A 130,076-nucleotide genomic window follows, 5' to 3' on the forward strand; every position below is an offset into this window, starting at 1 on the left:
TAATAATAAAACTAAAACATATGTTATAATAAAACTATAAAAACTATAAAAAATAAAACTAAAACATATTGTTTTATTATGTTTTATTTTTATTATTTTATTACTTCCCTTCTACGTGACTTTACCGAAAGAACCAAGAAGATTAATATAAAGGATTGGATCAGTGCCGAGGGAACGAGCCGAAAGTCGAGACGCGCCGTGACCTGCAGTCTATAAATGTGTCGTTAAACCCACCACCACCACCTGACATATACAATTAGTAAGGGTTGTTACGTTAACATACCATGTCAATTCGTTATTAGTGCAGCACTAGTCGTTGTGACACTTTTTTGCTGATTGACTGTGTCGGGTGGTGGAGGGTTACGACACATTTATATATAACGCGATCTAACGTTGATTACACTGGTCAACAAAAAAAAAACATTTTTTTCTGGCCTCGACTTTTGCAGCTGTTTTAGACTTATTTCAGGGTGCTGATTCCAAATATGATCTCAGATTTGCTCTATCACATCATTTTTATGCTATCGGCATACCCCATTTTCATTGATTTTACCAGAAATTAACACTGTCACTTATGATTGCAAGTTGTTGCGAGTCAGTGACTGCTTTAGTGTTAAAATATGGTGCTGTATTTTTTAGGATAATGTGTTTATAATATAATTTTATGTAGATATCCAAATTTATTTAATATTTTTCTTCTGCAGTTTTTATTGAAAATGCAATATTTGATATCTCAAAAACCTGATGTGATAGACAAAAACTGATGCCAGATTTGGAATCAGCACCCCAAAATTACCTTAAAACCGTTGGAATACCTAATGCCAGAAAAAGTGTGTTGACCAGTGTTATGAATAATATTGGTTGCGAAAGCCGACGTGTTAAAATGAGAGCTACATTGTTTCTCTATTGAAGGACCGAGACGGGTAGGGTGGAAGGTCCAGGTATGAGGATCTGGGTTACCCACCAACACATCTAAATACTCCCAATGCAGACCCCCCTCACCCTACACAGGACCTTCGATTTAATTTGACCAATGATATCGATGAGTACAATCTAAATTATTGCATAAATACTTAAAAGTGATTCCCTGCTCAAATTAACAAGTGAGGTTGTGCTTATCTCATTACAGCCCTGAATCCAGTGGTGGAAACGCTGTATTCCTATGGTCAGTTTATCGGACAAACACTGTTACTTTAACCACAAGTTGGTACTAATTTTATCGATCGTGGGGGGATTATGGCTGAGTTAATCCCCAACCAGGAATTGAATTCACAACATTCTGATTGCGAGCCACTTGCTCTACCGCTGAACTATTCTATGTGAATATGCATTATAACTGTTGGAATGTATTTGTTCAGCATGAGTTAATTGACATTAGAGTTAAGTTTCTGAAAGAAAGCAATGCATGGTGCTTTGGGTAATAAGGGACTAATTTAGATGGCAGAGCTTATAAAGAGTATGGATTAGCACGAACATAATAGCACATTTGTTGCATAGCAGGAGTGTTCTCTCTGCATTTGTCGATGGAATTGGAATGTGTTTATGCTCACAGTGGTTTTTAATATTTATGTGGATATGGAAGATCTAAATGTACAAATTGTAATTTGCTAGTGTTTGTATGGGAGAGAATGTTGTCAATGTGTAAGTGCATGTGGCCTTAATAAAGCAGTGGTTTGATCGTGGTTGCTGATGACGAAGAGCATTTTGACTCTTATATTTTCACCACCGGGAAATGTTGTGGCGTTACATTTACGTGAATGGTGCTTCTGAAATGAAAAACCGATAAGGCAACATTGACCTCTGTGGGGTTATGTCGCTACTGTTATGGTTACTGCTTCTGTAAACTGTACTCATTGTTTCCCCCACACCAATGTTGGGGATCGGCCTCGGCAAGGTAAGGTAAATTACCCTTTTTATCGGGTAAAAGGGTAAAGGTTAAAGGTGTCAACATGCCAAGGGGTAAGGTCAAGGGTCGGGTAAAGGTAGCGCGGAAGAATTACCCGGTAGGGTAAAGCTAGCGCGAAGTATTACCCGGTAAATACCTTGTTTACCGCTCGCTAAAAGCTCCGTGGCGCAGTCCGTAGGCCTCCATTTAAAATTTGAATCATCGAGAGTATTCTATATGAATAAAGCGCTCGACCTTTTTTATGTGTAGTACCCCAGTAATTACCCTGTAATCGGGTAACTTGTATGGGGTAAGGGTAAAAGGAAGGGTAAAGGTAGGCTCGTTGCATTTGACCTTTGACCTTACCTTGCTAAAGGGTAAAAAGTAAGGTTCGAGTGATTGTATTGTGGTAAGGTAAAAGGTAGGGTAAAGGTCGGCTCGTTGTTTTTACCTTGCTGAGGCCTAGTTGGGGACTTGGTCTGCCAGACTGCCTGTTGTCTCACCCACACTGTGTTCTACCACCATACTGCAAGGTCACAGCACTCATCTTTCTGCGTCTTCCCTTGCAGTGCTGCCCTGTGGAATTCCTTCCCTTGATCCCTTTGTTTAGGTTCTTGTAACTTTGCACATTCTCAACAAGCATATTCACTTTTATACGTTACACTTTCAATTGTGCTGTTTGTTGCTGGCCACTTGGTGTTTGGGCCTTTTGGGACTGTGCGTTGCATATGCGGTTTCAAAAAAACATTGGTACACTATATGCTAATCCAAACAATCTGTGCAGTGGTGTGGTCTCTGTTAGGATATATCACATTTATACCATGTGTGCAATAAATGCTTCAGTCAGTTGGAACAAATTATCTGAAGTTTTTGACAGATGCAAAAATATGTAAAATGGATTACTAACCTCTGCAAACGACCCTATCTGTTCTTGCTTCACAGTGGTGGTGGAAGTAATGTGCTTGTGTTTTAGTTCTGATTTCTATTTGCCTCATTGTTGCACTTTATTTGATTTGATTTTGTCATTTTGGTGGTCCAGGTCACTCCTGCAAATGAGACTATCCTGGTTTGTTGAATTGTCACCTGTTTAAATGAAATAAGCTTGTACTTTACGATGGTGCTCATGGTTATACATACCATACACATTGAGGCTAAATTTACACGTACTGATAAATCGACACAAGCACAAAAGACTGATAAAAAAAATACTTTAAATGTTATGTGCCAACCTGCTTATTTAAATAGCTGTTAAGCTGTACTTCCACTTGCCTCCATGTGACAGATATAATGAGCATGTACTATACCATTCACTACTCCTACCAAACAATGAACATTTAAAGTGATTATAAAGAGGGGTATGTAATTCATAACCCACACTAGCAATTCAACACACTGTCAAAGTTCAGGGTTGCGATTATATTGAAGAGGTGATTTTTGGTAGTAGGTTTTTACCCTTTTAAACTGGTACAAAACTGACACCTTTATTCAAGGCATCATGTTTGCAATAACCACAACACAAGTAGTCAAAAAAGCAAACAAAAAGAAGCAACTCTGATAATGATAATAATATGCACTGTCCTTGAAGTTGATTGGTCCACACCCGAGACGGTTTTCTTTAGAGCCTAGTCCCCATTGGTGTTGGACCAGATGACTACTTGTGTTGTGGTTATTGCAAACATGATGCCTTGAATAAAGGTGTCAGTTTTGTACCAGTTTAAAAGGGTAAAAACCTACTACTATATTTTGCCACTGGTAAAAGAGATCTCATAGTGTAGAGGTGATTTTTCTTAAATTGTACTTCCTCGTTTTTTTCATTTATTGTATTTTTTTTTGTGTCATGTGACGTTTTGTTTACTGCATTCCCTAAATCTAACACCATATAATCTCGAAAAGTCCTAATCGATTCTCACACTCATGATTCCACGCGTGTATTATGGGTATAAGAATCAATTTTAGTTGATACACGTGATGCAACGTTACACACCTAGAAATTAAGTCTTAGAACCAGCGGCATGACCAATATAATTGGCTCACACACTTGACGTGAAGTTAGACCAGGGAGCCCACATCCTTTGCAGCTTTTACCGAAAGCAAATTAATCACAAGAACAAAAGAGACATTGATTAGCGGCGTTCGGCTGACTTTGCGACGATTCTCCCCACCGAGGCAGATTCCATCTGGCTCAAGATCGCCGCAGGGGTTGGCGGCGTCACGCTCGTGGGGCTGCTGGCTTACCGCGCGTGGCGCGCACCCCCGGGGCGGTGCTGCGCCAAGACGTGCTGCCGCATCAACCCCTCCATCGACAAGGAGAACCCCAAGGTGGTGCACGCCATGGACACGTCCGACCTGGGCAACGAGTCTGCGTTCTGCCGGTGCTGGCGCTCCAAGAAGGTGTGGTGCCGCGGCGGCGGTGGGGAAGGGTCAACTCGAGTGTGTGTCCGTTTCTTTTTCTTCAGTCAAGCATTTATTGACTTCAGCTGTCGTCATGTCACAAGTTGATGTGTTGCGTCTGTCTGAGAACCAGAGGTCGCAAACGGGTTTTGATTTCTTACCCGTACCCGGCCGCACCAGGGTCGCAAATGGGTACCCGTACCCATACCCGGCCGCACCAGGGTCGCAAACGGGTACCCGTACCCGTGGCCGGGTACGGGTAGCCGGGTATCGGGTAGGGTACGGGTATCGGGTACCCGGTTGCGACCTCTGCTGAGAACTCTCGTGTTTGAGGGCGATGCATCAACCCTGCGTGCTTGAGAATGTTCAACCGAAGCAGATATGATCGTTATTTTTTTTGCTGAGTGTTTGCTGCCGTGTCTTTGAGATCGTCAATGAAAGACACTCTATACATGTAAGCATTGTTACAGTATTAAGATCTCTTCTATCGACTGTTTTAGCGACACACTAGGGGGCAGACTTCCTCACATGTTCTGTTACCGAGAAAGGTGTGTTGCATGGTAGTCAAAGTTATTTAAGCGAAAAATCTAATTTAATGTGGTGGTTCTTTGTGCAGTCTTTGATGATAGTGTCAGCCTGGTCAACACAGTGTACTTGAGAACAGTCACAGATTTAGGCACAACGTGATTTTATTATAAAAATTATAAGGGGAAAATATTAAATTCACATTTCATATCCAATTCGAGTGAAATTCAAGTTCAAAAACTGCGTTAGACTGGCAGAGCAATGGACATCGGTCGAAAAGCACCTTTCCAAGATGACCTATTTTACATTCCAGAAATGATAAAACCAATTCAAATGTGTACTTTAGAGTAATTGGCAAATTAAATGTAACATTCCCCAGTTTAATAATAATCCCCAGAAGGCTGATGTATATTCATACATATGGATATCCACAGTGTGCATCATATCCTTATGCGCTGGTTAGGAATACCATTTGACCTGCAGGAAGCTGTCTTGATTTTCAGGACTTGTTTTTTATCAAGAGTGGTGAAAAAGTATGGTCGGTATAAACATAGGGCTTAGGTTTCACAAGTTTGCAAAGCAATGCTGGTCTATTCTAAAACACAGGATACTATTGGAAGGACGTGTACCTAGCGCCAGCAGTATTATAATTTAGCGCTTTTGACAATAACCTCGTAGAACATTTGGCTGCTGAGAAGTATCGTTGTGGTTTGCTGTGAAGCGTCCCAGAGCAGTTGCCTTGACAGATAAACGATTGCTTCCAAGTTGTTTTTATCACCAAATTATAACATTACATTTGTTCAAGAGTAGTACAGAAGCCTGAAGAACAGGATATTTGGTGGCGAAGATGTTAACTCCCTCGCCTGGCGTGCAGGAAGTCGTGGGTTTGATCCCGACCCGAACGCCTGTCGTGTGCATTTTTATCTGGATCCTCCGGTTTTTCCCTCCACATTTAGAATAATGCATTTAGAGTATTTCTCTGCGAGTAATTTTCACACGATAAGCCACCTCGTTGAGCTATCATTTGTGGCCAGGTCGCTTCTGAAAAAATAAGTTAATGGCTCAGTGGTAAAATAAATCAATAAAGTTTTTTAGTTAAAAAATATTACGCACCCATATGAATATATCTTAATATACTTTTAAATAATTCCCATGAATAAATCACCAGGAATGCACCCAGTGTCATCGGATCTCGGAAACTAAGCAGATTTTAACCTCGATATTACTTGGATGGATGATCACCATGCATATAAACAAGTGTAAGCTACTGCGGGGCTATATTCTGAGCAGGGGTTAATGCAGAAAAATCCATTGTACTGTACTAAGCTCCAATGTCTATGCTCCCTGTCCTCTTTCCCACACTGGCCAGCATGATGTGTGATCAATTAACGTCCATAACCTGCACAGCGTGGGGAGGTCCTCATCCAGCAGTGGATTGACGAAAGAGCTGCACATGTACATGTTCAATATTAGTATATTAAAACAGGACAATACAAACATTCGATAAGAGGGATTTTTATTAACTTGTTCGTTGAGCTTCTTGCCAATCTGGAAAGCTACAACATTCCGTTGGAAAAGGTACATTGGCCCCTTGCGTATAGAGTCGATAACGGAGCACAAACGAGCATGTTATCACCGTGGAATGGTTCTGCATAATAGCTTAAGCCGTAGTGTCTCACGTTTGTGCCTGCTTGTGTCGCCCTTGCCTGCCCACCCTCTGCAGTTCCCTTACTGCGACGGGACACACAACAAACACAATGAGACGTCGGGAGACAACGTTGGGCCGCTCGTCATCACGGTCAAGAAGAGCTCATAAGCCCCTCCCTTTGTGCACACGGCCCTCCATCACAAGCCCCTCCCCTCCATCGTTCCTTTCAACCCCAGACCCCTGTATTACTTGAGCCAAACACACAAGTGTGAAACCAAATACACGCTCTCTCCTACTTGCACCAGTGGTTCTGCGAGAAACATTGAGGTCCTCAAAGCGCAAGCATTGGTATAGTCCTAAATGCATGCCACTGCTTCCACATTTATCACTGCACACAGCACTTCCCACCGTACTTGGGCCTGTGGAATGCGAAAGCGACGCGAATAGCTTCGCTGTCTTGAGGCAGGTTGAGAAGCGCTGGTCTCAGCCTTCCCTTTTTAACCAGGTCCCTTTGATGCTGCCTGTCGGAGTTCCTGCTCCACAGGCTCTTCCTTCCCAATGGATTTTCTGTCGAAGTCTAAGCCTCTCTTCTGTTATGTGCCTTAGTTGCCTTGAATTGTGTTAGGTTTAGGCCTGAAGGTGAAATGGGTCAGTGGCTTACAGACGTGAGCATTTCCACGACCCATGGCACATTGGTTCTCGGCTTTCTGTTGGCCCGTATTTCCAATGATAAAAATTTTCAATTAAATATGATGGTAAGTGTTAATCCGCTTCTTGTTTTTGTGTTAAGTTATTTATTCAGGAAGCCACACTTAGTCATTGGACTCTTTTTCAGGAGGGTCCTCCCTTCTGAAGCTAGAGCACAGATTAAGGAGTGAAATTACATTTGAAACAAAGGCCTTAGTCTGATTGGCTCATTAAATGTGCATGTGTGTATCGTGGCATTTTCAATCAATTATAAAACTGAAAGAGAACGTGTATTAAACCGTATTGGCTTGGTGGGTAGCACACATTATAAAAAAATATATTTAAAGCAGGGGTAATATTGTAATACCAGTGGCTGGAATTGGTTTTGCAGTATCATCAGAGTAAATGTTTGGCGTTGCACCCATATAACTTGACTAAGCATGAGGTTTCAATCGTTCGAATGGGTGGGCTCCGTGGCCCTTTCGATTATTCTAAACTAAACTTTTTTTTTATTTTACCAGGTAAGGCCCACTTTACTATATAGCTCTTTTTCAGAAGCGACTTTGCCACAAATTATAGCCCAACGAAGCGGCTTATCAAGTGGAAATTCATCGCAGCCAAATACTCTAAACGCGTGTTGATTCTAATTGTGGAGGGAAAAAACGGAGGACCCGGAGAAAAATCCATGCTTGCACGGGGAGAAAATGCAAACTCCAAATATGCAGCAGGCGTCAGGGTCGGAATCAACCCCACGACCTCCTGTATACCAGGCGAGGTAGTTAACACATCGCCACCGTGGCGGTCGGTCAAGTCAAGACTAACAAGAGCTTAAAGCTGCTCCAGAGCAAGGCCCAAAGGAGTGAAAGTAAAACAGCTGCGATAGTTTCTGTTGCGGTTCGTAGAGTAGCACGTTTAAGGCACCGAGCGACGGGATTTAGACATATAACGTGCCGTATTGATTGGCACAGTACGCCCGTGGCAATCATCTTCAAAAAATGATGGCTGGTGCATCATTTCCTAAAACACTGCTTCCAGTCAATGTGAACCGAAGCTTTAAAGCAGAAACTGAGCAAGGAATCTCGTATTGACAAGGCTGATTTCTCATCCACCAAAGGTTTATCCGATGCCAGGACAGGCACACACACGTGATGGTCCGGTGTTCTGCATGATGAAAGACAATGTTATTTTTATCAGTTTATTTTATGATTACCATTAGCATCGTTAGCGTCACTTTAAATGATTTGCATTCTGAGCTTGAGCCACTTTAAACAAAAATGATAATCTTATCAGGTGTGAAATGCACTGTAGGAGATAACATGTGTGTGCACATGATGCACACAAGTCGCCTGAGCAAAAACAAAAATAGAAAAAAAAAAGATCATGTTCAATCTCCAATCTTTAAGATTGGTCCAAATGTTGTACCATGTAAGTTATGATTGTAACATGTACTGTGTTTGCGGCTGCAGTACATGTCTTGTTCTGTGGTTTAGTTTGTATTGCATTTAATAAATGCAGTTTACTCGTGAAGTGTTTACTTTGTTGTAAGTTATGTCTGGGGCATAGCAGTGTTAGGGGACTACTGATATTGCAATGACCTCTGTGTGCCCAGAAAAGCATCACCACGTCTCAAGACTGTCTTTTCAGGAGGGGCCTGCATTGGGATGTTTGGCGAATACCATTTGTGGGAGGAAATTTGGAGAGAGAAAAAAAACACATACGAGAGGGTAATATCAAGGCCAGCAAAGCGCACGAGACCGACAGCCGTTAAATAATAAACAATTTGTAACTCCATTGGAACCTCATTTGCCAGTAAAAAATATGATAATTGTTTTTTGACCCTTCTAACTGGCAACAAAACTGACACTTTTTTTACAAGGAGTCATGTTTGCATAGACCACAATACCTGCAGTCATAATGCAAACAAAAAACATAACTCTGATAATGGATGCACTGTCCTTGAAGTTGATTGGTCCAGGCACGGAGCGCAGGCTGGTGGTTCGTCGTGTGGCCAGCGTGAAGCTTCAGGCAGTTTGAATGCTTTGTGTGCGGAGCAGATGACAGCAACAGCTACGGAGGAATACTCTTAGTTCTTTCGGTAAAGTCACGTAGGTAGCTGCAGCTAATCTGGCTGTGACGGTCCCACCTGATGACGGAGACTTGTGTTGCCTCCGAAACGTCGTGATTTTCATTGTTTTATTTTTATTAATTTTAATTTCATTTTTTACCTACGTGACTTTACCGAAAGAACTAAGATTATGAATCCTTGCAGTCACGAAAGCTTCAAATCTAGCTACGGAGGAATGCCACTCGCCCAGGATCGGTTCCCGGTTGCGGGGACGATAAGATCTTGGGACGTGCTCTGAAGAACACGGCACTTCTCCGTGGACAGAGGTTTAAGTAGAGTGGAGAGATATGCTGACTGACCTTGAAAGATGACAAGAGTATGGCATTGTACTTAATGCTGGATTTGACAGGAAACCAGAGCAAGGTTTTTAGCGCAGTCATGCAAACACATCGTGAACCACTTCACTTCTGATCTAATTTATTGAAAAATGTTCTTTCCGCTCTGCCACGTGCTCATTTACACAGGTCCTTCGGGAGTTCTAAAATGAAATACCTTTTGTATTTAGCCTTTTATACGTCACATTGCAAGTAAATATTTAGTTCAATTAGGTATTAATTACCATCTTGGTTCTTTCGGTAAAGTCGCGTAGAAGGGCTGTCGGAAAGACAGCATCCAATTCGGACGCTGTCTTTCCGACAGTCCTGTTCTTCACCTGAGGACGGCTGCTTGCGTTGTGGCCGAAACGTCGTGAGAATTTATTTTATGTTTTATTATTTCCCGTCTGCGTGACTTTACCGAAAGAACCAAGAAGATGAATCCCTGCAGTCACGAAAGCTTTAAATCAAAATATTAATTACCAATTACAATAAGACTCTTGAAGATTCAAGATAAAGACCGGTGCACGCAACAACAACAACAATTCGGTGCCCCGGTCGGTCAAGTCAAGCAAGCGTCGGCATGAAGACAGCGCCAAGTCAGTGGTTCTCAACATTTCTGGTATGGCGGTCCCCGCCACTAATCCAGACCACTGGGGCCGCTTGACCAGTGCACACAACAACAACAACAATTTGGTGCCCCGGTCGGTCAAGTCAAGCAAGCGTCGGCATGAAGACGGCGCCAAGTCAGTGGTTCTCAACATCTCTGGTATGGCGGCCCCCGCCACTAATCCAGACCACTGGGGCTGCTTGCCCCCCCCCGCTCGGCCCAGGTTAATAAAGCCACAATACCACAGAGTACGCTCTTGCACACGTCTCGCGGTGTTGTCAAGGCGTTTGTTTCATGTTGCGCGCTGTGGGGGTGTTTCGTCGCCGCGTTTTGGCGCCGACGTTTGCGCGCACGCGTTCGACATTTCTCCTGCACGGTGTCCATGCTGCATGCCTGGCAACCCCTTATCGGTGCCAACCTTATTACAGACCAATTCTGACCTTATTGGTCTCACCGTGCCCCTTATACATCTTCACGTTCATCCTACCAAGTCCAATCACAAGGGAGAAACAGAAATTTGACAAAACAAAGTTTGCCCGTATTGAAACGGCTGTATGCCATATGGACCTGAAAACTCGAATTTCCCTGTACAAGAATACGGGTAAGCCGTATGGGTTGACAGGTATGATGCTGCAGACTGCACCCCCTTGAAAGGTAAGGAGGCGCGAGTCACGGGATGAGAACTGCTGAGATGACTTACGGCCATTTTACGGTAGGTGGCATGGGCTGCGAGACCTCGTGTGTGCTGTGAATGTTCCATTTGCATATTTTGTGAGTGGGTTGGTTGCTGGCATGAGATGTGTTACTAGTGTGTTTATTCATGTAACAGCGCGCTGTTAGTGTGTTGGCATCCGTACCAACACACTGAGGATCAGAACAGGTAAGCGTTGTCTCCCAATAACAGTGAGCCCTGGTCCATCCACTGCTGGATAAATGCACCTCCATGCCATCACCAGCCGTCATGATCCCATGATGCCATAATACATCTCACTCTTTCACAAGAGCTAATGGAGTCGTACCTCTAAAATGAACTAATATCGAATAGTTTGTAATTTTATAGTTACAATTGGCAAAGTATTCAAGGAGAATAAAATATGACACTTATGAAAGATTACTGTCAATCTATGTTTACTGAGTTGATATATTTTTTAAGGAAATTCCACGTTATTCCCACGTGACCATTATTGGAGAAAAAACACCTAAACAGGACATTGTTTGGTGATGCTGCTGTATTCGCAGTGGTGTACAAGCACAAATGAGTAAAACTCCACAACACATTTGTCAATAACTTTTGCATAAAAGGAAATATAATTGGCAATTTTTTCGGGAAATCGTCCTTCATATCTCAGAAATGATACTATTATATATATACATTTAAGCCAGTGGCATTGACATGTTGTGGAGTTCTAATAAACTAGAGTCTTAAATGGATCCACCCCTGCCCCCCAGTCAGTAATAGTCACGATTTATTCCAAGAATCGGATTATTTGTCTCATTGTTGGCATCTCGTTGGTATTGTTTCTTAATTTGTCTCATTTAACAGTTTTGTCTGCTCCATGTAACGGCATGTTACGAATTTAATCATACATTGTACGTGCACCGTTCAATGCACGTATTGTGAGTGCAAGAATCGACATCGATCATCATCGTCCACGTCAATCCACTGCTGGATGAAAGCCTCCCCAACCCATCTCTCGCAGTTGCGCGATGCAATGAGACATCCAGCTCCTGCACGCTCGCCTCTAATCCAGGAGAGCACTGTCGAGTGGAGGGGTTGATGGCTCACACGCACACGTGAAGCTCTCGTTCAGCGAGCGTCTAGAACAGGGGTCGGCAACCAAAATAACAAGAAGAGCCATTTCTTTCCAATTCGGTACAAAATTCAGTATTTCAAGAGCCGCAATGCATCTGAGTACATACTGTACATACAGTACATATCGTCAAGAAGCAGCCCGTAAAGAGCCGCATGCGGCTCCGGAGCCGTAGGTTGCCGACCCCTGGTCTAGAAGGTGCCCATACCCTGGCTCGCCAGGAGGTGGTGGTGCAGCAAAGTGTGGACTCCCACTTGCGTCGTCTGTATGGGATAGAGCGTTTCGCCCTCGCACGCGTGGGTTTTCTCTGGGTACTCCGGTGTCCTCCCACATGTCAACGGTCATTCGTCGGCTGGTAACACCTTCATGTATAGAGGACTGCAGAGCTTTGGGGTGGGGGTTTGGCACGGGCTCACTGCTTCGTCTGTGGTTCCTCGCACCTCCGTGCGACGCATTACAAGTTAAAATTACAGCACTGCGTTATTACAAATAGGCAAACCCTAATTGTTTATCTTGCCAAAAAAACGTATCTGCAAATACGATAACTCCCTGCTGATGGGCAAAATCAATGTAAAAAAAATCTAACGTCGTGAAGACGACCGCGTGGCCTACATCGCAGCCCGACACGAGAGCCGGCTTGGGTGACGGATGTTTGTGCTTCAGGACTCCACGTCAGTCCTCGTCGTCCACGCTCTAGGCCGCTGCTCTTCACTGCAAGGCCCACGAGCCACTGACGGCACCTGGTGGCCTTGAGTGCGGCCCCTGACATTACACAATATAGCAAAACTTTGCTGTTTTTTCTGTTTGCACATAGTCACTTTAAGATGTTTTCTTCTTTTTCTTGGTTCTTTCGGTAAAGTCACGTAGAATGGAAATAATAAAATAATAAAATAGAACATAATAATGTTTTCTTGTTCATGTTTTAGTTTTTTTGTTTGTTGCGGTTGCACCCGATTCAAGAGCCGAATGGCTCACCGGGCTATACCTAATAAATGAAACTTGAAATGAAACTTGAAACACAACGAGTGAAGACACCACCCATCATCATCACCACCATCATCGTGCTGCTGTCAAACCCTCAATGGTTTCAAACGTGTGGCGGCCCTCACGCTGACGATGTCTTATCGGTGAAAGTGACCCTCTCCTCCCACCACCTCTGAACATTCGTGAAGACCGCTGCTCTAGACCATTTTTTAAATTCTTTATATTAAGTTCACTTGCTTGCGCGCTTACGACCGTGCAAATCTTTCGGTCGTTTTTTAACCCACTTCCCGTGATCCAATCGCGCTGACATTTTGCACACAGACTCGTTGTGCGTGACAATTTATTTTCGTAAAAATGTTTTTCCAAAATGTTACACTTTTTAGAAAAAAATAAATTATATTTAATTACCAATTGCTTAATGGTGGCAGGCAATCATCTGACCCATAGGTGGCAGCCATCTCAAGCCAGAGGACGAGAGGACTCTAGCCGCCACGCATATAAAGGATTTATAGTGAAAAACTTTGTTTTTACGGGTTAATTTTTTTGTTGCCACTTGTTTGGCTTTTGCTGCTCCGAAGCTCTTTCTGCAGCTGCCCTGCTCCTGGCCACGAGCTGTCATTTAATCACTGGCTCCCTCCTCCTCCGCCAGGTGAATATTTACGTTGTGTTGACTATTGTTGCATTCCCCTTCACCGCACCGTCGATTAGCACGGCTTGGCTACGTAGGGAGCGAAAGAAGTTCAGCATTTCGATTTAAAGCTTTCGTGACTGCAGGGATTCATATTATTGGTTATTTCGGTAAAGTCACGTAGAAAGGAAATAATACAATAATAAAACATTTTCTATATCGAAACGTCGTGAGAATTTAATTGTTTTATTTTATTATCTACCTTCTTCGTGACTTTACCGAATAAACCAAGAATATGAAGTTCAACATTCGTTGTAAAATGTTTTTATTTGGTGTTTGAGCATCTTAACACCTGTTTTATTGCCAGAAAATGGTAAAAAACCTATCCTGATTTTTTCACAAGTTCAACACGTACAGGCGTTCAACGAACTGACTACTTCGTGGTGAGATCAAAAACAAAAGTGAGTTGTTCACTCCCCTTCCAACATTTCAGGCTGGTTTGGGGGGGGGAGGAAATTGCCACGTTTATAAAATGCCCCAGCTTCTGTTCGATGCAACCCGCGTGAACTCTCCCTGCCCATGTAACGTGCTCGCTGCCGTTTCTATCAGCCGTTGTGGCAGGGGTGGCCGTTCATAAAAAGCGTCTTCGCTCAAAGGGCCTTTACTTTAAATAAACGGACCGACTATTCCACCAGAGAGGGAGACGCTGAGCCTGCATCCAGTCATCACACTTTGCACATTTACAGCCCTCTGTCAATCCACTGCTGGATGAAAGCCGCCTTGCCACATGCTCTATCCGGAGTGAGGGTTGTTTGACCATAATTTACTATACTGGTCATCACGCATTCAAACACAAACTATGAAATCTGCAAATTGACCAACGTTGAATTCCATGCTTAAGATCTACATATCCGCCTTACAGTCTGAGTTGCTTTTATCGATTGCCTAATACATTTGTAACTGCACATGAAAGGGTTTGTATGTTGGACTTTTTTGCGCCTTACATAGCCAACCGTGCAAAGCGGAGGTGCGAGCCGGTGGTGTGCCACTATACAGACACTGCACCAGGTACACATTTATGGCTCAGTCGACCTAGGGGAGGATTCCCAGGACATGGTTTGGACATTACAAAGTCACAGGTGCTATCTATAGCTGAGAATTTAACTCGGGCCTGGGGGATGCTGCCGTGGTGTGGCGGGGTAGCACACTGCACTTGCGACCCAGAGGTCACCAGGTCAATCTCCCGGCGCGGCAACCGAAACAATGGTGCAAATTTATTAAATCCCCCGGCCTCTTACCACCCAAAAGTCGCCTTGTGGTGAGGTGCATTGTTTCTCTAGAGACCGCAAGATCGATGATCAATGTTCGGTCGCCGCGTTGATGGAATTCGTCGCGATTCGCCACTTGGAGTGGGCTGCGGGAAAAGCTGTCATCTTTCACGGCGGTGAAGTATGGGCACTTCCTACTTCCTCTTCCTGGATACCTGGCAAGTCTAGAAGAGAAGGCCACAATGCCCTCTGGGGTGCTCTCCAGAGCTCCCTCTCGTGGAGGCCTCTCTGCCTGCAGCGGCGTGAGCACGGCAATTGCAGGGCTGCTCCTTGTTACAATCGGGCTCGCAGCTGCGTGTGCGTGGGTCACTGCGCTGCAGCCGCCCACACACGCAGATGTGACTGCACAAACAACCCGATGCTCTAATGTGGTATAATTCACTGCACCGATTTGAACCCAAGAGATGAGTAAGAAGAGAATGTGGAGAGGTTGGGTGGGGGGGGGCTCTTGTTGGCAGGGGAAGAAGCGTCGAGTTGTGTGAATGAATCGCAGGGAAGGAAATGCCTGAGTGATGCTGAGTACAGGGAGCTGGTATTCAGGGCGATGGGTGGACAGCTGAGAGGAGGGCAGGACACGGCGTACGTGGTGGACCAGTCCGCATAAATCAATGAACGCCGTGGTTTCTCATCGCTGGGTCGTGGCTTTCAGCAGGATTAAAATGCCCTATTAATAGACGAGGGTGAAGTGGAAGCGTGGAGATTAGAACGCTGCGCTATTATGAACCCGATGACCGGAGTTGTCGATTGCCGGCACGGATAACACCGGTGGCGTCGTGATTCACCCACCAGCACTGACGTGCGGGGTGAAGTATGGTTAAACAACTGCCCATGACCGACACGACATGCGGAGGACTTAATCCAGCAGTATTTTGTGACTGGATCAACAACGAGAAGGACAAATAGTTGAATTTATCAATTGTTTCAAGCAGCTGACAATTGTGTCTTTGCAAGGTGTTCCGGATGCGGTATGTACGAAATAAAATGCTGCAAACAATGCAGCCACTTAAATGACGAGACCTTCCTTGATTAGCGCTGCCATCTAAGGACTCGTCAAACGTAGCACAGAAACGAAGCGATTTGTTTTGGCACCGCCACCGCCACGCCGCCGTTCAGAGAAAATGCCCCACTGGAAGAGGCAACGTCACCGGGGGGAGGTTTCCGTACCAGAGTTTGGCGCAAATCTCATCGGGCAGAGTGCGCTCGGTAAATGTTCGGGGGCCCAGATTGACACCTTGACTTAAATGGCCGAGACAAACATCGCCCTTTTGCAATGTGGCCCCGTTGTTGAGAAGAAATAAAGAGACCGTTAGCACGTTTTTTTGCCTCTCTGGGATAAAAAGGAATTTTCGTTAATTCTCCCAACTTTTTAGCCTCTCAACTGTTTAGGCTATCACTTGTTCAGGGTCTCAACTGTTCAGATTCTCAACTATTTAGGCTTTCAACTGTTCAGGCAATAAAAAGTATTTCGGCTCTTACCTCTTCAAGCTATACACCTGTTCAGGGTCTCAACTGTTCAGGGTCTCAACTATTTAGGCTTTCAACTGTTCAGGCAATACGTATTTCGGCTCTTACCTCTTCAAGCTATACACCTGTTCAGGGTCTCAACTGTTCAGGGTCTCAACTATTTAGGCTTTCAACTGTTCAGGCAATAAAAAGTATTTCGGCTCTCACCTCTTCAAGCTATACACCTGTTCAGGGTCTCAACTGTTCAGGGTCTCAACTGTGCAGGCACTCACCCGTTCAGGCGCTCACCCACTTTAGGCTCTCACCTGTTAATGCAGTCATATCATGAACTTTGAGCTCCGGCTCAGCACCTCGATTAAACATTGCGTCCAATTTGCGAAATATCCGCACGTTATGAATCATGTTTATTATGATAGGTTGTTAGTTGCACAGTTTTGAAACTGATTTGAGAAGTAGACAAAAAGAAAGAATGTCCCTGTAGCGTGGATACCGGTGCATATTTATGTGACTTTGTAAGTAGTTATGCGATGTCATCTTCCAAGGTCCTTCTCCGACTCAGAGTGGTGCACTGCTCACTGCACTCACAATAACATTCGGATTTTTATCGTACTTCAACAGCAACTGATGTCGACGAGACCGTGTACAGAAACAGCGTGAACTCATACCCCGGTTTGCGTCGAGGATGCGTTCCTGTAAAAGTGCAACGACGAATATCGAAGCGATGTGAATCTAAACGACGTGAATCGAAACGACTTGAATCGAAACGATGTGAATCTAAACGATGTGAATCGAAGCGATTTACAGAGTTAGGTGGTGGAGGCGAAAGCTGAGAGGCGATGGATAACGAGAAAGGGCGGATGGTGATGCTGTCGGCTACGTAAGTCATGTCTTCATAAAGTGAAGACATATCTGCGAAACGACGTCAAAGCGGGGGATGTACATCGTAAATATATATAGAGAGAGGCAGTCAGTGAGTAAAAAACTTATTAAAATAAATTAAATTAAATCACGACGTTTCCGAAGCAACACAAGCCTCCGTCATCAGGTGTAACCGCTCCAGTAAAAAAAAAAACAAAGAGTATGAATCCTTGCAGTCACGAAAACTTCAAAATCTAGAGTCAGTGAGTAGTCAACAAGGGAAGACATGAGCCTGGACTTGAACAGGGGTCAGGGAGCCGACAAGCACGGACGGGCTGGAGCCAAGGGAGAGTCCCACAACTATCGGGACTAAATCTCGAGACTCCGCACATTCGACCCGTGCGCTCTCTCCCGATGATGGATTCAGGAATTCGCGTGCGCCAGGCAGCAGCTGCCCTCCGCCCTCAGTGGCGCGCCACGTGCCGCCGCGGGCGCGCTCGATAACCGACTGGTCTGAGCAGCTGCGTTTAGGGCTTCGTGACATTTTTCGGCGCCGCCACGAAAAATTGGGGGGGGCACGCTTGAGCGCGCGTCCGTAAGCTCCGTAAAGTGGCGCCTTGGCTACACCTACACACAGCCAGTGCCGGATTAAGCTAGTTCGAGGCTTGTAGCATATATTTGAAAGTGGCCCTAAATTAAAAAATTATGTAAAAACAATTTTTTTTGACTTGCATGGTAAAGTAATTGTATTGTTTTCATTAATACGACAAATCGCTCACCTTAAACACCCAGTCGTTCATAAAAGTCGAAGGCGGTATAGTACTATAGTAATAGAGCGAGTGCAAGAATCACCGAACCGGAATTTATAGCTTGAAAGCATTTAGTTCGGGGCCCTTGAAAGTGCGGGGCCCGTAGCTACATATGTGTAGAGGAGTTAAATGGGGACGTGACGTCAGGTGTGCCGTTCAGTGCGATGACGTCACGTCTCCTAGGGTACTTAAGGGATACCCCGTGACGTAAGCGGGGTCACTGTGGGAATGGGTAGAGTAAGCAGGGTGAAGAGGGAACCAGGGGTAGAGAGAGGGATCGAGTAGGGAGTCTGGGGAGAAGCCGGTAGTAGCCGTAGAGGTGCTTCTCTCTCCGCTCGGTGGAGTCGGCAGAGTCCCCGATCCGACACGAGAGGGAGAGACCGGAGCTAGCCGGCAGGGACCCGGACTCAGAGTAGGACCCCTAGCCCCTGGGAGTTGTGTACCCTGCTGTGTAATATTGTAACAGCTTTAATAAACCCTCGGCGAAAGCCCTTAACTTACCTCCATCTTCGAGTACGTCCGTTGGAACTTCTCTACATATGTAGCTACTTGTGCCACTAGGATCACCAGCACTGCCTACACAGCGTGCGGCGGCATTTGACGCGAGCATGTGACAGCGTTGCGCCTCTGTGCCCGTCCCGTTTGTTTCGTTCGATGAGATCACTCGAGGGTATTGTGGCCTCACTCTTTCGCGCGTGGTCACGCGTATCGGAAGGGGTGGGAGTAACCCACACTTTTAGGGGCCATCCATTTAGTAGGTACGTAAAAATCTGTCAAAACTTGACTCCTCTCCCCCCTTCCCTGTACGCACGCGGACTTTTTATACCCCCCCCCCCCCCCGAATCCTATAGAACGGCCGATATTTAATCCATGCCGAAATGAATAAGGATTAATAATATTCCACTGCTGGATTATTTTTTCCGCCTGAGGACGATCGCTTGTGTTGCGATCGAAACGTCGTGATATATTATTTATTTTATTTAAAGCTTTCGTGACTGCAGGGATTCATATTCTTGATTCTTTCTATGGGACTTTACCGAAAGAACCAAGAATATATAATTTTTTGTTTTATTTTATTGTACTATCTACGTGACTTCACCGAAATAATCAAAGAGTATGGATTCCTGCAGTCACGAAAGCTTCAAATCAATATTAACGCGTTTAAGCAAACAGATAGTCCACCGCTGGACTATCTAACTCATTTTAAGGCCAATGTAGACAAATTATTATCGAGGCTTCACCCCCCCCCCCTCCGTTTCCTATGCGTAAGCACATTATCAGTAGACCCCCTGCAAGCGTACGCGTTTGGGTTAACCCCCCGTCCCCCCTCCATGCGTACGTACTGAATGGATGGCCCCTAACCCCACCACACGTGACGTTAGCTGTGGCCCTGTATCAAGCTCACTGCAGAGTCCACTAACTCACCACTGCTACCCCCATATGTACAGATATATCCATTAAATACGAACGTGCCTCACGTAATCGGCTCAGTGAACAATGACATTGTTTTGTATTGGGCATACATTATTTGCATTAATTATACGGGAACTAAAAAAAAATGGAACCAATTCAGAGTTTGGATGGAATTTAGATTTCAAATTGGCGCATCACCGACTGCTCTCTGAATGGAAGAGTCACGGGGTCTTTAAGATGCAATTGAAGGCAGACCTCGCTTTGGTCATTAAAAAAAAATTAACCCGTAAAAACAAAGTTTTTCACTATAAATCCTTTATATGCGTGGCGGCGAGAGTCCTCTCGTCCTCTGGCTTGAGATGGCTGCCACCTATGGGTCAGATGATTGCCTGCCACCATTAAGCAATTGGTAATTAAATATAAAAAAAATCCTAAAAAGTGTAAAGTTATGGAAAAAAAAATTCACGAAAATAAATTGTCACGCACAACGAGTCTGTGTGCAAAATGTCAGCTCGATTGGATCACGGGAAGTGGGTTAAAAAACGACCGAAAGATTTGCACGGTCGTAAGCGCGCAAGCAAGCAAGCGAACTTAATATAAAGGATTTAAGAAGTCAGCGTGACCGTGAGAATTACACCTTAAACTCGAGTGTCCCGGCGACAAACACTGACCTCCGACCTGTACGCACCACGTGAGCCGCGCGTTCTCTCAACACGTCTCGCTCCTTTAAACAAATCACCCGGAAGGCCTCAATCTCATCAGACCACAAAAGCTAAGCAGGGTTTTTTAAAGCCTGGCCTCTACTTGGATGGGCTATGCGGTTGGAAGCAGGGGTTAGTACAAACAAACACAAGCTACAGTTGTACTGTACTTCGTATGCTCTCCCACTCGAGCTCTCCTTGCAATCACTAACCCGCGCCGACCAACGTGGTGAAGTATGGACATTTCACCCTCACGAGCCGAACAGCGTGGGGAGGCCCTCATTCAACAGTGAATTGACAAAAGGGATCTATGCATACACGCAGCATGCGAGGTCTTACGGTTCCCCTATTTGAGCTCTGAGTTTCCTGCTCAATGGCCACAGTTTAAGGGGAGCATCGGGCAAAAGGAACACGTGCGGGACAAATGCTGCTGCTCTACCCACAGTCACGGAGCGAACTTCCCACTGCATTCCTGCTATTTGTCATTCTATGAATTCTAGATTTGAAGCTTTCGTGACTGCAAGGATTCATATTCTTAGGTTTTTTCGGTAAAGTCACGTAGGTAAAAAATTTTAATTAATAAAAGTAAAATAAAAAAATCACAACGTTTCGGAAGCAACACAAGCTTATCGTGCTGTGACTGTTCCACCTGAAGACGGAAGCTTGTGTTGCTTCCGAAACGTCGTGATTTTTATTTTTATTTCAATTTTTTATTTTACTTTTATTCATTTTAATTGTTTACCTACGTGACTTTACCGAAAAAACCTAAGAATATTCTATGAATTCTCTGCGATGAGGCTATACGCGCTGCGACGTTTCCCCGGAGCTCTGAAATCTGCCAACAGTAGTGCTCAAGGAGTCTTCAATGAACTGGAATGAACACTGGTTACGCGTGTTGTACGCGCATCGTCGACGGTTATTGTGCACATAATCTTAGTTTTTTCGGTAAAGTCACGTAGGTAAAAAATGAAATTAAAATTAATAAAAAATTAAATAATAAAAATCACGATGTTTCGGAGGCAACACAAGTCTCCGTCATCAGGTGGGACCATCACAGCCAGATTTGCTGTATGTATGATGTATGTATGATACAGCAAATCTGGCTGTGACGGTGTATGATACAGCAAATCTGGCTGTGACGGTCCCACCTGATGACGGAGACTTGTGTTGCCTCCGAAACGTCGTGATTTTTATTATTTTATTTTTATTCATTTTTATTGAATTTTTTACCTACGTGACTTTACGGAAAAAAACAAGAGTATGAATCCTTGCAGTCACGAAAGCTTCAAATCTAGAATTAATGTGCACGTGTTCGTGGAGAGTGGCCACCGGAGTGGATTGCGCTCGATATCGTGGCCCAGTTTGCACGTGGTATCTAAGCCACGCCACAATTGGCGTCTTTGAGCCTGGTCTGGCTCTCCCCTCGGTGTACTCAGTCAGAAACAGATCTAGAATTAGATCCCTCGTGAAAAGTCCTGAAACTTTGTGAGAATTTAATGTCTTATATGAATAGACTGGTTCCAGTCATAGCGACGTGGAATTTCAACCTCTGGCTCGTGGCTACCAGTGAAGCGGATGAGTGCCACCGGACTTCTTGTTTGAGCAGAGAAACACTCAATTTCACGCAACCAAAGCACCGTATAACACCGCTGCTTGCGACGCCGACGGGGCACGATGAATGAGTAATGAGCGAGTAATTTTAAACGAAATCCGAGGGCCACCTTTTAAGAAGCGCACAGAAGTAAAACCCTCCGTGGACCCTCTACACAAGCGCATTGGAGGGGGGGGTGGGGTGGGGTGGGGTGAGAGGGCGGCAGTGGGGGATTAAGGGAGAACAGGTGGCTGCGTCTAAACAAACGCGGTGGGCAGAGCCCTGAGCGAGGGCCGCAGGAGGCGCGGCAAGGCCCTTGCAAGAGTACGATGACAGCTGACTGAGCCGGGGTCCTGGTCTTCACTCCTTGCACCCCCCTCCCCAAAAATAGCTCCCCACCCCCCCTTCTCAAACCCCTAACGTCAGCCTTGCCGCCAACACGAATGGGCCAATGGGCCAAACCTCCCCGGCAGGGCCCACAATTCGCAACGTTTTAGAGCCTCGGCGAGATCCTATGATAAGCTAAATTTCAGCAATTTGTTAAGCCAATCCAAGGCTTGATGAATGCCTCTCCACAACGGGACTATACTTGACCATTCTGGCGAATTGCCCGATGATGCTGGATGCAATTACCAGCGAAACGTCGTACTCAAAAATGGTAAATGTTGTGGTTTCACGCTTCAACACACAGGTGGACTAAAGCAGTGAACTATTTGTCTTTTGTCAACGTGACACTTTTTTTTTACTGATTGGCCGTGTCGGGTGGTGGAGGGTTACGACACATTTATAAATAACGCGATCTAAACCCAAAAACGTTTATTATTCACCACGCTGGTCAATGGAGTTTGATGAAATCCGAGGGGGTTTCAGGACCAGTTCACACATCGCTCGCCACGTACGTTAGCAAACGATCGGAACTGACCTCAGGTCGCCAGGTTCATAACGCAAAGCGTTAGCCACCGTGCTCCACAGAAGTTCTCGAATATATGCGAGCATATTAACGTTACGGCAAAATTCCTCTCGTACACGTTGATGTGAGGTGGGGTGTGCTATTGGCGTGTCATACAATCAGCGCCGATCCAACAACTCCCGGTATCCTTGATGTTACCCACGGATGATATGACGAAATTTCCATCACTTATGGGTGATTAACCTAATCCGCAACAACAAAAACACAGACAAAAGAATTAATTTAGCGCTTACGAGACCACGGCTGGCATGGTTCATCCACGGATGAACGCAAATAGGACGAACCTCCCCTCCCACTTCTGCATAACTCGTCTTAACCATGAATAGGATCATCAGCACAGCAGTTCAAGTTTATTTTGCTAAACCAGGTGATAATTCAAGGTACCAGGATAGAGTCTCATTTGCAAGAGTGACCTGGGGCATTTGTCTGCCAGTCGTGAGTGGTGATTGCTGCTGTGTACAATCCTCACTAAAACGATTTTGCGGTGTCATTTTCGAATTCGGTGGATTTGCACCCTGACGCCGGCTCGCGCAATGACCTACTCTTGCGAATAATGTCAGGGGATCTTTAACGTACCACCATGAAGTGGGCGGCGCATATTATTATTATTATGTATTATGAGTCACGGTGGCGAGATGTTAACTACCTCGCCTGGTATACAGGAGGTCATGGGTTCGATTCCAACCCTGACGCCTGCTGTATCTATGGAGGTTGCATGTTCTCTCCCCGTGGTCGTGGGGATTTTTCTCCGGGTCCCCTGGTTTTTCCCCTCCACATTTAGAATCAACATGCGTTTAGAGTATTTGGCTGCTTCTTCTTGGTTCTTTCGGTAAAGTCACGTAGAAGGGAAGTAATAAAATAATAAAAATAATTGTTTTATGTTTTATTTTTATTATTTTATTACTTCCCTTCTACGTGACTTTACCGAAAGAACCAAGAAGATGAATCCCTGCAGTCACGAAAGCTTTAAATCGATATTTGGCTGCTATACATATCCACGTGATAAGCCACTTCGTTGAGCTATCATTCGTGGACAAGATCGCTTCTAAACTAGAGCTAAATTGCTCGGTGGGCCTTACCTGGTAAAATAAAAAATAGTGACATTTTTAATATTATCACGGCTCTTACATCCCGCAGTTATCATGCGGGACGCTGCTTGGTTTCGCACCGTGAAACTCTGCAACGAGTGTCGAAAGCGCCACCGCTGGGTCGTATTGCTGCCCAAGTGCCCTGGCCACTGCGTCTTTATCGGCTGGCTTTGCTGAACCACCGGGTTAGGTCCCAGCCTCTCTGGGAGAGTGTGCGTGGGGGGGGGGGCTGTCACATAGCGGCACAAAGAACCCAACAGAGGGCAGCACTTCTGAAATGCACCACACAGAAAGAAAAAAAATTAACCCGTAAAAACAAAGTTTTTCACTATAAATCCTTTATATGCGTGGCGGCTAGAGTCCTCTCGTCCTCTGGCTTGAGATGGCTGCCACCTATGGGTCAGATGATTGCATGGCAGCATTAAGCAATTGGTAATTACATATATAATTTTTTTTTCCTAAAAAGTGTAAAATTTAGGAAAAAAAATTTCACGAAAATAAATTGTCACGCACAACGAGTCTGTGTGCAAAATGTCAGCTCGATTGGATCACGGGAAGTGGGTAAAAAAACGACCGAAAGATTTGCACGGTCGTAAGCGCGCAAGCAAGCAAGCAAGTGAACTTAATATAAAGGATTTAAAAACCCCTACAACATTACAAAAGTTGCCACCACGACAAAAAAAAACTTCTGACGAAATAAATTAGGGGCTGGCTTCGGAGCCCCACGGATCCCTCGCGTGCCTCGAGGCTCGATGCATTAGGAGGTGCAAACGCGCCTTCGGGTGACGGACTCAGCGCGGCCATGTGGGCTTGCTCCTCACCGGGGAGAGCTTGTGGAGCCGTCCGTCTGCTAAATTTTGGCCGACGGCTTCCTCCAACCTCACTGGAGACACGGCCATGCCGCCCGCTCCCGTTACGCCCGCACCTTTGCAAACAAGACGGTACTTTTGTAATGGTGGGGGGGGGGGGGGCGCAAGTTCGTATTTATTTAGTTTGTTCTGGAGCAACCGCTTCGAGAGCAACCACGTAGGCCCGAGCATCTTGGTCTCTTTGGCTCACTCTTTCCACGAGTCAAACAAACAAAAAAAACAACCTCATCCGCCCAACCTCAAAAGAGAATGACAAGAATGATTGTTGTGCCCATTTGGGGTGTGCGGCATACCAGCCCGCATGGCCACTCTGCAGATTCAGCAAAAACAACATAAAAGAGGGATGTCTACTGTGCACTGACACATGCTATCCAATCATGTGTTTAAAGGGGCTCTTACAAGTCAAGCGACCAAACGTCCTGGACGGTAGGGAAAAGTTCCACTCAAGAAAAGGCTGTTCCCCAGTGTCCTGCAGAGCCACGTGAAAATCTGAATTTTTGTGCCGCTCTTGTATTTCCCGGCCACTCACTCGACTCGCGGCTATGGCAGAGGTCGCAAACGGGTACCCGATACCCGTACCCTACCAGATACCCGGCTACCCGTACCTGGCCGGGTACGCGTAGCCGTTTGCGACCCTGGTGTGGCCGGGTACGGGTAGGCCGTGAGTCACTGTTTGTCACTCATTTCGGGTAGGGTACGGAACGGCTACCCGTACCCGGCCGGGTACGGGTATGGGTACCCATTTGCGACCCTGGTGCGGCCCGGTACGGGTACAGGTAAAGAATCAAAACCCGTTTGCGACCTCTGGGCTATGGGCAAAAGGACGGGAGCTACACGAGTAGTTGGGCCGGGTTGCCATCGCTCCATCTCCACGTTGGGCGTCCCCTCCGCACATTCTCTCCTTGGTCTGCAATTCCATCACAAGTATTGTCTATCGGCCATTGTTGTGTCCTGCCCATACTCACTCTTCTTAATAGTCCGTATTATTCATAATCAACGTTTTTGGGTTTAGATCGCGTTATTTATAAATGTGTCGTAACCCTCCACCACCCGACACGGCCAATCAGTAAAAAAGTGTCACGCCATTCTAGCGAATTGCCCGATGATGCTGGATGCAATTACCAGCGAAACGTCGTACTCAAATTGTAAATGTTGTGGTTCCACGCTTCAACACACCGGTGGGCTAAAGCAGTGAACTATTTGTCTTTTGTCAACGTGACACTTTTTTACTGATTGGCTGTGTCGGGTGGTGGAGGGTTACGACACATTTATAAATAACGCGATCTAAACCCAAAAACGTTGATTATGAATAATATTGGTCGCGAAAGCCTACGTGTTAAAGTCCATATTATGTCTCTGAGCTGCATCTATTTCCTGTGATCTGTCAGTGCGTTAGCTATCGAGTGTGCAAGTGGTGCAGCTGCTGTTGGTCGACAAGGCTTCTGCTTTGGTTTGAATGGGAAAGTTTTTGGGCAACCCATAAATCAATGTGGCCCCTATGCTATGGAGTTAGTAACTAACAGCAACACAGCTTTATCCTAAAGTTGTGGTATTTACAAACGATATTATGACCCCCCCCACTACACCAGACAGACGGACAGAGCTCAGCAAAGACTGACTCTCCCAGGTGACAGTGGGTTGACAATGGGAACCTTGAGTTTAAAAGTGTTTTAAAGCCACACAAACTGGTGCACAGCCTACTTTCTGTACCGTGTAAATTACTAATTCAATTCATTTTGCCACAGGCTCATCTCTCAGTCAAATGAATCCATAATTTACATCAGGTGAGAACCCACTGAGACTAAAAGTGTCTTTTCAAGCGAGGCCTGTGTCACGAAAACGATACAGTAAATATTTGGTATATGGTCAAAATCGCATCCTTTTGGGTCAAACTATTTATATAGACGGAAAAAACCCGATTACAAACGATGGAGCTATTTCATATTATTGGAAGTATAATGTTTGAAACAGATGGATGGTAAAATGAGGTATAAAGGTAAAACACAATGTCCCTTGAAAATCCACCAAACTGTCACTTAAATACCGGACTTAGATGTAATGCACGCTGAACTAACGGGTAATGCATTGTTCGTCCAGGCACAAGGATCGTCATGACGTAAACATTTCCGTGCAGGAGTTGGGAGCCTTTTGAGCATGGAAATCTCCATGTGAACCACTAACCCCACCTCTCTCCCCCCCCAGTAGAATTACTGGATTGCAATCACGCTCGTCACCGTCGGTCACGAATTCTCAAACACATGACGCGGGGGACGCAACACGGGCACAACACGGCCCGCCGTCACCAGGGAAAGCCACGGTATCTGTGTCAGGGCGAGAGCCGGGTCGATTCGGCAACGTAGTCCAATTCTCTGGCTCTTTAAAAAAAACGGTGGCCTAACCAACATCCTGTCTGCCGAAGGTGGGAAACTTCCTACAAGCTACGCCCACGGTTGATGGCAATGGCGTTGTCCTTCCCCGCAATCTGCGTGTAGCACGGTTGGCTACGTACGGTGCGATAGAAGTTCAACATGCATCATTATGCATCGTCACCCGATGCAGTTGAGTATTTGCCACTGAATAATCGGTTGGGCAATCGATGACTTCAATAAGCGGTGAGCGCAGCTCTGGTCGGGGCTGCCCCTTCGCCGGTGAGGCCCGGTGCCATCAATGCCACTTCGCGTGGCCTTAAAGTCCACCTAGCCTGGCACAAGCGCCGTGGTGGCATCACCGCCACTGAGTGGTTGTTGTTGTTGGTGCTGCCCCTGCTAGGGCCTCCTTGCCCAGGTGCCCCCCCACGGACGGGGGGAGGTGGTGGCAAGCCACAGCCCCCTGCGTGGAGATAAGACGCCCTGCAATCCTGTAAACAAGACGTCCACTGTATTAGTCGCGGGCTCGCGGCTGCAAAATAGGGCAAGGGGATTGGGTTACGTGGGGTTTCTAGGAACTTGGCAAATGGTGTGGCCTTCACGCCGGCAGCGGCACTGCCATTTTATTAGCACAAGGCCTCCACCACCACGTCTACAGTGTGCCTACCCGAGATGAATATTCACGCTGGATACTGCACAAGGGATCATATATGGCCGTGCTAGCTCGCAGGCGCAGTCTTGTACGTGTTTTCGCAAGGGATTCTCAAAGACAGGTGTCTTTGCCAAGGAAGTCCATAAAAGGACTTCTGGCTGGAATGTCACAGTTATATCCCCTGCCCGGGAGCTCCACCTGCCCCCCCCCCACCCCAAATATATTTTCTCTCTTAAAAGATTTTGCTAACTAAATATCGTGGACTGTTGGCAGAATGTCGATTTAAAGCTTTCGTTACTGCAGGGATTCATCTTCTTGGTTCTTTCGGTAAAGTCACATAGAAGGGAAGTAATACAATAATAAAAATTAAACATAATAAAATAATTCTCACGACGTTTCGGCCACAACGCAAGCCGCCGTCCTCAGGTGAAGACCAGCTCTGTCGGGGAGACAGCGTTGTGGCCGAAACGTCGTGAGAATAATTGTATTATGTTTTATTTTTATTATTTTATTACTTCCCTTCTACGTGACTTTACCGAAAGAACCAAGAAGATGTTGGCAGAATGTCGATCGCTTGCTTGCTCAATTCCAAACAACCTCTCTCACCTGAGCCGCAAAAGTTCATTCTACCTTAGATACAATTGATAATATTGACTCTTTGCATGTCAACGGCTATGCTTGTTTTAATACTGGAACGTCATTTTAATGCTTTGGGCTGGATCTTGATCAAGAGCCACGCGACTTTATTTTCGCCAAACACAGAGCAAGTCACGATTTAACGCAAATGCTGTAGAACGGTTAACTTCCGAACCCATACGCAGAAAACTCTTTACTTGCGATAATAATAAAATAATGAAGTTATAGCAATGTTAATCTATTTATCCAGTGCCAACTAAGCTGTATTTTGTATGTGGGGCGAAAATCCGGGTCCTCGGAGAAATCCCCACGCATATGAGACCGTGACTCTCCAAGGGCCACACAGATGGGCACATGAACCCACTGGCTGTACTGCCACCTCCTTGGCCACCAGGAGATGATGGCTTGGTCAAGGCGAGGCACCCCTGGATTATTCGCATTGCAGTAGCATGCAAACAGGCCGTGAAGGTTTGAGCAAAATAAAATAAGCGTATGGGATGAGTTTGTGTAAAACTGCACTAAAATTGGACTATTAACTGTTCCCTCCTCCTGCCATCTCCCTCCCACCAGCTCCCCTCGTTGTCATGCCAATGAGGCCTTTCAATGACCCTGGACTACACCATACATGCACAAGGATTACATTTTTTGATGACATTGTGGATTTTTCAGATTTTTTTTTTGGTGTTGTTGTTTTGTGTGTGTGTGCGTGCGTGCATGCACATTCATGACGGGCTCAAAGGCAAACTCGAATGCAACAAAAATGCCCGTCAATAACGTTCACAGATCCCCCTTTTCGCACGGAATAACCGAAACCATTTTTCAATTTGTTCGAGTGAGCGAGGATCACTTAACGTCACTGTCACAACGTAAACAAAAAAATAAACACATTCGTCAATAAAACATTTGCTTGAACAAAAAATATATATACAATAGGCGACATTACGGGCAGTGCCCCATCCACATAGCACGTGAATTGAGTGGCGAGAGGAGGCAGAGTTAATAAGAGTTGGAGACAGCGCATAACGTCATGGGGCCTTATGAGAATTATATTCTTAAAATGTTTTCTGATGACCCTCGTGTTTAAATAGGCATACGAACAGTTACACTCACAGTAACTATTGAGTAACACACTCCGTGAACGATCAAAACGTACCACTAAATAAAATCTCTAAATATTTATATCACATTGTCAAAACGTTTTCACAATGCAGGGGGAGCCCACGCTTTGCACCCACGGTGCCCTGGTACAAAATGCGCACACGCCAAGCGGCATCGCGGCTTGCCGAGATGCCGCTTGGCGCTGCAATGCGCTCGTATTCGGGTTACATAACTTGACCTGCTATCTCTCGCACGGCTATTAGGCACGAATCCCACACCTCTCCAAGCTGCTCCCATTTAGCCAGCCCTTTCGAAAGGATTGCAGCGCAATTCATGCATTTCCACGAAGGTGATTGACTTTGCATGACTGACAAATTTCCCACAAAAAAAATTAACAGAAATACATTCTTCCATTGACCTGTGAATCGTGCTCCGTCTAAGCAAATCGTGCACCTCTGCATCCCAACACTTGTACGCGGTGGCGGCGTTTACATTATTATACTAACCAGAGGGTCAAATCGGACTTTCAAACACCTTCGGCTGGCCACAAATTATCACACGCCTCGGTCACTTTTATCCTTGCAGCAATAGGTCCTGGCAATGGCAGCAGTTACCGAGCGCGCTAATATCAGAAACACAGTGGCGCCAGGTCAAATATATCCCCCGCTAATGGTAGTTCCCAATTAGTGCCGCCAAGATGCTTCCAGTGACCTTTTCCAAGTGGTAGGCCTCACCTGGCCACGGACCGTGTGTATTTATGCTGAACTTCTTTCGCACCATACGTAGCCAACTGCGCTAATCGGAGGTGTGGGATTAGAAATGCACCGATTATGGATTGGCGGGTAGAGTTCCAGCACCCGTGCCGTAGGCTCTCCACCCCGGTTCTAAATCCAAACCATTCCGTCGTGCGGGGGGGGGGGGGTAGTACCTCATTTGCACGTCCCTTCACCCGCGAGGTCGTCGCGAGCTCGAAATCTTTGGCCTCTTTGGCACCGCCCGACGCTCGAGTCACGGCCACTCGCACCGTCCTCTGTGTGCAACGCTTGCCTAGGGACAGGCACCAGCAGGCATGCAGAGGAGTTACCCCAACGCCAGTGGCACAAGCAACCTGCGCACGGTCACTGGAGGGGCGCTTGAACCACAGCGACCTGCACCCAAGTTACTCTGGATAAGCACGGCGCGAGCTTTCATGTTAAGCCGACCTCTCAGAATGGAACTCGTCACTGATTACCGCACCTCAATTAGACATAACACAAGTCTCATTGTGTACAGCAAGCCATGGGGATCGCGTGTCCATTTTACCAATTGCCAAAAACCACTGTGCATTGTTGTGGGTTAACACTTAAGCGAGTGTCCACGTTTGATTAGTAGGGTAACCGCCATTTGATTTTCTATCAGCGAGATGATGGATCGCTGATAATCGTGCAGAGCCCTGTTTGATGAGCTCTTACAAACAGTGCCCAACACGGTCGTAGGTAGTGGCAGTCACTAATTGCAGTCACTAATTGCAGGCGCGGTACGAAGAGGTGACCATGCACAGCGCAACTTGGCTTCCAGTGGCTGACGAGGCCTGACCTTCGCATGGGCGGCTGCGGATGTCACATTCCGATTAATGAGCACGGGGAAGACAGGCCACACAGGGAAGGGCTCTTCAACAAATGGAGATATAGGATTTGTTCTTGGGCTTCACTGGGATGCTTGGCTGGCTGGGGCAAAGGAGCGTTTTTAGGGGTTGGTTTTGTTTACGGCACAGATGAACTCGGAAATTTGACGAGTGCTGAAAACCAAAGATGACTTTAAAAGGTATTTCTCTCAAGACTTCTTGAACAAGTTGGTGGAATCATAGAGTACATCTTCACGTGGACTTTGAAACTGAAAACAATGTAGGGTAAATGTGCGATTAAAAACACATCAATTATAACTTGCACTTGCACACTGGCTACTTAGGCGGCAGTCTAAAAAGTCAAATGGGTTCGCTTCTCGTTCTCGTATTACTGGCATTATCGATTAAATGACTTCCTTAACTAGGTGAGATCCCATTGAGCTTCTTGTAAACGATTGTCATCGGCAGTTCAATAGAGTACACGGCCCGTGGCGACGCGTTTTGGCGATTACCTTGTACAAATTACTGGGAGGTCGTGGGAATCAAATTTGAAATGTTCCAGTGAAGGGCGCACTGACCGCTAAAAGATGTCTGGCCCCCGCAGACATCACGGTTGACTGTAAAGGAGATGTTAAAGACTCCTCTGCAGCGCATGAGAGCGCCATGCGTTGACATCACGGGACAAGCTGTACACAAGTTTGTGCACTGAGCTGTGAAGACGTCAGTTTAGGTCATTTGCATGAACAGACTACATGTACAATTACCCATGTACACTGCGGTATTAATATTCACAATTAAAAAAAATGTTAATCAGACAATGCCAAACTTAAAAACGATTTAATACACAGTAGATAACACGCGTGTTTGGGTAATGTGTAATTACCAAACATGACCACGAATGCACTACAGGGATGTACATGATGAAAGTAAAATATATTCTCATTCCATTACTATTCTATTGTGTACATGTTCTGTTCATAAATAGTAATTCGTTGTAGCCTGGTGGAAGTTTCCCCTGGCCAGATATATACTATAATCTCGGCAGAGAGAGGCAACCTCTCATGGTGTACGTGGACTAAATAGTAAACATAGCTCGGATGGTTCAGCCCACGTCACGACAAAATGCAGTCGAATGCCTCGTCGATGTTTTTACAAGGCATTTCGACCGCGGAACAGAGAGAAACCCGACGCAAAATTAGCACGCACGGGATGGCGCCACAAGTCTCAAACGCCAGCCCGGCAATTTATTCCCGGCCGCTATCCTTCAACGAGAACGGCAGCCGCTTGCGGTGCAAGAAAGCCCCAACCCCGAGTTGGATAACTTCTTGAAACTTAACGCGGGAAGTAAACGTTGCTCGGCGCGAGCCTCGACGGCACATCGGCACCGATCATGCAGTGGCAAACGATGCTCCCAAAGCCTTTGTGAGGATCCACAATACCCCTTACGTACCCAAGAAAGCTTCGCCAAGACTCAAGACTTTTCCGGGGGGGGGGAGGTGGGGGGGGGTTCCTGCATCGGAACTTTCGATAAATACTGGTTAACGGGCGTTTTGCTTCACGTGGAAGGAAATCAGAGCAACCGGAGAATACCTACACATTTGAGGGAGCGATGCTTAGCACAGCCATCTCCTCGACACTACAACACCTGCCAAGCCCTAGTGATCACCCATCCATGTGCTAACCAGGCTCAAGTCTGCTTAGCTTCCAAGATCTGAATAAATGAAGTGTATTTGCAGCAATTTGGTACAAACGCTGCATTTCATGACTGCGGTGCCTGGGAACGACAGCACGGAGCGATTGTGAACATCTCTCAACAATATGCAAATCCACTGCTGGATAAAGGCCGCCCATATGTTGGTCATAGGTACTGGATTTAACACATAGGCTTTCGCGACCAATATTATCCGCAATAGTTTTTTTTTGGTTAGATCGCGTAAATATAAATGTGTCGTTAAACCCGCCAGCACCCGACACAGCCAATCGACAAGGGTTGTCACGTAAACAGAACGTGGCAATTCGTTACTAGTTCAGCAGTGTGTTGGAGAGTAAAATCCACAACATTGTAAATTCTAAGGTACCGTAGTGTTGGACCATACTTCACCACAATAGCGAGTGCGGCTTGGTAAAGTTAGCGGGTGCCAGGACCGGTTTGGATATCGCTCGCCAAGGGCGCGTGCACCATTGCTGGGAACTGAACTTAGGTCACTGGAATTTGTAGCTCAGCGTACGAACCGCTGTGCCACCGTTCCTCCTCAACGAGCGACTTCCACGTAAGCATAGCGTATGGGAGACATGCACGCCGTCTACGTATTACAGCGGACAGACTGCGCGAAAAGAAACAAGTGACACACGTTAACGCACAGCGGGAGTCAACCTACGGAGACTGGCCCTCATCTTTGGAATGTGGAATTTCCACTGCTGACTCAGGGCTACCAATGGAGAAGAATGCCATGCAAACGCATTTCGTCAGGAAAAGACTATTGAAGACGCATATGTAAACAGTTAAATCTGTTGTACAATAGCACTTATTTTAATGTAATATCCTGAGCGACACCCTCCTGGGGGTCTTGCAATTCAGTGAGGCTTCCTTGGATAATATACTGTACAGCATGCGTATATATTTGGTACACGTCGTTGTAGATTTTGCATACATGTGCGTCTTGTAAGGGAAATAAGAGACTGCTTTGGCACTTCCACAGGGTCACAGCGAGACCCACTTGAGGCTGTAATTGCTCGTGTGTGCGCACTCACGTCCAGGGCCTGTGAACCACGGTCAAACCTGGACGCACCCGCCCTGCCCCTGGCTGGGACACACACTGAGCCCTTGCGGAGGCTCATATAGCTGAAAACGTTGGGCCCTTCTCACCGCTGTGCCTCCCTTTGCCAGCATACACCGGTTCCGTACGCTCTCCCTGACTCAAACAAAAAGCGGCAAGACAGTAACATTGGTTATCAGTGCAGTGTATTGTTTGTATCTTTGCAAAGACTGGCCAAACGTCTGTAAGTCGTAAAAACACAATATTTACGATACATGCAGAAGTCCTTGATGCAAGTATGCATGTACATACGATATCTTATGCCAACATTGAACAATGGGGTCAGCGGACAAAACCGACTGCAGAGGACATCGACAGAAGCACCAACTTCCTGCAAGAAAGCAATTGTCATTACGGTTGACTTCAAAAGTATTTACCGATGAAAAGGCTCCATGGCTTATCGTTATTAGAACAAAAAATTAAACTAGCAGACAAGGTGCACTGGTTTTTTTTTGCAGCAGCAGAGGTTTACCAAGGTTTGAGACAGACATTTTTTTTAGATTGCATTCGTGCTTTTTGAGTTAGCCCTTGGTTCTAAAACGGCACAATTATTTTTCAGAACCAGAAATCAATGACACCAGTGTGAGCAATGTGGTACTGGTTTAGCATAAACACACTGGGCTTCATCAACAGTCAGGCTTAGGTCAATCCATTTTCCCATACCTAGTTTTATATGACGAGTAGAAGAAATTGTATCGGGAATTCATTTCAAGATTAATAGCATCTTATGACGAAATCTCATACGCCATCGTCGGCCGGAAATTTGCCCGTGAGGATCCACGTTATCATTTTGTTTTTCAATTAAACCGCTATCAGCCTTGTAAATATTTGAAGACAAAATATGCCAACAATTTTGACCAGAGGAACAGGGAAAGAGAATGGAGTCGTTGGCTCCAAGCGATTTCCTGCTGAATGCACGATGCAGGAATGCAACGCGGTGATTTCATTACTGGAAATGTTTTAGCGACTGTAAATTAACGAGGGTTTAAAGTCCCTGTTACAAATGAACGGGTCACAATGAACGGCACATTAAAGTCATTAAAATTGCGTCACTTCCAATGAAATATCACTACCAGGGTATAAAAACAATTCAGTAATTTTTACGCAAGGATTTCAATATTCGTATAAAACAAATGTAATGTTTCCCTCTGGATCTTTAATCATGCGAATCACTAAAATAATTTATGATCATTTTCCAATTCAAAATCACTTCTGCTCGCCATGATTTATCTTCATCCGAGACAAATATAAAAACTTGCGATCAAGTCAAGGTTTCTTTTCTTCCAAAAAGTGCCAAGGGTACAACACATTGTGTGGGTTTCACCAGTGCACGAAACACACATTCAACAACTTGAACTCAAAAGCATCGACAGTTTTAACAAGCGTTGGAAAAGAAGCTTTGGGTTAAACCACGAAAATGCTGTACAGTACTGATTATAATCTCCCCCTTTTTATTTTGCTTAGCTCACACACAGGCACGTCCAGCTTGCGTTGAAAACTGCAGAAGGTGCATGCGCCTCACACAGACCGATGACGAAAATAGGGTTTGGTGTGTATTCTTTTTTAATAAAAAATAGCAGCATATAATCAGAACTTTCTTTCCACTGCTGCCTTCTCCATGGGCCTTTCAGGATTACAAGAATCACAATAATGGACTAGATTATGAAACCACCTTTTATATACTTTTTTGTTTTTTTAAGCTTTTTTTTGTTGTTTAATGGTCACACACCTGTACGCACACAAGATCACCCCACGGTAACACAAAGGTCGGGGATGCAATGCACTCTCATCATCAATCAGCCGTACAAATTTTCCAAACGAAACAATCGAAATGAAAAAAAACAACCGCAGAAAACCACCTTCTACTTACTCAATGCAACCAAAAAGCAGTACAGCAAAATGCAACCTCTCCCAGGGGCAGTCAACAACCAGGGGGTAGGCGTTATATGCAGTCGTTGCCATCTGCACCACCAAACCAATGCCCCCCCCCCACCTCCCAAAAAAAAAAGGCCACTTGAAGCTTTGCCAAAGCAACCCGTGGTCCCTGTCAGCCGTTTTAATGCAAACGTATTTAGCACCATGGTTGTATTATATTATAACACAGTGGCAAGTCGAATCGGCGTCAATGCACGAAACGAGCCGATCGCCCCCTGCTTATTAATCGATTGCAGCCCGAGTCTGGTCCAGTTAACTGCCTAGGAGAAAACAAAATAACCCCCCTCCCTCCCCTCGTAATCATAATAACAACCCAGTAGTGCACTCCTAACTTGTGATGGGTTCAACAAAAAAATTATATTGCATCTCTTTTCATTCGTGACACAATTGGGATGTGCACCTCGCGGGGAAAAAAAATGACATCGAAATGACCGTAACCAATTGTTTTGTATCTGTTTTTTTTCCTCTAAGGACGTGGGAAATGTGTTGTGTTCACCGTTGCTTTTTGGACAGATGGGGTTAACTGTGCATTGGTACGACTGTCATAGAGCATCCACCCCATCCAAATCATAACCTACGGTCAATGAAAGCCTCGGCGTATTCGAGGTTATTTTGCATTTAAATTTAGACCATGGACTGCAATTATAATTTTTTGTGTTTTTTTAATGCAAAACTAAAAATAGTTTCAAACTTTTATGCAATATTTTCCTTTAAAATATTCCTCAATCTCTGTTGTGCTACATTCCAAATGGAAAAAGCCTCGATTGTAGACTCCATTACACATATAATTATGTATATAATCTAATGCTCTCTTTTCATCTGCAAATATTCAATTGCTCTTACATTTACAGTACAAAATTTTATTTTAGGGAAATAAAACGCTTAGTACAAGAAATGTTATATTTCTTTTTCGTCAAGTAGGAAAAACACAGTTCTTATCAACGTCTTACTTAGTATATAGCAGCTGTTACCGATGTGTGTGGCTTGCTCGACAGCGGATATAGAGACCAGAGGTGGATACACATTTTGCAATGACCTATTTTTTGTTGTATATATATTTCAACTGATTTAAATGCAGATGGATGGGTGGGTTACAGCTCTACGAGTGGTTTTCATCAAATTCGTTGCTGCTGGCTGTTGAGAGTTGTAGTTTTACCTATCAATTGAATAGTCTAAGTCTGGAACAGTTCAAGTGCCGGCATTTTTTTGTGTAATTTTTCGTTTTTTTATATTTTTTTGTTATTTCCTTAATATATTTTTTTTCTTTAATAAACTCAAGTGATGACGGATCTGCTAGGCTAAACAGTCCCGGGGCAAAGCGGGGCCTGGGAAAAGGGAAAGTATGGGTGCCTTGGGGGTGTTGGGAAGGTTAAGTAACGGGGCCTTTAGGGGGAAAAAAAGCCTCTCCACTGGGAGAGAGAGGTAGGGAGCGTGGGTTGAGGAAAAAGGCCAAAGTTGACTTCTAATTCAGCCAAATACTTATTCCAACAAGAGGTCACACGCCGGCGTCTTAGCGGAGGACAAAATTGGCTACATTTGGAGCCGCAAGGGTTACATTTGGACCTTTTGACTTCTCCGAATATGTAGCAGCAGATTGGGCCTCCTGTTCTGCAAGCGAAGGTTGAGGTGCCAAATAAGAAGCCAGCTTTCGTGCCTCGCATGAGAATAAGGTTTGGTGGCGGACTTGAGGAGCCAACTGCAGTCTTGTCCAAGGCGGCCGAATAAAAAGCCAAATTGGCCTCTCATTCGCACAAGGTGGTAACGGCAGCCTAATACGAAGCCAACTTCGGCTTCTTAGACTCGGATAAGGTGGCCGACTACAAAGCCATCTTCGGCCTCAAGGTTAAGGGCAGGGGAGGGGAAAGTGACAGTCAGAGAGAAAGTGAGAGACATTGGGAAAGTTGTAGTGGTGGTGTAAAGGGGTGTCGCGGTTGAGGAGGGCGGATATGGGACAACACATTGAGGTGGATTACAGGTGACGAGGGTAGTGAGAGAATTAGGCACACGCTCGTTGTTGCAGTGTGCTAGGGTGTTACAAGCAGGGAGACACGCACTCGTAATACAGTATTGAGAGGTTGGGTGCCATCGACGAGAGGGGTGAGAAAGTGACAACCTTAACAGAGTGAATCGGGGTGATACAAGCGGGTAGAAGAATGACACAGGCACGCGATGTTGGAAACGTGTGCTGGAGTTTAGCGTTAGCAGCATTTGATGTTGTGGCTAAAGCGAATTGCTGGGGGCAGCGAGTTGGGGAGGCGATTAGATTGTGTGGGTGAGTTTGGAGTTAAGCTGGATGGGTAGATTTCGAGTGGGGTTGGGTGAGCATTGAGTTCAAAGGGCATGGGCAGGTTTCGTTAGATGTTTTGAATTTGTCTGGAGATGGGTGGGTTTGGTTTTGTATGTATTTAGAGTGGAATGACAAGGTGGGTTTAGAATGGGAAAGAGCCCAACACACGTTTAGAGTCGAGCGGGTTTACAGTGGGGTTATGGATTTTGAGCAGGAGGTAACCTTAGACGAGTTCGTGATTTGTGGGATTATAGTGTCTGAGAGTTGGATGGAATTCTGGAGAGGTGGTGTTAAGAGTGGGAAGGAGCTGGGGGGGGGGGGTTAGTGGAAGGAAACTAGGACTTAGCACGCGGTGAGTTTCGAGTGTAGAGGAAACTTGGTGAGTGTAAGGTTGCATGAGATTAAGAGCGTGAAGGGGTTGGGTTAGGGGTTTAGCGTTAGGTGGGTTTCGAGTGGAACTAGGTAGGTTTACAGTAGGACGAGTTTAGTAGATTGCGAGTTTAATTCATTAACGATAGAGCCGGTTACATCTGCTTAAGTAGGTGGAGTTGACAATCGCGAGGGTGGTGGTTGGTGGTGGTGAACTCAGAGTGGGTGTACACATCTGGGTAGCGGCTTTAAACTTCAGCGTGAACCAGGAGTGATGCTGAGGGTGGTGGTGGAGGTGGACTGAGGGCGAGGTGGTGGTGGTGGTGGAGGAGACTGAGGGCGAGGTGGTGACGGAAAGTGGGGACGAGACAATGGATGGAGGCAAGGGGGGGCACGGTCACCACCGAGTCAATCTTCCTCTCCATCATCATCGCCTGCCTCCTCCTCTTCCTCCTGGGGCAGATGCTCGGCTCTCTTCTCGCGTTGCTTGTCGTGAATTTTGCGCATCTCGTCGGCGTAGCGACTGAACGTGGCGCCGAACTTGGCCCACGCCTTCAGCGGCACCGTGATGGAGTTGCGGTAGCTCGGCTTCACCTCGCTCACACGCATGAACACGCCGTACTTGTTGGAGCCCACGTCGAAGAAGAAACGCTTGTTATCCACCGTCACGGCCGTGCCCTCGGGCAGCTCCGCTGGCTCCTCGTCCACGCCGAAGTCATCGATGAGCTTGGCGAGGGCGTCTCGGAACTCGATCATCCCCTGCGCCGGCAGCGCGATGGTCTGGCCCTGGGCACCCAGGCCGGGGCCCCGGCTCACCGTCTGGCGGACGCGCAGGAATCGGCCAGCGTTGGTTCTCCTTGAGGTCCATGTAGTACTTTCTGTTCTCCCTCACCAGGAACTCGCTCTTGAGGGCACGGCGTGGCTCGTCCGGCTGCTGCAGCTGCTGCTGCTGCTGGTGGGATTGGTGGTGGGATTGGTGGTGATGGTGGAGCGAATCGCCTCCGATACCGCCGCTGCTGCTGCTGCCGCCGCCGCCTCCTCCTCCGCTTCCACCTCCTCCTCCACTCATGCCGGAGCTGGGCCCGAGCTGCGCGTAGTGCTCGATGAAGTCGCCCAGGTAGTCTCGGAACTCGACGGCCACGGACATGGAGAGCGTGAGGCGGCTCTTGCTGCCGCCCGCGCCAACCTCGGCGATCTTGAGGAAGCGGCCCTTGGCGTTCTGCTTCACGTCCAGGTAGAAGCGCTTGTTCTGGATGTCGACGCGCTTCGACGCCAACTCCTGCGTCTCCTGCTGCTGCTGTTGCTGCTGCATCATCATCCCGCCTCCAGATGAGGACGCGGGGCCCGTGCCGGCAACAAGGCCGCCGCCACCACCACCGCCGCCCGTCGCCCCCTGCTCGCTGCCACTGTCCCTGTCCGCCATCATCATTGCCGTCTTCCCAAGCCCCTCCCCTCGCACCCCCCCCTGCCCCCCTCCCCCCTCTCGAGCCCCGCCCCTCGGACAACTCCGTGTCACTCGGCTCACGATTGGTCGGCGGCGCCGCGAGCTCGGCGGCTGGACCAATGGCCGTTGAGCTTTCAAAGGGGCGCGTGACGGTTTGGCAAAGGGGCGGAGACGAACCCCGGGGGGGGGTGGGAGGGGGGGGCTCTTTTGACCCCCCCCCCCTCCCCGCGGACACTCAACTCGCTTCAAACGACGAATCGGTGCGACGGTTAGTGCCGACGTGTGTAGACGACGCTTCCCATTGGTCGGTTGCACCGCGTTTGGGTGACGTCAGAAACGGATCACAGCCAATCGTAGCGCGCGGCTTTGAGAGCGAGGCGCCACTTTTTTTATTTTTCCTCCCCCCCCCCCCACACCGGCTAACCCCGCCCCCCTCTCTCAACCACAAGGACTCCAACAGGGGGCGGGGCGGGGCGCCTTTACATACCGCAACTCGTGATTGGTGGAGCAGGCACGCGCGGTCGTGACGTCAGGCCCCCGCAAACACGACACCCAATCACGAGAGGCGGTGTTGGAGCCGTCAACCCCCCCCTTCATAACCCACTCCCCCCCCCGTGCTTCTAGGAAGACCCGCTGCGATTGGTCCAATTAGGTTACAGTTTGACGTCACGCCGGGGGGTGGCAGAGGGGGGGTGAGTTTTGTCCAATCAGAGCGAGGCTTTTTCAACCGGAGCCGGAGAATCGAAGCGGCGAGAGGGCGGGGCATTGAAATTTGCCCCGCGGTGGATGAGGAGTAGCCCCCCCCCCACGCGTCACGTGGGTTGTTAGCGCCCCGCCCCCATTGCCCCCCCCACCCCTCCCTTTCAATATGTAAATGAGGCGTTGTGGGAAGTGCTCCGCGGGGGTCACGTGACGTCTGCTCCGGCGGGTCAGAACCTCATTTGCATACGAGACTGCAGTGACCCCCCCCCACCGTCTCCCATCTTCTCTCGCTGCAATGCACTAAACAAGGGCATTGCAATGCAAAAGCTGCATTGCAATTGCTGTACGGTGGATTTGACTTGTTCGCCCTTTCGTATGGCTGATGTAGACGCAGAGCGACAAATGGCAATTTGACATTTCGGGTGGTCTAGCCGGATGGTAACCGCGTGGGGAGCGTTTCAAGATTAATTTATTTGGTACTAGCCCTGTGAGCCATGCGGCTCTTAAGTCGGGTGCAACTGCAACAAACATTGTCCCTTGTGATGTCTCCTTCGTATTTGTGGATCGGGGCATTGCGTCGTTACTTTGTGTGTGTTGTGCGGTCTGTTCTGACACATTGGACGGACCCACGAGGTGCAATGCCTGAACGCAGCTTACAAGTCTGGCTGTCACCTGATGATGCTGGTTGCAATTACCGGCGAAACGTCGTACTCAGATTGTAAATGTCGTGGCTTTGCTCTCCAACACACACACCGGTGTTGCTGTGCTAGTAACGAATTGGCATGTTCTGTTTACGTGGCAAACCTTACGAATTGGCTGTGTGGCGGTGGCGGGTTTAACGACATTTACTCGATCTAACCCCACAAAACCTGTATTATGGAGCTTACCTACCGCTTGACTGCTTGAAAAGTTGCTTTTGTTTCTGTAATCTCTGCGACACCTTTGAATCCTGTCACAAAAAAATATCCAGCGGCATTTTCAGTTTTTAGCAACAAAAGATCATTTGAGGTCACGTCTCAGGGTAGTGCGAAAAATCGGTGGCATTGGTACACCTCGATAGGGGCCGTCCTTAAATGATGTCATGCACATAGGGGGGGGGGGTGAGAAATGTGACGTCACATCAAAATGCGCAACTTTAAATATAGACAACACGTTCTACTTAATTAAATATACTTTGTTTATAAATATTTTCTCCTACAATATCAAAGTGCAGCGGCACATTGAATACGCACTACAATGGCAATAGTTTAAAGCGATTTGAAGCATGTTTTATTTTGGGGGGGGCAGAGCTTTGTGACGTCATATTTGACGGGGGGGGTCTGACTTTTTGTCACGCCCTGTGACGATGGCGGGGGATCAAAAATCGTCAAAATCGCGTGACATCATTTATTGACGGCCCCATACGCCTTGACTTCGCCAGCCTGCACTGCATGATCAGCAGCGTGCGCGCTGAGCTGTGTTCAAATCGGTGTAGGGGGCTCTCATCCAGCAGTGGATTGAAAGGGAGGCCTGGGTCACAAGCCAACTGTGGTACACCAAAGAAAGGAGTTGTTACGTTAGCGAAGCATGCAGCAATACGAGATAAATACATGTGTAGTGGATTCAACTGAGTCGCAGACGTACTTTTTGGAGGCAACACATTTATTAACACCAACACATAACACAAAGGGGTTACTGCCCCTTTACCAGATAACCTCTGGTGGTGGACCACCAGGCTAACTACGCTAGTTACTGGGAGTAGCTACAACGGACAGGACCCTAGCTGGTGTCCTTGTCCACGTGTTGGTGACTTCTTCTCTTGGACGTAGATCGTAGATCTTCAGATGACGATAGCAACGCTGAACCCCGGTCCCTGTGTGGACCCGGTATATATTATTCTTTGGTTCTTTCGGTTAAGTCACGTCTAAAGATAAAATAATAAATTAAAATAAAAGCATATTACGACGTTTCGATTGCAACACAAGCAATCATCATCAGGCAAAAAAGAAAAAGCAACAAAAATCTAACTAGAAAACTATAGACAGACATACAAGCAGACAGACATCTAACTAGTTTTCTAGTTAGATTTTTGTTGCTTTTTCTTTTTTGCCTGATGATGATTGCTTGTGTTGCAATCGAAACGTCGTAATATGCTTTTATTTTAATTTATTATTTTATCTTTAGACGTGACTTAACCGAAAGAACCAAAGAATAATTCCTGCAGTCACGAAAGCTCCATAATTAAGACCGGTTTATATTCTGCTGGGTCGCGGCTGGCCCCACCCTTGGCCACGACCACCTTCGAGAAACCTCTTCTCGTTTCTCGATCCTTCGCGTATGATCTCACCCTGACACGTGACCACCCCCAAGCCTGTTATATTTGGTCATACATTTAATTAACTCACCCCTAATGTGATGGGCTGGAACTACTTCTATTTGGTGAGGTGTGTGATGATGTTAGCTGGTATTGATGATGTTGCTACTCGCAACTGCTTTTCCAGGTTTGCTCCTAGATGTATTGAATTTCGAGTCCCGCCTGCGGTTGCCTTGGCAGGGCCAGATCAAATGATTTCGCGGGCCTTACACGGCCCGCGGGCCGGACGTTCCCCACCCCTGGCCTAGGGTAACCTCATCCCATGGCTGACACTCTCACACTTCCTCCTGTAGGAGTCGGCACTGCACGCCACGCGTGGTGCCACTGAGCGCTATCCCAGCGCTCACCGAGCCCCCTCTAGGGCTGGTACTACACCCACCGACGGGGTGTCCGCGATGACGGTGCATCGTATGCCGTGCCTTGCTAGAGCCGGCATTGCTCGGTGACATTCACGATGTTGCTCCATACGTGATGTCCGCGATGTGAGTACATCGTACGCCGTGCCCCTCTGGGGCCGGCACCACACAGTGACAATAAAATACTTTTATAACTGACAGTTGCTTTAAAACCACTTGAGTCCTTCAAAAATACAGCCATGCATTTACTACTATAGTTACCCAAGATTGCTTGTGTTGCAATCGAAACGTCGTATGCTATTATTTAATTTATTTTTCTTTCTACGTGACTTTACCGAAACAACCAAAGCGTGTTATCCCAGAATGTCTTTGTGCAACGTACGTGACGTCACTCCACGTCGACCAGCCCCCCTCATTAATAATCATGAGCAGGTGACGTCACTCCACATCGAACAGCCCCCTTCATTAATAATCATGAGCGGGTGATGTGCATGATTACATGGGGGGGGGGCGAGGCACCTCCTCCCCCCTTCTCGGCGTCAACTTACAACCCTCACTACAAAGGCAGAACCCTCACGTCACGCGATCTCCGCAACGCTGTTGAGACATCAAAGTAAAAAGGACGTCATGATGAACAAGGGATTATAACCTTTAAAAGAAATAAGTCTGTGTCTCCGCGGCCTTACAAATTGCACACGAATGGATGCAATGAATATCATGTCGTGGTCTGTTTTTCGCTTCCAAGTTTCATATTTACTGCAATCCACCCGTCCTTGGACGGGCAAAAGGCTAGCTTAATAAATTAGCAGTTTATAACGTACTGTATACAGCCTCAGAAATGGGTATGACAAAGTGAAAAAAAAAACATCAAATGTCAGTGAAGAAGCGCTCAATATTAAATGTCAGCCAACAAAATTGTATGAATGTACAAATTAAGATTTTGATACGTTTTAAAATGAGGTACAATATAACTCAAGATCACTTGCGCCCAAATGTATACTGTGCTGGAAAATCCAATAACCCATTCAAATATGGTAAGAAATAGTTTTTAAATGTAAACAAGCTCCCAATTACATTTGCAATTTATTAACAATTAGCACAGGCAGCTAGTGGTGCCCCTTAATCTCGCTTTACGTACTTTTAATTAATAAACGTATTAAAAAAATATATATTTGGGATGACCTTGAGTATGATGATGGATGGGTGTGTTGGTTTTGGGTGGCCCACACTGAGCGTGGCTGTGCCACGTGGGGTGTGCGCTTTTACATGACACCCTATGGCCACTTTTAGAATCAGCTGATTGAAAAGGATGGAAATTCCCCAGCAATGGCCATCTGAGCCTTCAGATCGATTACCAAAGGCTGTCGCCTGCAAGCTTAAACATTCCTCTGCGAAGAAAATTAATGTCCGCGTTTTGACGACGTTTAAAAATGTGGTTTCTTCTTGGCTTCTTTGCAACTTGTCTTTTTTCAGAGCCTGGTAATTGCACGCAATAATGAACAGCTCTGTCAATCCACTGCTGATAACGAATTCCCCGTCTCGTGTTTTTCATGAGGTTGTTTGACTATACTTCACCACCTCGGTTCGCGTTAATTGAAGGTGGTGGGCAAAGGAGCAGTTGAGATATCACCAATCACTAATGCTGTTGCCAGGAGTCAGACTCAGGTTATAACTGATGGCTTTAATCTAAGTTGTCTTGTGGTTGTTGTTGTTTGACTTGCATCCCACTGGGATTTTGGCACACAGCGTTGGTATACGGTGCTTTTTCTGGAAGATTCTTGCTTTTTTTTCCTGGAATTTTCTGTTTGCGCATAGTCACATAGTTACTTTAAGATGTTTTCGAATGGCTCACAGGGCTATACCAAATAAATGAAATGAAAAATAAACTGAGTTCCATAGTACGTTGTGTGAATTGCTGCACCACCACTTCCTTTAAAATAAAAATATAGTTTATAGCCCTTTTGTACATCTACTGTTGGATGAAAGCCTTGTGGTGTGTCAATAATGGTGATTGGTTTTACCATTCTTTGCAACGCTGATCTGGATTGGTGAAGTAATGGGGTTCAGGACTGGTTCAGATATCACTTGCCACTGATGTTAGCTTTGACCAGGAAGTAAACTCAGGTTACATTTTAGAAATGATTACACACTTTATTACAAGTGCATTCATGGAAAGAATAAGGATTTACATCCTTGAATGTGTACTAGGTATTGGTATAAGATGCAATTGTGCATACATTAACATTATCAAATAATGTTTTCGCTCGAATGAGCAATTGGGTTGTAGCCATCTCTGTAGATGGCTCTGGGCCATTGGTGGAAATTCCATATCCCCATGGTGCGAGCCTGCCTTTAAACAGGACACCCACTATGAATGTGTATACAGGTCTATGAAATGGATGTTATGAAGATATTGAGTGAGGTTCCAATTTAGACAAAATTCACTTCGACCTATATTGAGGTGGATCTAGAAACTTCTGAAGGGGAGGGACAGTCCCGAATTTTAAAAGTTTTTATATTGGACCTTACATTAGTAAAATAAAAAAACATTCAAAGTATTTATCTGGTAAACAATCAAATTTTGGGGGGGGTTCGAGAGGGGCGGGGATTGATCAACCAAATTGCCCCCCTTCTTTGGATCTGCCACTGGACCTGAATAAAATTTGAGTATTACAGTACACACTGTAATACGTTTAGTAAATTGCATAGTATGCTTTCACGGCAAAATATTTATCCTTTATAGTACTGTTTTTTATCGGTGACCTGCTTGAGGCATAATAATAATTTAAAATGAACACTGGGAATAAAATGTTGTTTTGAAACTATACAAAACGGCAGTATAGTATCCTTTAAAAGCACCAATGGGGGTTGTTAAACACTTATCTAAACAAGGAAGATAAATAATGCATATAATGGATTCTAGCTTTCCAACAGGTTTTTGCCCACGGCAGTATGTAATTGCTTCATTCACGAATGCGTATCCCTTGCTATGACGTGGAAAAAGAAAGATGAATATTAATGTTACAAAAAATGGAAAGTGTGCAAACAATATAAAGTGTGAAAGTCTGAAAAGTGTTCAAGGAAGCATGGAGAGGTGCACGTTTGCAATTGCATTGAGAGACGGATGGATTTGATTTCAAATGCAGGTTAAAGACAAACTGTATTCATCTTTAAGAAAGTAAAAAAAATTGGTAGATGTCTCCTTCACATATCTGTCTCCACGTAAAAATAAAAGTACCGTATTATACAACTCATCAGCTGCATGGATTGGGAGTTTATAATTTCAGCATAAGATAAGAAACTCAGTACCAGTTTCCAGCAACCTTTGCACCAGTCAGACGTGTTTGGAGTCACTGCTGGTGAACTGCCGATCTTACAGGGCTTGCGAAGGACACGTTGCAAGAATGCATGCATGATGACTGATGGTCAAGAACACAGCAATGATGAATTGGTACCTATGCAAGCAGCAGTAAAATCAGCTTCTGTGGAGGTGTTGGATGGATTGTTAGCATCGGAGGACCGCAGTGTGTGGTGGTGCCTTTGGGGGGGGGCTTTATCCAGCAGTGGATTGATCATCGTTGATGATAAATAACGTTATCGATAATGAGTCGTACAAAATTATGTTACATTGGGTCATAACGTCATCGCTTTGACTTAAAAAGGCTTTTCTATTTAGCGCTACCTTTTTAATCTTGAGTTTTGGTTAATAACCTTTTATCACTTTTCCCGGTTTTGAATTTGGGTATATTTCTTATCGTGATACAGCTTTATTCGAAAATTGCATTGATATTGCATCTTCTTGACTAGAATAATCGTGACCCCCATATTACAGACAGAGCGAATTAATAACTAAAAATATCCACATGTAGCCACTTCTATAACCTTGCAGTCTTTTTCAAGGCATGTGAATAAGGGCGGTTTGTTTATAACCACAGGCACTGCCTTGTTTAATCATTGCTCCCACGAGGTGGTGGGCGCATGACAGACCTAATGTATACACTGGCCTTAGGGGTGACATGTTACATTATGGTGGTACAAGCCATGCAAGAATGACCCCAGGAGAACAGGTGGTGTGACAATTTAAAACAAGTGACACGTAGATAAACAATGAACAGGTTCGTGGAAGGTGACAAAACACACCTTCATGAATACAGTGCAAAGTTCATTTCTGCCTTTCTAACAACCTTATGGTTGGAACGAAGTGTAAAAAAATGCGTTTATCATTTTTATATTTTTCATGTGTAAGGACAGACACGGGAAGACGCTGTATTGTCTAATTTACTTTGTCACATTCTCAACAAAGACGCTGCTGATTTTTGTTTGTGGTATGCATAACATAGCAGGTTATTTTGCAGGTTCTCATGTGCATGTACAGCCAATACACTGGTGGATAAGACCCCCATGCCTTTTGGGTCGTGGTGGTTATACAGAATTTGAAAATAAGAGTACTTCACGATGCTCGGTGTATGTCGGATGAAAGGCGGTGAATGTAATTATCGGGAACGTAGTGCAATACAACAATTGATTTTGCTACACTGCCCCTATGATACTAGCCAGCAAACTTGTTATGGATGTTGGTTTGCCCACCCAAATATGATGGAGGCTCAAAACCTGCTTGGCTTACGAGATCTGACGAGATCCGACGAGATCTGGCGCATACCTGGTTATTTGCTGGTAGTTTTTATGTTTGTTATTGATCTGGAATGAGGATCTGGATGTTTCAGCTGTTTTGACATCACTTCCACGATGGTCATCAGCTATGATCAAACCACGACTGGATGAAGGCCCACTGGGATTGAGAAAGTGACTTCGTATCCGTCTGCAACATCACTTCCACTGCATTCAGTTTTCATATTTGTTTGCGGCATATTTGACCATTTAAATAATAATGTTATTATTTATGCAATATTGCTGCGTATTCATATATTTGAAGGCTTTTAATGCCCTTGATGGAATTCTGTTTAGTTTAGAATTGGTGCATTCCTTCTTTGACCTATTATCCTTATTCCACCTCGTGCATTTGACCACTTTTACAGTGGCTAGATACAGAACTCCTCTTATCCATTACCCTTTAATTCGTGGCTCCTGTTATTCGCAGCTAATAGGGTCTTTGAAAACGCAATGTTACCTGTGGCCCTATTCAAATTATCTTCCATAATCCACGAATTTTCCCAACAGTCAATGTGGAACAGCATCAAATGATCTGGGTTTTTCGTGTTTCGGAGAAGTTGCGAGCCAAAATATTCTGATTATCTGTTATTATCTGCTATTTCCCCCCTGCAGACAAATTTAATATGTTTGTGCATAATGCCGCGGGATAGAAGAATCCGCGATATTAGCACCTCTGATATCTGTACCTCCGATTAGCACGGCTGGCTACGTGAAATAAGTTAAACATACATGCATATTGGTCTCTCATATCGTGAGGGATAAGATACATTTTCCTGTAAAGGGTGATATTTTGGCTGGTGTGAAATCTAACTTTTACACAGTGGCGAGGGGAAACAAGTGGCTGATAATGTTAAATAGCTGAGTTTCTCCTTACAGCTCGAATATACACGGAATTAAAACTTTCGTGACTGCAGGAATTGATATTCTTTGGTTATTTCGTTAAAGTCACCTAGGTAGAGAATTATTTTTCTATCTACGTGAATTTACTAAATGAACCAAATAATGTAATATACAGGGATTTTGAAAGGAAACTAAAGCAAGGTAGCAAAATCAATTTATCTTAATGTATAGCTTTTCGCAGTCAATATTGATTCATGAATAGATTTTTGGGTTAGGGCGTGTAATAATGACATGGCTTAACCCAAAATGATGTGACCCAACCCCCAAAAGTATACAGATTATCAATACATCTAATATCGTGCAAATATATAAATGACATATTCTGGGATGTTAGATAGAAAGAATTGGAAGTTTTGCAAATGGATATTCTGGGATGTTAGATACAAAATTTGGAAGCTTTGCAAATGCATATTCTGGGATGTTAGATACAAAATTTGAAAGCTTTGCAAATTTCGATTTAAAGCTTTCGTGACTGCAGGGATTCATCTTCTTGGTTCTTTCGGTAAAGTCACGTAGAAGGGAAGTAATAAAATAATAAAAATAAAACATAATAAAATAATTCTCATGACGTTTCGGCCACAACGCAAGCAGCCGTCCTCAGGTGAAACCAGGTCTGTCGAGGCGCTGACGCCTCGACAGACCTGGCTGCTTGCGTTGTGGCCGAAACGTCGTGAGAATTATTTTATTATGTTTTATTTTTATTATTTTATCACTTCCCTTCTACGTGACTTTACCGAAAGAACCAAGAAGAAGTTTTATACTCTTAGGTGTTTTCGGTAAAGTCACGTAGGTAAAACATCAAAATTAATAAAATAATAAAATAAAGATCACGACGATCTTTATTTTATTTTGTTATTTTATTAATTTTGATGTTTTACCTACGTGACTTTACCGAAAACACCTAAGAATATGATTCCTTGCAGTCACGAAAGCTTCAAGTCTAGAAGAAGACGTTTTGCAAATGTCACCAAAATGCACTCTGTGGTTAGTGGGGGGGCGGGGGGGGGGGCGAGGGGGCGGGGGGGGGCGGGGGGGCGGGGCGGCAATACGCGCGCTCCCAATTGGTTGATTCGGCGCGCGAGACGAGCCGCGTCGACCAATCGGAGGAGACTCCCGATGTGTGGAGCGGGCCGCCTGTGCGCGCTAGGGATTTCAATGGGCACAGTCGAGGTGCGTCTCTCGCTCGGCATGACAACAGCAGCAACTGCGTGCTGACGGCAGTCGGACTCGGCCGTGTCTCGCAGTCTCTGCTATTTGCCCCCGGACAAGCGAAACTCGTAAGTCGTCACGAAAGCGTTGTTGTTGTCGTCGTCGGGTCTTTTGTCAGCTGTAAGATTCGCCCCGGGGGAGAGGGGAGAGGGGTGGGGTTGATTGCGGCCTTAGCGCCCCGCGTGAATCCTCGCGTTTTCCTAGATGCGATGCCGCGATTGGCGCGATCTCGACGGCGGGCGGAGGCGCCGTCCACCCGCGGTCGGTGTCAAAAACAGTGGCCGAGATCCCTGAAGACTCCTGATGGAGGCCGCGAGTTTAATTTGCTGAACGATTTATCTTCGTTTTTGTACGATGCACGGGGTAAGCCGTGGCTTGATCGACGTTTGGTATTGAGTGTTTGTATGTGGCGTGTTTGACGCGTTTACGATGTTTGTTGCTGTGTATCGATTCCACTGACTGGGCCATTCTCTTATTATCATTATTGTCGCGTTAATTCGGTCACCTTCGTAAGCATGAGCACAAGTGCGATGTTGTACACCCGTAAGACTGAACAACATAGTGTTGTTAAATAATACATCACTTATACTTTGATTCCATGCAAAGTGTCGTGAGCATACGGATCGATGTACAGTGTCGTTGCATTCCTCCACATCCTGACTATAGTCTATAGGGCATAATATAATGCTAGATTTGAAGCTTTCGTGACTGCAAGGATTCATACTCTTAGGTTTTTTCGGTAAAATTACGTAGGTAAAAATAAATAATAAAAATTATATAAATAATAATAGAAATAAAATAATAAATTTAATTTTTTTTATTTCTATTATCATTTCTATTTTTTTTACCTACGTGACTTTACCGAAAAAACTTGAGTAGGGCATAATATGTTTACATTAAGATTTTAATGTGTAGATTGTAACTTTTTTTAGGTGTAGGTATAGGCTGCGTTAGACTGGCGTTATGTTTTAGTACATGTGATATGACTTAATAAAAAGGCAGGATTATCCTATGAAAAAATATGAATAAGTTTGACCCTTGCTGGCAATAAAACAGGAGGTGGTGTTAAGCTGTTCCAAACACCACATAGAAACTTCTTTCAAGGAATCAAGGCTGGATTAACCACACACAAGACTTGTGGTGAACATGATATATGCATTGTCTTTGAAACTTATCGGTCTACACCAGAGACGGACTTTTTTAGGGCCTCGTTTCATCTGCCAGTGTCAGAGCAGAGAACCACGCCAAAAGGCGAACATGACAAAGACTTTGCACCACCAGAGCATTTATAGCTCGGGGTGAGATACTGGCAAAAAAGGTCCCATTTAGCAATATTATCTTGTTGTGGAATCTTAATATGGATGTTTTGTTTCATGACATTTGAATAGCCGAAGGACTTTGAAGTATACAGTGCGTGCGAGTGTAACATCTTTTGAGAATGTGTACTATGTTAAGTAAATTAGCGTTGGAAAAGTGTCGTGTGTCTTGTTAAGAACTTTTCACCCACTTTTTTTAGGAGCTATGCAACCCTTGTGTTCCTTAATACCCAGGCCCAAGTGCTGTCGTGTGCGTGCCCAGTGTGCATCTTTGAGTCATGATGTAGCGCTCTTGATAGCTAAACCACGTCAAGTATTTAGACCTGAGGCTATTATAATCGTGTATACATGATGCAGACACCGAGGTGCAATCTATCTACACATCACAGTTGTAATGAATTGCAGCTTTCTGTAAGCAAGCTCGCCGGCATGCAGACTTCCACGTGTGTATACTGTACTGTATACAGTATCGCAACACTACTTTTATGTAAGATCCAACTTGTACTGTTGATCGCCTTACATCCGCATCGCCAGTATTTGTTTAATAAAATCGAAGGACGCGACTTGGTTGCAGAGAACACAGGCTATACGGAGTGATTCGTGCCCCAGACAGACACTGTTTAATTGGAAACTGCAATGGGCACCGCAAACCTGTGTGTGTGTGTGCGCAGTTGTTACTCTCTCACACTTCCTTGGTGTGTAACCACTAACCGCATGACCGAGCCGCGTGACCTGCACGAGTTTTCCTGCCTGGGCCGCCCTCTTGCATTCTTGCGGTTCGAGCCAAGTTGTGCAAACGTGCTGGGTCATATCCCCGGTACCGTTACGCTTCGATCTGCATCACAGTTGACCACCACCATCATCATCATCATCAGCTTGTTAACCATTGCCTCTTGCAGGGTGTAATTTCTGTGTTCAAGCCACTGTGCTTATTGTTATTATGTTTGCCGACTGTTTACTGTTTGCGTGTGTGTATGTACTGTATTCATCTTCTTGGTTCTTTCGGTAAAGTCACTTTACCGAAAGAACCAAGAAGATGAATCCGTGCAGTCACGAAAGCTTAAAATCGAAATATGTACTGTATGTATATGGGTGCTCCTGCAGTTTAAGGCTACACGGGGGAATCTTTGTGTTTGTATGTCTATGGGGAGCGGCAGTGCAGTGGGTTCGCCCTGCTGCACAACGCCCGAATTCGATTCCTGCTCAAGGTCAGCACCAGTGATTTTCTGAACCGGTCTTGGTGCCTCTGCTAGGTCTACTTCTCACCATTCTGGAGGAAAAGGCGATCGGGCGTGGTGTTGGCCACCATCCCCTTCGTGTGCGGTTGCGGCCTTCATAGGGGCTCCCTAACAGCACTTGCCCCAACAATTTTCAGGCTATACGGCTTTTGATGCTTTTAGATTTGAGATTTTCGAATTATTCATGGACTTAACAAACAATGGAATGTCCCTTCTGTCAAAGCCTGATATTCAACCTCCAAATTAAGAGAGACGCAATTCACACAATGGGTCGTTTTTAGAAAAGGAGACCCATGATTTATAGGAATGGAAACTGTCACTTTTGCAGTAAAAATTACAGTAATACAGCATAGTAATAGTACAGGGTCAACATAAACATAGAACATTGTATGATATTGAGTGCCAGACAGTTATGTGGAATTGTTGTGTATAAAAGAGCTATACAGTACATGGATGATGTGCTTAAGTTTGTCTTAATTGTATAGAGAAGCTATGTAATTTTGATGACTCATTTCTCTGGGTGCTCTTGTGTCTACAGGGTGTGCATTAAGGGATTGCTTAAGACCTTTGAGGGCACACAGCATTCTACATTTTGGCAATAAGCCATACTGCCCTAACACTGTCAGCAACCTGCACACTTAAGTGTGCAGGAATTAGGATTCAGTGATATTTTTTTGCACGAATTATGTTGCGTTTTGGCGGTAAGGAGGAAATTGTAACTCTTAAGGAAATAAAGTTGGTACTCTGTATTGAATCAAATGTGTGACGTTTCACTGTCATCTTGGCAAAACTGCACGTGGTGCAACTTTTGTCAGATGCATCCAAAACTAGTTAAGTTGAAAGCTCGTGAACGTCCATGCCATTTGTATTGCACGGCGTAACTGCAGCATGAGCTTATCCCACAATGCACCACACAGCTCAAACAGAAGCTGACCATATGGGTGGTCCTATGAATTCAGTTCTAAGCGGCCCTTTCCTACAGTACTGTCCAATTTTATGCATCCTTTGAAATCCCAGCTGCATGCAAGTCAATTTCAGAAGGGCATCAGGGTTGCTGGTTGCTGTTTTTGATTAATGCTTACACGGCTTCTCTAATGGAGCAGTCTCAGTCTTATAATAGGATATAAACGCATATTTCCTGGTTAATGTAATGTGTAAATTGTGTACATTGTATAATTTAGCACAAACTCTGCTCTTGGTTAAAGGAACCGGTGATTTATTTTTGCTGAAAATTGTCTATTTAAATAAATGTTGTATGTATATTGTAATACTTATATTTGGAACACTATTCAAAATTCATAACACATTTGGAACCGATCATTTTGTTAATTGCATGCAGGAGAGGAGCTGCGTTTTCTCTGCAAGTTGTATGCAAATATGGGTATCTGCAAGTGCAGCGCAGTGTGTCATGGATTAATTGTATGCTACTCTCACTGATCTGAGGCTGAATTGGATTTCCAAAGTGCTCTTGTCAGGTGCATTCTGTGCAGTTCATGAGTCTGTCTTGAGGCTCATTTGGAATCACTCATTAATCGGACTTGTTCACTTGAGGTGCTCATTGGTAAGCCCTAAGATACATGTGCTAAGTGATGGTTTGTAAGCCTACCTGCATTGTTAGCCCCATACAAGGAGACAACCGCATTCATCTAAATATCTTCAGCTTTCAAAAGATAATTTATTCGTACAGTGCGTGCAAAAATAAACACGGCTTTTGCCAGCTTTGCTGCAGAATGCTAAATCACCATTGGAAAAAAACGGACTTTCTATCCACGACAGCACCGCGATACAGTTTTATGAATAGGTGGCATAGGCATTGGTAATGCTATGAGTTGCATTTTCTATTTGTGTGTTATGGAGAATGGGGGACCCTTATTGAAGATGGGCATTGTGAGATCACTGTTAGGGAAGTCAGAGATGAGCTGATTAAAGATTAATTACTGTCCAGATAGCAGAAACCAACATGGAGAGTTATTCATCCAGCAATGGAAAGAATGTCAGATTATGAAGCTGATGGATTTGAGGTTGGCTGTTTTGAGCCCAGCACAGTCTGTGATTGATCGCCCTCTGAGTTGGTGACGTATTTACGCACTGCAGAATATTGCGCTGTCGTGAAGTTAACAGCCACATTCTCAAATGACCTGTTAACTCGAGCACTTTGAATGTCTATGCAGAACGTACTTGAAAGGACATGGCTTCTACTTTACATCTCATGTTACATATAGCATGCTCACCCATGAGAATAAGACAAACCATACTCAAATGTTTAGCTTTCCTGTACAACACAAACATAAATTATATGGCAATGCATTTTTTTTTTACCTTTGCATGCAAATATTGCAATTATTTTTGCAAAATGACTGAGAAATAAGAACAGTGAAGGTCATCAGCCATGATCAAGTCACTGCTGGATAAGGCCTCCCGAAACCATCGCCATTTCTCATGGCCCTACAATGTAGCAAGCCATCTATCATATACACACGAGCTGATTCCATCAATTCATCTCCATGGTGGAGTTAAGAAAAAGTCAGATGAACACATGGATTAGCGAACATATGAAAGTTAGACATCATATTGGCCGTTTAGAACAGGAAGTTGGCTTGGGCTGCTCGCCTCGCTACAAAGGGGGATAAGGCCGGTGGTTGAGACTCACGACAGAGCGGTAGCCAAAGGAGTGAATGTGTCCAAGGAGGACAGTGCAGATATCTTGCGGAAATTAAATGGTTTAGGGATGGTGATGGGCAGAGCCGGCCCAGCCACTAAGCGACCCTTGCAATTGCAAAGGGCCCTGTGGCCAGCAGAGGGCCCCCTAGAGTCACTGCTAGCTAGTGGGTGAAAAAAATCATACATCAAAGGGGCCTCCAACCAAATTTTGCTTAGGGCCCCCAAAGGTCTAGGGCCGGCTCTGGTGATGGGTTGCACGCACGAATTAACCTCACAAGATATACTAGGTGTGGGCAACCTGCGGCTCGTGCCTGCATGAAGCTCCCAGACGGTTCACATGCAGCTTGATAGACGCAGCTAATTTTTTTCCTCTTCAACATAGCTTAATTTGTAACGGGAAAAAAATCTGCGGGAGGCAGACATGAGTTCTCGCAGGGTGTACCCGCAGATTTATGAACGCAAAACCCTGCAGCCAACATGAGCGAAGCAGATGCCTGATAACCCTGTTTGACCGTCCCATGTGTCTTGTGGTTGTAGTCCATATGAAGATTTTTGTTTACCAAGTTTGGCCGTCCTGTTATAGACGTTATCACACCGATGCAGGGGAATTAGGTGAGATACCGGGCCAAGTCAAGGTTTGATTTCTTGGGAAAGTTTCATCTGGCATTGCCTCAATCTTCCCAGTTTTCAGTTGAACACCGTGCGATACAGGCAATTGGCGGAGTACTTTTTTCAAAAGCATAGGTTATCATTTATGAGAATACATTTGAAGTGTTGATATTTAATGTGTACTGTAAATTGTGTAGCAATTTAAACATTTGCTTTTTGCTTTTGTGTATGCATTGGAACTTGTTTGCTCTTTGTCTGTATTTATTTAAAGCCAGGCCTCCCTTGAAAGGAGATTTTCATTCTCATTGAGCTTTTACCTGGTAAAAAAATGTCTAATTGTTGCCATCCATCTGTATCTTCCACCTTGTTTAACCAGCATGAAAGTTTAAGTGAATGTTTTTTTAAAATAAAAATAGAGGCTCTTCACCTGCAAACCATGGGTTGAGAATGTGGCCATAATCTAATCTTGGCCCTGTGTTTGTGTGGATAGTTTGAATTAAAAAGGCTTGTTGGTTTTAGCCTCCAGGATAAATGAGCTTTCTCTGAAAACGACATTCAGTTCAGTGTTTGGCTCCCAGTTGACATGGGACATCCTGATGGAACCCATTCAGCTGTATGATGCCGCCCGCCACTGCTATTGGAATCTACATTTGTCAATCAATGGATGCATGAATGAACTGCTATATTCAAAAGCAGGTTGAGAGACCGTTGGGACACAATACCCTTCTTGGATGGGAGAAAACTGTGGGCTTCTTTCTCACGTGTAAACATCCCCCCAAAAAAATTGGTCAAACAACCTAAGCTGCGATCCCTGAAGACATTTCTTGAGAATTGTTGAGTCTTAGGTAAAGAACATTTTTTGGGGATATTTAAATTGCATATTTTTAGAATGATTTCCCCCACTTACATCATATTGATTAATTGTTACAATTAGGCGTTACGATTCATTTTAAGAATCGGTTTGCCATTCTGGGGATTTTAGCACCTTTAGTAGAACATATACAAATAAAATTACGGTTTCTTACACACGTGTCAATGCACGTAGCATGAATATAAGCATAGAGTATACGTTTAACTGATGAATAGATGCACCTTTACATGTCTACATATTTTATCCCAGTCGTGCTATCATTGCCATACCAAGAGAAAAAATACATTTTACGTAGAACTCGCAGCAAGCGTAGCATCACATCAGGCATAGCGTGTCAGTGGATCACGCAGAAAGGTGGTTTAACAACAGTTGTACTTGCAAAGTCACTTCAATAGACCTCTCATTACAGTACTCGTCGACAACACATTGTAAATTTGCTCATTGCAAGAGAAACCAAAATGTTCGGTCTTCGGATGTTGTGCATTCTAAACAATAAAATATATTTCACGAGGTGGATTTTTTCTTGACGCAGTATTTGACGATCTGCCTGAGCCCATCGACTCGGTCTACTTGAAAGTCCAGTTTCATCACGGTGGCTTGAATCCGGATTCAAACTCGGGCTCTCTCTCAGCAGTACCCGGGTCGGTGTTCTGACACGACCACTATGAATCCCTTGAGCTACTCAGCCCCGACACTTATTAATGTCAATCTACATTTGCCTGCGTGCTCAGGAAGCTACGAGCAAGCAGGGCGGGCCCGGCTGGCCATGATGAAGCCGGACATCAGCACGCTGTCGCAGCAGCTGAAGCAGGAGCGGCTCTACGTAAGCTCCGAGCGACAGATCCTGCAGCGTCTCAATGCCGACGTTCTCAAGACTGCCGAGCGCCTCTACCACACGGCGTGGATCGGCAAGCAGCAACGCATCAACCTCGACCGCCTCATCCTCACCAGGTGCGTGTGCCGCATGCTGGGCCGGGAAAGCGTGGTTTTGTTGTAAGGGTTTGGGTTTAATGTTATGGGTTAGATTTGTTATTGGGGATTGGGCAGTTAGGGGGCAGTTAGAGGAAAGTGGTTTAGTTTTGGATTGAGGTTATTGTTTAGACTTTAGGAGTCAGCGTTAGTGTTAGAGGTTATACATTAATGGTTAGTTGCATGTAGGGGTGTGGGTTACGGTTGTGAGTTAGGATAAAAGTTAGTATCTACACTATGGGGACCTCATTTGCCAGTAAAAATATGATAATTGGTTCTTTACCCTTCTATCTGGCAACAAAACTGACACCTTTTTGCAAGGAGTCATATTTGCATAGACCGCAATACCTGCAGTCATAATACAAACAAAAGAACATAACTCTGATAATGTGCACTGTCCTTGAAGTTGATTGGTCCACACCCGAGACAGCTTTCCTTCGAGCCTAGTCTCATATGGGTTGGACCAGATGACGCCAAAAGGCGCACAACCCAAGGACAATGCACCATCAGAGTATGAGAGCTCGGGGCAAGCATCTACACTATGGGGACCTCATTTGCCAGTAAAAATATGATAATTGGTTCTTTACCCTTCTATCTGGCAACAAAACTGACACCTTTTTGCAAGGAGTCATATTTGCATAGACCGCAATACCTGCAGTCATAATACAAACAAAAGAACATAACTCTGATAATGTGCACTGTCCTTGAAGTTGATTGGTCCACACCCGAGACAGCTTTCCTTCGAGCCTAGTCTCATATGGGTTGGACCAGATGACGCCAAAAGGCGCACAACCCAAGGACAATGCACCATCAGAGTATGAGAGCTCGGGGCAAGCATCTACACTATGGGGACCTCATTTGCCAGTAAAAATATGATAATTGGTTCTTTACCCTTCTATCTGGCAACAAAACTGACACCTTTTTGCAAGGAGTCATATTTGCATAGACCGCAATACCTGCAGTCATAATACAAACAAAAGAACATAACTCTGATAATGTGCACTGTCCTTGAAGTTGATTGGTCCACACCCGAGACAGCTTTCCTTCGAGCCTAGTCTCATATGGGTTGGACCAGATGACGCCAAAAGGCGCACAACCCAAGGACAATGCACCATCAGAGTATGAGAGCTCGGGGCAAGCATCTACACTATGGGGACCTCATTTGCCAGTAAAAATATGATAATTGGTTCTTTACCCTTCTATCTGGCAACAAAACTGACACCTTTTTGCAAGGAGTCATATTTGCATAGACCGCAATACCTGCAGTCATAATACAAACAAAAGAACATAACTCTGATAATGTGCACTGTCCTTGAAGTTGATTGGTCCACACCCGAGACAGCTTTCCTTCGAGCCTAGTCTCATATGGGTTGGACCAGATGACGCCAAAAGGCGCACAACCCAAGGACAATGCACCATCAGAGTATGAGAGCTCGGGGCAAGCATCTACACTATGGGGACCTCATTTGCCAGTAAAAATATGATAATTGGTTCTTTACCCTTCTATCTGGCAACAAAACTGACACCTTTTTGCAAGGAGTCATATTTGCATAGACCGCAATACCTGCAGTCATAATACAAACAAAAGAACATAACTCTGATAATGTGCACTGTCCTTGAAGTTGATTGGTCCACACCCGAGACAGCTTTCCTTCGAGCCTAGTCTCATATGGGTTGGACCAGATGACGCCAAAAGGCGCACAACCCAAGGACAATGCACCATCAGAGTATGAGAGCTCGGGGCAAGCATCTACACTATGGGGACCTCATTTGCCAGTAAAAATATGATAATTGGTTCTTTACCCTTCTATCTGGCAACAAAACTGACACCTTTTTGCAAGGAGTCATATTTGCATAGACCGCAATACCTGCAGTCATAATACAAACAAAAGAACATAACTCTGATAATGTGCACTGTCCTTGAAGTTGATTGGTCCACACCCGAGACAGCTTTCCTTCGAGCCTAGTCTCATATGGGTTGGACCAGATGACGCCAAAAGGCGCACAACCCAAGGACAATGCACCATCAGAGTATGAGAGCTCGGGGCAAGCATCTACACTATGGGGACCTCATTTGCCAGTAAAAATATGATAATTGGTTCTTTACCCTTCTATCTGGCAACAAAACTGACACCTTTTTGCAAGGAGTCATATTTGCATAGACCGCAATACCTGCAGTCATAATACAAACAAAAGAACATAACTCTGATAATGTGCACTGTCCTTGAAGTTGATTGGTCCACACCCGAGACAGCTTTCCTTCGAGCCTAGTCTCATATGGGTTGGACCAGATGACGCCAAAAGGCGCACAACCCAAGGACAATGCACCATCAGAGTATGAGAGCTCGGGGCAAGCATCTACACTATGGGGACCTCATTTGCCAGTAAAAATATGATAATTGGTTCTTTACCCTTCTATCTGGCAACAAAACTGACACCTTTTTGCAAGGAGTCATATTTGCATAGACCGCAATACCTGCAGTCATAATACAAACAAAAGAACATAACTCTGATAATGTGCACTGTCCTTGAAGTTGATTGGTCCACACCCGAGACAGCTTTCCTTCGAGCCTAGTCTCATATGGGTTGGACCAGATGACGCCAAAAGGCGCACAACCCAAGGACAATGCACCATCAGAGTATGAGAGCTCGGGGCAAGCATCTACACTATGGGGACCTCATTTGCCAGTAAAAATATGATAATTGGTTCTTTACCCTTCTATCTGGCAACAAAACTGACACCTTTTTGCAAGGAGTCATATTTGCATAGACCGCAATACCTGCAGTCATAATACAAACAAAAGAACATAACTCTGATAATGTGCACTGTCCTTGAAGTTGATTGGTCCACACCCGAGACAGCTTTCCTTCGAGCCTAGTGCACATTATCAGAGTTATGTTCTTTTGTTTGTATTATGACTGCAGGTATTGCGGTCTATGCAAATATGACTCCTTGCAAAAAGGTGTCAGTTTTGTTGCCAGATAGAAGGGTAAAGAACCAATTATCATATTTTTACTGGCAAATGAGGTCCCCATAGTGTAGATGCTTGCCCCGAGCTCTCATACTCTGATGGTGCATTGTCCTTGGGTTGTGCGCCTTTTGGCGTCATCTGGTCCAACCCATATGAGACTAGGCTCGAAGGAAAGCTGTCTCGGGTGTGGACCAATCAACTTCAAGGACAGTGCACATTATCAGAGTTATGTTCTTTTGTTTGTATTATGACTGCAGGTATTGCGGTCTATGCAAATATGACTCCTTGCAAAAAGGTGTCAGTTTTGTTGCCAGATAGAAGGGTAAAGAACCAATTATCATATTTTTACTGGCAAATGAGGTCCCCATAGTGTAGATGCTTGCCCCGAGCTCTCATACTCTGATGGTGCATTGTCCTTGGGTTGTGCGCCTTTTGGCGTCATCTGGTCCAACCCATATGAGACTAGGCTCGAAGGAAAGCTGTCTCGGGTGTGGACCAATCAACTTCAAGGACAGTGCACATTATCAGAGTTATGTTCTTTTGTTTGTATTATGACTGCAGGTATTGCGGTCTATGCAAATATGACTCCTTGCAAAAAGGTGTCAGTTTTGTTGCCAGATAGAAGGGTAAAGAACCAATTATCATATTTTTACTGGCAAATGAGGTCCCCATAGTGTAGATGCTTGCCCCGAGCTCTCATACTCTGATGGTGCATTGTCCTTGGGTTGTGCGCCTTTTGGCGTCATCTGGTCCAACCCATATGAGACTAGGCTCGAAGGAAAGCTGTCTCGGGTGTGGACCAATCAACTTCAAGGACAGTGCACATTATCAGAGTTATGTTCTTTTGTTTGTATTATGACTGCAGGTATTGCGGTCTATGCAAATATGACTCCTTGCAAAAAGGTGTCAGTTTTGTTGCCAGATAGAAGGGTAAAGAACCAATTATCATATTTTTACTGGCAAATGAGGTCCCCATAGTGTAGATGCTTGCCCCGAGCTCTCATACTCTGATGGTGCATTGTCCTTGGGTTGTGCGCCTTTTGGCGTCATCTGGTCCAACCCATATGAGACTAGGCTCGAAGGAAAGCTGTCTCGGGTGTGGACCAATCAACTTCAAGGACAGTGCACATTATCAGAGTTATGTTCTTTTGTTTGTATTATGACTGCAGGTATTGCGGTCTATGCAAATATGACTCCTTGCAAAAAGGTGTCAGTTTTGTTGCCAGATAGAAGGGTAAAGAACCAATTATCATATTTTTACTGGCAAATGAGGTCCCCATAGTGTAGATGCTTGCCCCGAGCTCTCATACTCTGATGGTGCATTGTCCTTGGGTTGTGCGCCTTTTGGCGTCATCTGGTCCAACCCATATGAGACTAGGCTCGAAGGAAAGCTGTCTCGGGTGTGGACCAATCAACTTCAAGGACAGTGCACATTATCAGAGTTATGTTCTTTTGTTTGTATTATGACTGCAGGTAATGCGGTCTATGCAAATATGACTCCTTGCAAAAAGGTGTCAGTTTTGTTGCCAGATAGAAGGGTAAAGAACCAATTATCATAAAAGTTAGTGTTCAGATTAACAGGTTAATTGTGTTACGGGTCAGAGGTCATGGTTAGTGTTGGAAAGTAATTGTTAGGGATCAGGGTTAATTAGTTCCAATTAGGGGTCAGGGTTAGTCTTCGGAGTATTGTTTTTGCTAGTGGTTAAAGTTAGGACCTACATTTAAAGTGAAGGATACAATTAAGAGGTCAGAACTAGTTTTATGGGTTAGGATTAGAATTGAGGGGTCATAGGTCATGGCTAGTTTTAGAGGTTAAAATTAGGATTATATATCATTCTAAATTTTAGCAGTTAATAGTTAGATATATAGAGTTTAGGACTTAATTATCACATTGGTGCAAGAGACACATTTCGGTGTTTAGGATTAGAGGTCTGTTAATTTTAAGTGTCGGCAATAAGGTTTCAAATTTGTGGTTAGATGTTAGAGTTAGGAATTAGGGATGGGGTTAGCGTTGGTGTTGAAGGCAATCACAGGTGTTTTTTTTATACAGAATGTAATTTCAATGGGCTCATGTCCAGTAAACTAAACGACAGTGAGGTTGAGTGTCGCTGCCATGTCCTAGGCTGCACAGTAGCTGCATTCCAGTTACTGTCTCAAAAGTAGTTTTATAATCCGGTGCATTTCGTTACGCTGGAAAGCTGCTCATTGCTCATGGAAAATGCACATCCCTTATGAGCTGTTATCAATGGTTTATGGCAGGTCTGTACTGTCTTGCTCCCATAAAAACTATTGCCCCCCCCCCCCACCTTCCAATCAAGAATGTTCACCGTGATGTGCATATAAAAACTGACTTTGAGTGACCCATTTGTGTTGGCTTACGAATAGCTCTTGAGATTTGTTTTACTCGCGAGATGAAATGAAGCAGTTGCTTACGAGTCTGGCGTGCCAATGTTAAAGCCCTTATGAATTTTTATCTCAGCACCATGAGAGTTCTTATGCTTGGTAAATATTTTTGGTGCACTCCGTCATAATTTTTATCAAGCAGTTGCATTCGAACAGCTTTATTTTGTTGTCGTGTGCCGCTGCACGTCTTTCGCAAAGCGATTGCCGCTCGGCACAATCGCTGAACTGTGTCCTTGTACGTGACGTGCTTGCGACTTCGGGAGCGTATGAAATGAAGGCACATTTATATTAATTTTATAAATATGGTCTCCCTAATTCAAGCAAAGGCCACAGCGGCTGTACTCCGCAGCGGGGCTGGATGGACCACGCTGCTGAAAAATAAATGCACGCATTTTATTCCAATGAAAGGTGATGGACAAGACTGCTTGCGCATGCCAGAGAAATATTCTAAAGCTGCGCATGTGCTCCTTTGAGCCCAAGGACTTTCAGGGTTAGCAACTCTCCGCCGGCTGCTGCCTTTTGGACTGTAACTGTGGCACAGCATTACGTAAGCCGCGGCAAAATCCCCAGCGAGTGCTGTAACTGTGTAATGAGGGGAGATGTGCTTCCGTGGGTGGAGGAGGACTGGTGGAAAGTGACGGCAGGAGAAAGGTGCCCGTTCCTCCCCCCCCCCCCCCCCAAAAGGAAATGGCGCTTACCAAATAAATGTGTTTTCTGCCGCATAATGGTTCATGCCATTTCATAGAGGGGGGTGAGGGTTGCGTACATTTTCGCATGCGATTCACAATTTGGCACGGTGGGTCTGCGCGATGTACCAGTTAAGCACATTAGTATTGCAGATGGGCCGAAAATGTAACTGTGAACTCGCAATCCGTGAAATTCACTAATGATGTCCGTCAGGAATATTTGAAGATGCAGGACTCCTAAAATAATTTGAATGATTATTCAACTCAAATCTCTTCTTTAACCCATAATAATATCTCAAAGCATTTTAAAATAATTTTAAATGTGTAGGATCAGAACTGCTCTTAATCCCCTTTCACACGAGACACATTTTCTCTTGCCAAGAGCAAGCGTTCTGTGATGTAACCCTCATGAAATGAAGGCTGCACCCTGATCCACATGGCCGCGACGCTTAATGCGTACTGTTTTGTTAGATTATATTCTCATAACACAACAACTGGCACTGCTCCGCTGTTTGTAGCGGTACTTTGCCATGGAACAGTCTGCTGTTTGTGGCATTGTGTGAGGAGCTATGAACTTGGCGACCCGGGTACGATTCCCGCTCACGGCCAACACCAGTGACGATTATCTGAACCGGTTCCGGGCCTCCCCTAGGTCGACTCAGCTTCAAATGAGTACCTGGTGCGGTGTAAACATCACTACTAGGGAGACAAAGGCGGTCGGGCGTGGCGCTGGCCACCCACCCCCTCGTGTACCGTCCCGGCCTTCATTGGTGCTCGCTAACAGCAGTTGCTCCTACAGTCTGTTAAGGCTATATGGGGGATCTTTGTCTGTGTGGGCTCACACAATGGGTGGCTGGGTGCAGAGTTGTGGTCGTCACACTCGCTGCTGTGCCAGTTTCCATGTAATTGAACGTTTTATTTCTGTCGCTGCTTGCTGATGTTTACGGAGAATTTTCCAAACTGTGCTGCCTGCCGTCTTATTTTAAATGGAGGTTACAGACCATGTGAAATCATTTGTAGAGTGGGCCGCTTTTAAACTGTACAGATAGTCCCCGAGTTACGATGGTCCGACTTACGATATTTCGATCTTACGATGGCGATAGCGATATGATAAAATTGTAAAATATTTTTAATTTTGCGCGGCAGGCAAACGCAGCAGCGTACGAAGTACCATATTGTACGTTGGGACGCTGCCGGGATTGTTTCCTGAAAACTTTCTATTAAATTGCAGTTCATATAGGTAGGCTAAGAATTTAGCTTGTTTTTTTTACTTTACATTTTACTGTGCAATACAGTATTGTAATTAATAAATACATACAGTATATAGTTTATACAGTACGGTATTGTAAATTTCTCTGTTTTGCTAAATTATCACCATTCTTTAAGACTCCTGGGTAGACTAGGCCATCTTCGACTTACGATATTTTTGACTTACGATGGGGTCGTCGTAACGCATCTCCATCCTAAGTAGAGGACTACCTGTATTGTATAACTTCAAAATGAGCGTGACGGGAATATGTGAATATGAAGATGATCACAGTGCCTAACCCCATTACTTCAGCTGGCTTGGAAATTCGATAGGGGAAATTAATAAATACATAAAATGTCAACATTGTGTTATATGATGCCACTATTTGTTGTTGATCCTGACAGAGTAGAGGAAATTACTATGGCTGGGATCAGTTGCTATTTAACACTGCGGCACATGAACAGTCAGCAACAAACTTGCTGTACTGCCTTTTAATGGCCACCTCATTGGGACTATGCATGAGGGTGGAGATAACCGAGCTGGGTGGATAAAATCCAATCGTACTCATAGACAAACTCTGCGCTGTCAGAAACATGTTTTATGTGCTGCCTCCTTAATGCCACTTCACTGTCCAAGTAGGTGTTTTATTTCATGCACACAATGATCTCTGCATCATCCACCTACCCTACCTCCCACGAACTGGAGTACTATTGCACATGATCACAGCCACCACAGTCATCATTACCTTCACTACCATGATCATCGCCATGATCATCATTATCACCATCACCATTAACATCATCATTCACTCTCGTTAAACCACCCACATTAACACCACTACTATCAACACTGCAGACCTCATTCCACCATCATATTGATCATAGCCACCACAAGTATCATTCTTAAAACCATTCGCACCATCGCTTCAACCATTACCAACATTCATACCTTTATTACCACCACCATGATCCTACCATTATGTCTCCCATCACCACCACCACCACCACCAAATTCATCATCACCACCATTACCGCCATCCCAGTCACTACCACGGACATCAATGTCACCATCAAAGACAAAGATCCCCTGTAAAGCCTGAACAGACTTTTGGGGCAAGTGCTGTTAGCGGGCACCTGTGAAGGCCGGCACTGCAGAAGATTGGGTGGGTGACCAGCACCACGTCTGGCCGCCTTGGCCTCCAAAATGGTGGTGATTAAACTTGGGGGAGGCCCAGGACCGATTCCGATTATAATTATCATCACCGATATTGGCTGTGAGTAGGAATCGAACTCGGGTCGCCGGGTTGGTAGCGCAGTGCGCTAACCACTGCGCTACCACCGCTCCCTCGTTCTCACCATTACAACCATTAGAACCACCACCATTGCCAATATTACCACCATTGCTGTCACCACCACCATCATCAGACATTATCATCTTTTACGATTACCACGCCATCATCAGCACCACCTTTCGCTTGTGGCCAGGTTGCTTCTGAAAAAGAGCTATATTGCTCAGTGAGCCTTACCTAGTAAAATAAAAATAGTTTAATCGTGACCACAATCACCACAATTGCCACAATCACCTCCACCAGCGCCACCACCACCTCGACTCCACCTATCTTGACATGATACCATTGCGCGGCCGTTGCAGTGCGGATGCATCTCCGACCGAGTGCTGCCAGCGTGCCAAGGTGCTGGAGGACACGCAGTTTGTGGAGGGCTACCGGCGGCTGGGCTCGCACGAGGGGATGTACGGCGAGCTCGTGGCGCGTCTGCGCGAGGCCCCACGCCTCGTCGCCTCGTGCCTCGTGTGCGGCGAGCGGCTCGGCCTAGAGGGCACCACGACGGTGCTGCAGGTCGTGTACACCGCACTCTACGGCAACGGCATCACCCCGCAGGACGAGGCCTACCTGCTGCAGGTGGGTTGACTGAAGAGGAGGTAAAAACTAAACGAAACTTTTTATTTTACGAGGTAAAGCCCACTGGGTGGGCTATATAGCTCTTTTTTTCAGAAGCGACTTGGCCACACATGATAGCTCAGTGAAGCAGCTTAACATGTGGAAACTTATAGCAGCCAAATACTCAACACGCATGTTTTTAAATGTGGAGGGAAAAACCGGAGGATCCGAAGAAAAATGCGCTTGACCATGGGGATAGCATGCAAACTCCATATATATATAGGCGTCAGGGTCGGGCTCGAACCTATGACCCGTTTACCAGGCGAGGTAGTTAACGTCTCGCCACCGCGGTGCCATCTGGAAGAAGTTGCCCTCTGAAAAAGGGCAATCTTTCCACCTCGACCTCTTCCAGAGGGCGAAGAGGTTGCCCTGCAGGATAATATTGGTTTTGGAAAGCCAATAAACCGGGGACTAAAATATATTTTCTTTTATACGCGGAGACACAGAACCAAGGTCAATAGATAATCAGAGAAAATATCGCTGCTGCCACCGTGGTTATTTTACTACTGATAGCTCTTACGGTTGTGATGATGATAAAGTTGCATGGATAAATAGGAACATTTTTCAGGAGTGTGTTGCATTTTCATATCCAGTGAAGAGCTTTGGGTGATTCAGTGACAAGATGTTAACTACCTCGCCTAGTATGCAGGAGGTTGCGAGTTCGATCCCGACCCTGACGCCTGTATATTTGGAGTTGTGAGTCTCCATAAAGTAACAGTGGCGTCGGTGTGATGTTTGAACCTGTAGTTGTAACAGTCGATCTAACCTCAGAGGTCTGCTTTCACTATCTCATCACCATCACCATATGGCTGGAGGTTTTACTTTTAGCTGATCTAGTTGCAACCAAACTCATGATTTTCAATTTTCGGCTAATTTTAAATTTGATTGATTCTGACGTTTATATGTTGCAGCTGGAGAAGATAATATAAATTTATGGAAGGATATCATGACCGAATTGGAAGTTCAGGATAGACCACAATTGACCATTATGACTGCTACTCTGACATATAGAATTCACACAATAAATATCGGATGCATGCTCTGGTTAGTATGACATTTTCATTTTGCATTCCGTTTAGATTAAACTAAACTCTGCATAAGCTAACACAATTAATGCATGGTAGTCGCCCATCCAATCACTATGCAAAGTCAAACTTGTCTTCTGAGATCTGATGAGATAGGGTGCATTCTGGGTGGTTTGGTTGTTAGCGTAGTCGTAACAGGTGCCGCAGTGGCGAGAAGTTAACTCACTCACCAGGTATGCAGAAGGTCGTGTGTTTGATCCTGACCCTGACGCGTCTATATTTGGAGTTTGCATTTTCTGCCAGTGGTCGCCTGGATTTTTCTCTGGGTGCTCTGGATTTTAAATCTGAACCAACATATATTTAGAGTTTGGCTATATGATAAGCCACTTATTTGGACTGTCATTTGTGGGCAGGTCGCTTCTGAAAAGAGCTATATAGCTCAGTGGGCCCTATCTAGTTGTAAGTAAAGAAAACAGATATGTCAATACGTAAATAAATAAAGCTCAATCTCACGTAGTTGTTGCCAGCTTTGACATGCGGCCGTGGCAACGCTTATGGTCGCCACGCTCTTGCGCCTGCAGGTCCTGCGCTACCTCATGGAGTTCTCGCTCAAGCAGAGCGACTCCCCGCGCCGCCTCCTCCGCCGTGCCACCTGCTCCTTCAGCCTGCTCTTCCGCCTGCTCTCGGATGGCCTGGCCGCCGCCAAGATCTTCCTGACGGCGGCGCTGCGCGAGCCCATCCTGCGTTTGCTCGTCGAAGACCAAGACCGGCTCGAGACCGACCCGGCCAAGCTTCTCGACCGCCTCGAGATCCACACGCAGGTCTGCGCCGGCTCTGGGTCGGCACTCTCGGGATACTTTTTATTTTAAATGCAGTGGTTCTTTGGTCGTGACCCGTGTTAGTTTTTATGTTTGTTTCGTTTTAAAACCCCACCTCTTCTCCCTAACCCATGGGTTGGCAAACAAAATCAAGGGGATCCATTTTTGTTCGAATTCGGTAAAACATTTTTTAAAGAGCTCAAATGCATGTGAATAATGTCACGAAGCGGCAGAGGTCACAAACGGGTTTTGATTCCTTACCCGTACCCGGCCGCACCAGGGTCGCAAATGGGTACCCGTTCCCTACCCGTACCCATACCCTACCTGAAATGAGTGACAAACGGTTACTCACCAGTGACTCATGGCCTACCCGTACCCGGCCACACCAGGGTCGCAAACGGCTACCCGGGAATCGGGTAGGGTACGGGTATCGGGTACCTGGTTGCGACCTCTGCGAAGCGGTCCTTAAAGAGCCTCAGGTTGCCGACACATGCCCTAGCCCATCATGCTCCCTGCCTCTGGCCCCCCAGATAAAACCAGGCCTACCCCAACCTCTCCTTAACCACGCCCACCTGTTATACTAGTCTGTCACCATAACTGCACCACCACTTTTAATAACCCCACTCTTTATCTTCACCACTATCATGTTACGTACAATATTATAACTGCTGCAAAGCGCCTTGGAATAATGCGCTTTATAAATATTTATAAGGTAAAAGTGTATTTTAACAATTTAACTCCCAGTTTGTTCGATCGATGCCACGTTGTGAGACGAAGTGTTCCATTTGAATTCCGGCAGGGCAGTGTAACTCCCCGTGTTAAGAGAACGGCTCGTGGCAGGTGATATTGTAGAACTAGATCTGAGATTCTTTCGAGACACGTCACTCGCCCACATGAGGGATGTTGCACATTCCTGCATCCCAAATAGAATGTGGTGGTATTTTTGTCATCGGTAACAGGGCTGATACCGTTGTCTCGTTTGCAAATGAGGTTATAATTTCCACCAAGGGTTGCTACCCGGATTTTATCCCAGGATCTCATCTGTGCCGACCTGGTGCTCTGACCCCTGAGTCACCTTTTTGGGGTTTTTTTTCTCGAATTCTCTCACATTTTGATTGGCTCAAGGCCTCGAGAGAGAATTAGTGGATCATGCAGAATGCTTCATGTGCAGGGGCTGCAAGGTGGCCTGCAGAAGGCAGCAAAGTAAGTAGGTCATTGGATAAGCATCCACCGTGGCAGTCTGCTGAAAACAGACCCTGAGATTCGGTGAAACCATTCCAGCAAAATTGATGGACTTTTAAAGGATTCATCAGCTGCAGTGTTCATCTAATGAGGTGCACTTGGAAGAGATGGCAATCAGATCTGGAACACTCCACCTATATACACACACTCCAGGCCTTAATGAGTTGTTGATCATGATAAAACATCTTGGTGATGTATCAGCGGGAAACCTAAATTGTGTGTTTGACATTTGCACAAATTGGCCATTGAGCATGATTTTAGTGGCAGTGTATTTTGAGGTTGGTGATAGATTTTTTAAAGAAATGTAATTGTGAGTTCAGGAAAAAAAAACCTTCAACTTTAATTACACGCGTGCTACCAGTGCAATGATAAGCAGCGGTAATTCCTATTTATTTAATTTTATCTTTGTTGTTGACGGATTACAACGGCTTTTGTTCCACGTGTAAATTCTGTTGGTGGCGCGACTGCATTCCGCGCATTCTCTTCGTTGAGCTCTGTGAGATCCCGAGATCCTCACTGTAAAATGTTAAAGCTCGTTCCAGCAATCGGATTTTATGCCATGTCCATTTAGATACACTTTGTAACGGTGCTTGGCCCTTTGGTATATGACGTTTAAAGTGGGTGTGAGGCTGAAACCGCGACTGTAGCTTCAACCTCTGGTGACTGGTCTATGTGGGGTGCTTGGAATGTTTGAGTTTCTTGAAGTCTATAGAATACCCTTTAGAGTAAATGCACTTTGGAGCTCAATTGATGATCTGTTTGTATTTGCACAGCCCTCTTATCAAACCACTGCAAGATGAGAGCCTTACCAAGCCTTGCAGGTTTTGTGGGGGTTATTTTACCTTACTTAACCACACTGCTCAATGTGGGTTTGTGATGGTGGTTATCATCGATCCGGGAGTATAGCAAATACAGTACAATCATGGATATTGCTACATTTCCCTATGCTACCCACCACGTATCGCAACAGCTTATAGCCTGGTTATTTTTTAATGCATGGCGGTCATCCATTCATGCACCAAGTAACTAGCAAGGCGATACACACAGGGATAACACTCATAGGCCTACACAGGTGGATTCACATCCCCTCACCACCACCGCTGCTGCCCTCTCCCCCCCGTCTCCCTCGCGCGGCGACAGGAGCGCCTGTTTGGGCCGCGCGGCACTGACGAGTTCCGGGCGCGCGTGCTGGAGGCCGTGGAGGTGAACGTGACGCGGCTGGTGGCGCTGGTGAACCGCTTTGCGTCCAGCCTGCGCCGCAGCACGCACTGCTTCCCCACCGTGCTGCGCTGGGTCGCCTCGCAGGTACTGCACGCCATCCAGCAGCAGCAGCAGAGAGAGAGGATGTATTTTTTATTTGTTTTTCTGCATGTATGCATGTATCTGCTTGTTTGTGCATGTTTCTGCTTGTTTTGTCCATGTCAACTCGTTTGCCTTTGTGTCTGCTGAACTTGCAGTTATTGTTTCTTATGATTGAAGCCACAAGCTTATTTTGGGTGACCTGAAATTGCATCCACTGCAGATGAGAACTGTTGGTTTTTTGGGTTGCGTCGTCCTTTAGTGAGAATGTGAATGTTTACAACGATGACAGTGGTGCTTAACGATCATGGCGTTGGGCAATGATGGTGAAGGTGGTGACGCCCTCCGTCTTCAATCCACTTTTCCATTTCCGGTCATGAATTCGCCTCGTCCAGGCGTACGTGACGCTGGCACGCGCGGAAGGCCTGAGCCCCGGCGAGGCTCGGGCCGTGTGCACGGACCTGCTGCTCGCCTGCTTCATCTGTCCGGCCCTGGTGAACCCCGAGCAGTACGGCGTCATCACCGATGCCCCCATCAACGAGGTGGCCAGATTCAACCTCATGCAGGTAAGCGCAGAGTGCCTCCGATGGATTGATGTGGTTCAGATTGCTGAACTATTTAAGATTACTAAAAAGATCTTCTTGGTTTAAAGCTTTCGTGACTGCAGGGATCCATCTTCTTGGTTCTTTCGGTAAAGTCACGTAGATAAAACATAATAAAATAAAATAATTCTCACGACGTTTCGGCTACAACGCAAGCAGCCGTCTTCTTCACCTGAAGACGGCTGCTTGCGTTGTAGCCGAAACGTCGTGAGAATTATTTTATTTTATTATGTTTTATTTTTATTATTTTATTACTTCCCTTCTACGTGACTTTACCGAAAGAACCAAGAAGAACGATCTTCTTGGTTCTTTCGGTAAAGTCACGTAGAAGGGAAATAATAAAATAAGATAAATATTTTGATTTAAAGCTTTTGTGACTGCAGGGATTCATCTTCTTGGTTCTTTCGGTAAAGTCACGTAGAAGGGAAGTAATAAAATAATAAGAGTCTGTCCGGCCCTGGTGAACTCTGTCGCCTCGACGGACCTGGTTTTCACCTGAGGACGGCTGCTTGCGTTGTGGCCGAAACGTCGTGAGAATAATTTTATTATGTTTTATTTTTATTATTTTATTACTTCCCTTCTACGTGACTTTACCGAAAGAACCAAGAACAAGATAAATATTTTATTATTTCCCTTCTACGTGACTTTATTATATATAGTAATATAAATATTTTATTATTTCCCTTCTATGTGACTTTACCGAAAGAACCAAGAATATGAATCCCTGCAGTCACGAAAGCTTTAAATAAAAATTTAACAATACTCTGTAAATATATATATGTATATAATAAAATAAATTATTATGTTTAATTTTTATTATAATTTATTATGTTTTTTTATTGTTTTATTTCCCTATCTACGTGACTTAACCGAAAGAACCAAGAAGATGAATCCCTGAAGTCACGAAAGCTATAAATCGAAATGCTAAGAACTATTTTTATTTTACCAGGTTGGGCCCACTGAGCTATTTCGCTCTTGTTCAGAAGCGACCTGGCTATCACTAATGATAGCCCAACGAGAAGTGGCTTCTCACCTGGAAATTTAGTGGAGCCAAATGCCCTAAACGCACGTTTCTAAATGTGGAGGGAAAAACCGGGGGAGCCCGGAGAAAAATCCACGTGACCACGGAGAGAACGCGCAAACTCCAAATTTACAGCAAGAGTCCAGGTGGGGATCAAACCTGTATGGCATGCGAGGTAGTTAACATCTCTCCACTGTGGCGGCCACTAGTCCTGGTTACCCCCCCTTCATTCACCAAGCTGCACAACAGCCTTGACTGACACGGCTTGGTATAAGGCCTTCATCCGGTAGTGGATTGACTCGGCAGTAAATTATTGAGTTTTATTTTGATAAATCTATTGAGTTCTGCTTTGTGGGAGGAAGTATGCATGTAACAAATTCACCCCTCTTGCCAATTCGATGAATTATTATCATCATGGTGCACATTTTTATTGCAGAATAGATTTTATTTGTACCATCATTTGCATTGTGTCATTTATTTTGGCTTGTTCTCTTATTCTACGATTGATATATAATTATAATTTTAACAGTTTTGTTACGTGGTGAATGGTTACGTGCCTATTATGATGCCAGCAGTGGTTACCCCGGCATAAGAATTTGTAATTTATACTTCTAACTCAGGGCTGCAAACAGGAGAAGAGTAATGCCCCATGCCGTTTGAATGTTAATATAAACCAAACACAATCCTACTTGAAAATGCTTTAGAGTAACAAAGGAACTCTTAGATTACCAAGGTTGGCTCTACGTACCCTTGCGAAAAGTTCAACATAAATCTTGACTTAAAGCTTTTGTGACTGCAGGAATTCATATTCTTTGGGTCTTTCGGTAAAGTCACGTAGATAGTCACATAGGTAAAAAATAAAAATAAAAATTAATAAAAGTAAAATAAATCACGACGTTTCGGAGGCAACACAAGCTGCTTCCGTCTTAAGGTGGAACCGTCACAGCACGATTGCTGTATTACTTGATACAGCAATCGTGCTGTGACGGTTCCACTTGAAGACGGAAGCTTGTGGTGCCTCCGAAACGTCGTGATTTTTATTTTATTTTTATTTTGCTCTTATTAATTAAAATTTTTACCTACGTGACTTTACCGAAAAAACCTAAGAATATGAATCCTTGCAGTCACAAAAGCCTCAAATCTAGAATCACGTAGGTAGGTTCAAAGAAAATCACAAAAAAACTACGACGTTTCGATCGCAACACAAGCGGCCGTCATCAGGAAAACGACCGCTTGTGTTGCGATCGAAACGTCATAGTTTTTGTTTATTTTGTTATTTTTTTTGAACCTATCTACGTGACTTTACCGAAAGACCCAAAGAACAAGTTCTACATACATACATACTTAGTAGGCGGCAGTCTCTCCAAGTACCAAAAGGCGTTGACTTCCCACAAATTGGCACTCATTGCAGAGGTGATACATTCAAATTAAGTAATGTTAACAAGTGACCTGAGGCCTTCAGATTCAGAGTTTATTTGCTTTGGCTATCGGGCTGCCTGGATGTTTGTTAAATTCACATTAAAGAAACTATATTTTACAGTCAAATGTGGTGATGGTTTCGGTGAACTCTTCATCCAGTCGTGGATTGACTGGCTGGTGATTGTAACGATGCACCTTCTTTAAACGTCTTATTCGCAAGAGTTGGTCGCTCAGGTATTTTTTTACATTACTGAGAAATAAAGCTCTTTTACAGTATCGACCTGACCACAAATGATAGCTCAATGACATGGCGTATCACGTGAAAAATTATAGAAGCCAAATACTCTAAAACACGTTTCTAAATGTGGAGGGAAAAACTGTAGAAAAGTCCACACGACCACGGGGAGAACATGCAATCTCCAAATATATACAGGGCCTGGATCGAACCCACGAACTCCTCCATACCAGGCGCCAAGTTGATGATGCAATGCTGGCTCGTATTACTGGTTAAGTGTTACGGGGCAGCGTCACACACAATCCTCGGCTGCATCATCGTGGCTGTGCTGACGCGGCTGTCTGCGAACTTAAACGCATCCTGCCCGGGCCGACGACGGTTATTTGTATGCCCAACACGGACCCTCGACTCTGTAGAGCTCACCGACGTGTCGACAGACAGTCGAAGGATGCTCCATTAACTCCGAAAGCATTGATTTTTGTTTTTAAGGCGTGTGCCAAGAGGTTGCTTTTATGGTGTGACTTCCACGCCAAAACTTGTCTTAAAAAAAAAAAAACTTTTTGTACTGCTGATGTCTTGGCACGTTCCCTCGCTGGCTGTGGCTCGGAGTACGTCTAAATTCTGTCCCTAAACTGATACCTTCCCGCGCTGTTTGCAGGAAGCCTCGTAGTTAATGTACAGTCCGCTCGCAATGGTATTTAATTGTTTTTCGCCCAACACTAATAAATATTTGGTACGGCTCGTGCAGCGCACTTCCCAAAAATAAACACGGGCAGCAGTAGGCGGGTGTCTGGTTCCATATGCGTCTGTGCCTTTGAAAAGGTCACCAAACGTGCCGCTACGAATTGAAGTTCGGCTTAGACGCCACCGAATTCAGATGCGGCGCGTGTGCTCTGCTGAAAAAAAAACACTGACCAAGGGAGGGGAGATGACATCGCACGAACCAATCGATACCTTCCATTAGTATCCAAGCCACAGCTGATAATGAATCTGGTTAGCTCGCTACAGTCGCAACATTACTCACGATTGCCATCATGAACCGCTCCGCAGCACTGAATACTGGTGTACCAATCTCGAAAGGATTTCGCTGGGACAAAACTGTGGCAGGGCAGTATTTGATGCGTAAATTACTCCCCGCTTTCAGTTAATGCCAGTTGGCCAAAACGTCAAGATTATTTTTTTGTTTTCATTAACATTAACACATTGATGTGATTCATGATTGACAAAGACGATGATTCAGACATTTCTTTTTAAAAGAATACACAGAACAAAACATTAACGGGCTCTTATATTTTAGATAAGGCTGACTGACACAAGTTTCAAGATTCGTTATTGAGAAAAATATGTTCAAGTCACAATAGGATGTTTTGTGTTGATTTTATTACAGTGACCTGTTAGAAAGTATGTGCTTGTAAGTTAATGAGCTATTTGTTTATTTGGGTTGCATTTTCCTTTAAGTCGGCTGCTTAATGAATCGGTAATGTGAAATAATAATGCCCGGAAAAAAAAAACACTGTCGGTCTCAAGACTCATTCTCAGGAAGATGCATTTGGATGCGTAGCCAGGTTCACGAATAAATGTTTTGCATGTGAAAATAAACTGGATTACCTGGTGAAAACCCACACATACAAGTGGGTAACATTCGAAGATCGCATGCGGTGGGCATGCTCTTTAATTTCTATTGTGACGTGATGGGATGTGACTTAACACTCTTGTGTCTTGCCATATCTGTGGATTCAGGTGGGGCAGGTTTTGCAGCAGCTGGCCATGCTGGGGTGTGAGGATAGCGACTCGCGCATGAAGAACATCGTCAGCAGGTTTGACCGGGTACGCAGTCCTTTGCCAGTCTCGCCGAGTGGCAATTCCTGCCAGTGACTGGACCAATGAGCATCCAGCAGAGTCATTTCAACCATCGTGACGTGTGGCAGACCCAGCCGGTTTCCGATCCTCGTAGACAGCTAACACAGCGAGTAGCTGATTACCCTTTTTTTGGGGGGGGTGGCATTTACGTTCATGCATGTTCGTGTGGTGTCGCGGTTGGCACACTTTGCAATGATCCCATTGGCTTCCTTTAAAAATTCCAGAAATGCATATCGGTGGAAATTGACATCTGAACCTAGCCTGCTGCATCTCCTAAGGTTGGCTGGGCCCACAACAAGTATCAAGTAAGATGGTGGTGTCACCATCAGCACTCGGGAGACGGGCAGCCGGGTATGCGTGGTGCTGGTTTGAGAGCCCACCTTTGTTTGCCTTGCCAGCCTTCGTCAGTCACGGCCTTGGTGCGTGTGATATTTCTTTTGCGTGCAAGTTTATGTACGAGGAGCCGTGACACTTGGTATTATGAACCCGTCATCTTGAGTTAAATTCGGAACTAAACGATGTTTTTATTTTAACCAGGTAAAGCTCGCTGAGCTACGAGCTATTTTTCAAAGGTGATCTGGCCACACATGATAGCCCCTATAGTGGCTCATATCATCACCATGCATTGGAATTTAGTAGCCAAATAATGTAAATGCATGTTTCTAAATGTGGAGGGCAAAATCGGAGGACCCGGAGATAAATGACAGCCACTTATAAAATCAATAACAAGTGGTATGCATACCTGTCAACCCTTTATCAGTGCCTACCTTATTACAGACCAATTCAGACCTGATTCGTCACCCCGTGCCCTTGTACATCTCAACGTTCATCCTACAAAGGCCTATCCCAGGAGAAACACAAATAGACGAAGCATTTTTTTGGCCGTATTGAAACGGCTTTGCGCTATATGGACCTTAAAACTAAATTTCTCTGCGCAAGAATACGGGTACACCGCATGGGTTGACAGGTGTGGGTATGTGCATCTGAGCTGAGCCTCCCCTAGGTCGATTCAGCTTAAAGTGAGTACCTTGCATCCCACTGGGAATTTTGCACGCAGCGTTGGTCTATGGTGCTTTTTTCTGGAAATTTTTTTTTCCTGGATTTTCTGTTTGCACTTGGTCACATAGTTACTTTAAGATGTTTTCTTGTTCATGTTTTTGTTGCGGTTGCACCCGATTCAAGAGCCGAATGGCTCACAGGGCTATACCTAATAAATGAACTTGAACTTGGTGAGATGTGTTCAACATCAGAACTGGGAAGGCAAAGACGGCCTGATTCGGTGCCAACTACACCATCCCCATTGCGTGCTGTGGTATCCGAAGTAGATGCACACGAGAGCAACCCTCGTCTCCTCAGTCTTCCAATCTACATCGGGTTATCTTTGTGTTTGCTTGTGCGCGTGCAGAGTTGTGTGTCGTCCTTCGTGGACGTGATCATTGGAGCGCGGGTGCTGGAATCTCCTCCGCTGTCCAGCTACAATCTCATGGAGGGTCTGAGCAGGACCACTGTGTTCATCACGGCGGGGCAGCTGCAGGGCATGGTACGTCCGGAGTTGAAGTGGGTCGCTGAAAAAACGTCAAATTCAATGGTTTGAATGGATGTGCAGTTTGTTGAATCAGTTCAATTGGCGGCTGTGGCAAAACCGGCGTGGTCAGGTTTTTGCGGTCGTGCCGACTCATAGGGTGTGACGGATTAAATAAAGGGGGCCCAGCCTCGCTCAAAGCCATCTCGTGATTTTTTTCATTTGACATTGGTGGAGGTTTGCATGGCAGTGACTGCCATCTGCCGTTCTTTGTCAACATCGCCCATTAGCTGGAGCATTATGGCACGTGTCTGTGCTGAGCGTGATGTTGGTGGTAATGGGGATTAGCCACGGCAATGATTCGCACGCACGCACCCACCCACCCACCGACCCATCCCTGCAGTTGTCACAACTCGATTCAATCGTTGATCTTTTTTCATCGTTGTACTGTATCACACGAGTGGCGCATGCTAGGAATTGCACCGAGAGACGGCAAGAGGAACGCGTGGATTTGAGAACATATGCAAGTTCGCGGCATCCTATCAATGGTGTTAATAAAAATAAGTGGGCTTGGGCAGGACATGTCGCTAGAAGGGTTGATGGCTGTTAGTCGAGATTCGTAGCAGACTGGCAGCCCAGGGAGGGAATGAACCCCAGGGGATGTTGACTGCAGAGGAACGATGAAATTGGCTTGTGTGCAAGAAAACTGTGTGGATCATTTTATCGCAAGATCATCAGAGATGGCAATGACTTTTGAAGGCCTTCGTCGAGCAGTGGATGGATTTATGGCTGATCGTGACCCTCTCATTCTGAAAGTTCCAGCCTTTTAAGGTGACATTTTTTTCTGTCTTGAGACTGGCGTGTTCTGTCGTTCATTTCGCATGTGAGCATAAATGAAACTCGCTTACAATTTTCACGAATAAAAAAAAATCTATTCGTATTCACATGTAATTCTCTACTACGAGGACAAGAGTCTATTGCAATTGCTGAATCGCCGCATCATTTCCCACCTCTGATGCTGCTGTTAGTGTATCTGTCTATGCTGAACTTTTTTTGCGCCGTATGTTGCCATCCGTGCTAATCGGAGGTGCGGGAGAAGGTGACGGCAGTGGATAAGATCAAGGTTGATGATGATGATGACTGGCCTTTTGGGAGCACTTCTTCTTTCATATGGGTTGATAGCAGATTAAAGATGTAATTTTCGTTTTGTTATCCACTCAATTGTCTGTCCACAAGCAGAGTGGATCTCTTACATTCCTTCTTTAAGGCACTGAAGACAGCGGCGGAGTGTTTACGATGTGGTCCATGGTTTGGGGTTCGTGGCCACCGAATCTTTGATGCGCCATTTGTGCATCGGGTGGTGACATTGGGAGCACTCTCGATTCACGACTATGCAGGAATAGAATAATCTACGGTATGTGGCTACACATGATGATGGTGGTGGTGATGGTGGTGGCGCGGTGACTTAGATCGGCTTCCTGCACGCCGTGCTGGCCGCGAACTCGCTGGCGGACGACGACCGCGCGTGGCTGGAGAGCCTGCTCGCGCGCCTCCCTTCCCAGCCGCCACTTGGTGCCGGCGGAGGCACAAGCAGCGGAGGCAGCAGCCATGCCCTGTGCAGCCAGGGGTGCACACCGTCTGCCACGCCGCACGTCTCGCCCGCCACCACGCCCTCCAGCAAGAAGAACCTGCTGCAGATCGGTGAGGGATCTCTGCTGCTCGCGTTTTCCAACCGAGGTTGGAAAGCGTTTGTGGGTTGTGCGTCCGTCAGCCAGCAATGGGGCAGAGGCACTCGAACTCTTGTAAAGGTGATTCGGTTCGACTGAAACTTCAACGTACCTCCGATTAGCACGGTTGGCTATGTATGGTGCGAAAGAAGTTCCACTTACACACAGTGTAATGCTTTGTTGCTGTTGCAGACTTGGCCTGTGTGAAAACCAGCCAAATTGATCAATTGGTTGCTCAAAACGTGAAGACATGAAAGACAGAGCTAATATGCAAATGTACTTGGACCTCACAGCAACCTATTGCCTTCCACAATGGCAATTAAACACTTCTAAAAACAAATTCAATGTTAGATCCTGGAGTATGCGCAAGCTTTGTTTTATTTGTTCTGTTTTGTATTACTACAGAGCTGTTGGTGACCAATCGCCCAGAATATTTCCGCAATACTGAGAGCACATGGTTTTCAATTGGAAGGCCGCTAGTTTTAAGTCGTTTCATAATTCGGCATGTTTACCCAAGAAAGCCTCATTGAGGTTCATAACTTTTTTTCAGGAAGATCACGCCAGGTTTTCACAGTGCGAGTAGAGTGATGTAGCTAGCTGTAATCCCAACTTTAGTAGTTAGCAGGTCTTTGTTCAGAATTGGGATATGTTGTTCAATACCAATGACATGGTATGTTTTTATTTATTTATGTTTAGCTGTGAAAGGAAAATCAAGAAGCCAGCGAGAGCCAAAACATTGCAATTGGTTGAACCACATTGTTGCGAGTCAACAGTGGGTGTCCAGTGGATTGATTGGCCATCGTCATAGGAATGCGAAATTGACGCCACCGGCTTAATGCTGGGAAAAGATGAGCGTCTCCCCGTGGTAATTTTAACAGAAAATAACTTGGTTGTGTAATAGTGTTCCAGGAGACTTGGACACCGGGGTTGGAGGCACACGTATTTATTCCGTGTCGGTACAGCACAACACTGACATACAACACTGGAGGGGGTATCGGCTCCCTCACCCGTCTAACTGGGGATACACTTCTAGCTACGCCTAGCCTACCCCTGTGTCCTCCACTAACGGGCTAGGGGAGGCTAGCTAGCCCGACACTGGTAAGTCGGGCTCACGGTACCCGGAGTCCCAGACCAGCTCTTACAAGAGCACCGGCTCTGGCTCTCGGGACCACGCCGCTGGCTCGATCCTGTTCGGCCCTGATAAGGGCGGCGATCCAGGGGAGTCCAGGGCTCTATCTACGACGATCTTCAGTCTTCACTGGTTAGCTTCAACATCTCTCTCCGAGCCCTCCGGCTCATCCCCTTTTATACCAAAACCCCCGCTGAGGGGTGGGGCCCCGGGGGATCCCAGCTCCGAGTCAGCCCCCCAGGCTGCCCGATGCGGACGTCGCTGGGAGCACCTTCCCGTGCACCGACATAGCCACGCCCACTGTGTTTCTTTCCCATCTGATCCCATTGTATAACAGCCCCTCCGTAACACCCCTACAGTTGTAAGAGCAGAAGCATTGACCCATAAAGTGATGAAAATGCATCAACTTGAATTTCTATCGCAGAGAAATACGTTTACAGGGAAAAGGCCATTGGGTCAAATTAGGCCACCTCGGTTTGATTAAGATCTGTTGACCTGCACAATGCAGAACCGTTGATGCATCCCACCCAAAGGCCCTCACCTTGTCTAATATAGATTTGTTGTCTCAATAAAATGTCTCTTGATTCATAGGACATTGGTCAATGTCACTGAAATGTATTCACCATTCGTACGTTATCAAACGTGTATTGAATTCCATAAATCACATGCGTCATCCTGGGTGACTAATAGATGCAACAGTCGAACTGAAGTAAATTTTAGACACTCGTTCACACGGCCCGTATCTTTTATTGTTTCGTATAACGACCGGTGCTCTTGCCAGGTCATAAATAATAAAGGACCAGTGCTCATTGAACGTGTAGCTCTTTTGATATGGGATGAGTGTTTTCTGTATCTCTCTCCTGGCATAGAAACAGTTGGGGTGGAGTTGGCCGTGAACTAAAAGGCTGGATGGTGTGGTGTTATGTGCACTGTCCTACAGTAATTTCCACCCAGTTTGTACCTGAACCTTGTCTATGCCTTCCCCCATGTCGACTTTGCCTTGAATTAGTACCAGGTGTGGGGAGATGATAATGACAGAAAGGTGACCAAGCATGCCTCTTGTTGGCAACACCACCGCCTTGTGTTTCCAGGCTACATACCGCAATAGGCGCTGGCCATGGAAACAGTCAAACTACTTGTGTCTGTGTCTATTAGGGTGGTGCTGTCTTCTCATCTGACAAGAACACACTTGATGGGACGCATCCATCCACAGATAATATACGCTTTCATGGATCGGTTGGGGCCATGGATGAAAGGAGTTGCTGGTAATAGGAGTTTCTTTGTACTAGCCCAGGGGTCGGCAACCAAAATAACAACAGGAGAATTTGTTTTCGAATTCGGTAAACAATTCGGTATTTCAAGAGGCGCAGGGCTTGTGAATACGAGAGATGGTCCATGATAAATAACGTCACGAAGCAGCCGCATGCGATTCCAGAGGTGCACGTTGCTGACCCCCTGTACTATCCAGTCTGCAAGGCTCAGAGCGGGCGTCTTTGCCCTTGCACCGTGCCATTTGTGTGCCTGTATGGCGACGCGATTTCCTCCAGCCGCTGGCCGCAGTCTTGGCCGGCTGTCCGTCGCGGGGGGGCAGCAGCCCCAGGACTGCGACGGCGACGCGGCGTCGGGTGACGGCTACCCCGAGGAGCTCCCGGAGGAGGTGCTGGTGCTCTCGCTGGGCGCCAGTTGCTCGGACGTGCTGCCTGGCTTCATGTCAGAAAATGAGGTGTGTGCATGGTTGGTTGTGTGTGCATGGTTGGTTGTGTGTGCATGGTTGGTTGTGTGTGCATGGTTGTGTGCGTGCGTGTCTTTGTGCGCGCTGATATCGTGGGGAACGGTGGTGCTGCGAGTACGGCGAGCCGAGTTCAATTCCCGCTCACGGCCAACACGAGTGACGATTATCTGAAGCGGTCCTGGGCCTCGATTAGGTTGACTCAGCCTCAAATTATTACCTGGTGGCGGTGTTTAAACATCACCACTAGGGAGACGAAGGCGGCCGGGAGTGATGTTGGCCACCCACCTCATATGCCGTGCCGGCCTTCATAGGTGTTTGTTAATAGCACTTTCCCCAACAGCCTATTAAGGCTAAACAGGGGATCTTTGTCTGTGTGTGCTTATTTTTACACACGCATGTCAGTGCAAAGTAATGGGGACTGAATTGGTGGATCATGTAGATTTGTGAAACTTCTAAACCTGACTGGGCTGAGATGAAAAGGTGGCTCGGGAGGTCAGAGTACTGCACCAATATTGCTGGGATGCTGTTTTTCGTTTCGGGCAGATGCAATAAAATTGGTTTCACAAGTATAGTGAGTTGGTGACCTTAGGCCAGTTCACTGATGTTTAAATATGTATCTTTCGTTTTTCACAATGTGGCGGATTTGGTGTGTGGCTGATGTGACCTTATTCCAGCCAAGCGCAGTCTCTGCTCATTTGCTCAATTTCAAACCAAGCCTTCCACACTCGCCTGAAAGTTTAGGTTACTCTTAGAAAAAGATGAGCCTTAACTGGAATAAACTGGCTGAGGTTGTCTAGCAATTATCGTCGAAAATTTGGGTAGCTTGTGAAGGTGTTTGTTTCTGTTAAAATAAGACGATGAGAGATGGCAGAATAATCCACAGTGGAGGGAGGCTTGGACAGCTATGATGTCACAGAAATGCATTATAATTATATATTTAAAACTAGTCCTGGTCCTTTGGCAGCTGATTGCCAGATACAGTTCTCTCCATTCTGTTTTGGTCACGGCGAGTTTTTTTTTTACCATAATTCACCACGTTGGTCATTACGGTTTGGTGAACATTATGGGCCGGAGAAAGGGTTTGGATATCACTCCCCCACTGATTTAATTGAACCGAGCTCACCAGGTTTCTAGTGCAGTGCACTAACTACGGTGCCACCACTCCCCTTACGATATCATCAGCCACGATCAACCCACTACTAGATAAATGCCTCCCCAGTCGTTGCTAGAAGGGGATGGTGGCCAGTGTTAGAGACTAAGAATGGGAGTTAAGGAAGCGTTGGAGCAACGAAATTGGACCAAGTGAAGCCGTGATATGTGCAGGCATTATTATATTCTTAGGTTTTTTCGGTAAAGTCACGTAGGTAAAAAAATAAAAATAAAAATTCATATAAAGTAAAATAAAAATAAAATTAAAATCACGACGTTTCGGAGGCAACACAAGTTTCCGTCACAACACGATAGCTGTATCAAGTAAGACACTTGGTACGGCTATCGTGCTGTGACGGTTCCACCTGAAGACGAAACGTCGTGATTTTTATTTTATTTTTATTTTACTTGTTATTAATTTAATTTATTTTTACCTACGTGACTTTACCGAAAAAACCTAAGAATATGAATCCTCGCAGTCACGAAAGCTTCAAATCTAGAATTAACAGGCATTATTATACGTAGGCAATATATAGCCAAGCCTACAGCAGTCTGTGCCTGCACGTCACCTTCCATCTCGGTATGCGCTTGCCAGGTGCTGTCCCTGCAGGTGGTTGGCGGGAGCCAGGGCGACGGCGGCGGGGACGAGGGTAAACTGGAAGCCGAGGGCAAACCCGACAAGACTCTGCGCTTCTCGCTGTGCTCCGACAACCTGGAGGGCGTTTCCGAAGGTAATGGGGCGACCTCCCGGGACGACTTGCACCGCGGTTCCCAATTGCCCGCACGGAAACGGAACCTCGCCGTGTTGGAGTGAACAATCTAAATTGAAAGCAAAAGCATTGGCTCGCGAGATGCTTGTTTTCTGAAAGGGGTGGAGGCGGATAAGGGAATCTCGTTGCACCGCGTTGACAATGGGAGCGGAGAATTTAGCGTTGTACAGTCTCAAAGGTTTTTCCTTCGGGGGAGCCGTGCTCTCACTTTTCAACCTGCAGGCAAAAGCCGTCTCTTTGTGAAGGGAGTGGTAAGTGGGTCTCCAGCGGACAGAATTGGGATACAAGCCCGAACAGCATTGGGCGAGGCAGATATATGGACGCGAGCAGCCATTAGGGGATGACTGACTGATCGTTTTCTGTGGCTCTGGTTTCTGCCGCATGCCCCGTGCTCTGGAGTATATCAACATAATAACGGTTGTGCTGACGGTAGGGAACCATGGATTTATATCCGTCAAGAACGGATTTCCAACCCACCCCCCCCCCCCTTATTTCGCATGCTGGAGCGCGTCTCTGCGACCGCGTCTGGCCCTTTACTGGCAATTCTTTGGGCAGTAATAAGCCTGGGTCAGAGCATGAAACATCAGTTTTGAAGACAGCGTGCTAGTTCTTCTCACAGTGCGTCAGCTTATCTTCACTTCGCTGCAACGCATAAACAACTTTAAACTTTGATGCCCTGTGATGCTCTCAAGGTCTTTGCTTTAGTCTTCAAACTTTAAAGTTTGTTAACTTAATGCGTTCTCATGTACGCAAGATATATTTCTCGAGTGTCCGGGGTCAGCCAACAACATTTTATTGTCCTTCCTCTTGAGACAATATTTGTAATTTTTAAAAATATTTTGTGTAGATTCGATCCAAGTCTCAGATCTTGAAAACTCGGTCGGGCTTAGGCCTAGTTGGTGTCTGAAGGGTTTGAATGCCGTGCGTTGTAGGCTGCTGCGAGGGCTAAAGTGTCGGCAGAAGGCAGCGCAGAAAAAATCCACCGTTGTATTATAGACAGCTCCCAACATCTGATCTCCCTGCCTTCACCAGCCCCGGCTAGCCTCGCGCGATGAAATACGGTCAAATAACCCTTGCAGCCCCATGTGGTGGATGGAGGCTGTCATCCAGTTGGGGGATTGACGGAAGAAGGTCTGCTCGTGTATTAACATGCGCACACCGACGTTCACGTTCACCGACGGATACGCATTTCACTCCCGCAGTGGACAACACACATCGTATCTAATGCTCGCGGGGGTGTCCGATTTCATTTCGTTTTACGCCGCGTGCTCGAACGAGTACTGTAGCACGTTACAATTGCCAGATATTTTAAGCTGTCGAATCGCACTCATTAGAATGTATCATTTACGTTTGTGCACATGTGTCTGTCAACATTTTTGCTTTGTCGGATTATTAGGGCACAATTATTTATTCGGACCGTACTGCACTGCACCGCACCCGCCATTGCCATCGCTGCAACAGCCTAACGCACCGCACGTGTTTATTTCTCCCTCCCTCCTTCCCTCCCCTCCGTCTCCCTGCCCCGCGTTGTGTGCCGGTTGGAGCGCCGCAGCAGGCCTTAACTCGGGCGTGTTCGCGTGCGCATACCCGGACCCCTCAGGGCCGTCGAACCGCTCCAACTCGGTGTCGTCTCTCGACCTGGAGGCCGAGTCCGTGTCGGAGCTGGGAGCCGGCGCTTCGGCCAACAGCGACGCGGCTGCTCTGCATCTCCTCGAGCATGAGCAAGGTGTGAGCACTGCCGCTCTTTTCCCCCCCCCCGTTCCCGAGCGCAGGGGTCGGCAAAACCTGCCGCTCCGGAGCCGCATGCGGCTCTTTGGAGGGCTGGTTCGTAGCTCCCGAGACTATAATTGCAACAACAAAAAAATCCCTCCAAATTATGTTTGACAAATGGTGAATGTTTAAAAGCCCCAACAATGATTTGTAATGCAGCGTTTGCAAATCGTTGTGCCCGTGCGGTTATTGTATTCACGTGCAATGTGGCTCTCGAAATATTTAGTTTTTTTACCGAATACAGAGAAAATGACTCTTGTTATGTTGCTTGCCGCGACCCCCTGCCCTAGCAAGAGCTTCCTGAAGAAGTCTCTTTCAGGCTTTCCTGGGCAAATAAAGCGCACGTCACATAATGCATCTCATCCTATGGTGGAGCTTCTGGTGGTTGCCAACCTCTGTTATTCTTTCCTGGTGGCTGTGGTGGATCTCTGATGCCACTGGCATCTGTAAAAAAAATATATCTATATAGCTCATCAGATTCCTCCGGTATAAATAAATATTCTGATTCTGATATATTCCAATTATGGCTAACAGAGCTGATGTCGAGGCTTTCCTGGATAACCGAGTGAATGAACAAACAACTCACGTGCCGACCCCCATGGGTCGAAAGATGACAGGGAATTTGGGAGACGACAATTTTTGGTGAATTTCGTGATGAGGATGTTGATGACGCGCCCCTCTCCGTTGCTCTTCCCCATTGTCGGCAGCCACGACGCAGGACAACCTGGACGACAAGCTGCGCAAGTTTGAGATCCGCGACATGATGGGGCTCGGAGACGACCGCGACATCTCGGAGACGGTGAGCGAGACGTGGAGCACTGACGTGGTGGGCAGCGACTTCGACCCGAACCCGGACGAGGATCGGCTCCAAGAGATCGCCGGTGAGTGCGTGACTGTGGTTGTGAGCGAGCGAGTGCGTGCGTGCGTGACTGTGGTTGTGAGCGAGCGAGCGAGGGTGTGTGTGCGTGCGTGCGTGCGTTTCACTGGTGGGAGTGCAATTCCCGCTCATGGCCAACACAAGTGGCTATTATCTGAACCTGTCCTGCGCCTCACCTAGGTTGACTCGGCCTCAATGAGTACCTGGTGCCGTGTGTAAAAAGATTGCCACTGGGGAAACAAATGCAGTCGGACGTGGTGCATGCCACCCACCCCCCTCGTGTACCGTACCGACCTTCATAGGTGCTCGCTAACAGCACTTGCTCCAACAATCTGTTTCACCAACGCAGGCTATTGACATTGCATAGTCATTGTTTCAGCAGGTTGAGATTAAGTCACTGGGCACATTCAAGCTTTGTGCAAAGCAGAAATTAACATATCGGAGCACTGCGCCATATTACGCCATATGATCTTATCCTACAGAACTAAATCAATGCGAGCCCGATACAAAGTGCTGATCGCCAAATGCACTGGGGTGGGGGGGGGGGGGCAACAGAAATTCCGTAAACAGCAGCCCCGAGGTTGACGCGACAGGGCCCAGTGACGGGGGGAGAACTGGGCTCACTGCCCCACCCAGGTGGGGACTTGGAGCGGGGACATGAGCGTTTATACAGGGAGGGGGAAAGGACAAGGGGACAGATAACAAGCATAGTGCGGGGAAAGAAAGGGAGAAGGGGGAGGAGGGGAACCGGGAGGGTGGGGTCTAACATTCAAACCTAGCTCGTCTAAAGTCATATCACACCTTGGTGACACACGTGCGCGTAGCTGTGCGTGCGCTCGTGTCGAGTTTCTCGTCAGTAGGTGGAGGTGTGACTCGTAGTGCGATGGGGGGGCGGGTGGTGCGCGGTTGCAGGCACGGCAGCCGACAGCATGCTCGGGAACCTGCTGGGGCTGCCCGGCTCGGGGCTGCTGGAGCGCTGCACGGGATCTGCCATGTCGGAGACGACCAGCGAGGCGTGGAGCGTCGAGGTGCTCGCCAGCGACTCGGGTCAGTACACGGGCACGCGCGTGAACGCGTGAACGCGAGCGTGTGCAAACGCGTGTCTTAACTGGCGCGGTAGGGTGCATCCGCCAGTCATCTCAGTCGGTCAACCCATGGCACCTGGCTCTGTCCCGTGACCTCCTCTCCGCAGCAAGCCTTGGACGCTTCACGTGGCCTCGGTGCACCTCGCGTGGTACAAGCATTGTGGTGAAGTCACCACTTAGTGGTGAATGGCGGCTGTTGTTGTGTTTTACCTTCGGCTTGCTGTTGTCATTCTCCATATGGATGAACTCCTTTCCCGTGCCCAGGGTCAGAAGTTTATTTTTTAAATGCAGAAATCTATTGTGAGGGGGGGGGGTGGGGGCAGGCACTTCTGGGCGTCTCCCATCACCAGTCACGTGATCGCTGCACTGGAAGCCCCTCGGTAAATTCTGGTGCCCGGTGGCACGGAGTTCATGTGAGCTGCGGGCAAGGAGCTTAGTTTAATGTGACAGCACTTGACCGTGCATGCCTATGATTTTGTGTTTCCCTGTGTGCTTGCATGGATGAGCGTGTGTGCACACGTGTGTATGAATATGTGGCGAGTGGCCACAACTAACATCGTAAGCGAGTGGCATAGGAAACAGGCTTGGGTCTATCCCTTAGGTCGCCTCGGTCTAAAAAGAGTACCTGGTGCAGTTTAATAAGCGGTCGAGACAAATAGTAGCCTGGTGTGGTGCTGGCCACATCACACTACTTGTGCGCCATGCCGGTCTTCAAAGGTTATTGCTTATAGCACTTTTATTGTTGTCCTGTGTATTCCTCACAGAGGTGACAGAGCTGAAACAGGAGGAGCGGCTGCAGGAGCTGGAGAGCTGTTCTGGCCTGGGCTCGGTGTCAGATGACACAGATGTGCGGGAGGTCAGCTCCAGGCCCAGCACTCCTGGCCTCAGCGTCGTCTCGGGTAAGGCCATTGAAGATGCAAAGATTTGTCATTTGAAATTACATTCTACAAGCAGCTGAATGGTAGAGCTGACAAATACCCCGCTTTAGCTGGGAGTTTCATATAAACCATCATATAGAGTTTGGTTTGGCACTTAAATCGGTTCCATTTCAGAAGCAGTTCGGTGTCGAAAAGGCTGTCGCGGTGTCCTGTACCACTGGTGAAAATTGGGATTTGGTCCCGGTTATACATATTCTACTTGTGATTCAGGCAAAGAGCGGAGTGTGGGCGGCTTTGGCAGAGGAGTAGGCAGGATCCATGAGCAGTAGATGGGATCAACATCAGAAAGAGCAAAGCCACTCTGTTGACATTCCATAAAGAGATTCTTACTTCACTTTGGAAGGATGATGGCATGAGTTGACTCCCAGTTGGGAACTGAAATCGACATTTCAATAGTAATTTCAGTGTAAATTTTTATTTAAAGCTTTCGTGACTGCAGGGATTCATATTCTTGGTTCTTTCGGTAAAGTCACGTAGAAGGGAAACAATAAAATAATATAAATATAAAACAATAAAATTATCACGACGTTTCGACTGCAACACAAGCAATCATCATCAGGTGTAAAAAACACAGCAAGAAAATTTGAAAAAAGTGGCGTTTTTTTCTTAACGTTAGCACCACGGACAGCGATTTTGGCAGTTGGAATGCAGTTTGCCAAAATGTTTATGTGATCTCCTTGACTAGTTAGTAGCTATATGTATACATTGTCTTCCCGAGAAACAATATTTCAGAGCTTGGGTCAGGCGAATGAAAAAAAAACATCACCAGTGTTCATTTATCGTGGTGACCAGTTTTTGGATGCTATAACGCAAACCTTCAGTAGCCAGCGAAACGGGCTGAATGCTTGTTCGAACGTGTCGACTGACTCAGGCATCAGTGCCACCTCGGAGGACAACCCCAACAAGACGGAGGACCTGCGCTCGGAGTGCGACTCGGACTTCGGGGGAAAAGACTCGATGACGAGCCCCGAGACTGAGGAGGCTGGGCGCGGTGCGTTTGCGCTCGGTCCTTTCATTCCGCAGCCTCTTCACGTTTTTTTACTTCTTGGTTCTTTCGGTAAAGTCACGTAGAAGGGAAATAATAATAAAAATAAGATAATTCTCACGTTTCGACCACAACGCAAGCAGCCGTCCTCAGGTGAAGAACAGGTCTGTCGGAAAGACAGCGTCTGAATGGGCACCACCATGCTTGGCAGCGTATGTTTAAGCTGGGTTGGAGGGGGGAAGGGGCGCCTTGACAAAGGAATTTGCATATCAAGAGGAATTTAGCATATTTATGGGAAATACAGATATGGGATTAGTCACTACTTGTGAAATGTGTAGGTGGGGGGGGGGTTCAAAGTCATTATGCACGTGCATTATGCAGTATGCGGGATTAGCAGCATCAAAGGGAGGGAGCAGCAGCTATCGAAATTCTTCACGTTTTGTCCACGTATTGTCGTGAGCCAGTCACTCTGTTACATATAACGACGCAACGCCCGATCCACAAATACGAAGGAGACATCGCAGCGATACACTCCGCTGCTCCTGATGCGTTTATCTGGCCTGACCACCTGAATATTAAATTGTAGTTGTTGCTCTGCGCATCTACGTCAGCCGTACCAAGGAAGAAGACGACCCGGTTACATCTCTGCTATGATACTGGTTGTAAATCCCTCTTGTCAATCCACCGCTGGATGAATGCGGATCTCCCCACGTCCTGCAAGTTGTGGGGTTTTTTGACATACGTTGCTGGTCGGTGGGTTGGTGAAGGTTACAGTGGGGAGGGGTTGTGTAGCGGTTAGCGCTACGCTGCGCTACGAACCCAACGCAACCCGAGTTCGATTCCCGCTCACGGCCACCAACACCGGTGACGATTATCAAGACCCGGTGTCTTGGGCCTCTCCTAGGTCGGCTCGGGCTCAAATGAGTACCCGGTGCGGTGTGTAAAAATCACTAGGGAAACACAAAGGCGGCTTGGTTTGTTACTGGCCAACCACCCCTCGTGTTCTTCTTGGTTCTTTCGGTAAAGTCACGTAGAATGGAAATAATAAAATAATAAAAATAAAACATAATAAAATAATTCTCCCGACGTTTCAGCCACAACGCAAGTAGCCGTCCTCAGGTGGAGAACAGGTCTGTCGAGGAGAAACGTCGTGAGAATTATTTTATTATGTTTTATTTTTACTATTTCCATTCTACGTGACTTTACCGAAAGAACCAAGAAGATGAATCTCGGCAGTCACGAAAGCTTTAAATCGAAACACCCCTCATGTTCTCTGCCAGCCTTCATCGGTGGTCGCGTACAGCACTTGCCTTAAAAGTGTGTTAAGGCTATACGGGGTGGTGGATCTTTGTCGTGTGTGTGCAGGTCCTCAGCAGCTGACCTCCTCTTCATCGCAAATCGAGTCCATCCTCTCCATATTTGATCCGCTCAACCTGGCAGATGGTGAGAGGGATGGACGCAACTAAAAAACACAGCGGACTTTGTATGCTTAGGGTCGTTACTGACGGGAACTGAACTGGTGACAGAGAGAGGAGAATTAGAGTTGGATGGAGCACTTTTGGAAAGCTGAACTCGATAATGAAAAGCGTTATTCCATTGGGCTAGAAGAAACAAGTTTTAGAATTCCCTCGCGTGAGATGTCCTCTGGATAAAGCCATCAATGGAGACCCAATAAACACATTAAACAAACGCAAACGGCTCCTCTGTTATAATCCTAATACTACACCTGGGGGTTCTGGCCTGTCCCAAACCAGTTTGCAGCTTTGTTAAAAAGAAAATGTACTTTAAAATCAGTCAGATGCTGCAAAGTATGAAATGCGTGTTGGGAGAGCTTGGGACACACATTTTTAGGTCCTATTTATGATAAGATTCACCTCCTAGCAATTGGATGAATTGCCACGATTCAGGGGAAGGTGTTCTGTTGAAGAATCGATTATTTTTTGTCTTGGATTTCACCATCTCATCTGTATTGTTTCTCATTTTGTATTTCTCACTTAAACAGTTTGTTTGCCTAAAAGTAGCATTCATTAAATATTTGCATGAATCGTAATTCATTCTAGCACACACAATTTGGTACAGTATCGTTCACACGAAAACTTGAATTTAGCAAACTAATTGGCGCCACCGTAACATGCTTATCGGACGACATACGTATCCATCAGAAGATAGCTCCTCATCTTTCTTGGGCTGCGTCTTCCTTTTTGTAAAGCCGTGCTTTGTGCCGTCGTCACGTGACAGGACCACCCGTGGTGCGGCCCAGGATCCAGGTGTCGCGCCCGGAAGCACCCGTCCCCGTCCGAGCCATTCCTCGCGGATGCAGCCGGCAACGCCGGCGGGGGCGACGGGCAACCCGGGCACGGGGGAGCAGCACCAGACTGCGCCCGGCGGTTTCTGCGACGCTCCTTCCGCCGCCGCCGCCTCTGGTGGGGCAGCGGGCGATTACGGTGGCTTCGTGCCACCGCCACTGCAACCGTCGCAGCAGGTGCAGCAGCAGCAGCAACAGCAGCAGCAGCAGCAACAACAACAGCAACAGCCCTACCAGTTCACGCCATCGCAGGTGCACTTCTCCCCCCAGCTGCACGGTGGCTCGGGACAGACGCAAGTCCACTTCCAGTCGCAGCATAACCAGCAGGGCGACGGGGATGCGGCTGCAGCTGCGCAGGCGGCGATGCCTCACCCCGCGGCGCCATCGCCACCCCAGCATCACCATCACCACTACCAGCAGCAGCAGCAGGCGGCGGTGGTTGCGGCGCAAAGGCCGTTCGGGTGGAAGTCGGCGTTCGAGCGGCCGCAGACCGTGCGGGAACGCTTCACGCAGTTCGTGCGGCCGCGCAGCTCGGAGGCGACAGGCGTGACTCCTGGCCGCGACGGCTACCCGCGGAGCACGAGTACGTGGGCGGATCGGTAGTGCGACGGTGCCAGCGAGACGGAGCGGGGCACGTTAACCCGGCCGGACAGACTGAGATTTCCTTTATTAGTAACCGAGCGAGAGCCCATAGAGACTAGGGCCGAATTAATTTGCTTACTTTAATTTTTTTTTTTTATCGGTTGTGTGAAAGTACCTCTGCTCAAATGAGCATGGGGTGGTGCTTATTGCCATTAGCAGCCCTTAGCCATTGCTATAAATTCCACAGTCCGGTGGCGGAGCCTGTTTCTCTGTAACATGACCGCTTGTGGCTTTCCGCAAAATGGTACACGTATTGAACTGTACTCCTGAATGGAATTTGAACTCGTGACCTGTTGATGACGCACTTTAATCACACCGCCGCACATTCATTCATAATAATTTTACTTGAGTCTGAATAGCTGGTGTAATCTGGGAGAAAACTTGGGATAATAGCCTCCCAGCAATGAACTTTCTTTACTACGATAGATTGACCACCTCGACGCACTGCTGATGGGAGACTTGCATGCGCAATAATTTCCACACGACCCACCAACCCCGCGTTCAAATTACTGGATTACAGGCGTGCATCGTCAACTTGTTTGGCACACTTTTGTGGCTTGCATATGTAACTAGGATTATAGCTAGGATTATTCATCACTCAACGTTCAACAGATAATCATTAACAGGCTCTCACGAGGTTTCCAGTTCCAAGTAGCAGAAATTCACAACTAAAAGTATGCCTCTTGCATGCGTTTATTTGAACATTTAAAGGACGTCTTTGTAAACTTTAAAAATCTCCCTTGTGTTGGCAAATGAGTTCTGCGTCATTTGTTCCATGAGCTGTAATGTAACCTTTGCATTGAATATTCAGAAATACGAAGCAGCCGGTGGCTTCGCACGCTCTTCCATTCGCAACTCCCCCAAACTTCCTCATCCAAATCCTCTGCATCTTTTGCCCAGTCAACTTCATCTACCCCCCTCCCCACTGTCCCTTTAGCCCCCCCCCCCCCACGCCTTTTCCGTTGGAATAGATAACAAAAACTCGGTAATTTTACGTAGCATATGTTGATGATTGTTACATGCATGCATTAATTGTTGCACGTATCTTCAGCGTGATGTGCAACTCATCTCCTGCCTTCCGACGTCACTGGAAACGTACACAATGGAAAGCTGTCTTAGCCTTGTTGGCCTCTCGCGTGCACTCACGCCCCGCACGCCCAGCAGGTCTGGGAGCGCCTCTGGGCCAGGGATTGGCCAGCGCGGCTCGGAGGGCCCCGGGTGGCGAGGACGCGGTTGGGCCCTCTCTGAGTTGGTCACGAAGGCCCGTCAACTCCTCGGAGGAGGGCGCCCTTCACCACGCCTGGACCAAGCGCACCACTTTCGCCGGTAGCAGACCCACACCTCACTCCCCCGCACCTCCGATTAGCATGGTTGGCTGCGTTACGGTGCGAAAGCAGTACAACGTGCGTACTCACCGCCGTCACCACGTTGCTCTAGTTAATGATGCCAGCATCAATTGGTTTAGTGTTACATTTCACGGTCTCAGCGATGATTTATGAACGTTGTCTTCATATCCACGTGTTTACATTAATCGTGGGTCAGATTTCGTCTTAATAGAGTATTGCGTAAAAGCAATTTTTATTGTATGCCGTTGCTCTATCAGTTGTGGAAAATTAAAACCCTGAATCAGCATCTTCACTCATAAAGTAAAAATGTTGTTGAAACCTATAGTAATAGGACATCAGAGAAAATCCTGGGCAGGGTTAACTCGGCCCATCATTCATCCAGTTATCAGAAAATTCACATCACATTTCGGAAAATCTACAACAATGGACATCCCTATAATGCAGGTTTTTTTTGGGTAAACAGAACATGCCAATTCGTTACGAGTACAGCACACCGGTGTGCTGGAGAGAAAATAAATGTTGTGGATGTACAAACCTTGCTAATTGGCTGTGGTCGGGTGTTGGCGGGTTTAACGACACATTTATATTTATGCGATCTAACCCAAAAAACCTCCATTATGGATGATATTGTCCGATGGAGACTGTTCCCGGCCACAAGAATATGGAATCACCACCACGTGTTGACGGCGGCCAACACATACGATCGCAATCCTTTCATCGTATGAGCAGGGAGACATTCCGATGTTTGTGTTTTTTTGTTGTCCAGGCGACGAGGCCATGTTGGCTGCCTCTTCCTCGAACTGGGGCATCCGCCGTGGCGGTGGCGGCGGTGGCGGTGGAGCGAGCGGTGGCGGCGGTGGCCGGGAAGAGCTGGGTCGAGAGCTCCCTCTCGGCTCCGAGGCTCGCAACAGCGTGGCCGAGCCGTCCGGCCCGGGCGTCGGCTCTGCGTCCGGTTCGTCGTCCGGGTCGGCAGGCACGGGAGGTCACATGGCCGGCTTGTTGCCCTCCGAGTCACCGCACGACGACGGGGGGCATTTCGCGGCTGTTTCGGACCAGGTGCGTCCGCCATTGGCATGCCGGGACGTCGTGTGCCTTGTGTCGTGGTTTCTTTTCAATGTCTCCTTTGCAGTTCGCGGGGTAGAGAGACATGCAATCAAATTTGAGTTTTCACTTCACACGGTGTGGCCTTAATGTTCAAGTGGACCAGTGGACTGCTCTGAATCTTTGGGTTTTCTCTCTACACTGAAGAAAGACCATTTCCCGAAACTGTAGCCTATTAAATTCTGTAATAACACGGTGTATAGTGGTGGAGCAGTGGCATAGTGGCTCGTGAACTTCACTTTGGGTCCCAACCATGACTAAGATCAGTGACGCGTCAGATATAAACTGTTCCCTCTACCCCTCTTTCACTGACTCATACTGACCAGCGTGGGGAGGTATGGTTAAACAATGGATGACACGGAAGTGGATTCATAAACGACCGCATATAGGATAATAAAATACAGATAAGTATAATTTGCATTGTAATAAGCAGATGAAAGCAAGCAAAATATCCGGATGTTGTTTATGCCACTCAGCTGCGTCCTATATACCCAGGAATGAAAGGCTAGGGGTGAGTGCGTTGTGTGTTTTTTGTCTGCGAGTATTCCTGTGCATACCGGCTTGTGTTGTCGTCTCGTGCTGGCAGCCCGATGACAGAAAGGACAGTGATGATGAGAAGTCCGACAAAAGCAAGCCGTGGTGGAAAAAGAAGCTGTCGGCCATCCAGAAAGGTAACGGAGCGTCCAGTCAGTTCGAGGAGAGCCTCGTGTGAAAGGATACTTCAGTTCATCCATCAGCTCGGGCGCCTTCTGTGAGATCCATATGTACGGTGGATTAGCAGTGATTGTCAGCGAAGGTCGCTCCATTCACCGTTGCGACCTCTGCTTTAAGTCAGGTTAGATTTCATACCTGTCAACCCATACGGTTTAGCCGCATTCTTGTACAGGAAAATTGAGTTTTCGGGTCCATACGGCGTACAGCCATTTTAATACGGGCAAAAAAAAAAGCATGTTTTAGTAACATTCTTTTTGTCTATTTGTTTGTGTTTCTCCCTTGTGATGGATGAAAGTTGAGATGTGTAAGGGCACGGGGTGATCAATAAGGTCTGATAAGGTAGGCACTGATAAGGGGTTGACAGGTTTGTGATCCTCACAGGCTAAATTTGTTTTCAAAGCAACCAGTACAGATGTGACACCCGAGTTTTTAACATGTCAGGCTCAAAACACTCTTTAAATATGGGGAGTCACAATTCTGCTACATGGCAGCAGAAGTTGATACCAGTTTTGTAGACTGCCCATTCGCTCACAATGCTTTGCATACCTGGAGGCACGGGGCATTCCTTCTGCAGTTAACAATTTAGTTTAGTTCGGGCAAGGCCTATTGAGCTGATAAACTCTTTGTCGATGGTGACCCTTAGCCATATCCGCTGAAAACTGGGCTTCCCTGACAAGCTTGTAAAGTTTGAGTGCATTTGAACCCATTTGTATTTCTACCTAATTTGATTTCATTTTGCAGCCTGCTTTTTTAATCCAGTGTAATGCATGCATTTGCTAGGACCTTATTATGATCTCCCTTTGCATGCAGTGACAGTATGCGATTAATTATTTTGTAATCCCCAGCTCTGTACGCGTTTAGTTGTGAAATGCACTGCACAGTTGTGAGTTGTCGAGCCAGGCCACCCTTTCAGATAAATCATCTCCGTGGGTTCTCACCTGTTGAAATAAAAACCCATTTGCATTTAGTTCACACTTGGCACCTCGTACCAGTTTCAACGGTCTACGAGTCCTTTCAGCGAGGCCTCGGCAAACGTCACCGGGCATCCTGATGTCATGGTCATAGTTTTTGTTTGTCGGTGGCCACTGGATCACGTGTGAGCTGTAAGGAAATGCGTCGCCCGCGTTGGCCGTGTGCGGTTGCGCGTGCTGTGAACGGCATTGTGGCGCTCGGCCTGTGTTTGTGACAGAGTAGTTTGTGGCGTCTGACAGGCCCCATCAGCTTCAAGAAGAGAGACCGGCAGGACCGGGAGCGGGAGGACGGGATCATGGAGAACAGGTTTCAGGCCATTCCAGGTTCGACACCGGATGATCTGTCTGGTCTGGCTTGGATGGTCTGTGTCTGCCACTCACACTTTGTATCCGTACGTCAGACTGTGTGTATCTGTTGGAATGTTGTATCCTGCCTCTTTCATACCATGCAATCGATTTTTTTATGGTTGGTTCTCTGTCCATGTGAAAACCAAAATACATTCCGATAATTGCGTATTTAGGTCGATAGTACAATCATAATATTTATCAGCAGCAGCAGCCATGATCAATCCACTGCGCGGATGAAGGCCTACCCTGTATTGATCATGGGGATTGTTTGACCATACTTTACCATGGTGGTCAATGCAGGTTAATGAAGAGGATAGGGGCCCAGCACCATTTCAGATATCACTTGCCAACTGATGTTAGCAGTGGCCAGGAATCGAACTCATTGCCAGGTCAACAGCGCACACAGTGTGATAAGCCACAAATACACTGTTCAAATTCTGTGGGATGTAGCTGCTCCCAAAAACAAAACAATAACTAACTGGATAATACACACAATAGAATACTCTTCAGAATTTTTAAGAATCTTGTGTGATCGTATCTCAAGAATACGATGTGTGTGTATGCATCTGTGGGCAGCACGGGATAGTGGTTGGTGCGGCTTGAGTTAAATTCTCGGCCATGGCAAGCATCAGTGGCGAGTGCTATCATAACCAGTCTCAGGCCTCTCCTCGGTTGACAAAGCCTCACATGAGTACTTGGTTTGGCATGTAAACATCAGCCCTGAGGAGACAAAGGTGGCAGGAATTGGTGCTGGCTACATTACCCCCCTAATGTGCTATGCCAGTCTTTATAGGTGCTTCATGATATAGGTTTTTGGGTCAGATAGCGTTATTTATAATGTGTTGTAAACCTCCACCACCCGACACGGCCAAACAGTAAAACATGTGTCACGTTTTTCAAAGGACAAAATAATTCACTTTAGCCCAACGGCATATTGAAGAGAGAATCAATAGCATTTTAAAACTTGAGTACGACGTTTCGCTGGTAATTACAATCAGCTTCATCGGGCAAGAATGGTGAAGCTCTCCTGTTGCTCCCGGTCTTAAATAGAGCAGCAGCGGGGTGACGTCATCATTTAATTCAATCTGGTGCAGTGATTCGAGGCAAAGAGGGGGAGGGTATTGTAATTATATAGATTGGTAATCATTCAATTGTTATTCATTGGCATTTGTTTCCCGTATAAAGAATTGTAATTGTATTTATTTAATAATATCTTGTCCTTTGAAAAACGTGACACATTTTTTACTGTCTGGCCATGTCGGGTGGTGTAGGGTTATGACACATTTATAAATAACGCGATCTGACCCAAAAACCTATATTATGAAAAATATTGGTCGCGAAAGCCTACGTGTTAAACTTTATAGGTGCTCTTTAACAACACTTACCCTAACTGTGTGTGGCTAAAAGGAAATTATCTGTCTGTGTGGGATGGGTTACAGGGAAACCCAAGCTCGTGTTTGCTAAGCAGTGTCAGGTGTAAGGATCTCTCCCGTGAACGCGTATACAACAGCTGCATGGGGAGAACTTCTGTACAGCAGTCTGTCAAAGGCTACACGGGTGATCTTTGTCTTGGTTAATGTTGTGTGCGTGTTGTACTGCCTGTTCAGACGAGGCAATGCAGGCCCTCCCAGTGGTGGGCCCGCAGACGTTCGCCGCTGATGACATCCTGGACAAGTACCGCAGCGCAATCAAGCGGGCGAGTCCCAGCGAGGAGCAGCACAACGGTACCGGCTGGGTGCTCTGTGTCTGTGTACATCTGCTTGAGTGAGCGAGTGGTTATGTCGATGTGTGTGGGGAGTGGTAGTGTAGCGGTTAGCACGCTGCGCTACTAACCCGGCGAGCCGAGTTCGGTTCCCGCTCACGCCCAACACCAGTGACGATTATCTAATCCGGTCCTGGGCCTCTCCTAGGTCGACTCTGCCTCAAATGAGTACCTGGTGCAGTGTGTAAACATTGCCATTCAAGAGACCGACCCCCTCGTGTGCCGTGTCGGCACTCATAGGTTCGCGCTAACAGCACTTGCCCAAACAGTCTGTTAAGGCTATACGGGGGATTTGTGTCTTTATAGCGCCGTGGTGACGTCACTGCCGCTTGGTGGCGAACGGCAGTTGTCGTCGTTGTATCATCGTGGTTAACCGCACTGCGCTACAGACACGGCAAACTGAGTTACATTCCCGCCACGGCTAACAGTGGCGAGTAATATCTGAACCGATCCTGGGCCTCTGCTAGATCAACTCAGGCTTGGCTCACTCTTTATTGAGACACCTCCACAAGAACAAATGTATGCTCTGCCACCCATGAGACAAGACACGGATTCGCTTGTCATGCGTTTTTATTTTTAATCGGGTAAAGTTACTTTCTTGGCCTAGTTGTCTCTGTTAGCGTTTGTCTTTGTTGATCGGCCTGAGCCAATGTGCACAATTCAACTTTCCAGTGGTGGTTCCAGTCTCTTCATTGCACAATCGCTCCCCACAAAACGGTGCTGAAATTATTGGTACCCTGGACGAATCGTGGGGTGAGTCGGTCCCTAACTAGAATTTGAACTTGTAACCTTCAGATTGTGAATCCATTGCACAAAACCACAGCGATACCTAGCCACATGATCGGACACATTATGCTAATTATTTACAACTCGTACGATTGGTTACTACAACATCACATCATTTGAGATCAGAACTGCTGGGTTATGACCGTTGCCGTTTGATTAAGCCCAACTAAAACTTCCCCAGGTCCTTAAACCACCCAGTGTGTGTGTGCGAGCGTGAACCTCCGAGCGCACCTTTTGCCGTAGAAGTTTGTGAACGAGATCCGTCTCTTTGTTGTGCAGAGGCAGCGGCGGACGGGGACATTTTCCAAGAGTCTCCCCGTGACGAGGGTGCGCTTAGCCTCTCGGCCGACGACCTCCCAGACTCGGCGAGCCAGACGGCCCTCCCTCGGCACTCCTCCTTCACCTTCAGGTGTCCTGACGCACTTGCACAAAGTGCCATTCAGCCGTGTGTGTCTGCATTTGTGTGTGTTCCTGTGTTTTCTGTGTATATAGATGTAATGGCGATCGGCTTGCCGGTCCCGCTTTGTAGCCAATGAGGGGAGAGCCCGGGAGCATGGTCTCGGCGTGATCACGGCATGTTAGCTAAGGTGATTGGCTTGGCCGATCTTGGCCTCAGCTAATGGGAAGCCGGATCAGAGGCGTGGTCCCGGGAGTTGACGGGGAGTGATCTGGAGTGTTCGACGCTGACTACTGAGGATTGGCTTAGGGGTACCACGTGACCCAGGGGTTAAGAGGGGGAGAGACGGAGGAGTCGGGAGCAGACCTGGGAACGAAGAGAGCAGGAGCCATGCGCGTACGGGGCTCTGGGTGCCACGTGAGCGGTGCGACTTCGCTGGCTGTCTGCCCGCTTCCCGTTGCCTGCCAGCAACGGGGAGTGTGTGTAAACTGTGGAAGTGGAAAATAAAGGACTGATTCCAGAAGCCGTCTCGAAGGCTTATTATACATATATATTTGCGTGTTTTGTCTGTGTTCGTGCGGTAGTGCAGCGGTTGGCATGCTGCGCTCCGAACCCAGCAATTCGAGTTCCATTCCCGTTCATGGCCAATGCCGATTATCCCAACCGGTCCTGAGCTTCCCCTAGGTTGACTCGGCCTCAAATGAGGACCTGCTGCGATGTGTAAACATTGTCACTGGGGAGATAACAGTGGTCGGGCCTGGTGCTGGCCACCCTCCCCATAATGTATCGTGCCAACCTTCATAGGAGCTCGCTGTTAAAGGTTAAATGGGGGAGTCTTTGCATTTTGTGTTGGTGTGTGGTGGTAGAGATGCAATTACAATATTCATGATTGCTTCCATTAATCGATGAAATAAAAATTATCGTCGAATTTGCATATGATTGGAATAAATGATGTTAACACTCGACTTTACGTATTTGAAGCACAGGATTTCATGTTATTGGTGGCATCATGATCATCATCACTCGTCATCAGTGTATCACGCTGAGTGTGAACTGTGCTGAGTTTATCGTGTTTTGGAAACTAACTGCCTATCGTCCATTTTAAAGTGCCTGCCGATTAATCCGTTATCATAAACATGATTAATTTCTCTACGGAGCCTTTGGCTAAATTGGGTTATCTTATGGAGAGTTGTGACACAGTGCTTAGCACACTGCAGGACAAACCTGGCGACTTAAGTTTAATCCCGGCTAAGGCTTATATCAGTGGCACGTGGTATCAAAACGTGTCCTGGGCCTTTCTAGGTCAACTCGGATTTAAATGAGTATTTGGTATGGTGTGTAAACATCAAATGTGCGGACACAAAAGCGGCAGTCGGGCATCGTGTTGCAAACTAAACACTTGCCAAGACAAAATCACGTAAGAAAGCGTTGGTTTGCGGAATCTGTGCGAACGCACATTGTTTTTTCTCTTTCCCCCCGCCCATTCTTCTTTGTGCAACTCTCCGCTCGTTGGCGCCGTCCCCGTGGCCATCGTCGTTGTCGTCGTCAGAGATGCCAAGAAGAAGTTGCGTCTGGCGCTGTGCTCGGCCGACATCATGGCCTTTCCGCTGCTGTCGGCGCCCGCTGTGCGCAACGGCCCCTTCCCGGCCGCCGAGCACTTGGACCCCGAAGGTCAGCGGCACCAGCGCGCGACAGAGGTCGCGACAGAGGTCGCAACCAGGGTACCCGATACCCGATACCCGGCTACACGTACCCGGCCGGGTACGGGTACCCTTTTGCGACCCTGGTGCGGCCGGGTACGGGTAGACGGTGAGTCACTGGTGAGTCACCGTTTGTCACTCATTTCCCAACGTCTTGTCTCTTCTCACAATTCAAGTTCCTAAAATCAACCCACCCGCGCCTGCAACATGGCTTCATCCGAGAGGTCGCAATCAGGTACCCGATACCCGTACCCTACCCGTACCCGGCCGGCCGGGTACGGGTAGGGTATGGCCGGGTAGGGTATGGCGGGTAGGGTACGGCCGGGTAGGGTACGGCCGGGTAGGGTACGGCCGGGTAGGGTACGGCCGGGTACGGGTACACCCGTACCCGTACCCCTCTGTCTTGAGTGCCGGAGTGCGGCCGTGACGGTGGTGATATCGGTCTGCCCGGCGTGCTTGCGCAGCCGACTGCATCGTCCGTAAATCTACGGAATTAATATTTTTTTTATTTTACCAGGTAAAGCTCCGCTGGGCTATGTAGCTCTTTTTCAGAAGCAACCTGGCCACAAATGATAGCTCGGCGAAGTGGCTTATCACGTGAACATTTATTGTAGCCAAATACAGTAAAACCTTGGATTGCGAGTAACTTGGTCTGCGAGTGTTTTGCAAGACGAGCATTTTTAAAAATAAATATTAATTTGATAAACGAGCGAGGTTTTGCAATACGAGTAGTACGTGTATACGCTTTGTCTGCCGAGTGTCACGTGATCACAACTGATATAATGAGTGCTTTGGATTACAAACATTTTTCCGGAACGAATTATGCTCTCAATCCAAGGTTTTACTGTACCTTAAACGCACGTTGTTTCTAAATGTGGAGGGGAAAATTGGAGGACCTGAAGAAAAATCCACACAGCCACAGGGAGGGAGATATGCAAACTCCAAATATAATGGTGTCAGGGTCAGGATCGGGTTCAAGAGGTCATCGCCGCCAATGCCGCGGATACCATCAAACCTTCCCATTTCAATTCCTGGAGATGTATCTCCAAAGCTGTTGCAAAGTTGACACCAATATACGTCAATGATATATTCAGTGTATCACCATAGCACCACGAATGTATGTTCCAGTATTAGAAAAGTCTGCGGTTGTGGAAACCAAGATGCGTTTAAACGAATGGATTGATGCGAGAGGGAGCAAAGAACTTTGTTGCAATCGTCAAGTTGTTTAACCCGATGCATCATCGTCATCATACGCAGATTTCCTTTGAGACCTCTTGCTCAGTGGGTTCTTACCATTGTAAATTGTGTCGTCTGTCTAACCTCTAAGGTCAACCGCCTATTGCCACTACCCTATAACCTTCCAAAGATCATTTTGCTTCCAGTGCGACCCAGTCTTTCGATATTTTCTCGGCTCTATGGGAGCGTAACCTTTGCACACAGACGCAAGGCTGGAACAGCCGTTTCAAGAAGTTATCATTAATAATGACCGTGAAAGCAGAACAAAAACATTTTGCTACGCAGCTGCATTATTAATACTGCTGCGTGGGTGTGCGCATGTGTTATGAATAAGTAGCATTGTGGTACGTAGTGGCCCGTAGCACGTTCGGCACAGGGTCCCCCGGCTGTTCGTAACGAAAAGGGGCCCTCCCGTCCACCAATTCATCGCTTGTCACAGCCCAGCGCCCTGGGCCCCTCCATCCCACGGGCCCCGGCAAGGCTTCGCACTGCCTGCACGCTCGATCGTCCGCCCACTCTCCTGGCAGTACGCACAACTCTTGGGCCCGCTCCGTGTCTTTTGCAGACAACGAGATCGTGTGCTTCCTGAAGGTGCAGCTCGCCGAGGCCATCCACCTGCAGGACAAGAGCCAGATCGCGCAGCTGCAGGAGACGCTGCGCTGCGTCGCGCGCTTCGACAACCGCACCTGCCGCAAGCTGCTGGCTGCCATCGACGACGACTACAGGTGACAGCGGCCAGCAACGCGTGGCGGCCGCCCAGAGGGAAGAGCGGTTACGATCGTCTGTCCCCTCCATGGTCGCCTGTCTGCCTGTGTCTTGCTGTCTTTGTGGTTGCGTGACTCTGTCTCATCTGTGTACCTTCCCGACTTTGTCTTTGTCTTTTACATGCCTGAAGTTGTCCTTTATCTGCCTAACTTTGGACTTTGCTGTCTTGTGTCGCCGCTTGATTTTCTGTGCGTCTTGTCTGTGTGCCTCGTATCCCGACATGGTCCACCTGTCGGTGTTATTTTTAATTCTCTTGTTTGCCTACCAGCCTGCAGTCCTATCCGCTGTGTTTGTCTGCCTACCCACCACCTTACCTGTCTCCCTGTTTGTGTGCTCATTCGTCTGTTATCCAGCTGTACCTACTTGCTGTCTGTGCTTGTTTGTCTTTTTGTCGATCTGGCCTACACGTGTTCCTGCCCATCCATCTGTCCATCCATCCATCTGTCCATCCATCCATATCCATATACAAATGGGTGAATAATTACACTGGTCAATACACTTTTTCTGGCATAAGGTAATCCAACGGATTTAAGGTAATTTTGGGGTGCGGATTCCAAATGTGGCATCAGTTTTTGTCTATCACATCAGGTTTTTGAGATATCAAATATTGCATTTTCAATAAAAACTGCAGAAGAAAAATATTAAATAAATGTGGATATCTACATAAAATGATATTATAAACACACTATCCTAAAAATACAGCACCATATTTTAACACTAAAGCAGTCACTGACTCGCAACAACTTGCAATCATAAGTGACAGTTAATTTCGGGTAAAATCAATGAAAATGGGGTATGCCGATAGCATAACAATGAGATGAGATTTGGAATCGGCACCCTGAAATTAGTCTAAAACAGGCCATAAAAAAATGCTTTTTTTGTTGACCAGTGTTATACAAATTTTTTGCCGGTTGGGTTTGCACGCAACCTCGCAGGCGGCGGGCGCCGTACATCGCGTACCTGACGCGCTGCCGCCAGGGCCTGCAGGCGACGCAGGCGCACCTGGAGCGCACGCTGCAGCGCGTGCAGCGCGACAAGGACATCTCCACGCGCTACTTCACTGCCGTGTGCGTGCGCCTCTTCCTGGAGCGGCGCGAAGACCGCGTGCTTGCCTTCATCGATGGTGAGCGGCGCAGCCGGCGGCATTTGGCGACTCCCGTGAACGAACCGGATCATTAATGGGGGTGAATGAACGACTGAATGCATGAGGAGGTGGTGACCGCATGATTGATAATCCAGCAGCATTTGTTTGACGAGTCTCTGACCCTGTTGATGAGAGTCAGAGGTTAATTGGTTGTTTACCCTTCTATCTGGCAACAAAACTGACACCTTTTTTACAAGGAGTCATCTTTGCATAGACCGCAATACCTGCAGTCATAAATACAAACAAAAGACATAACTCTGATAATGTGCACTGTCCTTGAAGTTGATTGGTCCACACCCGAGACAGCTTTCCTTAGAGCCTAGTCTCGCATGGGTGAGACTAGGCGGTCTATGCAAACATGACTCCTTGTAAAAAAGGTGTCAGTTTTGTTGCCAGATAGAAGGGTAAACAACCAATTATCATATTTTTACTGGCAAATGAGGTTCCCATAGAGAGTCAGAGGGTCAACCAGTCCAAGAGTTTGCTCGCTTAAACAAATGCTGCTGTATAATATTGGTCTGGAAAGCATTTTTTTAAAATGTGGATATGTTTAGCATAGAATTTTGCTTGTATATTATTTTACCCTGTGTGTTCCCTAACAATGTTGAATAATTAAATGAATATATCAATGTGTGATTGAACAACCAGATTAATTAATTACTGAATGAATGATTGAATTAATAATGAATTGATTTACTGAATTCATGATGAATTGTAAATTAAATTAACTAATGAACGAACGATGTAATGTATATATTTACGTGTGATGAATTAATAAATCAACTGATGAATTCCTGAATGATTAACGGTGAACACCACACAACCCCTGTGCTCCATCACTACCGCTTCCATGGCCTTCACACCCTCCGTCACAACCATCCCCACCATCTACACCGTCTTGTCAACCCCACCCACCACCAACATCACCACCTCCAATGCCTCCACCAACTCTTATCTTCACCACATCTGCCGCAACAACCACCACCACATTCATATTCACCACCCACTCCCATCAATACCACCTCGCTGCCACCACCGCCGCCACCATCATTCACCGCCCCCTCCACCCGCTCCTGCAGAGTTCAAGGGTCTGACGGCATCGGACGAGAAGACGGCGGTGGTGTCGGACTTCCTGCAGTCGCTGTACGGCGCCATGGCGCAGGACGTGATCTGGCAGCACGCGAGCGAGGAGCAGCTGCAGGACGCGCAGGTGGCCATCGAGCGCAGCATCATGAGCCGCATCTTCCGCCTCGCCTTCTACCCCAACCAGGACGGCGACATCATGCGCGACCAGTGAGCAGGGGTGTGGGGTGGGGGGTTGTGGGAAAGGGTGGGGGAAGGAGAGTTGGGGTGGTGCAGGTATCTAGGGCCAGGAGTTTGTAAAAAAATATATATATAAATCTTGGCTCAAGTTGAGTTCTTTACAATCAATGTCTCATCAAAGCCCCCGGCCAAACTCCTCCGCACCTGCACATGTAAACGTGATGACATGACCACAGTTCTCAAATCCTCCCATTGGCTCCCAAGCCCACCTTGAATTGACTGCAAGATTGCCCTAACCATCTTTAACATCCTCCATTGACCTTTTCTCAGGTTACTACTACCCACTTATCTCACTCTTACTCTCCACCTCCCATTCATCTCCAAAATGTACTCTCTGCTTTTGAAGTCAAGGTTTTCTGTTTTCAATCTTTGCTCAGTGGGAGGTCACACGTTCTCCTCTGCTGCTCCATAGTCTGGAACTATATTCTCCCAGCCAGCTGTGCTGTTGACTTCCTGTTCAAGCACGGGCTGGAGACCTTTCTGCGGCCTATAAACAGCCTCTCCGTATAATATTAATATGTGCATGTCTTTTGAGATGCAGTCGCGTATGTCTGCCATATGAATTCAATTTGTATTGTCTTGGAGACGAATATTCCTTTTCAGCCAATCTTTTGAAAGTTTTGCCGATGGCTCCATTGAACATCAAGGGACAGGGAAAGAGCCACGACAGGGTGTTTGACTAGAGGGCAGTGCAGCACATTCCACGGTTGTACTGTACTATTATGCTCCTACGTCTCTTTTTCCCGCCCTCAACAACACACACTGACCAGCATGGTGAAGTACGGTCAAACAAAACTCCCATGACTGACGTGGTCTGGAGAAGGCCTGCTTCCAGCAGTGGATTGACAAAAGAGTTGAACATGGACATAACCCAGTGATGTTTGCTGTTGCTACTGCTTGTGTATGATGTGGGTTTGGCTAAAGCACAGCTCTTGTCAGCGGTTGCTTTGTTTATCCAAACATGTTAAAGGACGTGTGCTTACGTGTCCTTGCTTACGCGCGTGCTCCCCAAGGCATGCGTAATGCCTTGGGGAGCGGTAGTGTAGCGGTTAGCGGCTTTTAATGAGTTCCTTATGCGGTGTGTCAACTTCGCCACTGGGGAGACAAAGGCGGTCGGGCGTGGTGCTGGCCACCCACCCCCTCGGGTGCCGTGCCGTCCGAACATAGGTGCTCGTCAACGGCACTTGCCTGGAAAGTCTGTGAAGGCTATGCGGGGGATCTTTGTCTTTGTAGTGTCTGGGTGTGGCCGTAAGTGTGGGTGTGTTTGGATGTGCGTGCGGTCCGCTTCGGGGTGTGTGCGGTTGATTAGAGTTCGTATTAGATGTGCGTGTGTGCGGTGGGCTGTACGTGTGCGTGTGTTTTTGGTTGAGGGCGTGCGAGCACGCATCTTTGCGCCCGCGTGTGTGGGCTCGTGCATGTGTGAATTGGAATTGCCAAATTAAAATATTTTATGGGACCAGGTCGCAATATTAAATGCCGCACCTATAGTTAAAAACCATACATGCTAAAATAGCTGTTGGAACAACTATTTTACAATACCCATTAAATAAAGGGCCCCCCGGTGGTTTGATGTTCATGCACCGCAGTTTGTCATAGATGTTTCAATTATATGAAGTTAAAAGTCCTTTATTTACTTACGAAAGCTACTACGGTGTTTCACGATTTTCCTAAATACCTTGTGTGAGATGTATTCCCATGTCCATGTTAATTATTTTACACGTGTCAGAAAATCATGACTACGTGGAGAAAACCCACATCAGGGCATAGTGTCATTCCATTGGCTTGAACGTATTTGGATGGGGTTTAGCGCCTCCTAAATTGACAGATCTTGGTCAGCAACCAACTTGCCTTCCACAAACCACCTCCTACTGGTTGACACCTCGCAAACGTCTTGATTCCGTCTGTGTGATCCACTAACCCGGCCTCCACATCTGAAACAATGAACAGCAAGTGTATACTTTTTTCTCGAACAAAGCACTTCTCCATTGCGTCACCTAAGGTTGGCTGATAGCACAACACAGCCTGACCCCTTGGGCTTGCGTCCACCATGAATGTCCCCTGGCCGAGCACGAGGTGGGAGCCTCACCCGCTGACTCGGAGCGTCTCTCTCACGCAGGCTCTTCCATGAACACATCCAGAGGCTGTGCCGTGTGGTGTCGGCCAACCACAGGGCACTGCTCATCCCGGAGGTGAGAGCAACTCGCTCGTCCGGCTCACCGACTCTCTCACTCACCCGCTCTACTGCCGACCCTCTCACCAACACCCACCCATCCACTCGACCACCCACTCGCTCATTAATTCATTCTGCTTACCCACCCACCCACTCAGCCACTGACCTTCTCATGAGCTCATTCACTCACTGGCTTATTCACCCATTCACTCGTCAATCCACCTGCTCACTCACCCACCCATCCATTCACCCACACACCCATTCACCCACCCATTCACCCATTCACCCACTCACCCACCCACCCATTCACCCACTCACCCACTCACCCACCCACCCATTCACCCACCCACCCATTCACTCACCCATCCACCCACCCATCCACCCATTCACCCACCCATTCACCAAAACACTCACCCACCCCTTCACCCACCCGCCCACTCACCCCTTCACCCACCTGCCCAACCACCCATTCACCCACCCATCCACCCCTTCACCCACCCACCCCTTCACCCCTTCACCCAAACACCCACCCACCCCTTCACCCACCCCTTCACCCACCCACCCCTTCACCCACCCAGCCATCCACCCCTTCACCCACCCAGCCATCCACCCCTTCACCTACCAACCCACCTCTTCACTCCTTCACCCACCCACCCCTTCACCCACTCACCCACCCACCCACCCCTTCACCCACCCATCCACCCCTTCACCCACCCATCCACCCCTTCACCCACCCACCCACCCACCCCTTCACCCACCCACCCACCCCTTCACCCACCCACCCACCCCTTCACCCACCCACCCACCCCTTCACCCACCCACCCAGTCACCCACCCAGTCACCCACCCCTTCATCCACCCCTTCACCCACCCACCCAGTCACCCACCCATTCACCCACCCACCGATTTCCCAGCTCACCGGCTCACCCGTCCACGCGTTCCTGCTCATCCACTCTCCTGCCTGCCTGCTGCACAGAAACCCCCCCCCCCCCCACCCGTCTCGCTCGCTTGTGGAAATTATGGATATTGGAGGCCAAGATTTTTTAAACAATTATATTGTTCTCTAATAAAAAATGTCTGTGTGCTTGCGGCTGTTTGCGTGTGTGTATGTTACACTTGAGGTTACCATCGTGGCAAGAAAGGGTGTTTGTAAGGTCACCTTTTCCACCGCGTACTTGTTCCGTCTTGGTTGTGTCTGTAACCATTGTGCTCTGGTAGTCCTTGCTACGTGGTTGAGGACGTTCCTAGTGTATGGAATTATGTTCCCTGCGACTGTGATTTGAAACTGTTCAATCTTACCCACGTTGATAGTTTATTGTTAAAGTGCAATGTATTGTCTTGGTGTGGTCTTGAATTGTCGTCGTTGTTTTGCTGCCTTGCCCACACTTGCTTTTGATGTTGACGAACCTGCAGGAATTTATGTTCGAGTGCAATTGGTACTTCCGTGTTTGTTTATATGTATTTATTTGTGACTCAACTTGTCTCTGTCTTACTGTTGTATACCGTCTTGTATTGCTTGTTGATGAAACTTGCTGATCTGGCCCCTATTGAACATCTATGAAAAAGAGCTTCACAGCCCATCAGATCCCTCCAGGATGAATGAAGATCCTGATGAAGAACGGCTACGTCGTGCTACCGATACCCATGAAGTCACCATCCACATTTCCCCTTTGCTCAGTAGAAATTATATGCAAGAGATACATTAGATAGTAAAAAATGAAATGCATAAAACGCACATTTATTTTAAAAAAATTTTCTTGTGATAAGAACACGAGCCCGGCACAACGCACCAATGGGTACGGGGAGAGGAGAGAGACAAAAAAACAACAGCGGGGGGGGGGGGGGGGGGTGGGGGGGGGGCTATCGGCGTTGAGAACCACGCTTAGGGTGGGGGGTGATGGCCTTGATGCCCCAACCTGTGAGGATGTCACGCGCACAAATTTAACTTTTCGAAAGTCCATCCGGAGGAGACGCGCGAGGCTAAATTAAAGAAAGAGATAAGTCCATAATGCAGGTTTTTTTGGGTTGGGTCGCGTTGATATAAATGTGTCGTTAAACCCGCCACCACCCAACACAGCCAATGAGTAAGGTTTGTCAAGTAAACAGAACGTGCCAATTCGTCACTAGTACAGCACACCGTTGTGTTGGAGAGCAAAGCCACAACATTTATAATCTTGAGAGTAACTACAGTTAGCTTCAACATCAGGCGACAGCCAGATTTGTGAAAAGTCTTGAAGATTCTGACCCAAGGTCGACACGTTTTGGGGTTTCGGTCGGAGCAGACTGTCGGCGACTTCATCAGCCTCGACAAAAAAAAACGAAGTGGATTTCACTGGCGACCCCGACGTTAATAAAGGAGCTGATGACAGTTGAATGGGGGGGCTAACCATTGAAACGCAGTTCAGGAATTCATTATTGGTTGCAGTGCCACTTTTTTCTCTTCTCCTTAATTATGTTTGTCAACCGCAAAGGTTTTAATATTTGTCACTGGCATTATTATGTAAAAAAACAACATTTAACAAATGTGTGTAACCTGCCAAGAGACGTGTCCTGAATAACTTGTCAATTGGCGTAGCGTTAATGTTTTGGCCAACTCCCACTGACCAGGTTGGTGAAGTACGGTCAAAGAACCCCTACAACCCTCATGGGGTGGGGGGGAGGCCCTCTGGGTGCAGTAACATGACAAAAGGGCTGTACGTATAATATGCACAGCGTATTGATCGCGTTCGTTTCAACACAGTGTCTGCAATACACATTTAAAATAAATTCCCATCTGAACCACCTCACAATGTGAACTCAGCAGAATTAGAGCACACCACAGTGGAGAGTAGTATAACAGTGGTCCTTTGAGTGCGCGTGTGCCGTGTTGATAGCTGCATGCTAACACAGCAGTGGAATTGCAACTGTTCTTTGCTGTTGTGTGGTACGCGTGCGTGCGTGTGGTAGGTAGGGAAAGCGGCTACGAGCCCGGCGACCCGAGTTCGATTCCCATATACGGCCAACGCCAGTAACGATTATCTGAACCGGTTCTGGGCCTCCCCTGGGTCGGTTCTGCCTCAAATGAGTACCTGGAGCAGTGTGTAACATCGCCACTGGGGAGACAAAGGCGGTCGGGCGTGGTGCTGGCCACCCACTGCCTCGTGTGCTCTTCCAGATTTCAGAGGTGCTCGCTAGTAGCACTTGCCCCAACAGTTTGTTGAGGCTATAATGGGGGAATCTTTATCTTTGTTTGTGCGTGTGGAGCGGTGGTACGGTGGTTGTTACCGCACAGCGTTACAAACCCGGTGACCCGAGTTCAATTTCTGCTCGCAGCCAACATCGGTAACGAATATCCGAACCAGTCTTGGGCCTCCCCAAGGTTGTCTCGGCCTTTAATGAGTGCCTGGTGCATAAACATTAGCACTCGGGGAGACAAAGGCACACCGGGTGTGGTGCTGGCCACCCACCAACTTGTGTGCCGTGCCCGCCTGATTCGGTGTTTGTAAACAGCACATGCGCTAATAGTCTGTTGAAGGTTAACCGGGAGGATCCGTGTGTGTTGTGATTTGTGTGGGGGCGTGCAGGTTTATTTGAAGGAGGCTCCTTGGCCGTCCGCTCAAGCTGAAGTCCGCACCATCAGTGCCTACAAGGTACAAGACAATCTTCGCCTCACTCCCATGTGTGCGTCGTGTTCCCAATGTGAATAACGTTCAGAATCGCCCACACCTTACACCTTTTTGAACCATGCACGTTGTCCCCATCTCATGGGTTAACACATGACATCCTGTAATTAACACAGTAAAACATTAATGTACGTGACATTTAACAGTACGGCTGAATGATATTGTAATGTTACATTAGGCAGCATTTTTTTTCAATCCACTGCTGGATGATGGCCTCCCAATGCCATGTGGGTTGTTTGACGTACATCACCAAGCTGGTGAAGGCGGGGAGTATAGATGTGATGGCAAAGAAGTAGAGTACAACATTCTAATTTGCTGACTGCCACGTAGCACATCTCCGCCATGCGTGGCACTCGCTCATCCATAGCAGTATCCAGGCCGAAACCTGCTTCCCTTCTGAGATCCGCTGAGATTGGGGCAGATTCCAGGTGCTTTGTTCATAGGCAGTTGTAATGTTTTAATATTTAAACAGCTTCATATTCTTGGTCCTTTCGGTAAAGTCAAATTTCTTGCTGTGGTTTTCACACCTGATGATGATTGCTTGTGTTGCGATCGAAACGTCGTGAGAATTTTATTGTTTTATTGTTTTATTATTATTTACCTTCTACGTGACTTTACCAAAAGAACCAAGAATATTTAAACAGCTGTTATGATGGGTCACTTTCATACCTCCAACACCATCACAGCAGCACAGCTACTGATGAGGTTGGTCTCAGCCAGCAGTGGCCAATACGTGGATCGCAAAACACCTTTTGTGGATCACGGGACGAATCTGAATTCTCGCGTAAGCATAATAATCCTTGCTGCATTAAACTAATATATTTCTTCCAATAGATGGCGCTAGTACTTTATTTACTGGCGCCATGGTGGCGAGATGTTAACTCCCCCTCGCCTGGTATGCAGGAAGTCGTGGGTTTGATCTCGACCCTGAAACCTTGTACATTTGGAGTTTGCATATTCTCCCCGTGGTCGCTTTGATTTTTATCTGGGTCTTCCGCCTTTTCCCTCCACATTTATAATCAACATCCGTTGAGAGTATTTGGCTGCTATAAATTTCCATTTGACAAGCCACTTTGTTGAGCTATCATTTGTGGCCAGGTCGCTTCAGAAAAAGCTATATAGCTCAGTGTGCCTTACGTGGTCAAATAAACATTGTAAAAAGTAAAAATATACTCTCTCCACTATTGTTAGTCAAAGCGGGTCTGGTGAATCGTGGAGCCCATTAGGATCCACCAGACTGCAGCACAGTGCAAGATGTCTCGGCCACCGTCTGGTCTAACCCCAAGACACGGGTCCTGAGCAGCGAGTGTGTTGATAAGAGACACGACAGGAAGCATCAGCTAAATGCAGTGGCATAAACAGAGCACACACTAAGCTCTTAATAGAGACAAAGAGCATCCATTTAGCCTTACAGACTGGTTGGGCAAGTGCTGCTAGTGGCTGCCGAATAAGGCTGGCAGGGTCTTTATCGGTGCTCACTGTCAAGTGCTGGTTCAGCCATGCCTGGTTGCCGGTGCTCTTGATAATCGTAGCTCTGAATCACGCACTAGGTCATGTGACGCTGCATCAGTTCTTTCACTCCTGGTAGTCTCATAAAATTGCACTTGGGTAAAAATCGTTTATTTTACCGTGCGTGCAAAAATGTACGCAAGTTTTATGTTATTGTTACATTTAGGCGAAGGGAGTGGACAAGATGTATATGAACGAAACAAATAATAAAAAAGTATACTAACTAGACGCTCAAGGTTTATAACAGGAGCACATTGTTACTGCAACCAAATTTTGATTCTCAGCTGGTGTAACGGAGATTCAGTCCGGGTTCCGACACCAATTGCCATTGGTGCTGTCATGTTTATAGAATATGGCCGACTCGATATTGGAGGGATTGGCAATGGGTGGTGGGATCGGTGGCCCAGATGAAACAAAAACATGGACAATGCAATACTTGTCTATTTAGCAACGCAAACGTGTGCATCGTTTGACCCCGTAGAATGAGGGATAAAGACTTTCCAAGGTGTTTACGGTCACTTTGGCACCGAGTCGCTTGCCCCACGACAAGTGAGGGAGCCGCTGATAATTAAACCGGCTTGCAAGTGAAGATGTTTCTCTATTTGCCAAAAGTGAGCCTGAAAACCGAGATAACATTGGTCAACACACTTTTTCTGGCATAAGGTATTCCAACGGTTTTAAGGTAATTTTGGGGTGTGGATTCCAAATCTGGCATTTTTGTCTATCACATCAGGTTTTTGAGATATCAAATATTGCATTTTCAATAAAAACTGCAGAAGAAAAATATTAAATAAATGTGGATATCTACATAAAATGATATTAGAAACACACTATCCTAAAAATACAGCACCATGTTTTAACACTAAAGCAGTCACTGACTCGCAACAACTTGCAATCATAAGTGACAGAGTTAATTTCGGTTAAAATCAATGAAAATGGGGTATGCTGATGGCATAAAAATGAGATGTGATAGAGCAAATCTGAGATCAGATTTGGAATCGGCACCCTGAAATTAGTCTAAAACAGCTGCAAAAGTCCAGGCCAGAATTTTTCTTTTTTTGTTGACCAGTGGTAATCGGTCTACGGATGACCGGAAGGTTCCTACTTTTCTTTGTCTCCCGCCTGCATTGTCCTCCCAAGACTCCCAGAGACAAGGTGCAGTGCATCTTGCGCACGTGCTCGACCATCATGAACCTGCTGAGTCTCGCCAACGAAGACTCGGTGCCGGGAGCAGACGACTTCGTCCCGGTGTTGGTCTACGTCGTCATCAAGGTGGCAATGCTTCCCCACTCCGTGTCGCTCTCTCCCTGCCCCCCACCATTCAGAGGGGAGCGCCGCTGTGGCGAGATGTTAACGACCTCACCTGGTACGCAGGAGGTCGTGGGTTCGAGCCTGACCCTGACGATGCCCTGTATATTTGGAGTTTGGCATTTTCTCTCTCCACGTGGTCGCATGGATTTTTCTCCGCGTCCTCCGATTTTTCCCTTCACATTTAGAAATAACGTCACGCGTTTAAGAGTATTTGGCTGCTATAAATCTCCACATGAGAAGACACTTTATTAACCTATTATTTGTGGCCAGGTCTCTTTTGAAAACGAGCTATATAGCTCCATGGGTAAATAAAAAAATAGGTTAGTTTAAATATAGTTTAGTTTTAGTTTAGTCTGTCCCAACCACTGCGACAACGTAACGTCGCTGATTTCCCGTCTCACCGCCACTCTCGCTAAATCCACAAGGTTCACGCATGGCGGTGATGCGTACAATTATAGATATTATTATTACCCTGAATGTTTACCCGGGAAAGCCTCGCCGAGTCTCAAGACTCTCTTCCAGGAGGGTCCTGCCAAGTTTTCACAGTAGTCGGCGGTGCCGTTGTGTCTAATCGCAATTGAGTGATCTGTGGGTAAATTTTCAGCACTAATTACGTTTGCCACAACCATTACGTTATGTTTTTTAAATATCTTTTTATGCAAGCGTGAGAAAACAAAAACACTCCTGTTCTTTCAAGCCTCACCCGTAAGAAGTTTGTACAATCGTTGACAATGGCTTTTATTTTAAACCGCATATTGCCGCAAACAACAAGCTGGAGACAGAATGCGAAGGCAAAAGCCAACGGTCGCTTGCACCTCAAGCAAAAGGAAAAAGCTCGCAGAGGAACCATGAAATTCCAGAAGCAATCATGCATAGTGTCAACAGGTGGCTTTGTGCACCGTGTAAACATAAACACCGGGGAGACAAAGGTAGCCTGGCATGGTGTAGGGCCGCTTCCACTCCCCTACTCGCCCGGCCGCCCGCCGCGCTCCAACTTCTGCAGTGCCGCCCTTCCATAGGTGCTCGCTAACAGCACTTGTCTCGAACAGCGTGTGAATAATAATGGCTCTACGGGGTGGGGGGGGGAATCGTTTGCCTTTATGCACAGGCCAATCCACCGTGCATGCTGTCCACGGTGCAGTACATCAACAACTTCTACGAGAAGCGACTGAGCGGGGAGGAGCAGTACTGGTGGATGCAGTTCACCGCCGCCATCGAGTTCATCAAGACCATCGACGACCGCAAGTGAAGTCCGTCCGTGGTGGAAATCGACGATTCGTTAAAACGCGCGCACGTGTCGTTTCTAGATCCGAGAAAAAAAAAACGTAAGATGTCCAGTCGAGGTGGGCGTGTAAAAAAAAATGTTGTTGTACATAGCTGGTTTTTGTCTGCAGCATCACTCTTCTCGAGTCCTGCCCCAACTTTTTAAATCTCAATGGGACTCAAGTATGTAGAACTTGTACATATATACGAAGCGTAACTTTCGTTGGGAGTACTTGATTTGTTGAGTGCCCGTCACCAGTTGGCGGGGGCGGGGGTCGGATGCACAGCGGTTTGTTTGCAGGCATTGAATCCCCAGTCATGTCACGGGCTTTTATTTCTAACTTGTACATAGGACACATTAAAAATCAAGAGTCGTTAGATATTTACACGCGACTCTTATGTGTACGTTCAATCATCTGCTTCCTTCAATCTTGAGTTTAGTTGTCGAATTTCCAGAACCTTTTCCGACCGACTTCAATTTGAAGTTTTAATTGTCGGATTTTGAAATGTTCCATCAGACTGTTGCAGGAGTCTAATTCTTACACTCCGACACACATGTTTACTTGCAGCCAATACCAACTCGTCATTTTGGTAATGAGCCTTTTACACACAAAACCTCCACTAGCCTGACAAGAAAAGCCATTTCTAAGCCATTTCCTTTTTCACGATACAAACTGCGGGGAATTGTACCAACAATATCATCGTGGGTGTCTAAGCCGAGTTTTTCGTCAACGTCCCTTGGAGCTTGTGCATGGCATCAAATGAGCAAAAGAGAACATACGTCGCTCGGTACAGGTGCGTCTACCATGGAACCGGTTTCGTTTTCAAACGTAACAGCAGCGCCGCGGTACTTGTGCGCGTCGCTGAAATAGCGAAGGTCGCACGGTGAATCCGGTGCGGATCTCGCCGTGTTTCACCACCGCGTGGCGTAGCCGGGTTTGCGTTGGGTCCGCCATGGTGCGCGAGGAATGAGATGAGGACCCCCCCTCCGTCCACTTTCCCGCTCTTCACCCCGGCGCAAAGTAGCCGCCCCTGCCCCGCTATCGAAGGCGTGGTCTCGCACGGCCGCAACCCGCGACGCCGCTGTTTCGCCGCCCGCTGCGTTTGGGGGGACCCCTCGTGTTCGTCCGCCTTCCGCGTCTTCACGGCCGCTCTTCACTACCTCTGCCCTGGCCCACTTCGGATGCTCTACTGGGTTGTCGATTTTGTCCGAGCGTCGTACCAGCTGCAGGCAGCGATGACGCCTAAGGGAGTTTTGGCAGCGGAGGCGTAAGAATATAGTTTACGTGTGCGCGCATGCCCGTCGTTTACCAATACGTGTGCGGAGTCTCGGAAGCGCTGGCTCAAAGCTTCTCTTTCCCCACCCCTCCTCCCCCCTCCCTCCTCGTGCATGTTTGTGGTGAAGTCCTGTGTGCGGTCGTCCTGTGTGCGGGCGTGCGAGGGGTGCTCCCTGGGATCAGACGGATGCTTTAAAGAAACACTTGCAAACAGAATGGCCTGGAGCTGTGCCACTGAACATGTGCCAGTATTAATTTCCCTTTACCGTGGGTGTCAAAAGCACCAACCCAGATTCTTTAAGGAAGGTCGCCTTGTGTGCCGACCAGTCCTGTTCGGATGGCTGTGCGTCGCCGATGACTGATTTAGGCTGACGTGTTTTCTGTGGGCTTCATTTTTTACCGATGAAATTTGCTACTCGCGACAGCTGTCCGTAAAACGGTCCAGGGTTTTGAAGTCTTGACAACACCAGCGGTGAAGAATGCCCACACCTGAATGGTCAAGCTGAGCGACGACTGCTTTGCAATTTTTGGTGTACAAGATCGGTTCCACAAGTTGCTTCCACCATTCCTCCCGTGCACACTAATGCACCATGAACGGAAGCCCCGCTCTGCACCGCGTGTTTTTGGTCTATAAGGACACGAGGCTAGCGATTTAGTGTTGTGAAGTGTTCTCAAGATAGTGGGTGCTTATTGTAGCTGTTGCCTTAACCCCCTCGTAACCTGTGTGGGACGTCACCACAACGGCGCTGGATTTATAGACGCCTTTGGAAAGGAAGGAGGAAGGCCCCTTATTCGGGACGCAGTGTGCAGAGCCACGTTTTTACCTGCACAACAATCGTCATAACAACTCGGATATTGAAATAGTATTTAGCCAAAACAAAACCAAGCATATTTACTTGAATAAGTAGCCGCCAAATGTTTTGCCTGCTTTACGCCACAGTAGTGAAATGTATCTCAATTATGATTGGAGCTTGGTGGAGAATCAACGCGTCGGAATTGGCAAGATTTGGGTTTAACGGTCACTTCGGCAGACGTTTCCAGCCTCTCCAGCCATGGCCACTGAAAATAGGCCGAGAGCGAAGAAGGCGCATTCGGCCGACTCTGCTTGAGCCCCCGATCACTTTGGAGTGTCGTTTGTGGGCTCGAGTATAAGCTTAAACGGTGTGTGCGCGCGTGTCTGCGCTGTACGTTTTTTGTGCGTACGTATGAGTGTATGTACATGCATGCGTACAGCTTTGTGTGTGTGTGTATGTATACACACACGGGTGGTATACTGAATGTATACACTTGTGTTTCTTCTAAGGTGTAAATTTGACATGTGCTGTCCCCCCAGAGTAAGTTGAGGACTTTGAGAGTGCCCAGTGGACTTGGGTAAGATGGGTTCTCACTTGGTCACATGCGGTGATGTGTGTGTGTCTCTGTGTGGTGCTTGGGGATTCTCGGGCTCCTGTGAGCAGCAGCATTAGTTAGAATTCGGGCGAGCCCCACTCGGCGTTGGCTGGTTCAAGTCGAACCACTTGAACCGTAGGTGCCTCTGCTGCATCCTGTTGAGTTTGCTCCGTCGCTGCCTTAGGCACGTGGTCACGCGTGAACCCGGCTTAGGAGAGCAATGGTTTAGTTGTAGACGGTGTTGCTTGCCAAATCTTAGCCAGTGTGTATCGCTCCCTTTATGGGTTTGCACTGGCACGGAATCGCCTTCGCCAGATCCATAAGGTTGTGTGTAATGCTTCCTGGATGGAGTAAGCCAAACTTAAGATTGTTGAAATTGAGGAATGCATTAACACAACGACGATGAAGTGATGCAATGCAGGAAATATGCATTTGTCTGAATTTCCAGGGGATCGCTTGTAAATCCATGACCTGTATTTGTTAGTTTGAGGAAAACCAGACCTGTAACTCATTATACCTACAGTCTTTGTCGCCGTGATGACGGATGACAAAAGCTTTTACGAAGGTAATTGAAAAAGCATATATTGGACGCAAACGTGTAAAATGACAGGCGGCAAGATTCATTCGACGCATCCAAACACCAACCAATCGTGTAAAAAAAAAGCGTAAATCCCAATGCTGAAGAACTACGGGATCAAGGTAGTGAGAGAGGATCGAGTGCGCGAGTGTGGGCATTAGGAATTGTTCGGTGTTTGCCGCCCCCCCTCCCCCCGTGTGTGCGCGTGTGTGTGTGACCTGTCCCGGCCTCTATTGCACAGTTCAGGCCCCGTGGAGTTGTTTGTGCTTTGCTGCCGAAGTCGAACGCGCTGTGTCCAGGAGGTTTCTCGTCCGCGTGTACGGCGGCGAGTCGGTGTGGGGGGGGGTGAGGGTGAGAGTTTGATGTGCACTTGAAATGGGACGCGGTTACGCGCAATCGATGGAAGTCGTTTCCAATACGTTGAATACAGTGAATTCCTGTTTTATGTTAGCGCCTGTAATTAATCACATGTCAAAGTATACAACATGGAATCGTATATATAACAGTGATGTGTTTTTGTCTTTTTTTTAGTATGATGGAAAGGTGTGTGTGTGTGTGTTTTAAAAAAAATCTGAACAATGTTGGTCATCTACCTGGCAGTTTTCACCCCGACTCATGGACGGTCCACACCCCTGCTGCTCTCTGCTCACTCCTGTGCTCTGCCATATCCACGTCTACTCCCACATTCCTTTCGTATGCTCGCTTACCACTTGGATTCACCACCGGAACCTCCTTTGCCAGTAGCAAAATATGATAATTGTTTCTTTTAACCCTTTTATCTGGCAACAAAACTGACACATTTTTCTTACAAGGAGTCATGATTGCATTGACCACAATGTAAATGCTTACCCCGAGCTCTCATACTCTGATGGTGCATTGTCTTTGAGTTGTGCGCCTTTTGGCGTCATCTGGTCCAACACCATGTGAGACTAGGCTCTAAAAAAAGCTGTCTCGGGTGTGGACCAATACATTTCAAGGACAGTGCATACATTATCAGAGTTGTATTTTTCGTTTGCATTCCGACCGCAGGTATTGTGGTCAATGCAAACATGACTCCTTGTAAAAAAAGGTGTCGGTTTTGTTGCCAGAGTAAAGGGTAAAAAAACAATTGATCACTTGGATCCACCTCATCCTAGGCCTGCCTCTGTCTCCACCCTGGTGCGTCCTGCATCAACCATCGTCACGCCACGACCTCCGGCTGCTCGCCACCGAACAAAGACGGCGGCCACCGCACCGCGCGGCGCTTTCAGATGCGCTTCTGCGGCCGTCTGGAACGCTCTTCCGATATTCGAAAGCCACTTGGAGCCTATGCACTTTTTAAATCTAGATTGAAGAAATTGCACCTCCAATGAGTGCGGTTAGCGATGTGCATGCGAAAGGAGTTCTACATAGATCACGTTCAGGTGCAATAACAACACCTGTTTAACAAGCATCGTGGTCTTGCCTGTCGGAAGCAGTGGAGGAAGTAAGTTTTTGACAACCCATCTGCATGCGCAATCACCGTGCACAAAGCAGGCGGCCGTGGGGCTACATCATCAGAGTGCAGTGCAGCAAAATGCATTGTTGCACTGCACTATGCTCCCCGAGGCTTTCATACCCCACGCATTTCTAGTGTTATCAAGTACGGCGGAATAACCCCTCGCTACTCGTGGCCAGTGCAGGGAGGCACCGCGTACGGAAGTGGATTGGACAAACGTTCTGTCCCATGTTTATTTCCACATGACGATGATCCACACTTCTCTGAGGTATCTTTTGTGATAGCCAGGCCGCTTCTGAAAAAGAGTCGTATGTAGCTGAGTGCCTTACCTGGTAAAATACATAGTTCATCCATAATAGAGGTTTTTTTTATATCGCGTAAATGTATAAATGTGTCGTTAACCCCGACAGCCAATTAGAGGTTTGTCACGTTCAGACAACATGCCAATTAGTTACTAGTTATGCACACCGTTGTGTTGAAGGATGAAACCAACAATAATTGCCATACTCTTTAGGTCTTGCCATGTTTTGTTTACGTGACAAACCTTTCGCATTGGCTGTGTCTGGTGGTGGTGGTGGGTTTACGCAATCGAACCAAAAGAAAAAAAACCTTATGGATAATATTCTTAGGTTTTTTCGGTAAAGTCACGTAGGTGAAAAATTAATGAAAGTAAAATAAATATACAATAAAAATCACGACGTTTCGGAGGCAACACAAGCTTCCGTCTTCAGGTGGAACCGTCACGATAGCTGTATCTCTCATTTGATACAGCTATCGTGACGGTTCCACCTGAAGACGGAAGCTTGTGTTGCCTCCGAAACGTCGTTATTTTATTTTTATTTTACTTTTATTAATTTTAATTTTTTACCTACGTGACTTTACCGAAAAAACCTAAGAATATGAATACGCTCCCTACATCTTCATCTTCCGTCTCTTCGTCATGCCTTCTTGTTGCGCGGCTTGACCCCCGACCCCCCCCCCCCTTCACCTCATTTCTCATCTTCGTCCATCGGCAATCATCGGCTCGCGTTGCCCAGGCGGCCCGGCCAAACCGCATTTCCCAGGTGTGGAGTTACTAATTACGGCAGGTGTCTTGAAGCCGCTTCCTCCCCCCTCTGTTGGCGAGCCACGCAACCTCGTGTCAACCAGCGCACGCTGCCCCCCCCCGCACACCCCCCCCCTGCCCCCCATTAACATTCTCAAGCTGTGTGGATTAAAGAACATAAGCAACCTCGGACTCTGAACAACACTTATCTTTGGCAGGACACCATGGCCGGAAGGGTTGATGGGGCAGACGTCTCTGTGCCACTTCTTGTGAACTCCGGTCGGATTATTTTTCTCTCCAAACATCAGGGTTGAAGTTACCGTCGATACAATCAAAATGATTTCGGCCAAGTGTCCGGCGACTGTGCTCACGCCGACTGGACGATGGGGCGTAAAAACGACTCGATGGCCAATTGTCATAAATACGGAGGAGGCATCGGAGAGATGCGCTCTTGGAAGTCCAGAAAAATCTAATAAAAAGCCAGCGATGCGCTCCGGACCTCCAGAAAAAACCCCAACGATACGCTCTGGACGTCCAGAATTATACAAAAATAAACCCAGAGATACGCTCTGAACCTCCAGAAAAATAAAAAAGCCCCAACGATACGCTCTGAATGTCCAGAAAAATAAAAAATATAAACTCCAGCGATACGCTCTGAACCTCCAGAAAAATAGAAAAATAAAACCCCAGCGATATGCTCCGGACGTCCAGAAAAAAAAAAACTCATTCGAAATCCTAACGTTTACACCACCTCGCTTTGACATTCCTCGAAGACACTGCCCGTAATCGTCGACCGCGTCAACGTCAACACGTCAACAGACCGATGCGCACAGCTCCTTCGTGACTTGAACACGTGAAGATGCGAGGCAGAGTGCGGTTGTGGCCGTGCAACACAAACTATGGACCGCACAGTAAATCTTGTGTTTAAATCCTTTATTGAGTTCACTTGCTTGCTTGCGCGCTTAAGACCGTGCAAATCTTTCAATCGTTTTTAACCCACTTCCCGTGATCCAATCGAGCTGACATTTTGCACACAGACTCGTTGTGCGTGACAATTTATTTTCGTGAAAATTTTTTCCCAATATTTTCCACTTTAAAAAAAAAAAATTCATATTTAATTTAAAATACCAATGTGATAAAAATGAAACTCTTACTCAAGAAAAACAGAAATGAATAATAAAATAAAACCGATGCCACGCATATAAAGGATTTATAGTGAAACACTTTGTTTTTACGGGTTAATTTTTGTTTGTTGCGGTTGCAGCCCGATTCAAGAGCCGCATGGCTCACAGGGCTATACCAAATAAATTAACTGAGCTGAACCCGTGGTCTGTGTTTTTTCAATGGAGGAGGAGGTGGCCAGAAGACCTCGGACATTGGACTTCAGCTCCTGGACATTTAAACTAAACTTTTAGTTTTACCTGCTAAGGTCCACTGAGCTATAGAGCTCGTTTTTCAGGAGCGACCTTGGCCACAAATGACAGCTCAACAAAGTGGCTGATCACGTGGACATGTTAAAGCAGCCAAACGGGAATAACGCAGAGCAGCCAAATGCTCTAAACACCTTTATTCTAAAAAAACACCTTTATTCTAAACGCGTATGGGAAAAACCAGAGCACCCAGAGAAAAACCCACGCGATCACGTGGAGAGAGAACACGCCAACTCAAAATAAACAAGAGGCGTCAGGGTCGGGATCAAACCCACAACTTCCTGCGCACCAGGCGAGGTAGTTAACATCTCGCAACCGACCGTGGCGCTTGCCATACGCTCCAATAAAATCGAGGCCATCCGCTTCGCCTGACGCAATCGTCTTGGTGCCACTGTCTCCATGTCGACGTCGACATCGGCGGCCGCACGAAGCGAATCATCGGTGAGCGCGAGGCACCGCGGTGGGGCCGGTCGCGCTGCGTCGTTCCCGTGAATAGAACTAAACATCGGCTGCGTGTGGAAAAGTGAACAAAACTAAACAAATCGGCTGCGTGTGGAAAAGTGAACAAAACTAAACAAATCGGCTGCGTGTGGATAAGTGAACAAAACTAAACAAATCGGCTGCGTGTGGAAAAGTGAACAAAACTAAACAAATCGGCTGCGTGTGGAAAAGTGAACAAAACTAAACAAATCGGCTGCGTGTGGAAAAGTGAACAAAACTAAACAAATCGGCTGCGTGTGGAAAAGTGAACAAAACTAAAAAAATCAGCTGCGTGTGGAAAAGTGAACAAAACTAAAAATCGGCTGCGTGTGGAACAGCGGAGAGACGCTGGGTGGCGCTTCGGCATCGCTGGACGGTGACCCGTGGCCCCGACGTCACAACGACGACAACGGCTCTGGGTGGTTCTCAATCCCCATTGAGTTACGTGGCGAGGTTATTTATAAATGCGTGAAATTCTATCGTGCGTGAGAGTCGTCGGTGAATGATCGCGTATGAATCTGCCGACGTCAAATAACTGCCGATGACGTTTGAATCCATGTGGTAAGTTCGAATGGCGTCACAGAACCTTCGAAACTCATTGATCGTAAGCAATGTTGGTTTACAAGAGTAACCAGCGTAACAGACCCTTCGAAATTAATTGATCGTAAGCAATGTTGGTTTATAAAAGTAACCACACGTGCAAAGCGTCCGTGGGGGACAAAAAATCTGCTTGCAGTTACTTAGCTAGTTCGGATGACCTCACAAAGTGGATAATTTGTAAAAATTAATGACGTTCATTATTCACAGATTTATTTCTCAACCATGTTGGGTCAGGAAAGGGGAGTGGGGGGGGCTACTGGGTCGAAACTACACTCAACAAGGGGGTTACAGCAGCAGAAAACAAAGCTTGAGAACCACTGCATTGCATAGTAATCATACATTTCGATTGAAAGCTTTCGTGACTGCAGGGATTCATATTATTGGTTATTTCGGTAAAGTCGCGTAGAAGGGAAATAATAAAATAATAATCATGCAGTTGTACCCAGATTTACGTCTGCCCCCTTTCACGTCGCTTCGTAAATACGTCGTCCCTTTATCAGCACAACTGCCTGAGTTGCGTCACCCCAACCCCACACTCACGTCGCTGACGGCATCATCCGGCCTTTCTCGTTATCCGTCGCCTCTCAGCCTTCGCCTCCACCACCTCCCCTGAAAGTCGCTTCGATTCACGTCGTTTCGATATCCGTCGTGGCACCTTTCAGGAACGCATCCCCGACGTGAACCGGGGTATGAGTGTACAGGCTCGGGGGGGAAAGTGCGTCTTATATTCCAGGGAGTACGGTATTTGTTCGCGAGATGAAAGGTGACGATGGGTATGAATTTGAGCCCCACGTGTTAAGATGCGGCGGTGCTTGACCGTTCGTGATGTAATCCACCCAGGGGTCGGTGGGTCACGTAGAGATGGAACGTAATCACCCACAGGGCACCGGGATGATTAGGAGGTAGTACAGCAAGTAGCCTCCTGCCTGTGACAAAATCCCTCCTTTGGCTACCACGCCATCGTTAGTCTCCATCGGTCTTTTAATAGCGACGTTTCCTGCCCAAGCCCACTCTACTTTCCTCTACAATGGATATGATAATGTAATGACAAGCGAGTGTGCTTGCGGTGTGAGGGGACTAGTGGCCACTGGAGGTAATGACAGGGAAGTCAGCCGACAGTACGACTGCACTAGTGGCCACGGGAGGTAATGACAGCAGGGGAATCAGCTGTGAGTGCGAAGGGACTGGTGGCTACGGGAATGTTCGAGAAGGGGGCGTGGTGTCTGCCGGTGGAGCGAGTGTCCAGAGCCAGGGAGAAGGATCGAGAAGGGGGGCGTGGCCTCGTGGCGGTATAAAAGGGGGAGATGCGCGGGCGACTCGGGGCTGTTGCAGTGGGGGTCTCCGCCTGATGTCAAGTGTCAACGTGTCTTCAATAAAGTGCCATCTCAAGAGAAGTGTGCCAAGTTGTCATTACAATAATAACAAGAACGACAATACCAGTTACGTTGCATGTTTCTAGCTATGGGGAGAAAAGCAGAGAAATCCGAGGTTTGGAGCGTATGGATGTTTAATATCTTCTCCTTCTGATAATAGGAAGCCACTGGAGCTATGCACTTTTAAACCCAGATTGAAAACTAATTTCTTTAAAACTGCTTTTTGTGTTTTTTTTCCTTCCCCCTGCACCTCTGATTAGCACCGTCGATTACGTACGGTGCTGATTCACGCCGATCATATAAACGAGTATAAACGCCCTTCTCTTCGCCACGCGGACACGTTCCTTTTTTTTCAAATTGTTAATTTCACCCCGTTCTGCCTGCCCTTAGGGGCCGTCCATGAATGACGTCACGCACCTAAGGGGGGGGGGAGGCGGGGTCAGACATTTGTGACGATGTGTGACGAGGAAGGGAGGGAGGGTTTGAGAAATGTAACGTCACATCACTCAGATTTTATAAATTGAAAGCTCCCCACCTTCTCTCAACAGCCCAGCAAAGACACAAAGACCCCCCGTGTAGCCTTAACAGACTGTAGGGGCAAGTGCTGTTAGCGAGTAGCACCTATGAAGGCCGGCACGGCACACGAGGGGGTGGGTGGCCTAGCACCACGCCCGGCCGCCTTTGTCTCCCCTGTGGCGATGTTTACTACACATCGCACCAGGTACTAATTTGTGGCTGAGTCGACCTAGGTGAGGCCCAGAAGCGATTCAGATGATTGTCACCGGCTATTGGCCGTGAGCGGGAATCGAACTCGGGTCAATCGGGTTGGTAGCGCAGCGTAGCGCTAACCACTACACCACCACTGCCCACCAACAGCCCAGCAGCAGCACCGCTACCACTGACATGTTTTAGATTTGAAGCTTTCGTGACTGCAAGGATTCATACTCTTAGGTTTCTTCGGTAAAGTCACGTAGGTAAATAATAAAATAAAATAATAACACCACTAGGCAGCTACGCCGCCAGCCACGAGTGCATTCTATGCAAGGCTTGTGTCATTGAACACTTTTGATACTCCTACTGATACTCCTACTGATACTACTGCTGATACTCCTACTGATACTCCTACTGATACTCCTGCTGTTATGGAGTGACTCATGCTGCCAGCTATGGCTGCAAAGTTTGGTCGTAGATGTTATGGCAATCGTTTATTGTTAAATGTGAACCACAATTCCTATGATCACTGCTACATTGTTTTTATAGCTTTATAACATTTATTTTATTTCAAATTTTATTTATATTATTTATTTATATTATTTTTATTTATTTTTTACCTACGTGACTTTATCGAAAAACCTAAGAGTATACTCTCTTTGCGCTCGCTCGCTGTGTCTCCCTCTATGATCACTGCTACATTGTTTTTATTGCTTTATAAAATTCATTTTATTTCTATTATTTCTATTATTTTTATTTTATTATTATTTATTTTTTACCTACGTGACTTTACCGAAAAACCTAAGAGTGTACTCTCTTTGCGCTCGCTCGCTGTGTCTCCCTCTGTCCGTGCGCGTGCGCTCGGGAAGAGTCCTCGTGAGCCGTGCCGAGTGGGCGCCGCTATTAGCGGTGACCCCCTCGCTGCGGGGGCGCGGATCTTCATTCCAGAGCTGAGTGGCTCCTGCAGCACCGTGACCCGCGGAGAGGCCGTCTCAGCCTGGGGCGAGGTGTCTGTGTGTGTGTCTGTGTGTGTGTCTGTGTGTCTGTGTGTGTCTGTGTGTGTGTGCCTGTGTGTTTGTCTGTGTGTGTGTCTGTGTGTGTGTCTGTGTGTGTCTGTGTGTGTCTGTGTGTGCCTGTCTGTGTGTCTGTGTGTTTGTGTGTGCCTGTGTGTGTCTGTGTGTGTGTCTGTGTGTGTCTGTGTGTGCGTCTGTGTGTGTGTGTCTGCGTGTGTCTGTGTGTGTCTGTGTCTGTGTGTGTGTCTTCGTGTGTGTCTGTGTGTGTCTGTGTGTGTTTGTCTGCGTGCGTCTGCGTGTTTGTCTGTCTGTGTGCGTCTGTGTGTGTCTGTGTGTGTGTCTGTCTGTGTCTGTCTGTGTGTGTCTGTGTGTGCGTCTGCGTGTGTCTGTGTGTGTCTGTCTGTGCGTCTGTGTGTGTCTGTGTGTGCCTGTGTGTCTGTGTGTGTCTGTGTGTGTGCCTGTGTGCCTGTGTGTGTCTGTGTGCGTCTGTGTGTGTGTGGCAGTGTGGGGAGCGGTGGTGCAGCGGTTCGCGCGCTTGCGCTACGAACCCAGCCTCCCGAGTTCGATTCCCGCTAACGGCCAACACCGGTGACGATTATCTAAACCGATCCTGGGCCTCTCCTAGGTCGACTCAGCCTCTGGTTCTGTGGGAACAAAAACAACATCGCCACTGGGGAGACAAACGGGGCCGGGTGTGGTGCTGGCCACCCACTCCCTCTTGTGTCGTTCCAGTCTTCATAGGTGCTCGCTAACAGCACTGTGTGTGTGAGTGATGGGGAGGGAGCGGTGGGAGAGGTGGTGCTTTGGTTAAAGGGAAACCCAAGCTCGTGTTTGCTAAGCAGTGTCAGGTGTAAGCATCTCTCCCGTGAACACGTGGAATTCGCGTGTTTCTCTTCTCGCTTTCACCCCCCCCCACCCCCTCCTCCCGTCTCTCATCTCCCTTCCCCGCTCATCTCCCACCCCCTCTCATCTCCACTGCCCTCCATCTCCCCACCCTCTCATCTCCCCACCCTCTCATCTCCCCACCCCTCTCATCTCCCATTCCTCCATCTCCCCACCCCTCTCATCTCCCCACTCCTCTCATCTCCCCAACCCTCTCATCTCCCCAACCCTCTAATCTCCCCAACCCTCTCATCTCCCCAACCCTCTCATCTACCCACCCTCTCATCTCCCACCCCTCTCATCTCCCCCACCCCTCTCATCTCCCCAACCCTCTCATCTCCCCACCCCTCTCAACTCCCCACCCCTCTCATCTCCCCACCCTCTCATCTCCCCACCCCTCTCATCTCCCCACCCCTCTCATCTCCCCACCCCTCTCATCTCCCACTCATCTCCCCTCTCATCTCCACTGCCCTCCATCTCCCCACCCTCTCGTCTCCCCACCCCTCTCATCTCCCATCCCTCCATCTCCCACCCCTCTCATCTCCCCACCCCTCTCATCTCCCCAACCTAATCACTACGCCTCTATCCCATCCATCCCATCCATCTCAGCCATCCCCGCCCATCCTCTCCTTCCCAAGTTTCCCACCGATCCCACGGCTCCGCTCTGTGTGCAAGCCCCTACTTGTATTGTGCCACGTTCTCGCCGACAAAGACAAAGGTCACCCGTATAGCCTCCGCATACGGTTGGGGGCAAGTCTCCCTCGTGGCGATGTTTACACACCGTAGCAGGTACTCATTTGAGGCTGAGTCGACCTAGAGGAGGCCCAAGACCGGTTCGGGATAAGCGTCTCAGGTGTTCTCACGGACTGGCACAGACACACGCGCGCATACCATGGTCAACACGCCTGGACGAGCGTTAGTAGCCGAAGCCCCCCCCCACCCCCCCCGCGCTGAACAGCAAACTCCGAAATTTGCCCTCCATCCGCGGCGCTGGCAACAACCACCTCCGATGGGGGTGGTTGTTGTTCGCTGTTGTTGTTGTTGCTGTTGTTTAAAAAAAAAATCGTGATTTACAGAAGAATGAATCTTCCGCCGCAATTGAAAAAAACGAGAGAGAGAACGAGAGAGAGAACGAG

General features: G+C 46.8%; 3 protein-coding genes across 3 annotated transcripts in view; 2 read left to right on the forward strand and 1 right to left on the reverse strand.

Annotated features, from left to right (window-relative positions):
* LOC133341868 (CDGSH iron-sulfur domain-containing protein 1-like) overlaps positions 1 to 8,663 on the forward strand; it is a 9,620-nt gene extending 957 nt beyond the window's left edge. Inside the window, exons 2-3 of the mRNA XM_061550664.1 lie at positions 4,056 to 4,276; positions 6,525 to 8,663. Of these exons, the coding sequence (XP_061406648.1) occupies positions 4,056 to 4,276; positions 6,525 to 6,617 (314 nt within the window). The 3' untranslated portion in view covers positions 6,618 to 8,663. The remainder of the gene's footprint in view (positions 1 to 4,055; positions 4,277 to 6,524) is intronic.
* A 26,752-nt stretch (positions 8,664 to 35,415) lies between these two features.
* LOC133341869 (transcriptional activator protein Pur-alpha-like) lies at positions 35,416 to 39,956 on the reverse strand. The gene is given in 3 exon segments (XM_061550665.1): positions 35,416 to 38,772; positions 38,806 to 39,304; positions 39,306 to 39,956. Coding segments are annotated over 2 exon segments (1,020 nt in total). The 5' UTR covers positions 39,891 to 39,956; the 3' UTR covers positions 35,416 to 38,772; positions 38,806 to 38,869.
* A 10,063-nt stretch (positions 39,957 to 50,019) lies between these two features.
* On the forward strand, positions 50,020 to 120,434 carry GAPVD1 (GTPase activating protein and VPS9 domains 1). The gene is given in 34 exon segments (XM_061550666.1): positions 50,020 to 50,164; positions 57,523 to 57,742; positions 66,721 to 66,988; positions 68,634 to 68,873; positions 71,253 to 71,417; positions 71,807 to 71,977; positions 76,429 to 76,515; positions 77,954 to 78,088; positions 79,540 to 79,771; positions 82,474 to 82,649; positions 84,403 to 84,538; positions 86,130 to 86,303; positions 87,055 to 87,228; positions 88,137 to 88,271; positions 89,074 to 89,208; positions 90,119 to 90,238; positions 91,598 to 91,675; positions 92,471 to 92,514; positions 92,516 to 92,596; positions 92,598 to 93,120; positions 94,341 to 94,505; positions 95,292 to 95,581; positions 96,213 to 96,297; positions 97,552 to 97,635; positions 99,267 to 99,383; positions 100,487 to 100,616; positions 102,154 to 102,275; positions 104,106 to 104,265; positions 105,241 to 105,428; positions 106,529 to 106,742; positions 108,889 to 108,961; positions 112,505 to 112,570; positions 115,253 to 115,384; positions 116,532 to 120,434. Coding segments are annotated over 33 exon segments (5,226 nt in total). The 5' UTR covers positions 50,020 to 50,164; positions 57,523 to 57,557; the 3' UTR covers positions 116,673 to 120,434.
* The last annotated feature ends 9,642 nt before the right edge of the window (positions 120,435 to 130,076 follow it).

The sequence above is a fragment of the Lethenteron reissneri genome, chromosome 12, assembly GCF_015708825.2.
Source record: "Lethenteron reissneri isolate LAM-NWPU_2019-01 chromosome 12, ASM1570882v1, whole genome shotgun sequence".
NCBI classification, from domain to species: domain Eukaryota; kingdom Metazoa; phylum Chordata; class Hyperoartia; order Petromyzontiformes; family Petromyzontidae; genus Lethenteron; species Lethenteron reissneri.